The 121,896-nt window shown below is 39.6% G+C and overlaps 1 protein-coding gene and 1 long non-coding RNA gene across 3 annotated transcripts in view; both read left to right on the plus strand.

Annotated features, from left to right (window-relative positions):
- The window catches only part of TSHZ3 (teashirt zinc finger homeobox 3), a 70,186-nt gene extending 52,429 nt beyond the window's left edge, over window positions 1-17,757 (plus strand). For both annotated transcript variants that reach the window (XM_034788514.1, XM_034788513.1), the window contains exon 3: window positions 13,014-17,757. In XM_034788514.1, coding sequence (XP_034644405.1) covers window positions 13,014-16,213 — 3,200 coding nt within the window. In that variant the 3' untranslated portion in view covers window positions 16,214-17,757. The remainder of the gene's footprint in view (window positions 1-13,013) is intronic.
- A 46,205-nt stretch (window positions 17,758-63,962) lies between these two features.
- LOC117886386 lies at window positions 63,963-118,744 on the plus strand. Its single transcript, XR_004647955.1, has 4 exons — window positions 63,963-64,061; window positions 66,213-66,302; window positions 66,774-66,918; window positions 118,677-118,744. It is a non-coding gene; the product is annotated as an uncharacterized LOC117886386 (long non-coding RNA).
- Window positions 118,745-121,896: the final 3,152 nt, after the last annotated feature.

Consider the following 121,896-nt stretch of genomic DNA (forward strand, 5'->3'; position numbering starts at 1 on the left):
TGTTTTCAGGTCAACAGTAAAATTCACTCAAGGCTGAAATTTGGCATATAGGGTCAATTCTCAGCCAATGAGTGATTTTTTTTTTCTTCTTCTACACATTTAAAAATGTATATAGCTTGGATGTATGTCATGTATCCCATCGCTTCAGATCCCAAAGAACTTGACAAACTAGGGTCCTAACCCCACAAAGACTTACATATGTTCTTCAGTTTACAGAGCGTGAGCAGTCCCATTGAGTTTCTTAGCCCTGATCCAAGGCGCCCAGGGCTGCTTCCACTGAAGTCAATAAGAGTTTTGCCACTGACTTGGAAGGGGAAAGCGGATGGGATCAGGCCTTGTATGTATAGGAATCACTAAGTCATGTAGCTTGGCAGCTGTTTAACTATGCTTAGTAATGAGTGCTTACCACTTTAAGGATAACATTTTATGCATATGAGTATTTAGAACAAGTAGTAAAGAGGAAGTTGTGTGTGTTGCGGGAGGGGTGGGGCAGATGCAGGATGGACATAACTAAAATGAGTTTCTGCTACAGCTGAAAACAATTGACAGCTGATGTGACTCTTCATAAAGCAACTGAATTGCAGGTTGCAATCAAAGATTAGTATAAACATGTGTACCTGATATCTCTCTTCACAGTAGCGTGCAGTCACATGAGCAATGGGTAAGACTAAAAGAACTGCCACACAAAGACCAATGGTTCTTTTACATTTAGGTTAAGACTCCAACAAGACTGTTACTTAATAATAGGCTTCATTGGGTGTACACACTAAAATATTATTTACATCCATCGTACATAAGTTTTTAAATTATATCATTAAAACGTTCTTTAGCTATAATTGTATGAGATGGATGCACCTGCCTGATGTAGATATTACACTATTGCTGTTGTACTGTAAAAGGCCTTTTTTAAAGATTCCTAATGGTAATGAAAATATTCTGATATAGCATTAAGGATTTTGCTACTGAAGTGTGTTTAATGTAAATATGCTGTCAGATACCCTTCAAGTAATTGACAAGAGCAGATGATTAGCAGTGTTCTCAATAGTGTTTTTGCATAATCTTACATTTTGACAGAACTCTTCAGCGGCTTGTTATTGTCAGTGCTCTGCAATCAGTATTACTTTTTCCTTGACAACATTTACTTTGTCATTATAAATCTTGTAAGTGGTCATTTAACTTGTTCAGTATGCATGTAAGAGTATCATTACTAACACATTTGGAAAAATGTCTTCCTGTTGAGAAACTATCGTGAAAGTAAACTTTAAAAAACTGAATGAAATAGGTTGACTGCTATTTCTCTGAAATACTCACCTGTATCAGTGGTAGTCTTATTTATTGTATGTTTCAATGATTATTTTGTAATCTCCTTCTTATTGAACATTCTCACGTTGCCTGTCAAATTCATCTTGGTGGTTTTTGGCTTTTTGTCAGTGTTTTCATTCTTTATTGTTATTTTTTAGTTACAATCATTTACATCTAACTGGCCAAAATTAAGCAGTTGTTATCCATAAGCATTCATAATTAAATACAGTATGTAACATTAATAGCCAATATAATAAACCATCACCTTTATTGAAGCATCTCTTGTTTCTACAGCAGTTCTTTAATCTGTCTCAATAGATTTCTAGTGTACAGCTCATATAGATTTGGTCAGTGACAAGGGTTAGAGTAGTCTTGTAGAACATTTACTTGTAGCTGTGAAAAGCCCACATTCATCAGAGGATTAGGTCGATCAGATTGTACCAGGATCAATGGAAGGCCTGTGTGATCCCTCTTAGGCTGTAATGTGTTCACCTTCTTTGGAGAGAATTCACATACACACACATTTCTCTGTCTTAAAGCCATTTATCTCAGAATGTCAAATTGCAATAATTAACCATTATTGATCTTAAATTCAATTAACTTCATTAACACAGGTCATGATGAGGGTGCTTGTAAGGGAAAGGCACTTGACAAGTGTCTTTTCTTATGTGACATTGAATGTTCACAGTTGTGGCTATAAACTACCATAGGAACATCTTTTAAAAATGACAAGAGTTTGGTTGGTGACTAAGAGGAGATGTTTTAATCCCCTTTCCCCTCACTATTTAGATTTCAGGTTTTCCACTGTATTCCCTTTTCAGGAATTTGTGAAACATGTACTTCCAGCTTGTGATTTTAGTGGGGTATTATAGGAAAGCCCAACAGTGCAGTTCATTAGCTAATGCAGGACAGAGACCCATTTCCACAATAGTATGATTAGCAGATGAATGAAATGAATATTCAGTGTCTCTCTCTGCTGTACAATACAAAACAAAATGGAAACATCCTGTAGAGGGAAATACTGAAGTCTTTACTCAGTTCCTAGTCCTAACTCAGGCAAAATTCTCTTATTGTAGCCACTAGTAGTCCCTAAGTAGGGCTGAATAGAAACTGAGTAAGGACACCAGGTGTTGACCCATAACAAAGTCTCTTTTCATGGAGCAACTTCATTGTAAGTGGAGTTTCACAAAGCTGAAATTGCTATTTGCACAATGCAGTGCATCGAAACAGTTTGGGAATTTCATTGTACTACACTGTTCACATATTGCACAGAGTTCATTATAAGCAGGAGGTGCACCTAAAACTGCTATTGAAGCCACTGTATAAGTGACTTCAATGGGAATTTGGGGTTCACAAGGAATCAAAGATTAGGCTTGAAGGCCTTTTAATATAAGGAAAGAATTAGCCAATGCATTTTGAATGTCTTGAACCCCTATGATCATTTAAAAAGAAGAACAGGAGTACTTGTGGCACCTTAGAGACTAACAAATTTATTAGAGCATAAGCTTTCGTGGACTACAGCCCACCCATCTGAAGAAGTGGGCTGTAGTCCACGAAAGCTTATGCTCTAATAAATTTGTTAGTCTCTAAGGTGCCACAAGTACTCCTGTTCTTCTTTTTGCGGATACAGACTAACACGGCTGCTACTCTGAAACCTATGATCATTTAAAAAATACTCCATTAGAATGATTTCTACACTCCAATTGAAATAATTTTTAAGGTAAAATCATTATTGTACACCTGAGTTTTCAAATGTAGCATGGAGGTTTTGCTACACATCCAGAGATCTATGTTTATTTTTCATCTTGCTAATACTAACACAGAGCCACTGTTCAGGTCATTAAAAAGGTTACAAGATAAGTACAAATTAAAAGCAACCAGGAACATGGGACGATTACAGAGAGTAAAGGTGTAAGATTTTTTTCCTAACGTTCTCAGAAATTCTAAGTAATAATTAGAAGAATAGAATCAGAGAAATTTGGGGAGAGGAGATACCGTTCAGAAACAGATTTCTGAGACAATTAAATGGTCATTTTGTCACTGCATTTGCTGTTTCCACTCCACTATACAAAACATTTGCTGAGAAGAGCAGGGTAGAAGCAGAATGGTTTGATTACGGCATTTGATCATATGAAGAAACTAAAGTTCCCTTACAACATCTGTTTGCTTAGTGAAGGATTATAATAATTAAGAGCTATTAGAGCCATATTGAGAACTTTTATGTTCATGCCTACTTATCCTAGAGTTGGCTGTGAATCTTGTATTAGTTTGTCGAATGCCCTATATACTTCCCAGTGATTAAAAAATGCTATCCAAATGTTGATACCAAGCCAGGAGTTGTGTTGTTGTTTTTGTTTGTTTGTTTTTGTTTTTAGAATCCATTCATTTAAAGGGTTTAGTGAAACATGCACATAACCTTGTGCTGTTAACAACATTTTTCCAAATAGATTAGTGTTTCCTGAGGATTTGATGGAATAATTTTGCCAACAAAAAGAAATTGATAATTTTGAGGTCCGAAAACTACCACGTAAAGTGTGTCAATAACTAAATATATGGTCCAAATCCAAACTATGGTTAAGGCTACGATACTGTCTGTCCATCTCTCCCTGCGGACACATGACTCTCATTGTATTATACACCTGTATAGAGTGGAGAATTCAACACAGTTCTGTACATTGCACCCAAGGAACCTGCCCTGGAAACCAGCAGGAACTGGAGTTATGTCTTGCTTAGAATTGGTCACATTATTCATAGTCAAGAAATTTAACTTGTAGTTGAAATAGCTGCAAATAGACTAATTTTACTAGTTTATTTGTTAATTGGAATTGTTCCGTTTATGTGAATCTTTGCTTGTGAACTATTCACTTCAGCAATTAATGATTTACCATTTGTAATTGACTGCCTTGCTTGGTATTGTTCCTACTTTCTGGTTGGCTGATTGATACTTGAAATATTATAAGCGGGAGGAGTACAGATATTGAATACCCATATTCACCTGTGAATAGCTCTGTTCTTTGGCAAATAGGTGTATTTTTACAGAGAACAACCATTCTCTAATAATTTGTGTGAGCTGAGCTAGGTGGGTGGGTGAACTGTTTGCCTTCACATGTATGAGACGTGAACAAAAAAGGACATGAATGTTGTCAAAGCAAACAGCAGTTCAGAACCTGAATGAATGGTCACAAGCACTATTTTTCTGGTTGCCTTGATCTAACTGTGATGCTGCTCATAAAGGACAGTATGAGTAGTGTCTCAAAGGGGGCAAGGAGGAGGCAGGGTCCTAGCTCTGTCCCACAAAGGTGTATGGCAATGGTCATACTTGTTCTTTGGTCCTTGGAGCTGCATGAAGCAGAATGCCTCCTGGGGCTCCCTCTAAGGCAGTGTGGCTTTACACTGCTCCTAGTGTAAATGACACAGTAGGGCACACAGAGTGTGGACCAAATTCTGTGCTCTAACTCCTGTTCACCTATTTCATGACCGAAACAGAGAAGAATTTGGTCCACTGTCTCTATGAACTTGCTTGGGACAAAGAAATCCAGGTATCGTTTGCATCCATCACAAGTTAGTTGTGTTATATGGGTGTAGATGAGAGTTGGTGGCTCCTGAACTGTCTCTATTGCCAAACTATTATTCTTGCTGTGACAATTCTTAGTTTAAAATAGGTATTTAATTCATTTCTGAACAGCACAATATGATGTATAGAAGCATGTTTCTTTGATTCTGCTAGTACTCAGCACGTTGTCCAGGCTGGTGGCTTAGATGTAATGATGAGTTTCTTTTTTAGGGCCTACATTGCTCTCTGGTCAGCAATTTCATGTAGAAAAGGGCAGTGGGGGCTGATGTCGTTATGCAAGCAGGTCCAACTCTTTAGCAACTTCTCATCCAATCTGGCACCTAGAAGAGAAGGCTGTAGTGTGACGTGCTGATACGCTGTTCAACATGTTGGACAGGTGTGGTGTGAGATCTCATATGTGGGTGATTTTAACAGGTTTCAGGAACACAGGTGCCCTGCTCAAAAGATGTGCTGCAGGGAGTGAAGGCCTCATGCAGAAACCAGGGCAAAACACCAGCTTGGAGTTGACAGAGGTGTGATCTGTCAGCTGATTCTAGTCTCTTAGAACAGATCCTTCCCTATTGCTTACCTCAAGTTCCGCTCTATGCTGAGAGCAGAAAACTATTTGTGGGAGAGTTTAGGCAGTGCCTCTTCTTGACTCACTAAGCAATTCCTACATTCCCTGCTGCTGAATGCAGATTGCTGGCCATGTGCAGATCTTGCTGCTATCAAATAATAGTTTGCTCCAGAGATTTGTGATCACAAATTCTGGGCTTTGCGCAATGGACACAATTGTGGGCATTTCACTGGGGAATTCAATCTTAATTATTTTTAAAGATTAAAAGTGTCAATTATTTCTAGTTTTGTGCACATGCAGAGGAAGTTTAGGAACAGAAACTAGAACTCCAGACTCCTGGTCCTGTTCTACTTATGTGTTTTGCCTGTATCCCTTCATTATAGAAACTAACTTAACAGGTAATTTAAGAATTCTAGGTTCCTTTCCTAGACTTTCTATGTGACCTTAAGCAAGTAGCTTAACTCTCTGTGTCTTCATTTATCCTTTCTACAAAATGGGGATAACAGCTCTTACCTATACTACAAGGGTGCTGAGAGGAATAGTACATTAATGCATGTTAAAGCTGTTGAGCTCCTTGAATGGAGGGCCTGAATAGAAAGGCCAAGAAGTTATAAAAATTCATCTGCTATAATAACTTCAGTTTTTCAGGTGTTTGTTAACTGTGTTTATTACTACTTGCCCTGGAGAAATCACATTGTGACTAAGGAAATAATATAAATGAGAGATATGAAGAATCATCTTTGACTTACCAAACTTTTAAGCAGTAGTTGGTTTCAGACAGGAGAATGCCTTCCTTATCCGAATAAGTAACCTGAGTAAGTGCCTTCTGACTTCTTAGTCTCGTTTGTTGGATATGCATGTTCCAAACTTCATAACACATGGAGATGAGATATGTGAGATTTTTCAGACAGAAGTTTACTGAACCTGAGTAATTTGAATGGGAGATTTGGGTTCTGCTGCTCTTTCATTTTAACTACACCTAAAAGCAAGGAAGCATGGGATCCAAGTGACATGAGAATAAGGTGCTTAGTGTAGATTTCCTTCACTCTGTGTTTAGGCTGGTCCACGTTTCAGTGTAGCAGAAAGTGTTCTTATTATCATCTGTTCCCTATGTATTCATGTCTATGTAATTCTCTCCTCTAATGCTAACAGTTGATTTGAGCTCTCTGAAGTTGCTCCAAATGTAATACCAGTACAGGATGCTGGATTAGAGCAGCTGGCTTGCTTCCTGTGGCCTATTTCTGAGCTTTCTGTATCAGACAGCTGCAGTACTTTCAGCAAAGAACCAAATGCTAGTACGCTTCAAAGTTTCTGGCGCCTAATGATAGCCACCCATTACACTGGCATGCTGTCACATCCATCCCCACTCCGATCCCCAATAATTTAATACCACATTATTATTGGCATGAAGAAGCTGCAGATTTATTAACACACAAAATATCCAACTAAACAAGCATTAATCATGCACATTACATCAAATTAACATGTAGAAAATTAATATTCTTGACCTTGCCAGTGGGCAGAATAATAAATCTTGGAGTAGAATATTACTAGTGGAAGGTTCCAACTACTCCAGCCAATGTGTGAGAGAAGCATGGATCTCTCCACATGGAAATAACATTTCATTCCAACTACAGACAGTCCCGCCCCTATGAAACAGAGCCTCTGACTTCTCTAAGCAGGAATAATAGCTAGATTGCCACGCCTCTTGTAAAGAAAGCATTGCCATTCACCATTTATGTTGCCACTCTTGGGGTAGGGAGAAAAAAAGGCAGTCCACCCCTAATTTCTGTTACATAGTAAGGCACTTCTGAAAGGTGCAGATTGACAACAACTTGGGGGTCTTCTTTTTAATTCAAAGAATTGGTACAGTCTGGACAATGATGGTACAAGCCTTTCCACAGCATTCACCACCTCTAGGCTTCAGGGAGAATTTCAGTGTCCATAGCCCATTCAGTGCTCCACCTCTATGCAGAGAATGCCAGTTCTGTTTTTGTTTTTTTTGTGATGTTTGTATACATCTTCAAGGAACTGGACTGAGATACCAATTCATTTTTCCTATGTTTCAAAATTTCCATCAGACAGTAATCATTTTCATTCATTACCAGCCTAGGCTGGTTTTCATCCATCCTATTCTAAAGGTGAAAAGTTCCATTCCAAAACCCGTGAGCTGTTCCCTCCTATATTCCTCACTTTCTTAGTTATTTCATACAAAAATATACAGGCAGACCAACAACAGGATATCCCTTGTCTGTTACTGATAGCAGTGAACACTCATTGTGTATGTCTGGTCTGTAATTTATGTGCTGTCTATTGAAAGAAAATAAAATTTTTCTATTGTTGTGCTCAACATTTTGCGCTGCAGTCAGATCCCTGTCCAAAGAACCAGCCATATCAATTCAGACTGTGATCTCCTGAGATCTCAGACAATAAGCAACATCAGGCCTGGTCATGATCATTTCTGCTCCCAATCCTTTCTTTTGTCCTCCTTTTTTAATGGAAGAATTTAAACTGCTTCATATTTTTTAAGGGCTTTGAAGCTTCTGCAAGGTACACTGAAAATCAACTGACTGCTTGGGCCCTTCAAACAGATGCATTTTTATATCTTCTATAGATAAATATACATCTAGAGCAGATTCTGCTTCCCCTTTCTTCCTCTGCAGAACATGGTTCTGCTGCTGGTTGAGCAAGGGATGGAATGCCCTTTTATGGGCCCTGTGTACCATGTTGGTCAGTGACTTCTATGCTGCCGCCCAAGGGTTTTTAAGGTGGAGTGGAGGATATGCTAGGGTGTGACTGGTGAATCTGTCACAAAGCGGATTCACTGGCTGAAAATGTGACACCGATGTATGGAAGCAACCTGAATTTCTTAGGCTGCAGTGATGGCCGTGGAGCAGCTCCATAACTAGCGAGGGGGATTTTGTTTATACTGGGCTTGGCACCAGGAATTACCCATAATAAGTACAAAGAGAATATAATGTAAGACAGTATTATATGGCTTCTTTGGAGTGGAGAGGGAGAATTGTGTAACTCATAAGTATTTGAGCAAAGTGAAACCCTCTTGAGTTGTGCTGTGGTCTTTCCAAACTAATTAAATTAGAGCTGTCCCTGTCAAGAGTTAGTTTGGGCAGGAGGGAGGCTGTGTTCACAGTGTGGGAAGAACCCCGACATAAACAGGTGCAAATCCATTGGCTTCAGTGGAGTTGTTCTTGCTTACATCAGGGTTGAATTTGGCCCAGGGTATCAACAGAGCCATTACCAGTATAAACATTTTGATTTGGCCGTACAGGAGCCTCCCATATCTGTAGAAATATGATGGACTGATATTAGTTCCCATTGCTTGCATGGTGTCAATGGTGTGTGTATGGAGTATGTCTGTGAGTATATCCATGTATGTATAGTATGTGCACGTATAGATTGTTTTGGGCAGTGATGTATCATGTTATTTCTGCTAGCAAAGAAATGGTGCATAACTCAGTTATGAAGATAATTCCCTCTTGTATGAAAATGAATTCCATTATATTACAGCTTACTGTTAGGTATTTTTATTAAATGTGTTAATTTCATTTTTACCTAGCAGTTTAGTTAATAATTATAACAAATGTTGATGAGGGAGCTGTCTGTTCTCGACTTCTCTCTATCTGTACCAAGGATAGGTTTCTTAACTTTTCTGATATCTTAATTTTCCCTACAAACCCAGGGCCATTCTAGGAAAGCATTTTCCTGGTTTTATCAAATGGACTGTCACAATCCTAGACACATTTGGGTTGCAAGTGACTTCCCCAGGGTCACCTAACCTTGCAGGATGTAAAGTGAAAAGTTTTGTGTGGAGTTTGTTTGTTTATGAGAAGGGGGAAAAAGCCAGAACAGAACTACATAATTGCTTTCATTTCAATTCTTACTAACTTATTTTGCCTTTAGAAGCACCTTTAAAGTCACCCCTCCCCCAGACTGTGCTGTTGAGGTGTTTAAAGAACAGTCACACACCTACCTCACTGTTTCAAACATTTACTTTACATATGAAAAATATTCAAATAGGAAAAAAGGACAAAGAAAATAAACCCACACAAACAAACATGGGAATGGGCGACAGGGATGGATCGCTTGATGATTACCTGTTCTGTTCATTTCCTCTGGGGCATTTGCCATTGGCCACTGTCGGAAGACAGGGTACTGGGCTAGATGGACCTTTGGTCTGACCCCGTATGGCCGTTCTTAATGTTCTAACATTGTTGCGACTTGCATTTAGTGTCCAGTGCGGATAGATGGAATAAATAGGTGACCAGCTGCGGGATGGCACCAGCTTCAGTTGGTTTGGATGGGGGTGGTTTACATCTTGCTCCTTCTCATAGGTACATTCATCCTCTGCACAAGGGAAGGGCATAAAGGTTGTTAGCACAGGCTAGATCTCTAGTGGAGAGAGTTGTGGGTAGAGCTAAGTGTCATCTTCCCTGTCGCTTGTTTAGTTGGATAACCTCACTGCACTGGACCCAAATAACTGCCTAGAGCTGAAGAGGGTGCAGTCCCCTTTTCCCCCATGTTGTTTTGGGATTAGTTTATTAAAGTTGCACCCTCATACCCTGAACTGATTCCTGCTCTCCATGCCTTATTTCCTGAATCAAAAACTCTGATGTCACAAACTCGGCTTCATGACTCCAGCTTGGGAAGGAGAAGAGCAGTTATAGAGGAGGTAGCTCCTAGTTAACACACAGATATGCTTGATAATGGGTAAAAAGGGCAAAACAAGCATGAAAGGGAAATGGATTTAAATTTAAATGCGCTACATGCTGGAGAATTTCAGCTAAGTCACTCTTCTAAAAGCGGTGAATGTGACAACACAAGCGGCTCAGACCAAGTACAATTTCGAAGCTTTCGAAGCCAGAGAAACTGAAATGTAAGGAAAAGCTATCCCTAATCAGGGACTAGATTGTGCAAGCTTTGCTCACGCTGGTGAGCACCTATTCACACAAGTATTTTATTAACATCCAGGAACTACTCCTATGACTACTCACTGTTATGAAGGTGGGTGGTACTCTCTAGCCCTACACGAATAAAGGGAGAAAAAGCCAGGCATGCTTATAGACCGCCTCTGTGTGCTGCCTCAGGATGCAGGTGTGAAAAGGAGATCTTCCTAGGACAGGCAGTGTGACAGTAACTTCCCTTTTCCTTTTTGCCATAAAGAGGGTGTGATTTCTGTTCGGGAAGGGAGGCACAGGGACAGGAGTTTTTATTTAAAAAAAAAACCACATGAACAAAAACACACTTATTTTTACAAAGAAGATTCCACAGAAAAGCATTGTGCTATTTTGGGCTACATTTGCTTTTACATCATACAGTCTGCGACATAATTTCTTTCTTCCTTTTCTTTTAAAATTCATGTCTCTTGGAGCTTTGGAATTGTTCTTCAATTACTGATCATTGGTAGCCAATTATTCATATATTGTCATTGTTTTAAAATTCTCACTTTCAGAGAGTGGTTTGCACCATTTGGGTTTGCTGGGCTACATGATTCCACTGGAATTGAGAAATACCCTGGTGCAAATAACTAAAATAAAACAACTTGTATTGTTCCATAAGAGGATGAAAGTGCTGAATGAATGACATTGTGCGATTGTAAACACTTTGGAGCTTGCACTGTTTCTTTGTTAATGTTTATACAGTGCCCAGCAGAATGGCCAACCTGTTGGCACTACTGTAATATAAATATTTCCTAGGAATGATTAGAGAAGCTTACAATCAACCTAAATATTTCCAAATAGCATAAAATTACAGCAAAATAGACAGCAGTTACATTGTCTTTAGATTCAACCTATGTATTTTTAAATTTAAAAATACAATCTTGACATCTCTTCAGATACATTGAACATTTGATCTGTAACAGCTATGCACAGTTGTGTGTTCATATGTTTGTGCTTTCAGCAGTTTAACTCAGAATACAAGGGCCAGATTTTGCTAAAATCATCCATGTGAGAAGGCACTAGTAAAAAAATATATATATATTTCCCAACTGATTGCACCATACTCCTTTTGAAACTGGAAGTCCAACTTCAATGTTACTGTAACAGTTATTTTGTCATTAGTGTTTCACTTAAACACAACCACCCTGAAAAGAAGCATGAAAGATTTCTAATGATAGATACATGATACAGTATATATCCATTATACTTTTCTCCTTCTTCCACTGCCCTGGATGAAATAGCTTCATTTGATCAATATATAGTGTACACTCTTGCCTGAATAAACAGGCTGCATAGATTGTTGTATATGCTGAACTGTGCCATGCTTGGCCAGATGCCCTCACATTCCAGGTGTGTTGTGAAGCCAAATGCTTTCAGCCATCTGAAAACTATGGATACGTACTGCAATTGCATTTTTTCTAAGCATATTATTATTTTGGTAATAGATATCTAGCAAGTTCTCCATATATAGTTATATGGTTAGTTTAGTTCTTTAAAAAAACACTATTATCTAATATGCATATATTTATATGTATTTTATCTTTTCACTTATCTTTAGACTAAAGCGTTCAGTAGAATTAGATTAGTTTGATCAATTACTGATCGCGCTCTTAATGTTTTGATAGAATTTTCCTTCCTAAAAGGCATTACTTTTATGTGTAAAATACACGTAGAGTGCCAGTGTGAAAAACTAACATAAAGCTAGTCAGTTCCTAACTATCCTATTCAGGAAGAGTGTATTAGATTTACATCACCAGTTGCATTACTTAAAAAAAAAAAAAAAAAAAAAGACAGAATCCCTGTTGGGTGCCCATGTAGCTTATGCTGAGTAAATATTGACAAAGTAGTCTAAAGAGCAAACACTTTGACATTTGTAAGGTCCACTGGAAGGTCTTGTATATATTTATACAGCAAGAATGAGTACAGCATACCAATTTTCTTGAACTTGCTCCTGACATAATTCTGCATGGGCTTTCTTGTTGGGGAGAGAAGTGTGTTTAAATGTGAATGGGTCATTTGTTGCATCCATAATGAATATCTTGAATCACTGTTAGTCAGGTATTTCTGAATTTAGAGTCACCAGTTTTACCACAAAAAAAGAAAAGAAAAAAAAGAAATCTTGTTTTTTAATGTATTGTAATCAATGTACATTGTTTTTACTTTGTAGGAATTTTATTGATGTTTTTGTCCTCTATATTTATTGAAAATTGAGTCTCAAAAATGTAATGAGTAAAAAATGCTTGCTTAATTTAAATTGTGAATCTGTCTGTTAAGAAATGCATTAGGGGTAGGAGAAGCATAAGACATATTAATTGACAGACAGGAGCTGCTGTCTCTGAGGTTGATACAAGTAATTTATTACTTTAGAAATGAATGCCACCTCCAGAATGTGCTTCATTAATTTCAAATTTAGTTTTAATTTCAAGCTGTTGCCCCTTGAGAAGAATAAGGTGGCAAATTATGTTTGAAGAGCAGATTTTTTTTCTTGCTCTGAAGAAACATTAAATTTTAACTGTTTAATTTTACAAATAAATGCAGTTCTTTAGCTGAAATATTTAAACAGCTGATGGAAAGTATAATCAACAGTCACTAACTCTTGTTGTTTTTGTTTTGTCCATGATAGCCTATGTTTCAGATGAACTGAAGGCCGCAGCACTGGTGGAGGAAGACATGGAACCTGATGAAAATGCAATTGATGGGGAACCTTCAGCAAAATACGTGTGTCCGGAAAAAGACTACAGTAAGAACTGCCAGAGCTACCAAAACTCTCCAGCTGCTGAATTTTCCAGCCATGAAATGGACAGTGAGTCACACATCAGTGAGACAAGTGACCGAATGGCAGATTTTGAAAGCAGCTCTATCAAAAATGAGGAAGAGAGCAAGGAGGTGGCAATACCACTTGAAGATTCTGCTGTATCTGATAGCTTAGAACAAATGAAAGCCGTATATAATAACTTCCTTTCCAATTCCTACTGGTCCAATCTCAATTTGAATCTCCACCAGCCGACTTCAGAAAAGAACAATGGGAGCAGCAGCAGTAGCAGCAGCAGCAGTAGCAGTTGTGGGAGTGGTAGCTTTGACTGGCATCAGACTGCTATGGCAAAGACACTGCAGCAAGTTTCTCAGAGCAGAATTCTTCCTGAACCAAGTCTTTTTAGCACAGTTCAGTTGTACAGACAAAGCAGTAAGCTTTATGGCTCTATATTTACTGGAGCCAGTAAATTCCGTTGTAAAGACTGCAGTGCAGCCTATGACACTTTAGTAGAATTAACAGTGCACATGAATGAAACAGGACATTATCGAGATGACAACCATGAAACTGATAACAATAACCCTAAAAGATGGTCCAAACCTCGTAAACGTTCTTTGCTTGAAATGGAAGGGAAAGAAGATGCCCAGAAAGTATTAAAGTGTATGTACTGTGGCCATTCATTTGAATCTCTTCAGGACTTGAGTGTTCATATGATCAAAACAAAACACTACCAAAAAGTGCCTCTGAAGGAACCTGTTACACCTGTAGCAGCAAAAATTATCCCAGCTACTAGAAAAAAAGCATCACTGGAGCTTGAACTTCCAAGCTCTCCAGATTCCACAGGCGGGACACCAAAAGCAACAATCTCGGACACCAACGACGCGCTACAAAAGAATGCAAATCCTTACATTACGCCAAATAATCGTTACGGTCACCAGAATGGTGCCAGCTACGCTTGGCATTTTGAGGCAAGGAAATCTCAAATTCTCAAATGCATGGAGTGTGGAAGTTCCCATGATACTTTGCAGGAACTCACTGCCCACATGATGGTGACAGGACATTTTATAAAAGTCACCAACTCTGCCATGAAGAAAGGGAAGCCAATTATAGAAGCCCCAGTGACGCCAACAATAACAGCTCTACTAGACGAAAAAGTACAGTCTGTGCCACTCGCAGCCACCACTTTTACATCTCCCTCCAACACGCCTTCTAGTGTCTCCCCAAAATTGAATGTTGAAGTAAAAAAAGAAGTAGATAAAGAGAGAGGGATTGCTGATGACAAAATGAAAGAGAAAGAGAAGTCAAATGAAGATGAGGAAAAGTATGATATCTCCTCAAAATATCATTATTTGACTGAAAATGACCTGGAAGAAAGCCCTAAAGGGGGGCTAGATATTTTAAAGTCTTTAGAAAACACAGTAACATCAGCTATAAACAAAGCCCAGAATGGTACACCAAGCTGGGGTGGCTACCCCAGTATTCATGCTGCCTACCAGCTACCTAACATGATGAAGCTGTCGTTGGGTTCATCAGGAAAAAGTACACCCTTAAAATCTATGTTTGGAAACAATGAAATAGTGTCACCAACTAAAAACCAGCCCCTACTGTCGCCACCAAGCAGTCAAACCTCCCCTGTGCCAAAAACGAACTTTCATGCCATGGAAGAACTGGTAAAGAAAGTCACTGAGAAAGTGATTAAAGTTGAGGAAAAAATGAAAGAACCTGAAGGAAAGCTCTCTCCAGTGAAACGTGCGACACCTTCGCCATGCAGCAGCGAAATCAGTGAACCCCTCAAAATGGATGCTTCCAACGATGGTGGTTTTAAAAGCCAACAGAACAGCCCAGTTCCTCAGAGGGATAGTTGCAAGGATAGTCCAACTATAGAACCAGTGGAAAATGGTAAAGAGCCTGTAAAGTCAATTGCAAGTACATTAAGCAGCAGCACAGCTATTATTACAGATCATCCTCCTGAACAACCATTTGTAAATCCATTAAGTGCACTGCAGTCTGTCATGAATATTCATCTTGGGAAAGCAGCAAAGCCATCTTTGCCTGCTCTGGATCCAATGAGCATGCTTTTTAAAATGAGCAACAGTTTGGCAGAAAAGGCTGCAGTGGCCACCCCACCTTTGCAGTGCAAAAAACCAGACCACTTAGACCGTTATTTTTATCATGTCAACAATGACCAACCCATAGATTTGACGAAAGGCAAGAGTGACAAAAGCTGCTCTTTGGGTTCAGCGCTTTTGTCATCCACATCAACATCTTCTGCATCTTCTTCATCTACAGTGACAACAGCAAAGACATCTGCAGTCGTGTCATTCATGTCAAACTCGCCGCTACGCGAGAATGCCTTGTCAGATATATCTGATATGCTGAAGAACCTGACAGAAAGTCACACATCAAAATCTTCCACACCTTCCAGCATATCTGAGAAATCTGACATTGATGGTACCACAATAGAGGAACCAGAAGAGACTACACCAGCTCAGAAAAGGAAGGGACGTCAGTCTAACTGGAACCCTCAGCACTTGCTCATTCTGCAGGCCCAGTTTGCAGCCAGTTTACGACAGACATCAGAGGGAAAATACATTATGTCAGACTTGAGCCCTCAAGAAAGAATGCACATTTCAAGGTTTACGGGACTCTCAATGACCACAATTAGCCACTGGCTAGCCAATGTGAAATACCAGCTCCGAAGGACGGGAGGAACTAAGTTCCTTAAAAATTTGGACACTGGGCATCCAGTGTTCTTTTGTAATGACTGTGCTTCACAGATCAGAACTCCTTCAACTTATATCAGTCACCTCGAATCACATCTAGGTTTCAGGTTAAGAGACCTGTCCAAACTGTCCAATGAACAGATTAACAATCAGATAGCACAAACAAAGTCACCATCTGAAAAACTGGTGACATCATCTCCAGAGGAAGAAATTGGAACTTCCTATCAGTGTAAACTTTGTAACAGGACTTTTGCAAGCAAGCATGCTGTTAAACTTCATCTTAGTAAAACACATGGGAAGTCACCAGAGGATCATCTTCTGTATGTTTCGGAGTTAGAGAAGCAGTAGCATTTGCTTTTGATTAAAATAACTGTAATTTGCTTTGAGGAAAACTGTCAAAGACGCCTTAAAGCTACTGTTTAGTTCTTGGCACATGTTCTTATTTTAACTCCAGAGAGTCACTCTGGGCTGAACTGTTTTGTATAATTGTACAGTGTTTAATAGAGGTGCATAATCAGCTGTTGTTACTGGTAAAATATGAAGGTTAAAATGCAGTGGTAAGTGTTTGGAACTTTGTGTAAATTGGATTTAGTTGCTGTGCATCCCTCTGATGCATCAAGCTGCATGCATTAACAGACAGTTTAATTAAGCATTTATAACTAATCCTGGTGCACTTTTTTCACGTGACCTAAGTGTGCTGGTATTTCTCACCCTATAATCTTTAGCCCTCTGAGTACTTTGAAACACTTTTTCTTTAATTTGGTAAAATGTATGGATATGTTTTTTAAAACCCTTACCAGCTTAGTTCTAATTACTAATATGAACCTCCATTTATGCAGAGGTGTATCACACCTTGAAATTTAAAATATTATTTTCACATTGAAACATAGATGTATATATTGTATAGATTTCAAAATCTCTTATGGAAATGTAATTGTGGTTAATGCCATGTTTTTCTTCAGCATTTTTAGCAATGACGGTTTTTGTACCTGATATGCCTCAGGTATAAGCTATACCTATATATAGTGTATATTTCTTTTTTTAGGTCTAAGGGTTTTTCTTTTAACATCCAAACATTGTAAATTATATGAAAGGTACCACAAATAGCATTTATAAAGTATTCAAAAACATTATTCTTAAAGCAAAGTATGATTGTTTTGTTTTGCTATACAGTACATCTATATTGATAGAGGTTCATGTTTAAATTATACATATTTATTAGTATCGTTATCATTTGTTTTTAAACCATCTGAATAACAGAAGCCACGGACTGCATCCTTGGCATGCATTATAACTATTTTGCACAACATGACTTTTAAAGGTATTTATTAGTAAAAGAAAATTTAAATAAAATAAAAAATGAGAGAATTCAAAATAAACTCAGTGCTCAAAGGGTTAAATCTATTTGAAAAACTTGTACTGTATTTCCTAAACATTGATAAAGCCTTTAAAATGTTTGTACTGTAATATTTTGCTTAAAAGTTATGAGGCATTCTGTGATATAACCTTTTACTTATTTATAAGCGCTATTGGTTGTTATTTCATATTGTAGAATGCCTTTTTATTTCAATTGGTAACTTTCTGTTTTGTTCTGCCTAATTATTCTCCCAAGATTCCATACTGCAGCTTTATCTTTAGGCATATGAAAGGTAACCCGTGGTTACCAGCACACTAAGTGATTCTGTTCGTCTCCATTTTTGGCAGTTAATTTGCAGAAGTAACTGACAGCTGACACCATATGAGAATCTATGTATAAAATATTGGCATGTAAACAGCACAGACACTGTAATGCACTCTGTGCCCTGTTTTGTTGTTGACAATGAAGCACCATTATATGACTCTTCATATAACCTTTTTTTCTACAGCAGCATTAAAATTGTCTTTTTGCTATAATTTTGTGTTGCATTCACAATTATGTCTGAAATGTGCTACGACTAACGAGCACATTAAAATTAAATTGTATGCTATCTGTTTATGACTGAAGCTTGAGTAGGTTTCTTCATCTGCCAGGTGCTGGCAGTCAAAAGCTGCACATAAATCACTGGAGTTTTAGTGAACTTTAGCATTTAAAGAGCAGGGTAGCACTTATTCAAAGGCTGCATTAACAAAAATTTTCCCCAAGAAAAGATAAATGAATGTTATAACTCCACTTTAGAGATCGGGTAAGATTGACTGTAAAGAAGAGAGTTTATAAGCAACATGTGTGGCAAGACAAATAGGTATTTTGCTGTGTTGTATATTCAGACTCAGATAGTGATGCTTAAATTAATTCCTCTTGAATATACTGAATAGAGTCTGCAAGTAGTATTGGTAGGTGCTTCATGTCCAAATTTTTATTTATTAAAAAAACAAACCCCAAAAAAACAAATAATCTCTTTTTAAAATTGACCAGTTACCTGCCTACTATTCTTTCTTTCTTTCTTGTTATCCTCTGTAATGTAAAGGCTGGTATCTATTTCTTTTAAAACATTAGAAATCGGTCTGTTCATTTTATAAATAACACATCTTGAAGTAATATGTATTATTAGTAAACAGGCCCCATGAATAGCAATAATCAAGTCCAGTACTTGGATTATGGTCTAGAACTCTGGGGTGAGGAGGTGTTTAGATTTTTGTATTGTTTTTTTCTTTTTGTCATTTGGCTCAATATTTAAATCTGATTTTAAGGTCATTAGTGTATTAAAGCTGATGGTCTCAACTCGGATCCTAATGGACAGTCATCTATATGACAGAACTGCTGCACATAATTTTTGCTGGTTAGCTGTATCATCTCAACTGTATGATCCTACCTTCTTAGAAAAGGTAACCCCTTCAGGCCAGGGCTGAGGTCTTTTTCTCTTTAGTGAAACATTCCTTAAGGCTGTCTGTATTTTTAAGACTAGATTATCTCAGACCACATTGTAGCCAGAATCCTTCCTTCTGGGAACACAGATTTTCCTCCTTGAAAATTAGAACATCTTAAATATAGCAGAACAGAATTTCACTAGTTGTGAGGTTGGCAGATTATTACATACATTTGCAATCCTTATATTTTCAAAAGGCACCATTTGATTGTAAGGTGGCAATGGTAAATAGCATTGTACAAAATTTTGCTATTTTTACAGCTTGGGGGAAGGGAAAAAACAGGAGAGACAAACTCCTCAGTCCTTTTCAGTGTTTTGTTTATTTTCAAAATGCAGACGGGAGGAGGTAATGATTGTGAACATCAAATACTACATATGCAGCCCCTCCTCATTTGTGGTGATAATCAGTACCTGGGGCAAAATATCATCATATCAATATGCAGTGAGGAGGAGAACTAGTAGAAATACAGGGAGCAGCCATATCTATTAGCGTGCACCATAAATGACTTTTTCATACATTTTCAAAATATGTCTGAAACATTGCAAATAGCTAATCAGGATCTGGATGCCCCAAATTTATGAAAATAAAGTTTAGCTTGCATCTTAGAAGCTCCAAGACTGGCATACCAATGTGATTTCACATTATAAAGAATTCAGAGAATCAATGATCTAGTGTAATATCCTTTTTCCCCATACACTGATCTGTATTTTGGCATGGTAACTCTCAGTCCTAACCAAATCACCAGCCTCTCTCTGCTGGCATATATTTCCCCCACCCCATTAGACATGAAGATAAAAATGCAGGATTTTAAACTACATATGAGTCCCTAATTTTTGCTTTGCTCCTGATATTTTATCTAATTTTAGAAATATGCAGATCAAATGTGAGAGAGAACAAAATGCCTAAAGAAAGGGTTTTTAAATGAAATTGTGATGGGGTGGAAGAGCTTTAAATCACAGGTGTATAAAGGTGACCCTGGTCTAACCCCACCCAAGTAGTGGCTTGTTGCAGCATACTGTATATCTTCCAGCCATCACATTTACGCAGTATCTTAAAATAACATTTGTGATAAATGTGCAATTTAACTAATTTATGGTGCTATGATGTGCTCAGGGCTACATGCAAGATGAAAATCTTAAATGGAGCTTGAACAGCTCACTTCACAACAAGAAATCAATATGCCAGATCTTAGAGAGCTGTTCTCTGGAGTCAACATTTAGCAAAAATATCAGTGAATGTAGCTTTAAGTTTTAGGCAGCAAGAAATCTATAATTAACTGAAATATTACTTTTAGGTTAGTGTAAGGAATTTTTACTGGAACCTAAATCTCTCCAGCATTTTCATTATATTTTCTTTTGGCATCAAAAATTGAAGATATGTTGTTCTAATTATACAGTTGCTTTCACTGTGCAAGCTACAATGTAATTTTCTAACCAAAGCAAGACAGATTAGCTTTATTTAAAAACTTAATATTCACACTATTGGGATTATCTATTGCATTTTAATATGGCTGTTAATAAATGCTTAAATGATGTTTTTAAAAGTTAGAAACAGATATATCTATACATTTCATGGCAACAAGAGGTTTTGCTGTTTGTATCATGAGGTCATTAAAAAAATTATACACACACGTAAAACTGAAGCAGCTCCTTTAATTCTGCAAGGCTTCATTTGAAAGCTACGTTCAACTGCAACAGAAAATTAATGAAGTATTCTATGTAGTATGAGGGGAAATGAGATGATGTTAACAGCTAAATTTATTAAATTTTGCATTTTAGAACTTGTCTCCAGAGAGCTTTGTAAGTTTCTTAGTAAATATCAAAATATTACAATTATTTTGTCCTGCTTCATCCCATTAGCTTTTTATAGTAAGACTGTGATAGTGCTTTACGAAGTAGTCTGATACCTGTACTGTTCATCAGAGCTGATATTGCATATGTTATAATGCAGGCAATGATCATAAAACTAAAAAAAAAGGTTCCAAAGTTATTTAATGTTTAAAAAGTCATTGTATTTGTCTTTTAGCAAGCAGTGAAATCATCAATTGTATTTGACTGGACAGTTATTCCTTTGGTATTAGAAACACTAACCTGTATCTCCCTAGGGTATTATTAGTAAATACATATAATCTTTGGCTAAAGGAAACCAGTAAATTCTCCTCTCTTGGGACTTCATGCCAAGTTGTGCCTTCCAGCCTTTAGTTGACTGGCTGTAGGTAAATGAGTGAACAAGACATAATTATCCTCTGAATATAAAAAAAGGTTCTGAAGTTCAGGGTGTGGTAACATGGTAACAGTCTGTGAATTCCACTGAGTTTTCATAACTGTCGTAAAGTAATAAAAACCTTGTATATGTACAACCCTGATATTACAGCCCTTATTGGGGAAAACTCCCAATCAAGTCAATGCCTGATTTTTCCCCAAGTAAGGACTGAAGAGTTAGAGCCCTTTATGAGAGGGAGCAGAATTCTGTATTACATGTGCAAAGAGTGTGTGTATGTGTAAAATGAATCAGTAAACATAAGGAATCTATGTACATGAATCAGGAATGTACAATGAGGCTAACACATGTCAGGTCTTGGAACTGAGCAGTAATTTTAAACGAACTTTTTAGTACAACAAAGATCACTAATATTTATTAATCCCTCATTGAATGATTTTATAGATGATACCATACACCCACAAATTAGACATAGTTGCACAGATACCATGGTGATTAGTGGTATAAAATCTTATTTTATACACCTACAGTGTATCTTTCAGTATATTGAATATACGTACAACAGAATGAGTGTAGAGACACAAACATTAGAGAAGGTTGTTTTTTTTAAGCAATAGATTACAACATTTACCTGGGACATATTTAATGTTTTCAACAGCTGTTGCTTAGTTCACTCTGTTTCCTTTGCCATATTTATAACTGGAAATGTGCTTCTGCTTAAATAATCTTTTAAGAGAGTTAAATTTAGATGTGCACTTTGAGATAGATGATGATTTGCCTACACCATTAGCTACCTACATACATGCACCCTTGTGTGTAACCAAAATATGTAACTGAGGATGCACAGAATATTTTAGCTCTATGAAAATGTGCCTATCCTTCATTCTAGGTGTCCTTATAAACAAATGGATACAAACAAGTTTTTAAAAAAATTACAACCTGAGCGAAGCATAACAAAATATGAAGCCTTTTGGGTAACTATATAACAAACCATTCCTTTAGCAATCAGGTTTTAAGGGACACTTGGCTTGTTAAAATAAGATACAAAATTGTTCTTGATAGAGGCAGATGGGGTAAAAGAGAGAATTTTCATCTGTATTTTACAACATACAGAGGCCCACCCCTTTACATACAGCTAGATAAGTCTTCCATAACTACGATAAAAGGATTATCTGTCACTCCCCTCACTAGTTAGATTTTCCTACAGTCAGATTAGAATGAGGTTGTACATTTTTACTATGAGATATTTGAACTTTGAGTGGTAAGGGGACTTGGTAACACAAAACTGGGGTAATTTTCTGGTTTCGTACATTTTAATACCTGAATTTTAGGGCTCTATTGAATTGAATTTCATATGATTTAGCACTGAGGGAGAGCCTGTATTAGACCTGTCAGCCCCACACCACTCCCCGGAGAGGGTAGTGTGTTCATTTTTTTTTTTTAAATCAAAAAATAAATGCAGAGAGGGTAACTCTTTATTAACTTTTTTGTATAAATTAACAATTAAAAATACTTCTTTATTAAGCTTCAACATATCACATTCATTTTTTGCCTAGCAGGAAACTGGGGACATGTTTATAGCCATAATAATTGTGAGTTAGTGACCTTTCTAGCCAAGTGAAATGAAATTACTTGAAAATGAAATTCTTTTTAATTGGCGCATTTGTGGGGAGTGGGATGGGAAAAAGAGAGAGGATTTTATCTCTCTCTATGTATAGATATAAAAGCCCAAGGAATGTCCCCAGATTTAAACCTGTGCAGGGAAGGAGAATGAGGTAGGTGTGTCAGGAAGCAGAATCATATTCTCAGTGTTTTTTTTTTTTTTTTTTAAACTGGAGGTACAGTCACTGCAGTTACGCCTCAATGACCATGAAACCGAGTCGGCAAAAGCTGAAGGACTGAGCTCCTGAAAGCCTCATCAGGACTTGTCATCGCTCTAATGAATATCATTTAAATTGCTTTGTATATTGGTGGAGTTTGGATGTCGATTTAATTTGTGCATGTGTTTGAGTTCTTCTGCTTGGCTAGGCTAACAGAGAGCAACAGCCTAATGAAAAGTGAGTTGGTGACAGTGTGATGAGCCCCAACCCAATCAAATGTGTTTGAAGGGCTGTTTTGACAGGGATCTTAAAAGTCGATCTAGAAAAGAGGGTGCAGTGCTTTAGTTTAGTGCAATTGTTTCAGGCGAGGACTAGTGCTTTTTGTATCTATGAATGGCTGAACATTTTCTATGCAAACTCCAGCTCGTGATAAAACATGAATTCACTGCTGTAATTATGTTCGGCGGAATCAGAAGAATGGTGCTCCTAAGTGTCTTTTAAAATCACTCTAGTTAAAACACAATAACATGTTTATAAAGTCATTATTGGGGCACTCCCATCAATTGAGAAAAAATTAATTCCTTACACAGGGGTTACAGTGTCCATCTCTGTGTGTATGGCTGTGTCACACAGGGAGGGTGAATAGGGAGGAGAACACAAGAGGGACTGGTAACACTGGAGGGCAGAGGTCATCCTTTTAGGGCCTCATGCTGGAGCTGTCATGCACATTAATTCCCATTCACCGCAATGGACTTTTGAGTGTGCAGTGATGGAGGAGCTGGGCTGGAGGCAGAGCAAATGGGAAAATCCTGTAAATGCATTCCAGTGCCACTTCGAACATCATGAATACCTATAGGGCCAGATCCTCAGCTCGCGTAAAGCAGCATAGCTCTTATTGAAACAGATCAGTACAGATTTACACTGCATGTTTGCCCTGACCCTAGTGGGGGTTAGGATTTAGAACTTCCCTCTCTCCTGGCAAAGTTACTATATGTGTCAGACCGGTGGCATAGTCTCTTGACTAATAAATCAACAATGCTTAGGCTTAAATCACATTTACTGAAAAGTTAATTTTACATACACACCGGAAAGGACCTATGGAATTCTATATGATTTGTTTTAAAGTCCAGTAGCAAAATCAGTTCTTCAAAACGGTATTAGCCATCCGCATAGATGGGTATTAACTGTGCACCTATCACTGTGGTATGTGCACTGAATGTCATTGTGTGACCAGGGTTGATTATTCTTACATTAGCTTCAAATCTAAGTATTTCCAAACCCCAAATAAGAATCATATTCAATTTTATTTAAAAGATCTGTGCAGCTGGATATCTGCATTGACTACATGGAATTCCAGTGGTATTCCAACAGGATTAACAGGGAATGGGTAAAATAGCCACATTAGCCTGTAAGCCAAACTAATGCCCCCAATGTCCTAAACCTGCTTTCTCTGCTCCCTCCAATGCACACAGTTTGGAATGTGGGGGAAAGGAACATGCGCTTGATCTTTACTTGCCAAGATGAAGAGAAATCAATTTCCAAAACACAATTACTGTCAGAGAAGGGAAATAAAATATTAGCCCTTGTTCTCTATTGCATCAGGAGTCATTGAACTTAAGAATAGTGCAAAACATTCTTGTACTCTATCATTCATCACAAAATACCACAAAATGAGCATACAGAAAGTTAAACATAAACATTAAAACATGCAATTTTATTTTCTTTGAATGAGCACAATAAATGTGTACATTGGAGGAAAAAGCTAAAAAGAAAAATCTGCAATCCCGATCCCGGTTTCTCATATATGATTAATGCATCAGATAAATTGTTCAACAATGGATCATGGAAACAAGCCCTCTATAATTCTGCCAAAGTCAGTGAGATCAGTGGGTTCTGTTGAGGGATTGCTGCACTGGCCACTCAAATGAAAGCACCTAACGGCAGATGTAACTTATGCTAATTTTTTATTCCTTGTGATTTCAAAATACTTTTGAAATGACGTGATGTGTAACGTTTTTCTCTCACTCCATTTGGACCAAATTCATTTATGACCCTCAGTGAAATCAACCGGAGCTGTTTGGTCCTAATTTGGTGCAGAATTAGGTCCTTCGTATTTCCTTTTTTTGGTCTAAATTGAATGCACATCCTCCTTCTCTATTTGATAAATGTTTTAATGAGTACATCAAACTCCAGACAGACTGTTTGCTACCCCTAATTTGAATGATGGGACTCCATTATGTCATTTAGTTAAATAATACAAAGATCTGGGATAGGCGAAGCATACCTCTGGGAAGACTGCAGCCCTATTGGTAGGAAATATTTGTTATAGGACACGTGCAAGTCTGCAGCAAAAAGCTATTATGTTAAACACTATGTATAATCAAATTCAGGACCTGTGATGGAGTATTTAATGTTAAAAATCGTAAATTAGGTGTTGAAGAAGCACAAAGCACCCACTTGTACTTTCTTAATAGGGCTTTTTATTAAACACACTAGAAGAGATTCCAAAGAGGAAGAGATCAAAACAGCAGCCTAATCAGCTTTGTGTATTATCAGCTTCTCAGGAAGCACTGAACAGCAGACACAACCACACCAATCCACAAGTGCAGGCAGATTATAGTGTAAACAGTTTTGGTCCCAAAGGAACACAGCACACACACATAATACTCTCTTTTAGCCCATGTGCATGCACTCTGAACAATGCTTTAAACCCTCTGCTGTTGGATTGCAATATTGTGCAAAGCATGCATCTACCTCACACTCCTCTGTAAACAATACCTTCTATATGTATAAAATAATGATTTCCACATTTCCCTCCTGTCAGACGCTGTCTCAGGCCATTTTCTGTTTCCTTTTGCGGGATCCTCTCTTTTAAGATGCTGAGCACTTCATGAGAAATGCTAAGTCCCGACAGCTCTTCAGGGGCGCTCAGTACCTTACAAGATTTGGCCATTAGTAGGGCAGCATTGTTTGTAACAGTCTGTTGCTGCTGAAGAACTTTGAAGTAGGCCCAATAACGTGAGAGAGACTGCTGAAATTCTGCAAGTCCTCTGAATCACAGCAAGCCAAGCTGCTCCTTGGCAAGTTTCACCCACAGTATGCGACGCCTTCTAATGTTCAATCCTCTACACCTGATTTATAGACACCCCCCCATCACTTAATTATTTATAATCACAAGATACAGACTTAATTCAAGGACTCTTTTTATTACACACCATTCTACTTACTCCCCGGTAATCTTTGCTAAACACCTGTTTAGCAGCGAGTATGTGGACTTTCACATTTTTCTGCCTCTGTTTTCCTTGAAATTACTTTGCTTTGGGGGGTATTAAGAGAAATCTAGGTTTTTAAAATAGCATTTGAAAATCAACTCAATTGGGTTTTGTTTTTGTTGTTGTTTCAGGAGTTGTGCAGTTACACAACAACAAAAAAAGCCTATACGATTGCTCTCTTACATCCCTTTTTTTCCCTGTTGCTTTTTCCATATTTGGGCAAAGCACTGTGCCAGCTCTGTTGATCTGAGATGGTAACAATCGGCACTGTATGTTCTATACCAGACTTCTCTAAGGATGCCTGTGTGCTATTCCTCACTGAGGAACTGAAGGCCAGGGTTTAAGGCAGCTTGTGTAGCAGCAATTTCCTCCAAACTGCAATAGTTTTGCTAGAGGTAATGGCATTACTCAGATATCATTGACTGTTAAGAGGAACACTTGCTTGTCCTTTTCTGCAAAATTGGCATGACTTTCTACCTTGTGTTCTGAGCTCATTGCCAACAATCAAAGGATTTAATGGTGGGCATCTAATGAACTTGTTGGGATAAGTGGCACTGCATACTCATCAAGTCTATATTCTTAGCCTCTTTAGCTAATAGTTTGAGAGTGGAAGCAACTGGGCCTTCATTCTGGCATTTTGGGGTGTGACTGCACTTCTGTGTTCAAGAGGTAACAGTTCTCTCACAGTTACTTTGGACACTGCTTCATTTTTTTTACTGGCAGAAGCTTTATGGCTTCCACATCAATTGTAAGACCCAAGGAAGTTACTTGCGACTAGACAAAGGCACCCTTCTCTTTCTTCACTAATAGCACAAACTTTTTTGCCCGTTTCAACACAGACTTCAAGTGTCTCAAATGAGTTTCCTCATTTACACCTGTAGTGAGTATGTCATCCAGCTGGCAGACTGCACCATTTAACTCTATAATCTTTGGGTTATTGGCAAGTTGGAACTCTAGCTACTGTCCAGGAAAGGCTGTCATATCAGAACAATCATTTATGGGCATTAATGAGAAAATATTTCTAAGAACCTTATTTGAGCTGCACTTGCTAATAAGATTGAAACAAATATAGTGTGTTTAGCTCTTGTGCCCATATTAATAGATCCTGCCTTTCATACTTGTATTGGTCTACATCCAGCCAGGTGTTCACAATTACCATATAGTCTCCACAATAGCCTCCAATTTCAGAATACACTCACTGTGTGTGGTTCATTCCCACAATGACAGGGCATAGCTTACGTTACCACACATGATATGCATCTAACCTTGTACAATTTGGGTAGGTGTTTGCAGGCTAGTGTAAAGCAGTTTGCCATTTTTACCAAACTCAGCATAGTAAGAAATATCTCAATCTATTTTTCATATAAACTTCTAGAACATTTAGATGATGATCTATCCTGAATTAACTTAGGCCAATGTACTTTAAAGTGTAATTATATTCTTTTAATACACTTTTACAATCTGAGTAGTGTCTGCAAATTAAAATTACTGTTTTTGTTTGAAAGAAACTTTATAACTATTTCATCTTTACCTTGTATGGGTTTTTCCCCCACTAGGGCCTGGCTTCCTCGGGTGCAGACTTACAACATATGACTTCCTGTTTGCCCAGGAAGTGGTGGACCAGCAGCCAAGAAGTTGTTAGACCATAGCAGGAAGGGACTCACATGTAGTTTCATTTTGGCCATCAACCCAGGTTTTGGAGTGGCTGGTAAGGCTAGGGCACTACTTTGGTGCATTGTGGGGATGTCAAGGGCCTGGGGCAAAGAAAAGGAGAGATCCATATGCTCAAAAGTGGGTGTTCAGGCCCTGGAGAAATTAGTGGGGCTGGGGCACCTGCTTTGGTGGGAGAGAGGGAGGGAAAAGTGCTGAGGAACTTTGCCTATGTATGAATTTGCAACCAGGAAGTGGGTCACCTCAAGGGGAAAAAGAAAATACAAAGTACAACTAAAATATGAAGTAATTATATATATACACACACACACACATTTATTATTGTACTTACCAAATGTTGCCAAAGCTTAGCTACCATACACTTGAAACATAACCATTTATGGGCCAACAATAACCATTTTGATCCCTTGGTTATGATGAATCCAATTACCACTGGCCTTAAGTTTCCTCCATCATTCTATGTTGCAAGTACAGAACTGTGTTTTCCCACAATGTTGTTACTTTTACCTTAGGGCTTCTTTGTGGTCAAAGAAAGTACAGTCACAGCACCCACTTCTATTTCAACAGAACACTTACCAGAAGAATGTGCTGTTGCTCTGTATTAGATAGCAACAGCTGACCAGCAACTGGCGCTGCCTTCTCTAGGTCCGCAGATTAAACAATGAGGTACTTTCCTAGCATCTCTAGTCAATGGTGTCCAGTGTGAGGTTGCTCTCCTTAATTACCTCTTTCAAGTATGGTAAGTATTTGAAAGATGGCTCTAGTTGTGGCAGTCTATTCTTCAAAAGGTGCTTCTAAGACAGGCCTTAGGTACAGTAAGCAGTTCCCAAACTGCTATGCTCTTCCTTAATTGGAAGAGTTGTGAAGTGTTTATTTGTGTGCACCATTACACACAAGGGTTCAAAAACTTGGTATATCTCTATAGCCAAAACTAGTGTAAAATCTTATGAACATGCCGAGTGTAAGAAGTGTTTCTTTAGCTCACTAAAGACAGACCTGTGTCAAATGGTCTTTCAGTCAGGAATTGCTCAAAATGAAACATCCCTACCATTGTCTCTGCATTGTCGATGTACTCAAAAGGTGCCTTCTAGCTGAATTCACAAGTGTATCTTGTAATGTTCTATGATAAAGTTTGTTTTGGGAACATAATATCCCTTTAAAATGTTAATTAAGGCCTTCAACCATTTTTAACTTGGTTTTTGTGGTGGCATTAAGTTTGCAAATACTCTCAAATTCACCACCAATGAAAGTGGGCACAACTCCATTCAAGTTAATGGAATTACACCTGTTATGCCAGCACTGAATTTGGTCCCACATATTTCCTGTCTGTCCCCTATGTATTAAATAAAAAATAAAAAACAAAAACTCAAACCATCTTTTGTCCTCCGTCATCAGCAATTTCATTGGTAAAGAAACACTGCTTTAAGCACTCACCATATGCATCAGGACTTTCCATTTTCATGGAATGAAAATCCTCAATTGCACCTAACACAGCTATTTGAAGAGCTCTTCCTTTTGAGACTTGCTGCTTCCCCTCTTGTGGGTCCCAGTCACAGCAATTCTTCAATCAGAAATTGTTGTCATCAGTTCCAGTTGACCTAAGAGGGTACTAGCTTCATTGCTCAATATTCCCTCTTGAGTGGTGAAGAGTCACAAAAACACCCTCCCAGCTTGATTTTTTTTTCTGAGCAAGGCTTAACCTTCATTTGGCTAAAAAATAAATAAAAAATAGATTTCAAAGAGAGAACAAAACAGTGACCTAATCAGCAGCAGAAACTCCTCCTAACCTCATCAGCAGACAAACTTGTTTAGGCCAGAGCTGAAGGCAGATTGCAGTAAAATACTTTGGCCATTTAGCTAAAAGGAGCAGCAACCATACAATTTAGTTTAGTCCACGTGTGTTTGCTGTGAGAACTTAACTGACCCTTTGATTGCTGGATTTCAGTCATGTGCTGAAGTATAAATATAATATATCACTTAACATGATTTAAAACAAATCAAAAAGGAGCCCAGACTGATTTGGTTTCCTAGTGGCTAGTGCCCTGTGCTGTCAAGTGCCAAACTTGGAGTGAAATCAAGGCCTCTTTGAAGTCAAAGACAAAATTCTAATTGACTTCAGGGGGGCCAGGATTTCACCTATATACTTGATCTGTAGCTCTGAATGCCTTGTTCTTCTGGATGTTAGGGGTTGGGAGTGTCACTTGGCAGTGATTCTTCTGACCAGTTCACTGCACTATCACACCTGGTTTTAAGCTACTCTATTTAGGTTCTTATATCATGCCCATCACCATAATATGTGAACATGGATGGTGTTGCCAGGGGTGGTGGTGAGTGCAAAACAAGGCCTTAAGGTATTAGAGTGGGGAATAGTAAAGAGGAGAGGTCTTTATTGTTCTAATCTATTGTGGTGACCATGAAAAGACAACACCACCACTTCTGCAAATTGCTATTCAAAAACTGTGAGCAGGATCCTTATCTGGTGAAAATCAGTGTAGCTCCGTGGCAGTCCAGGGAATTACACAGACTTACATCAGCTGAGGATTCATCTCTATGACTTTTCCCATTTATAGCAATGACCTGTATATCGTAGAATCATAGAATATCAAGGTTGGAAGGGACCTCAGGAGGTCATCTAGTTCAACCCCCTGCTCAAAGCAGGAGCACTCCCCAATTAAATCATCCCAAGCTTGTCAAGCATGACCTTAAAAACCTCTAAGGAAGGTTTTTGTATATACCTGTGTCTATACATGTATATTGACCCACGTATCCAATTATGCATCCTTGTACCTTCCCATAAATAAATAACTTCTAAAAACGCAAACAGTCAAAATATGTTTAAGAAATTTAATGCTTCAGCATGAAAAATAGTGGCACAAAAATAGGGGTTACAGGAAATTATTTTTGTTTGATTTCACTCTCTTGAGTGTATTATATATCATGACTCTCCTGCCACCAACACACCTACTGTTCAATCCATCCGTATTGATGTATGTTTAGCTATTCATTTTATGTATATTAATTTAAGCAGAACATTTATTTGGCTTAAATTTTACTTTCAGTGTTGGAATGTATGTTCCAAATGCAAGCACAGATGATTTGCTAGGATTTCGTTAGAAGGAATGTGGAATGTTAGTTTACAAAGATAATAACTGAGCTATTAAAGCCAACAACCCCTTTTAAAGCAAACATATCATTAAAATATAGGAACAGTTTATAGTATAAATAAAATTGAGGATATGGATTACTTAAAGATAAAAGATTTTAGGGGTAGCTATGAGAGAAAGTTGAATAAAAATGTGTTTAATTGCATTAAATTTTTTCCAAAGTGAACTTCAAAAATGCAAATAAAGGAAGATATTTTATTTTTTTTAAAAGAGACAGAGTGACTTGACTTTTATTTTCCAATCTGAATCAGACTTCTGCAAAAAAAAAAAAAAAAAAAAATTGTGCTTGAACTCATAAATGGCAGCATTTATCTTGCTTGTGAATCCATACAGTGGAAAGAGAAGCAAGACATTTGCTTCTAGATCATTCTCCTGAGCTGAATGACAGATACAATAATTCCCTCTATTAGCCAGATCCATTGTCTTTATTTTGCACAGAAGTACTGTATTGCTGAGGTAGACTTCCACTGCTATGCATATTTTAAGGGTTATTTGGCAACACGAGTAAAGCTAAAAGTAGCCTCTTAATCTAATTAATTGACATTTCTGAATCTTGCTTTCACAACAACACATGGTTTCATGTTCTGGGTTTTAGCACTTGTCAAGCTTTTTTGGAGAATGTTTTGGTCAGACTGACAAGATAATTTGTGACTGAGGCTCCAAGCTAGAGAAGTGTTTAAGGCTATAATGATTTATTATCATCACAGAATAACAAAATTTACAAAGCGTTTCATCAGAATTTTTGAAGTAAGTTTGCCACCGTGGTAGAAGCATGCAGGAAAGGGGGGGGAGGGCCTAATCTTCATACACAAATGCCATTGTGACTTATTTATAATTATTACAATATTGCATTTATTTTAGAGTATTACTTGACAGACTTGCAGCATGGTCAGAGGAGAAGAGGTGAGAGAACTGAAACAATTGAGAAGGTAAAACGCTTTTCCCCCCTTAAATTAATACTCTATGCAGCTGAAATTTTAAAAATATGTATGCTTCACACTATCGATAATGTATACATGGCTGCATTAAATCACAAATGCTGACATTTTGGCAAGGGGCATAGAGAAAGTAGCTGCACTGTCTGTGTAAACTTTGTGGTTTTGCCATTCAAAGATACAAACAAACTATTTTCTTAAAGGGTAAAATAAGTGATATTGCTGAGTGACAGCACATTAACATACTGACATTTGCAGACTTTTGGAGCATTACCATAAAAAGAAATAATGCAGCATCACTAATTTTGACTTCATCTTTATTCCTTCCTAGGCAAGTTAATGATGCCAGACTTTCTGAGAGAAAATGTCTGACTTTGAATGCAAGACATTTCCACTTATTTTCCATGTTTCTATAATTTACTTATTATGTAATTAAATACCTAAAAACCTGAGGCACTGGTTAGTTTAGACAGAGTTGTGACAGTTATTTGACTTCAGAGGCTGGGAATAGAAGCTATTTCTCCAGTGCCCTAAAGTGATTTTGTTGCTGTTGTTTTGTTTGACTATCAAATACATACCTTTCCAGAGAATTTTTTTAAGAGACAGTCATGGCTCATCAAGAGATGAGATGAAGAGTAAACACTTTTGGCAACAATAGTATAGCTTTTAATAATAACAGTGATAATATTGTGCATTCACAGAGGGCCTTTCGTCTCCAAGGATCACCAAGTGGTGGTTGTACGGTGATCTTTAATTATTACATACGTTTATAAGTCCCCCGGCACTGTGTCTTTAGCACATTTAGCACAGTGTTCTAACATTAGGCAACTTCCTTGCTGGCACAGAGACTGACCCCTTGTGTTCCAGGAGGTTTTTTGCAGAGGAGTCTACAGGCACGTGCACAGAGTCAGCTGGAATGTAAAGATCTGTGTCTCCTGTCTCCTACAAGTGCGTGCCAGGTTCAGGCTCTGATAGATTTCTGGCGAGAGTCAGTAAGGCCCCACCACATAGAATATCTATTTATTTAATCTCTATATAGGCGTTTCTAAAGCACTCTTCCCAGGACTATCAGAACATGTCACAAGAATTAAAGGTACATCTTGAATTAAAGGTATGTCACTGACACCTAGAATGCTCTGCCTTGCGGTGAGACTTTCCATGGGGACTCCATAGCTTAAGACAGAATGCTAAGACTGTGGTGGGAGCCAAAGGGAGAAGGAGTAACTTGAGGTAGCTGGGTCCCACACATAGGATAGTAACCAATACTTTGAATTTTACCTGGGACTGGGTAAGCACTCATTTTCTGCCATGCACATCCCACTGCCTGCGAGTATCAGTTTCTTGACAGGAGTCTGCTTGAGAGAGCCTGTTTTCATCCAGTCTTCACTTCCACCAAACCCTGGGAAAGTGGGGAGGCTGTGTCCAGGCTCATTGAAAAGGAAATAGATCACTGAGGTCTGTCAGACACACAGATGATACTGCTGACTGGAGCATCTAATGACCTCTCCTGGAGGCTTCACACACATGTTGAACAAAGGGGGTGGGGAGCTTGTGTTCTATGACACTTCACACTAGAGGAGGAGGAAATTGCCATCATCAGGAGTTTCTTGGAACAGAACTTTGCTCTTGTAAAACAATCTTACTCATTTCTTCCCTGTCCCATTCAAATTCAGCTGCGCTTTCTGATTAATGAAATGAAGGCAGCTGATAGATCTAAAAATATTAGCAGGGCTGCTTGGCCTCTGTCCATTGCCATGAGGAGATAATCAATTCCTTTCCCCCAGATCAATGTGTGCTATGGCTGTAGCTGAAGCTTAGGCTCTAAAGCACCGGAGACAGTAATGTAGTGCTGGAGTTAGCCTTGAACCCCTGCCCAATGATTTTCCCTAGAAAGAGGAGCTTACAGACTGGGCTGTAGTTGGTGAGGTTATTAGTGTTAAATTATGTGTGTGTGTGGGTGTGTGTGTGTGGTGGGGTTGTTAGGGGCCAGACCATCTCATGTGTAACTGTAGCTGGCATTTTAAGACCTCCCTCAAGGACTGCAATGATCCCTGTCTACAAAGGTCTAGTTGCCTGCTGACTTTTAACTGCCCTAAATGGCATGGACCAAACTCACAGGTAATTGTAGAGGCTTTTCCCAGTCCCATTGGCAGGGCCGGCCCACAACATTTTGGAACCTGAGGCGGGGAGCTCAAATGACGCCCCTATGCCCCCTCGCTTAGGCCAAAACTTTGAAAGGTCTCAATTCTGCCTTCTTCCTGTTCTATTCCTCTCATGGTACTGCTCTGCTACCTACCCCAATAAAGGAGAACTAACAACTTAAAATGCCTTGTTCAAAAATGTTAAGTAATGCTTAACTTTCAAATGCTTGAACAGCAAATCTAACTTTTCTTGTCTGCATAGTAAACACTGGCATTTTTATCTGTTTGAATAATCAAAGTGGTGCTTTCCGTGCCTTCTTGGTTGCAAAGATTTGAACTGCTTCCTGAAGGTCCACAGTCTGGGCCAGTTCATCAGTGGCGTAGCCAGGTTCTAACAGCAGGGGGAGCGAACACATAAAAAAAGGCGCCACCTGCCGCGAAGCAGCCAAGAAAAAAAAAAAACAACTCAAGTCTTGCTGCCGAAGACTGAAGAACCCGCTGCCGAATTGCTGGCAAAGACCCGGAGCAACTGAAGAACCTGCTGCTGAAATGCCGCCGAAGACCCGGACGTGCCACCCCTGCTGGGAAGCGCCCCCGAGTGAGTGTAAAAATTAAAAAGGCACCACTTTTGGGGAATGTTCTCAGAGGGAGCAGCCGCTCCCCCGCTCCCCTACTAGCTATGCTACTGCAGCTCATGCTCTATTGAGATGGTTGCAAGGCCGACCAGCCTCTCCTGTGTCATTGTGGAGCGTAGATGTGTTTTTATTAACTTCAGCTTGGAGAAGCTGCGTTCTCCACTAGCAACTGTTACAGGAAGTGTTAGAAGTACATGCAGAGCAGCAAAAGCATTTGGAAAGAGGGTGGTCATCTTATTTGTGCACATATATTCCAGAACAGCCTTTGGAGTTGATCCTGCTGAAATGTATCTTGAAAGGGCTTTCAGTTCATCGCCTAAATCACTCACATCAATATCACGCATGTCATCATGTGTCAACACTGTCTCTAGTGCGCTGCATTGCTGGTGTTGGTCTTCTTCAGGTATATTGAGGAGTTTTGGAATATCATACATCCCCCCCAAATATACTGCTGTGTTCCTTGAGCTGCATGAAACGTTCTTCAACTGACTGTATTGCACAATCTAGCACCTGGTTAAAGAATTCAACTTTGAACTGTTGTTTGGGGTCTCTTATGGGATTATTCCGTGCCTCACAATCAAAATGTCATCTTCTTCAGTGACTCTTGAATGGGTGGGAAAATAGGTTCAGTGTGAAGTTCCTCTGCCAACTTCTGTGCACTCTTCAGAACATTTTGAAATTCCTCATCTGACTGGTAAGACTGTAGCTATGACTTTGCTTTGTGCAGTTGTTCCATTGCTCCAAATATATCAAGGACATCCTCACTGGGGCCGGAAGGCTCACCGTGAACATTTGTGTCAATGTATCAGCTCCTTCCTGCTGAGATAGAAAAGCTTCCTTTGCTGTCTTTCTTTTTCTGAATGCTGCCCCAGTGGGGCGTTTTTTTCTTTCACTCATGACTGCTGTTCTGTGCCAGCTATAGTGACTCTCAACACTCAATTGAAGGGGACAAATAAGCAGGCTGGTAGCATGGCCTGAGTGAGGGAAGATGTCAGCGTCTTAAGGGCCTAACTGGCTCCTACTACTTCAGTTGACTGCCTGTTCTCCTCAAGTGGGTTCAGGAAACAGGAAGCTCCCTGAGAAGTTGGTGTTAATCAGTCCAGGCTCCTGGGGGTGCTAGAGAGGTACATAAGGGGCTCCTCCTCCTCTCTCTCCCTGCAGCTCCTGCTGCTTTCTGTTATTCCCTCTCACCGTTTCTCCTGCCTGCCTGTTATGTCTATTGTGCCCTCTTTCCTCCAGCACAGCACTCCACCATCTCTGTGCATCTAGAGCAGAAAGAATACATATGCACCAGCAGCAGACACAATTTTCTACACTCTGGGTCCTAGTGGTGCCCTCCCCCCAATCTGGCACCTGAGGCAGCTGCATCAGTTTGCCGCATGATAAGGCCAGCGCTGCCCATTGGAGCACTACTTGTGACAATGCATAAAGACTGTGCAGTAGCTCAGCGATTGCAATTGAGCACCACAGAGAGACCACCCTGAATCCTTTTACTTTTGTCTGCAAAATAGGTTGTGAGTTCCTTGCAGGGAGCAATACTCTGTGCGTGTGTCTGTCTGTCTCTCTGATAATAACAATAATACAGTACTTATAGGAAATACGTTGTGGTGTTGTATAAAGGTTAGGGGTGAGTTTAGATCGACTACATTGCAGATGGCATGATCTCTTAACATTCCCCTGAAATTAAGTCACTTCTGGGGTAGAATGTGGTGACCGCCCATCAACAACAAGTTTAGGACAGGGATGGATGAAGAAATTTGCATCCATTTGAAATTTTGGGGTGATATAATATTTCAAGCAACTATTAAATGCTTAACACATCTACTGTATGCACCTCCCTTATCAAAATATTAATAACATACTTTTAAACCCCAGATGTCCTTTTCATAGAATCATAGAATATCAGGGTTGGAAGTGACCTCAGGAGGTCATCTAGTCCAACCCCCTGCTCAGAGTAGGACCAATCCCCAGACAGATTTTTGCCCCAGATCCCTAAATGGCCCCCTCAAGGATTGAACTCACAACTCTGGGTTTAGCAGGCCAATGCTCAAACCACTGAGCTATCCCTCCCCCCTCAAAAATATTTTTCAAAATATACTTATGTTTGTACAGCTATATGTATACTTAACACTAAGTAAATTGTCCAGTGTTGTACTTGGTGTTTGGTTAAGATACAATCATTGTGAGTAAATACAACCTTCATAAATGTCTTGATCTGTTTTTCTCACTGTGGTTTTATTGATGCCTTTTCCTGGGATCTTACATATCCACTTGGTTTAATACTATGTATCTTATGATGAATGAAAACTCCTCCTTTGTTTAAGCAACTTATTTATCTGTTCAAAATCTTGGTGCATTCGATACTGCATATGTAAATTTGACAAAAACACAAAGGTAGGTAGAAATAAACAGACTGCTCCTTAGGGGGTTCCCAGGAACTGTAAAATATGTTGCACACTTAAGACTGATCCAATCACACTTGGATTAGCTGGAGAATTGCTGTGTGGTTAACTAACTTGCAGGGTGATATGGGGAAGCAGTCTCTCAGAGCGTAATTAAATGATAAGTTCACATTCAAGGGACAATTGTAAGTTACTGAGACTGTCATATGCAATGCCAAAAATAGGCTGTCTCATGATGAATACCCTTATTAACAGCTACACTGCTCTTGTTCATAGGATATGGCTGGGGAATTTGGCAGGATGTAGTCCTGTTTGTTGAAGATCTCCCTGTAGATTTTATAAAGGATTCATATAAAGGACGACTACATCTGAAAAGCAAACAGACCATATAGTTGTAGCCCATGTTAGTGTGACTGTTAATGATGTGTTAATGACTAAATTTGATCTCCAATCTTCCACTTCATTTGATGTAATCAAAGCCCCTTTTCTCAAAATGCATTGATAAAGACTTTGCTAATGTGAGAGAAACCTGTGTGGCTAACCAGTTATTTTCCTGTGTATCAAACTACTTACTATGGAAGCAGTGTTTGTTTCAGAAGACTTGCACCTCCAGCATTTTGTTATGGCTTTTGAAGTTGGGTCTGTGGGGGATGGTTCATTGGCTTTCATTTATATTGTATCTGTTATCGTCCCCAATTTGTACTCTATCAATAAAAAAAAAAGTGCCTATCCTTTATTCCAGTCATTCCATGACACAGTTTAAAAATATGGCTATAAAAACTGGATACTCCAGTAAACTCCCTAGAACATATTTAATATCTCCAATCCTCCCAGTCTCTCACAACAAGAGGAAACCAGTTTTGCAATGGGCCCTGAAAGTGCATAAATATAGGATGATTTCTGACTGGAGCAAATGAGTACCTCTGCCAGCTGCCACTCCTCTTTGGTATAGCATGGGCGCCAACTCCACACTGATCTCAGTTGTGGCAGTATGGCTAGAGGAGAGAGACATGGGCCTTTAGAGAAGTAGGCCACATGCCATCTAGAAATTTATAGGTCAAAACTAACTAACATCATAAGTTCTATAAGGCGTGTAACATTGGTGTAATGTGCTCATGGCAAGATGTAATAAACTAGCTACTAAATAGTGCCCTAGTTTCAATTTCTGGATAGATTTAAAACGTCGCCCTATGTAGAGCGCATTGCAACCTTGTTTATTTAAATTAATTAATCTTTATTTATTTAAATAAAACCAGTGTAGACTTTTTAAGCATTCTAAATGAATCTGGTTTTACGGTAAAGAAAGGTATATCAGTTTTCAGCAGACAGAAAGGCTTTAGGGGAGTATAGGTAAGCATATACAAAAGGCCTCATCCTCATCAATGGAAGAACTCTTCTTGATTTCAGTGTTCTTTGGATCAGACCTACAGACATCAAAGACATGAAGGAAAGAACAGTCTCATTTCCTTTAGAAATCCCAGTCATGTAATCAGTCACTGGGATTTCTGCAGATCCTTGTTTAATTAGATATTGGTTGTAGGGAAAGAGAAGCAATTGGGTACCTCTGTACCCAATTTTGAAAGAAAACTCACGTGACTCCTGAACAGATTCTGGGGGTGAAATCTTTGCCCCACTGAAGTTAATGGGAGGTTTGCCATCAACATCATGCAGGATATGAGCCACAGCAAACTGGGAACAGGACGGTTCTCACGTGACTTTGTGGTCCTCACCAATGAAGATCTCATGCACAGTGTGGTTCATCTTTCCATGCATCTCACGATCTGATTTTACTCACAGCAGTTTTACAGTGGTGTCTCTTCATTGACTTCAGTGGAGAGATCCCTGATATTACACCAGTATAAGTGAGAGGAGAATCAGGTCCCAGGTCTGAGTAGAAGTGAAATCTTGCATTTCAGAGTCAATTTTACTATTCTCATTGTCTGTAAACCAGCAACAGTTGAGGGTAGTGCCAACCTGAAGAGATGGGAAAGACACACAACTTTAAGGTTAGAAAATTTTTGTTTCCTGGAACTATACTCAAATGTTTTACTGTATTTCCTTGGCAGAAAGGAGAGAGTCCACTTAAAGACAAAGGAAAATATATAGGCTGGCTGTGTCCTTGAGTCATAAAAAGGAAAATTCTTTGGTCAGTAATACCAGTGTTTGGGTTGAGAGGGGAGAGTGGCAAGGTGAGGAGGATGGCTGAGCAAACTTGTCTTGGGGAAGGAGAATAATACTATCACCTTGCCTCCAATTTGAATGTGAAAGGGTATATTGGGAGGAGAAGGTAAAGCTATAGCTGGGACCTAGATGGGCAAATAAAAATGGGGACGGGAGTGAATGGAAGTGTGGAAGAAACAGTAGGAATAGACTGTCTTGTTTTTTCAGCAGTTTTTTTTTACCACAACTTGAGTGAGCCCAGACTACACAATACCTATGATACCAGCCAGAGCCCAGATTCTGAAACCATTCTGTCCATTGTACCAGGTTGCACCTTAAATAAGCCCAAAATCTACCTAATGCTCAACGTAACAGTCCAAAATTTGCATTGATTCTGATCTGACTGACATTGATGAAACTCCATTAATGTCAATGGAATTGCTCCCAATTTATCCTGGTGTCAGTGAGATCAGCATCAGGCCCTATGAGTATAGTGTCGAGCTGGACAACCAGTAAAAATAAAGCAAAACAAAGAAATCCCTGAAAACATAAGAACGGCCGTACTGGGTCAGACCAAAGGTCCATCTAGCCCAGTATCCTGTCTACCGACAGTGGCCAATGCCAGGTGCCCCAGAGGGAATGGACCTAACAGGCAATGATCAAGTGATCTCTCTCCTGCCATCCATCTCCATCCTCTGACAAACAGAGGCTAGGGACACCATTCCTTACCCATCCTGGCTAATAGCCATGAATGGACTTAACCACCATGAATTTATCCAGTTCTCTTTTAAATGCTGTTATAGACCTAGCCTTCACAACCTCCTCAGGTAAGGAGTTCCATTAGTTGACTGTGCACTGCGTGAAGAACTTCCTTGTATTTGTTTTAAACCTGCTGCCTATTAAGGATTATTCATGAATCCTAAAATTTTACTACAGATGTTTATTTGTCCAAAAATTAGCATTATAAAATTAGTCTCATTGACGTCAATGACTGTAACTGCAGAGAGAAATATAGAATAGGTCTTGCCTATGCTAGAAAAGTGAGTCTTCATATTATAGCAACTGTCACCAGTAGTAGCAGCTATGTAGACACTAGTGTACAGAGAGCTCAGGAGGTTTTACCACCATGCCGTGAAAACTTGCTCTGAGAATAACAGATAACAGACTTCCCATGCTTACTTTGGGATGAATTAACATATCTCACAAGTACTTAAAGATAGGCATGTGCATCTTTCAAAGACTGGGATCGTACAGAGCAGTTTAAATTTTAAGCAGTAGCTTTATTTTAGAATTCCCTTATTTTACTTGTCCACGTTCTGCTTTGTGGTAGATGGGCGCCTCATGAGTGTCAGCTCCATTGCGTTGGTTGGGTGTCTCAAAAGTGCTTATTTGTATTCATTTTACAGAAAGGAAGTGTGTGGGGTTGAGCCAGATGTACTGTTACAACTTTGCGTTTTCTCAGCTCCAGGTCAGAGGAATTTTATTATCATGCTGCATAATATTCTGTTGTGTCTGTAAGATTCTGCTGGTTGCTCTTCCTTTTGGTGTCACGGCTGCCTATTGTAAAACAGAGCAAGTAGGTTTTGCAGAAGAGCTGCCATAAACATATTCTATTCTATTCTTCTGAAGAGGTTCTGATACCATGCTTACTGCTGTGGTATCTGCACACCTTCCAGGAGCTCATTAAGCAGTGTGACTAACAGCTGCCATGGGTTTGTTCTCTCATCCTGTCCCCAGAGTGTGTGCTGAAGTATTTTGTTTTGGTAGATTATTTTTTAAAATGTACACGGTGCTTTGTGATTGTGTAGAGAAGGTAATGTCAAAGAAATGGACATTGCATTGGCCATGAAAGGTGGTAAGCTATGTGATGTTCCTTAGTTCTTGGCGAAGTTCATTCCACAGTAGCAGACCTGCCCCTGAAAACAATTCTGTCTCCTGCATGAATGAGCTTTACCCGTACCGTAGACAGTTTCATTGCTGGAGTAGCAGACTTGTTTATCATGGCCCTCATCCTAGAGTTTTTAGATATCATTGGACCAGGTCAATGAGTGCCTTGAAAATCAGGAATGAGACTTTGAACTTCATATGATAGTCTGTGGGAAGCCAGTGTAGAGAGAGTGCGGTCCAGCTTTACAACTCCTCACAAGTAAAATGTTACCAAGAGGAAGAAGATTGGGGGGTGGGGGGTAAAGGGAGAGCTATCTGGGTGTAGTAAGCATAGTCCAGAACAGTGCTCCCGTCAAACCGCTGCATGTCTGTTACACAGACCAATGCTTCTACTGAATCCAAATTCTATACGCAGCCCATGATGCCAGACAGAACTTCAAGTGAGCCCAGATTCTGTGCCCTTGCTCATGGTACCAGAGAATGCAGAAAGTGAAGATGAACATTGTTTTCTGTTTAAACTGCAGGAGGAATTCAGGTAGGCAGAATATAGTAACCCTAACTAGAGTTTGGCTAATGGTTTGGGATTAATATCCCCAAAAGGGTCCATGGGAATGTTAATAACTTTGTCAGTATAGTTATGATAATTCTCTTGGTTTTCCATCTTATCTGAAAAATAGTCCCACCAGCGCAAACAGCAGGGCATTTGTTGAGTGCTGACTGGCTCCCAGGATCGTGTGTCCTCTACTGATTCATCAACCCCACTTGCTGCAGCAACCTAAGGCCCAGATTCTGCAAACTGCCCCAACCCCCTGCACTCATGTGGAGCCCCACTGAATCAATCTGTAAGATTTTGGGGGTGGGGAGGAGTGTCTAAGCTTAATTTGTTTGGGATCTCCTCTCCCAGCCTAATTCTGCTTAGCTTGTGAGAACATGACAAGGTCAGAGTGCCAAGTGCTATGGATGTAGTAATTTTCTAAGGATCAGCGCATTTACAGGGCAATGGCTTATCTTTGTTATTTTAAAGATCTCTGATATCAATCTTGTTGTTGTTGGTATTGGGTCAGTCTGAGGATGTTCAGTCATGCTTTGTAGCAACCCAGCCCCTAGCCATTAACCAACCCTACTGAGGGGTCACTGCTTCTGTCCTGCACAGGCAATAGTTAAAAGACTGTTGTGACTGTTGCACCTACCTCTGTGTTTTACCTGAAGATAAAGAAGCCTCTCATAGGTTGGACTTGTGACTAAAGAGCTGGAGCTACTCTATTCTGCAAGATCCAATCGTGGGGAAAGTGTGAGGAAAAATATGTATGATTGTTGGCTTAGTTTTTCAATAGAAACTCAAGGAGTTAGGAACCTAATTGCATTGAAATTCAGCTCTGGTGGAGCTAGGCTGATGTGTGTGCAATGAACTTGTTTCTATATTTTTCTTGAAAATTTATTAAAGCGTGGGGGAGGAGGGAAGGGGTATAAAATGTTTGCAAAAGGTTTTTACACTGTGATTGATGTGACATGACTGCCAGATTCTGGGTTTTTGTCTGCCTCTCAAGATCTTGAGTATCCTATTTGTTAGTTAGATAAAGAACTTACTAATTTTTTTTTATTTGTTCAAAACAATCTATTGCAACATAATTCCATTGCCTCATCGTGGAAGGGTGATGAGGAATTGAATACTTGATTAAAACCCCCAAACAAATAAGTTTTTTTCCCTTTACAACAGACTTTCTATTTTGAGCATGCTCAATTGCAATAAATTGGATTGTCATCGTTCACTGGGACACACAGTACATGTCGGTTTTGCAAGCCAGCAGGAAGTTATTAATCTATCACTTACTACTAAGATGACAGTGATATTTAGATTCAGAACTCAACAGGAATGTGCATCACAATTGGATGCCTCTGGATAACAGTCCCAGAAGCTCCTCTGTGATATGTGATAGATCTATAAGACAATTGTTTCAGGGCACTTTCCTGTATATTGTAAATATGATGCATGATGACGTGACCAATTATAGCAGGCTAATGTTCAAACAGCATGTCACAACCTGTGTATCAATGTATTAGATCTCTTCTCTCAGCAAACAAATGACACTGAAAGCAAGAGCAACTGCAGAGTCATTGGCTTAATAGAAGGTCAAAATATTTTTAATGACTTCTGTATTACTACATTATTACATCATTATTTAAACCAGTAAAGGAAATTTGGTGTTAACCCTTTCAATCTATTTATCTTTTCATGGTGGCATTCTGCATTGCATACAAAGGTCAAGACCTACTCCATGGTTGAAAGTTGGCTTCTGCCAGAATAAAGCTTGGCACAGTGGTGGAAAATTCACCAAGGGAGGTGGTTGTGGCAGTGTGAAGTGACTGCAAACTCCTTTTGGGAGAGGGCTGTATGGTGTTATCACCGCTTCAAAAATGGGTAGCCTGGCCAAGCTGGGAAGAGGCCATACAAAACCTGGTTTGATGGTGAGTATACCAATCTAGTGCCTCCATGGTGGAAAACCCAGGGGAGGTCTGTAGCAAAAATGCTGCCCCACATCTCTCAAGATGAATGTTCCTGGGGCAGAAAGAGCCTCTTTGGTACAGGAAGTTGTCTCTTCCCTTCTTGCACTAGTTGTAGTGAAACATGCCCAGGAGTTGATTTGTCAAGTTGCTCTATTTAGGGCCCTGCCCTGTGAGGCACTGAAATCAATGAGGATAGCACCTGGCAGAATGGGCTGTTGTGTGTATGTTTTTCATTCACTAGATATCAGGAATTGGTGGTTTTCTGCTTACACAGGTGAACTCTGTGTCATGCTTACCTGTTTGCATTCAATTATTTTTCTGCTGAGAGCATATTGCAAGTCGTCTAGTTTTGCTTCGTTTGATATAGTTGTTGTAGACAATGGAATAGCTCTGTGCGCCAAAGAAAAATCTTTGTATGTGCAACCTCGTCCCCATCGAGTTTCTTAGTCCATATCTGTTTGGGCATACAATCAGATGCACTGTGCAGAGCCAGCGTTTCAGCAATGTGGCTCTAATGAGACAAACCTTCCACTTTAGAATACTTTTGGGTCACTGTGGTCATTCCGAGTACTTTATGGAGGATTTGTGAGCCTATGGTTCTGTTGTATGAGCAGAAACTGTTATAAGGTAACATATAAGTTGAGAGGTAACCTTTCAGCAGAATGGTTTGAGTTAAAATAAAGGGATTGAAAAAGAGTACAATGACCAAAAAAATCTATAAAAATGCAATTGCGCTAATATAATTTTATCACTTATTTAAAAATTTAGTCGACCCAAAAGACTACCAAGTGTGAAATTAAGGAACAGCTCCTCTACTTTTATGGAAATCACTCTTCTTCACTTGTCTAATAGCCTGATTTTGTCAGATCATTTATTTCCATGGTTTTAAAATGAGCTTGACAGACAGAATTTTATAACACCACTTTACTGCAAATAAGAACATCATTTTCGCTTATTAAAACTGAAGCTTAGAGAAAGCATTAAAATTAGCAGTTCACTCTGCTTTAACCTTTTGAATACTACTGTGACTTTACATTCTGGACTATGCTTAAGGAAAGAGTAGGGTTCAGAAGTAGGTGGTAGAGAGTTCTTAAAGGGCATTTGAGTGAGAATCAGCCTGAACTATTTGCTGGACTTTGCTCACACTTGCTTTTGACAATTCTTTATATACCAATGTTTCAAATCTCACCCACAAATGAATTCTTGCCAAAGTGACTTCTGGCCGGAGAACATAGTGGTATGGAGTTAGGGTGTTATACCAAACATGATCTGAGATAACAGGCATATTGCCACACACCGCAAATAGTGTAAAATGGGGCTTATTTTCCTAACTGATGTATTAGTTTCCTTTTTGAGCAGTAAAATTTGTGACTAGTTTTGGAGGTCACTCACAGATAATAGATACCTAGTGCTGGCTCTAACTCAAACACTGTGGGATGGTGGTTGGAGAGTCGAATGTCTTCTCCATAAGTACAGCTGGACCATATCTGCATTGGTGGAATCAGAAGTGACAGTTTAAATCAAGTTTTCCCATGCACGTTCATGCTGCCTTGTTTTATTTTATTATTTTGCTATTAATTATATGCCCAGAGTGGCTCAGTAGCATACGTATTCAGTCAAGTCCTGCTCTTATGTTTTGTTATTTTTAAACCTAAGTTCACTACAGAAATGGTTTTCTGTTGTAACCTATCTAGTTAATGCTGATGATAATTATTACTTTCTTCAATTTGTATGATGTAATTTGTAGACAATGAGCCAGATCCACACCAGGATCTGCACTGGCACCAGGTCCAAGGACCTGTCTCAGGCCATTCACCCAATGTGGAGGTTGCAGAGATATAAGGCACCCAGAATCTTTCCTCTTCCCGTTAGGACAACACTAAAATTTTTGGGGCAGGAGGCGGGCTAGCAAGAGAGGAATGTGGCCAGTGGATGTGCTGGATTTGTGTATGCCCTCATCAGCCTCCATGTCCATGCTCTAAAGGAACCCCAGGCAGAGCAGCAGATGAAACACACTCTTCCCCTTACCCGGGGTGGGATTTTGCTAAATGCAGAATTAGTGAAGCTGGAACAGAAAAGTGCAGTTTGCACCTGATTTCAATACCTCTTTCTCTCTCTCTCTCTCAATGGGACATACAGGAACCACACTGGCAGGGCCAGTTTATTAAAAGCCTGCAGATGTCAGGTGTGGAGAAGAGAGTTAAAAGGAGAAGGCCTACTTACTTTGGCACTGACCAGGAAGGAGAGCAGAGCTCTGTTTCTCCCTCGGTGAGGGAAGCCTGGTTTCAGCCTAGAGTCTGAGACAGCATGCTGGCTGGACAAGACTCTGGGTGTGTGGGGTGACAGGACCTGCTGACACAAACCAAAGGAGTGGAGTTGGAAGGCAGGCCCTGAGTAGAAGGATGGGGTCTTGTCAAAGCCTCATCGTATCATCCTGTTTTGAGTTCTTATCTGGCTTTAGTTTATGGACTTTAACACTCTGAAGGAGTAGGGACTCAAATGGAGGGCTAAAGCATGTCTGAGTTGGACCCTGCAAGAGGGGAACTGTCAGAGACCCTGCATCAGGGTGAGTAGTGCTATGTTGAACCACAGGGGGGCAACACAGAAGCTGTGATGGGGTACTGTTATGTGCCAAAAATGCTGAGAGTCTGAATCACAAGGAACAGCTTTGTGTAACAGCCTATTGACCTTTTTCACAGCTAATTCCATCTTGCCAATACTCTATGGGAATGCTGGGGAGGAGGTATGGTGGTCACACTCCTGTTTGCCTGCAAATTCATTTAATTCTTCTGAGGCCACCGGAGTCTGTTGTCAATGGATACAGTTTCTGGAATGCCATATCTCACAAAGTGGGCCTTCAGTTTGCCAATCACTAACTTGCTTCTTGTATCAGGCAGGACACTGACCTCTCAAATTTGAATCGTAGTCCACTGCTCTATGCATGTGACTACATTGCATCTAACCTAACTCCCTGTGGTGCCTGTTTTCCTGGTGTCTTGCCAATAACACTCCCTCTAATGAACATGGGCCCTATGATTCCAGTTCCACTGATCATGATAGAGTCAAAGGTGTTTTGGACATGCTCAGGTTTATAATGAAGTGAGAGCCTACAGATAGTTCACAAGCCTGTTCACCAACATTCATTGAAGGTCTACATGTAGTCTGAGTTCTAATCACTGTAGCTTTGTGGTGTGATTAAGCCATCATTCCTTGCCTTTAGGGATCAATCCTCTGGACTAGAGATTGCGAATCAAATTGCCACTATGCCCTGAAGTCTGCGAATCAAATGAACAAGTTTATTGCACTGAGGCTCCAGATTTTAATTGTACTAGAGTCTAAAAAAATGGCCAGAGAACTTTTTACTGTGATAGGGAATTAATCTCCCATTACTTCCAAATGATGAGTTGCACACCAGACGGTATAAAAAAGAAAGAAAGAAGTGGCTGTAGCATTGGAAAAGGTACAGCCCTGCATTGTCTTCACAAATGAAAGAAAACAGAGCTGTATAATTTTCAAACAGCAGTCCCAAATTCAAATTAAGTTTGATGATGTAGGAAAATCTAACATTCTAAGTCTAACATGCATCTCCAAACTTTAGTACTAGATAAGGAAAACAAGTTTCTGTGAAATCCCCTGGCTGCAGGTATGGAAATCAATACACTTTTAAATGATCATTTCCCAACACGGGATCTTCTTAGAAAGGCCTTCAGATAAGGTAAAAATATCTTATTGTGAGCTACAGCTGTAATAGCCAATTAGCCATCCAGTCGTCTAGTGTGCCATAGAGATATCATCAATTCAGGATGAATATGTTCTGCAGCTATTCAATAACACACCAAAGAAATATAACAGCTGTAGGAACAAGTGGCGATGAAATGGTGATAGAATAGGCTAGTAAATGCAGGGAGGTTTTTCATCATATGACAACATCTTGCAAAAAATGCAGAGCAAGAATCACAAAAAATGAAACACTGTAACTCATAATTCCTTCTTGAAGTGACTGGAAATCTATAGGTTTTTAGTCTCAAAAGGAGGATTCTGATATTTTTGAACTTCCCCTCCAATGGAACACAAATACATTAGTTAAGATTTTTAAGTTTAACGTAGAGCTCAGCAGGAACCTTCTTTGGAAATCAGGCCTACTGGAAGGAACCGTATTTTGATATTTTCCACTTATATCAGTGGGAAGAAGAAACATTTGGGTGTGCCAATAGTGTAATTGATGGAGATGGAGATGTATAAAAAATACATGATTTGCACATGGAAACACAAGTTTATGAACACAAATATGGGGTTTTGAACACTCAGAGGATGAAAGCAAAATTTTGCAGGTGCATCTATTGTATCTTAAAAAATATTTTTTTCCCCAAATGACACCTAGAAAGTCACTTGCAGGTGAAAACTGCTAGAATATCAGAAAGCAAAGAGATGGATTATTGGGCTCAGAAAACCAAAACATTATACTGCAGCTAAAGAATGAAGAGGGAGGTGAATTTGACTGAGATTTTATGTAAATCCAGTCCAGGTAGTCCACACCAGAGTTTGATTTACAACTGTAATGAACTGTGAGGGTGAGCAGAGTGCAGATAGTAAGCAGAAGAGCAGTTGCTGGTGGACTGCTAACCAAATCAAAAGATGGGCATTCCACCATCTCTTTGGTGGGTTTTCTATTGGTCCAGCAATATTTGTTGTCGAGGAACAGCAGAACTCAATTATCTAGGGCTCTAGATTTGTGAATTCATGACAACTACCAAAGCACAAGTAGTGTGCTGGATCCTACAGGTACTTCCTACTTGACAGCACCAGGAGTCGGAGCAACTTGTATTCCAGTGCTCAGCAGCTAACAGCACTCAAGTTACTGAGTTTCCCAGTTTATTTAATGTCATTGGCTTGCTCAAAAATCTAGTTAATTTCATGGAGGTAATATGTTTCAATCTGTAATACAGTCCATCTCATAGACAAATCCATTTCTATATCAGATGGAAGTACCGTAAGAATTTGTATGTCTGAAACAACTCAGCATGAAGGAACAAGTCACCTGCCATCCTTCCTAAGGTATTTCCCTTCGCTGTGGCACCAAAATAAAAATATCCAGTGGTGATATGAATTAGTATTGAGATGTCCAACCGCACCAGACCTATTAAGCAGGAATGCCATTTTTCAGCAATAGTGGACTATATTATTGTGGTTCTTAATGGGGCAGCAAGCTGAATCTAAAATCAGGATACCAATAACTGGTGTTGCTCTCCACTGTTTGCTATATCACACAACCTTCTCCGCTTCTGTTAGTTTCTGAGGTTATAAAACATCTTGGGTGAAATCCTGCCCCATTGAAGTTATGGGGATTTTGCCACTGACTTCACTGGAGCCAGAATTTTATCTCGAACATTACCTTATCATTTGCCACCAGAGTTTTTCAAGATCCTAGTTGACAAATATAAATCCCCTTCTATGGCTCCACCCAGGTAGGACATGACAAGCCCCTTAAGCTACATTGTATGAACAGGAACTGGCCCTTCATTGTAAGAAATGTGAATTTTAGGTCACAAGTTGAGTGTGAGGGCCATAAATACAAATAGTACTAGAAATTGTGCACACACTTTTTTGCAACATTGGAAATTTCAGCTTCTTTGGGACTCTTCCTCCCCCAGTAAAATTAGCAGCAATTTCACCCCTGTTTTCCCTCTACTCCACCCCCACAAATGTTATTCAACCTTTGAGAGGTTTGCCAAAAAAAAAGCTGCCTGGAGTGCATTCTTTGTAAAGTGCTCTACAACTTTGCAGACTTTGAAGCAGCTTATTTGAAACTGTAGAAAATTTTAAGAAAAAAATTAGGGGTCCAAGTTCTCAGCCAATGTAAATCAGAGTAGCTCCATTGATTTCAGTGGATCTCTGCTGATTGACACCAGCTGACTGCCTGGGCCGAGATCTCCCCAAGTGGTGTAAGGATATATATTTAAAGTAAACATTTATTTCATCACTCTGTTGGTGAGCACTTTTACGTACCATCTTCCTTATCCTTCCCCTGCATAGTTCAGTTGTTAACATTTTCTCCTTTCATGGTCTTTAAGATGTAAATAATCACCTGATTAAATATCTCTTGAGAAGATTATGCTATGGATACAGGACCGTCATTGCAGCCCTCATAATCAATGTTTCACTTGTTCATATGATATATGTACACCTGCGAGTTGTTGCCATTACCCTTGATTGCAGTGTGGGAGATTCTTAGTTTCAAACATAATCATGCAAAATCATTTTTTTAATAGTGTCTAGTTGCAAATGCAAAAGTAAAGAAATGCACCTACTGTAGATAAACAAAGCAGCATGGCTGTCGTAAAAGAAACAAACAAACCAAAAAAACCCCCTAACAACAGTTGTTGAGGCAGCTTTAACTCCTACATTCCTCTTATCACAAGCAGGATGGGTTTATAAAGGATACACCTTGCCAGAAAATCTTGATTGCTTTTTAAAAATTAATCGATGAAGGAGATGCGTTAGATATAATATATCTGGATTTTGGTGCGACATTTGATGTTGTCTCTCACAAAATCTTATCTGAAAAATTAATTCAAACCAGCTTAAGTAGAATCACTGCCATGTTATTGAACCCTCAGCTAACAAATTGTACAAAGGGTAACAATAAAAGGCAACACATTGAGCGTAGGGGAGGTTCCTAGTAAGGAACATGTTAAGTCCAGGCTTATTTAACTGCTTTGTTAATGATCTGGAAGAGGGGAGTAAACATCCACTTAATGAAATTCACCAATGATACCAAATTGGTACCACTGAGAACTGAGAGAAATAATAGGAAGGGAACAGAGAGATTAGAAACATACCAAGGAAATAATTAAGAAGAATGCCAGCGTGGACAAATGCCAGGTAATATACTGGGGGAAAATAAACTCAGACACCAATGCTCTATGGGAGGGAGAAACCTGGAAAGTAGTAACACAAGGCTGAGAGTGAAGAGCAAATTTACCAAAACTCTGCTGTGGAATATGGCAGTAAAATAACCAAAGGCACCAAAGCAGTTCTGGACTACAAACATAGAGGTACTGCGAATGATCGTACCCTTTATGCCAGAGGGGAAACGATATAGATACTGAGGAAATGACTCTGCACTACCTGAGGATTCTTCCACTGGTTGCTTAAACAGATTTCAAGGCTGCTTTGTGCTACCCAAGAGATGCAAATAGCTTTAGCAGACCCAAGAATTGGGCCCCAAGAATAAAGGAGAAATTACTTTGGATTGCCCCAAAGAGGAAAAGTACAAGTAATGTGATACTTTTGGGGGGGAAAATAGAAAAATTATGCTGAATATCAGGGGGAAAAACCTCCCAAGGGTGAGCTCTATTGGGTTATAGAATAGTCTGTCAAGGAAAGTAGTTCAAACCCCATCACTTATGATATTTAAATACTGACTGGAGATAACCCCAGAATAATGCATTATAGGAAACAACCCTGCATTGACAGAGGAAAGGGCTAGGTGTCCTAACAGGCTTCTTACACCTCTAACTTTTATGATACTAAGATATAAATCGCTAATATTACTGCAGTGTTTTAATCCCCACCCACTACATTACATAGACACACGTGATTTTTTTTAGAAGGTTTGGACTGTTAGCATCTCAGTTATGAAAACCTTTGTGCTAAAATACTTTTGTGATGTATTGAGATAAACCACATAATTCAATAACTCTCAAAGTCTTACTTACCTTTTTCTGAATGGGTGCAGTTGTTGAACTTCAGGGTACATTAAAATATATTGAAATATTGACACAACACCTATTAGAGGAAAACTGCCTTTATGCTATTCTTTGCTATGTACTATTTTATTTTTCGGTGTGTGTCCATCCTGAGTTCTGCACTCAGAACATGAAAAATGGCCAAAGTAGGTTTTGAGAAATTTGCTCTTGTAATTACAGTAAAAGGGCACCTGTCAGGAAAATACATCAGAGTAACCAAACATAGATAAAAACATAGCTTTGAATTGGGAGAGCCAATTCAATCACACTATAAGAAGGCACAACTCCCACTGAAAATTCTTATACTAGAGTAGAATTTGGCACTGCACACAAATGCATTGCAAACAAACTACAGCTGTAGACTCCATAAAAAGGTGAAAATGACTGTCAGAGTATACATCTGAACTACACTGTAGGCATAAATATTACTCTAACTAGTGTCCTGAAGTGAATTTAAGAAGGCAGGTGATCATTTATATCTAAAAGACTGGAAAAGGGTTAAATAAGGGATTATGAGGTGGAACTACTAAGATGGTAAGATGCACTTTCCAGGAGTAAATATAGAGCACATTTTACGAAGTAAATAAATAAAAATACAGCCAAGCAATTTATATCCCATGCACTCAAACTCTTATTGGAATGGCTGGTCTCATATCCTCCTCAGAGAAGAGACTGTGAGTATAAGGTTTGGGTGAAAAAACAACCTCCCTACTAGCAAGATTCTTGCAAATTTTGAGGCACAACAATTTCACGAGACAGGTATTTAAATCTCTGCTGATCATTTTCACTTCCCATGCTTGCAATAATTCTACAGCACAGCTAATATTTGATTGATCAAAAGTAAGCCTGACGTGAAACTGTCAGGAAAATGAGAGTGAGACAATATTTTTGGTTGGCTCTACACAGGGGCTGTTTGCCACAGTTTAAATGTCTGATTTATGAACCCTGGCCTATTCTTATGCATGCACAAAATTATTCATGCACGTACATACACCCACAGTTTACAGGTGCAAACATGTGTGCATAAGCTCGAAGTGTTGAGCTTTTAGGGTACGCAGGCAGATATTTGCATTTGCGAAGTATGTGTGCATGTTGTGCACAAAATTGCATGTAAGAAGAGGCCAGGTGGAAAATTTGACTCTAAATCTCTGGTAAACAGTTCATTGCAGATCAAATTGGTCATAAGATACTAGAAGCTACATAATACTGGAGTTGTGACAGCACAGCTAGTTCTGTCCCTTTCATCTTTCTAGTAAATATTGTTAGTGAAACAATTTGGTTTCTTCTTTATTTTGCTAACTAGACACACACATTTTCTTGTCAATCACCAGAAGTGTTGAGGGAAATTTAAAGGCACTAGATATGGAATTAATTCTCTTCCTGCTTACGCTAGTTTTATGCTGGTGTCATTTCACTGGGCCAAATGCAGCACCAAAGTCAATGGTGGTACATCAGGATTGAACTTGGTCCTATGATTTCAGTAGAGTTATTCCTATTTAAACCAGAGTAAGTGAGAGGATATTCAGTTCTGATGTGGACAGTGGTGTCCAAAAGTCACCTCTCAGTGGTAGTGGAGAGATCACAGTTATTACTGATTCCAAGTGTAGAAGTACTACAGTATCTCAGTCACCATGGTGTGGTAAGTGTCTCTTAAATATTGACTTTTTAATGGTGACCACTATAACCTTGTCAAAACAATAGCTAATACTATCCTCAAGTATTGAAAGGGTAAAATAAACACCAAGGTTGGGAAGACGTATTAATTAAAGGAAAATTTATGCTGAAGATCAGTAAAACATTTTGTGATGTTGAGTTCTAGTAAGTTGTGCCATAGTGTCCCAAAGAAAGAGAAAGAACACATTTACATTTTCAAAGGATTATACATAGACTAACTAATAAGGCTTCCTAACCCTCAGTGATCCAGGTGGGTAGGTAGATAAGGATGATCATCAGCCCCATTTCATAGAAAGAAAACAGAAGCACACAGAGAGATCGACTGACATTCCTATGTCACACAGCAAGTCAGTCCAAGGTTAGATCCTACAAATAATTAAGTAGCTTTTTACAGCTGAGGAATCTGAAAGAGAGGCCTAAACTCATCATTAATGTAGCTGCACTGATGTCACTGGAGCTACCCCAGGAAGGAATGTGAAAATGTGGCTAAAAGAGATTAAATGACATGCTTGGGAGGCAATGGGGTAGTCTGACAGATTAGCCATTGACTACAAGCAAGTGCTTTAATAACCAATGTGACCTAATCTTTTCCCATCTGGGATGAGTTTGTAAGTGGGAAGGGGACATTTTTATAGGGCAAATGGTGAGTGTGCCTGGCTGGCTGCTTTGTGTCAGGGGGGAGAGTCTCTCTGAGAGCTAACAGATGCTCTTTGAACTACACATAGTTGTGTATGCTCTGTTCACTTAATGTTTTGGCAAAAAGCCAGCTTTACCTCTTACAGATGTTCTGGATCTTCCCATTTTATTACACAAACAGTGGTAACCCTAATAAAACAGACTGCATCTTAATGGCACATTGGAAGGCAGTATCCCCATTCATAGTTAAAGAGAGACTTGAGATAACCTACACTGGCTAAAATGACACAACCAACTGCTGCAGGGTGACCGGGGTACCTCCTGCGTAGCACAACTTGGCAAACAGGCCTAATGCACTGGTAGTCCAGTAACAGTCAAATTAACACGCTGTCATGAATCATATACTGTCTCCTATTCTAATCAACACATACTACATTCTCTGTTCTCCAAACGATATATTTAAAAACATATTTAGCATAATACAGTATTACATAGTTCTACCTGTGTCACCTGTCTCTTGTTCTGGTGTACATATAGGGCCCAAGTTGTTGGACCACTATAAGCACAATTGTGTGGCAAAATTTAATATAGGCTTTGGCTCAAGCCCTAAATGTATTTGTTACTTGTGTGCTAGTAACTTACCTACACCGTAACTGTTTTTTCTACTAAAATAATCTGACAGTAAAACCAAACCAGTTGTTTCAGGAAGGTGTGTATTTGACAATTTAATCAATCTCTTACTCTTATATATATAGAGAGAGTAAACTATATATATATATATATATGGTATTTTTCATCCATAGACTTCTGAGTGTTTTACAAAGGAGGAAAGTATCATTATCCCAGTTTTACAAATGGGAAAACTGAGATTTTGAGTATTACATTAGTACACTTATAAGCAAAATACTAATCAATAGGGGGATACAATGTATACATAGTTTTCATGAATTACTTTAACGGCAACAAGAAATCTGTAAGATATCGAAGACTGACACTTTTTTCATACATATCTTGTTTACGTTTTCCCAAGGAATATGGCAGGTGTCCTGGATATTTTCTTGAAGGGGGTGTGTGTGTGTGTGTGAGAGAGAGAGAGTGAGAGAGAGAGAAAGATAAATATCAGCATTTTGTCAAGTATCAGAGGGGTAGCCGTGTTAGTCTGAATCTGTAAAAAGCAACAGAGGGTCCTGTGGCACCTTTAAGACTAACAGAAGTATTGGGAGCATAAGCTTTCATGGGTAAGAACCTCACTTCCCCCCGCCCGAAACCTTCATTAATGAAAGCTCACAATGTGACCATGCAGTAGGTAGATGTTAGTACATCCATTGTACAGAGGGGTAATTGAATCACTGTGTTGCTTTAGACATGTCACAACAGCCTGTGTATGAGTGTTAGAGTTTTGGAATATAATCCAAGAATTGTGTCTTCTACTACTGTGCTCTAACAGACCCATTGCTATGGTATCACTCCAGTACAGTTACAGAGCCAATCTTTTCCCAAAGCAAGTTATCTGGATAAAGAAAATCCCTGTCTGGTCAATGGGACACTCAAAACAGTTCATATTTCTTGAAGATTTATGGAGTGAGCTGCTAAAGGAGACTTCAGCTTCTGTAGCTGAATTCTGGCATTGGGGCCCAGAGATGGACAAAAGTTGTGTGGAGTTTTTTTAAGTTACTTCCAAACATTTACCCTAAATCTTGAATTACCGTTTATATTAGACGTTTCTTCTCTCTGTGTGAATTACCAAAACAGGTCCAGAAATTTGGCTGTCACTAAAAATGGACTATTTAAACCCAAGTAGTGAGAGTTCCTAGCATCTCCTTGCCAGCCACATTTTATACTTATAACATCTGAAAATACTGAGTGTACCCAATATCCATTCTGAATCTTTGAAGTGTTGTTCAAGCCTTTGAAATATTGAAACAATTTACTGATCAGTTAACATCTTTTTGGATATTTTAAAGATCTGGGCATTCAAGTCTCTTTTACTTGTACCATTCTTTATTTCCCTGCTAGGCTCCAAACACTTGAAAATACATGGGCTGCAATGAGCAAATAAATGACATCCTAGCAGAACCTAAAAGCAGGAATAGATTAGGTACACTAGGGAAGAACAAATTTCCTCATTGGATAAGTGAGGAGCCTTGTGCCATTTCATGTAAACTCCTAAAATGATTGTAGGCTATCAATCCACTTGCCTGAAATATTTTTTAGCCCAAGGAATGAATTTGGCAGGGAAGTTAAATGATTTATTTAGAAGCCTTAGGCTTATTTTTAAAAACAAATTAATGAAGAGAGTGTTTCTTGCTCTTTGAAACTTTCTTCTCTGTTTTCTCAGCTCCTGAATATAGTGAGTAACTGTTCACCAAGGCACCCCCCAAAATATTTCCCTTTTCTTGTATCTAGGTGCTGTTTGCAAGTAGCAATGCACCAAACAATTTGTTCTGGGCTATATTGCAAATCAGCATTTATAAATCAGAACTTCGAGTTAAAGTAAAAGTAGGATTTCATAAACTAGATCATTATTGTATAGCTTCAATGTTATAAATCAGTCAGTTGTATCCTAAGTGCAAAGTGAGGATTTGTAAATCAAAGCATTTTATTTCGGAATTTCTCAGCTTGATTTGTAAATCTGTTATAGAATTTGTAAATCCAGATTGTGGTATGTAAATCGATTTTGGGACCTATAAAGCAGTTGAATGTTTTAGCTAAATCTAATGTTTAAAATAATGATTTCTGAATCAAAATTTTCTGCTGAAGATTTACTGGCAAGTTTTATAAATCAGAGGCAAGACATATAACTCAAACTGTGAGAAGTGCAGATTTATAAATCCAACTTGTAAATCAATGGAAAAAACACCATGTTTTACACTAAATAATATTTTACAAATGGCACCTCATACATCATGCAATTGCCACAAATCTTTTACATGGAAGTCAGGATACACAATGTGAGACTGAATTGGAAAGAAAAATTATGAGAAAATTTGCTTAGTGGGTTAAATGCTCAGTACGAGCTTCTCAGATTGGGCTTGTGTTATCAGGGAAGAATGTTCAGTTGTGTCAACTTAGTCAATAGTGGACGTTTGTCCAAATCAATACACTGTGGCATGATTCACAATGTTGGCAATCTCAGTTGAGGGGAGGCCGCACACAGGAATAACAGTGTGTTGTAGATCATGATTGCAAAGTGTTGGCATAGCTGTGTAGAGAACCTTATGCAGCACCTCTCTGCAGGGCACCTGTTATAGCAGCCTGAGAGAGAGCCAGAATCACTGAAAAAACTAAATGTTGCCACTGGTGCATATACCTGAATGGGAGAAATTTGAAGCAAGAGCCAAAACATTGTTAAGGGGATTTGAGAGACAATTCTCAGCTTTTTACTTCTAAAGGAACTTAATCACATATGCACAGCTGAACTTAGATCTAAGAGCTGATAATCACAACGTAAGGCTGGTTTCTGTGCATGAAGGCTCTCTAGACACTTCCATATCTTGGCAGTTGGAGATTCTAATATTGATTTGGCGGACCTGGGGTTATCATTTCTGTAGCCATGGAAAACTGTGTTTTTCCTTCACCTTTCCACTTTTGGAACCAAACATTTCTGCCCCTGCTGATTGCCAACTGGTCACACACCCCAGTGTGTTCCCTAGCCCCTCTACCTACCATCTCCAACACTGACATGAAACAGAAAATCCTGGTCAGGGGAAGATTATGATTACACTGACCTTTCTGGTTCCCTTTCAGCAGCATGGGCATAGCTCCTGTTTGCAGTAATATGAATTCCATAGTGTGACTCAGTGGCATTCTAAGCAGCTGTCAGGCTTTTGTTTTTCATTTGGAGTCTGAGGCAAATGGTAGTAAGTTGGAAAGGTTTGCCTAGTGAGTATAGTATCCAAGGCACTTGTTTGTCAGACTCTGAAGGTATGCGTACTGCAATTAGACAGTATAGACGCCCATGGCCCAGCTGAACTGGGCTTATGGGACTCAGGCTGTGGGGCTGTTTAATGGTGTAGATGTTCGGGGTTGGGCGACAGCCTGAGCTCTGGGAGCCTCCTACCTCACAGGGTCCTAGAATGTGGGCTCCAGCCTGAATGTCTATACCGCAGTTCAACAGCTTCTTAGCCTGAGCCCTGCGAGCATGAGTCAGCTGGCACTAGCCAGCTGTGGATTTTTAATTGTAGTGTAGACCAACCCTGAGTCAGAAAAGAGATTCTTGAATCAAAGAAAAATTGCACTGTGTGAGGTGGTGAAGTTCAGGCTTATGTTCAACTTTTTATATGGGGTCTACATTCTGCTGTCCACTTCCAAGGGGAAATATCTTGATTCTCAAAATATTTTAAAAGGTTCTAAATGCTGGACCACATGACGTTCAGGAATGTTAAGCTGGTGTTTGTGAATAAATGCTTAACATTTTAAAATGTAAAAAAAATCTTAATAGACTATTGTAAATTTTTAAAGTAAAGAAATTAAAAGTTAAAGTTGCACTGAAATATGTTCTAATAGATTTTAGTTCTGCAACACAAGCAGCTCAGTATATTTCCAGAGAAAAAAAAAGTTCAAATGGAGTTGAAGTGGTGAATACTTATCAGTATTGTGAGGTAAAAATCATTACAAGGATCCTGTAATTATCCCCAAACCCAGGACATTCAGAGATCTGATTAAACGTGAAAGAAATCCAAACTTGTTCAAGTAGAGAAGTACACATTGAGGGCCTAAACAACCTTAGCTCTGTCCTGTAGAGACACCATGCAATCACTATACAATGATGATTAATCATTTCATAGTCCTTGAGATAAAACTGATATTTGAAGACACATTGGGTCTTTCACATTTTCCCCCTCTTAGTATAGTGAAGTGTTTATGTGCAAGGGGGTCAGGGAGAGAGTGAGGATACAGGGGGAGGCAAGGATTGATGTAATCCTGGCTGGAGAGGAGATGGCAGTGGTTGAGGAAGGGGGCTATGTAAGGGAGGCTGGCAATAAAAGTGAAGGTGAGACCTGAGTTAGGGAAGACATGGCACTGAGTCCCAATGTGTCTGCACTTTAAAGGCTCCCACTGCACCCCTGCCAGAGCTTCATTAACAGTGCTGCCTCAGAATCCAGTGGAGCCAAGCACTATCTGTGTGAACCTGGCTGCTGCACTCTACGAGTTCCGTAGCGTGCTTTGACATACTGCTATTTCACACCCCAGCACTTCAGTTCCACTAGAAATGGTTGCAATCCCTCACAGACATTCCTCTCAGCTCTCTAACCTACCATGGAAATCAGGGACAACATTGATAAAAAATAATCAGGGAAATATTTGAGGAGGAGTAACGAAGATGCAGACATTTAAGTGGCTGGGAATAAAGAAGCTCAAATATTAGACACGACTTCTTGACTTACAAAATGTGTGTTTCTAATAGGAGACAATGTTGCCATTCAAAGTCACGTCCCTTAAGTGACATTATAATATAGTTGAATGTCTGTGATGAAAGTGAAGCTCGATCTCATGCCATTGTTCCGAGTTGCCAGCAACACTAACTTTGTTATTATTTGGCCCAGCTTATAAAGGTTCTTTTCCCCCTCTTACTTTTCTGTGGGTCAGAGCCTGAAATAGGCATTGTTATGGGTCTGAACCTGGATACACCTCTTCAGCCCAGCTGAGCTCCATGCCTATCAAGTGCTGGTCAGATCTTGGAGCCATCCAGCCACTTCAAAGCTACCAGATCCTATACCCTCCCTACACTTGGACTTTGACTATTGCCTTATCACAGAGGAGCCTTTTCCCCTCTACTGTTGCTACCAGGCGTGCAGAAAACAACAATGGAAGCACTAGACAATGCAAAATACCTGCAGCTGCAGCCATTTTATCTACTGTATCATTTAGATTTGCTTCGAGCCAAGTTAGATGACACAGTGGTTAAAATACTGGTGGCTACCCAGTACCTCACCTATATTAGGAAAGAAAAGGCTAAACACAGCTGTCCTTAGCACATTTTGAACCTGTTGTGCACAATGGAAGCAGCTGCCCCGGTGCTGACAACTGACGTGGTAGTGTGGATGGGGCTCGAATGTTCCAAGCCGGTGTTCTTGACAGAGTGCTGAAAACATTTGAGCTGTGTCTACACCGACACTTTAATTGCTATCGCTACGGGTGCAAGTGCACCCATTACTGGAAAATGGGTATAGAATATGCTAGGGTAGACCAGACTAATGATAGCTAGAGGTCCTATTGCAGAACAGAGGGTGGGGGAGGGAAACAAACAAACCAAAACACCACAGCAAGCTAAATTACAGGGACTTTGATCACCAGGTGAAACAGAAATGTTTTGTCTCATACCATCAGAAAATTTGCATGCAGTTCTATGCTTGTCTGACTTTAACTCACGCTAGCAGAGTCAATTATGCTTTTCATACACTGACCCACATATGAGTGATTCACATCAAAAACACATAGTACTATTTACTTTCTTTGTTCCTTTTTTGATGAGTTGGACCCTCCTGAAAATACATCAGAAAAAAGCAGGATCCTGGGGTAAAAAGAAATAGAGAGGTTAATAATAAATAGGTAAATGTTGTTATTTGTATAGTGTTTACTCTCAAAGGCCTCAGTCATATTCAGGGCCACATTATGTATGATTTAAAATAGAACAGGCTGCTAGTAGCAATGCTAATTTGCATGTATATGGCATTATTCATTTTCCAAAGTGGGTAAGTAGTTTCAACCTACTTTTAAAGACAGGGAAATTGATACAAAATGTTTAAGTGACTTGTCGAAATTATATGAGTTATTAGCAAAGTTGGGGAATAGAAACAATATCTCTTGACTGACAGTATCTTTTTCTAATCACTTAGACTTTGCTGCCTCACCAGTCAATAAACCCAAATCCAATTGCAAATGACATATTTTTGGATTAAAATATACTTTGGATTTACCCAATCATTGTTACTTACATGGTCTGATCAGTTATGTAGTGAAGCCAATGCAGCTATAATGACTAATGCCAGCTTGAGGATCTGGCCCATTATCTAGCTCATCGTGATGTATAGCTAAACGAAGTATAAATTCATTATGGTTGACTAGACCTCCTATTTGTTGTCATTAAGGAAAAATTTCAGTGAAAGTGAAAGTCAATGAATGTGATAGAAAGGATAGAATATATTGCATACTATAAACAAATCTCTAAAACTGGTATCTCTCTAGTTCTAGAGCAAGTCAAACCAAATGGTCAAGGCAGTAGTCAAGAATGATCGTGATCTAAGTTCTTGCAAACAGTAGCTATAGTTCTTCCAGATTACTGGCTCAGATGTGCTGCATAAATCTACATGAGTCTTCCCATTTGTGATTTCACATCCCAATGTAACTAGCGGTACTAATACTTGAACTCATTTAAACTCTGAGCACAATAGCTAGCACTCCAGCTAATTGTACACTTATAATGTGCTTTCAACATGTCCACCTTTGCTAACAGCTTTGGTCTTTTTGCTGGCCTTTTCCCTTTTCCTTACTTGTAATTTTCACCTAAAAAGGAATATATCATTACACAATCAGTGAAGATGACTTTCCTTGTATTTGCCCTTTTCCATGCTGTAAGTAGGCAGACAGAATCTTTACTTTTTTCTGGCAGTAAGTGGATTTTCACACTGTCTATATCAAATACTTCATCAAAAAATACTCATCAACTTGAAGCTTTGTGTGCAAGAGTTTCTCAACAAGATTTTGCCTCCTTTATCACTGACCTATGCCTGACCAGAGACAGTATATTAGCAGCTGTTATTAACACACACATTCCAATTTCAAAAGGAAGAAAACAAGCAAAACAAAAAGTTGTTAAAACTTCCATTCATTTTGCAAGCCTGCCATGATTTTGTCCAAATTTCAGTAGAGATTTCTTCCATGTAAGGTCTGGCTTCTGAGCTTCACCCGGACTGAACTGAATGGAACAGAGACAGCCAACTTGATTGGCTATAACAATAACTGGCAACACTGATTGGCTCCTGGAGGCCTGCAGGACATTTCAGGGTGTCGTTGAACTGAGAGGCAAAGGGAGACGAAGTAGTTAACGTTTCCCTAAATCTTACTTATGGAGGAAAAAGGCAAAACAATCCCACCAGCTAATCTGGAGCTGGGATTTCCTGTTATGTGCCCTTTGTCTCCTTCGAACAACCCTGGCAAGCATGTTGGCCACCCTACATTTAGATTTAAGCATAAATATGTTACTTGATTTATGATGCAGTGTATTGTCTTCATTTTTGTGTGTTTTGTTTGTGAGCCAGGAGTCAACCTGGATATGCAGACAATGTCATGGATACTCAAGCACAGGGGGCCAGTAATAGATTACAAGGGGAAAATAGCAAGACAAGACTAAAGGACATGCTCTTTTACTAGCAGGCTTAAAAAATTGCATTGTGAGATTAGCATAAGAATGACTTCAAAAGTGAGAGACCCCATAAACATCCAGTGAAAAGCTTCTATTAAAAGATATACAAATATATGATACCATTTTGGCTCAAAAGTCAACAGATTAAGACTTTTTAGTTGAAGTAGCTGTCTTGTGTTTGTTATGATTTTTGTATAAATGAGTTAGTGGTTCCTTGATTATTTACACAAGGTAAACTACTTAGGTATAAGGAAGAACAGGAGTACTTGTGGCACCTTAGAGACTAACAAATTTATTAGAGCATAAGCTTTCGTGGACTACAGTCCACTTCTTCGGATGCATAAGGAGAGAATCTTGCATCTCTGCCATCTCCTTGAGAAACATATATAGAGGCACAGGGCCCTGTTGTTTTCTTGCCATTTACACCCTGGTTATATCTTCTGATAGCATGTTTCTACATCAGAGAGCCATGTCAGGAGTATCTCATCCTCATCCTTTTATACTGTGACATTTCCCCATGACTGAACTAAAGTCAACAGGAGTTTTGCCTTTTTGAGGTGTGTGGGATAGGACCCATTGTTAATCTCATTCAGCCATTTTGCTGAGGCCTTTTTCAAAACTTCTCCCAGTATCAAGGCTCATTCAAGGGACATAAGAGTGTGTATGCATCCAACAAAAGAAGTGTTATTAAGAGATAGAGGCTGCCAACAAGGAAATTTCTTGAATTTACCTCATGAGAAATAGAAAAGATTTTCAAGAACAGGATGTTCTATATACCATAAAGCAGTACTAACGCTGAGTCCCACCTCTACTTCATTTTGCATCTGTAAATACAACTGAACGAAAAATTCTAAAATAAGTTTCAGGCCCAACACTTGTCCAAAATACCAACAACAATCTAATTAATCAGACACACATTACATTTACACTCTAAACTAAAGGAGCCTAGAAAGCCATTTTGCACAAGGTAAGTAGGTATCCTCCAACTAAGTTGGGTTACACAGTGGAAAAGGATCATTCATATAATTCAAGCAATGTTTTCTCCATGCCATCACACTTTCACACTGGTTAGGTGCATTGTTAGGGAAAGGAGGTAAAGGGAACCAATCCGGATCCATATTAATTGTAGGACCTGATTTCCAGAGTGACTTGCTACTGTGTGTGCACAGCCTTTTGCCTGCAAAGCTATTTGAGGACTTCTCAAACAATTGCTTTTGCAGTTGAAACATTCTAGCACCTGCACAGATGAGAGAATTTTCATGTACAAATCTCATTTATCCATCTGCATGGCCAGATTCTTAGCAGTTTATGTAGTTTTGCTGCTAATAAGGTCTTATTATGAGACTAGTTCTATGATAATATTTGTGGATCTGACCCATGTTTTTCTTTTCTTTTCTTTTCTTTTCTTTTGGTTAAACCACCCCATGGTATTTGTGTGATACGGATGCTAAAATACTCTTGTATATAAAATCTCATCGGAGATAAATATTGATGCAAAAATAGAGTAATACGGGAGAATCATAATACAGTATTTTTAAGAAGTATTATTGTCTTATGGAAAGAGAATCCCTTTGTCTAGAATTTTTTTTGACTTTTAATTATAATTTTAATATTTGTGAGACTGGAGTTAAATGTGGGGTTAAATGTGGGGTTAAATGTGGGGGTTAAATTTGGGGCTTTGTGGGGTTAAATGTGGGGTTAAAGCTTTGACTGACCAAGGTATAATGGTTCATCATGCTGCATCCAAGCCACTTGAATTCAAGTGCTTAAAGGACAATAATTAACTATCCCAGACTTGAATCTATCAAAGAGCTCACTTTGTAGTCTGCCAACAAAGTGAGTGGTTTGACATTAAGGGGGGGATGGAATTTGGAGAAAGTGCCATGGAATCTATTTTTAAAATGCACCTGACATTAAAAAAAAAAAAGGCTATCCCAAAGGAAGTAATTTTAAATTAAACCAACAGAAGTCATAATCAAGTCAAGTGACACGATCTCTATCTGTTTAGAAAAAGAAGGGGATCTTGGGAGTTTAAAAAGGGATGCCTCTGCAGACAGAACTTCTGGATGCTCTGATCTTCAGTGACCCAGCTATTGAGATCCCAAAGTGCATGGATTGTAAGTATCTGAAATTTCTGCTTATCTTTCTTTTTTTCCCCTTTTTTTCTAGTTAAGTTTCTTTTCAATACCTCTTAGTTAGTTCTCAGAAATAGGTTTTCTGCATTATTCACTTTGATATTTGCATGCTTCCTTTATTGTGTTTGGCTTTGGACATAGTGTAGCTAAATTGTGTGTCTCCTCATCTTTGTTCTCGAACTGCACTGGTTAAGGCAGTTCACCTGGGAACCTTTTGATGGTACATTTCTAAAACATATCCCTTAGGATGAATCTGTTTTCTCTTCATTAGCTGGGACAAACAGCAGTGTGTTTGGACTGAAGCCAAAGCACCGATACTGTTGCCTTATTCTAAGTCTTTGAGAAAGGGGAGTTGGCAACACTGAGGCCTTGGCTACACTTACCAGCTAGTTCGACGGCTGGAAATCGAAGTTCTGGGTTCAACTTATCGCGTCTAGTCTGGACGCGATAAGTCGAACCCGGAAGTGCTTGCCGTCGACTGCGGTACTCCAGCTCGGCGAGAGGAGTACCGCGGAGTCGACGGGGGAGCCTGCCTGCCGCGGTGTGGACCAAGGTAAGTTCGAACTAAGGTACTTCGACTTCAGCTACGTTATTCACGTAGCTGAAGTTGCGTACCTTAGTTCGAATTGGGGGGGGTAGTGTAGACCAAGCCTGAGTAAGCTTGGGCATCCATTAAATGTTTCTGGCGGTGACAAAAGGGCATATGTGAAATGCATGTAGAATTGGGCATATAGGAAAGACGTTTGTGACTATGACCTCTTCTCCTTCCTAGATCTCTTTATAATGAAAAGTAGGATACTGAAGAGAAGCTTTAGCTTTTTCTCTCATTCCCTTTTCTTCTGTTGTTTTTCTGTCTTCCAACCTCTGTTTTCTCAAGATGTTTCTTGTCAGACTCACATGCCCAGATGATTGGTAATGATTTAAGAAATGCATAGAACTGTGTTTAGTCTTCTGGATATGGGATTCCTCTTTCTTATTCTGTTTTCTTTATCAGTTCAATTGGGCACTTCCTTCTAAAACTGTTGGATAAATTTGTGATTGATAATTAGGAACAGCAGATAATGCTGTATAAGACAATGCAAATGGATGCTGATAAGAAGAAAGCCATTAAAAGAAAGATGAGACTTCTCCTTCTACATTGTCTATGTTGTTTGTCTCTGTCCCTCAAAATCCTGAACAACTTCAGGAGTTCTATACTTTTCTATCATCCCCCTGAATTGTTTCCCTTTCTAGGGGTGCTTTGTGGTTGGAAGAAATGATGTAAAATAAGAGCTCTTTCTGAAGTAGACCGTTTTAGGCTTGGTCTACACTACCCCCCTAATTCGAACTAAGGTATGCAACTTCAGCTACGTGAATAACGTAGCTGAAGTTCGAAGTACCTTAGTTCGAATTAGTTCGAACTTACCTTGGTCCACACTCGGCAGGCAGGCTCCCCCGTCGACTCCGCGGTACTCCTCTCGGCGAGCTGGAGTACCGCAGTCGACGGCGAGCACTTCCGGGTTCGACTTATCACGTCCAGACTAGACGCGATAAGTCGAACCCAGAAGTTCGATTTCCAGCCGTCGAACTAGCGGGTAAGTGTAGCCAAGGCCTTAGTGGTGGGGGAACAGTCACTATTGATCTGATTTTTAGAGGATGCAAGCACCCTCAACACTCACTGCAATAAATTGGGCAAACTGGTGCTCAGCTTCTTTGAAAATCAGTAAGTATGGAGGGATGTGAAGAGGGTATAGAGAAGCAGTTTTATTCATGGGACGGAAAGGCTGCTGTTGTGGAGGAAGAAGAAGAAGAAGATGATTGAGGGCTAGATGTGGGTAGAGAAAAAGATGGAGGAGTCAAAGATGGGCCCCATGTTAAAGGTCTGGATGGTGGGGAGGATGGTATTATGCAAAACCTTAAGGAAGTCTGCTCAGAGGAAAAGCATGATAAGCATAAAAGACTGTCCTGTCATATCAGTTCATGTCTGTATCTCTTAAAATGTTATCCGTTGTTTACTGTTTTATGTACCTAGGATTAGAAATGTAAAATAAATTAGTGATGGGATTACCACTTAAAGTCCAAGGTTCAGTTCAGTATGGTTTAATGTTTGGATTCTTATCGGGCAGGTTACACCCCAAATTATTCTTATTACAGGTAACTGAGACCAGATAAATCAATTCAATCACTCTTTCAACCTTGGACTCAATTATGGTGTAACTGGACTTTGAAAATGGCAATAATTAGGTAATTAAAATGTGCTTCAATTCCATTATAATATCCATAAAATTCCACTATCTAAAAACTGTGTTTTAACATATTTTACTAAATATAATTCATGTAATTGTGAATTTTATATCCTACCCAGTTATGCAATTAAATAGTATTTGACTATTTCTTACAATTAAAGATTACAAAAATCTTCCTACATATAGTATGATATATTGAACAACTTTTTATGATAAACAGTTGACATAGTTAAAGTTATATTCATTTAATTCAGTTTTAATTAGTTAAACAGTAGTTTAAAATGTGAGCTTTTCATTAACTGGCATTGCTCGTATGTTTGCTAGCTGTCTTTCCATAGTTCTTTCAAATTATGTATGTGCAATGCACTAATGTTCATGAAGGACATTAGTATTCTATTGGATGTGATGCCAAAAAATGTTACCTACAGTAATGTCAAATATATATTTATATATATGTGGCTTTTGATAGGTGCAACTACAGCCTGAGATGAAAATCAAAGTTACGAATAAGTATCAATCCTGCAGTGAAATCCACCACCCTGGATCTCCATGAACCTGAGTCAAACAGCGTTTCTCCTCTTCCATAGCTATCTGGAATAGCACAGCAAAAGCCTGTGAGTAGGGTGCAGACAGTTTCATACAACAACTACTGAGGGGTGGGGAGGGCAGGGCTGTGGAGAAAAGATAGAAAGGGGCTTGGCGGAAAGCTGACAGGAGAGAGATTAGAAGCATTTGTCAGTCACAGGGGTCCAAGTTAGGATATCTTCATTGACTATCCATGGGATTTAAAGAATCCAGGACAGAACAACTTAACTGAAAGGACTTTACACCTTAAACAAGGATCCAGAAGTAGCATTTCAAAAGGGAGTATTCCCAAGGGAAGTTGTAGCCGTGTGGCTTGAAAGCTTGTCTCTCTCACCAACAGAAATTGGCCCAATAACAGATATTGCCTCACCCACCTTGTCTCTCTATTTCCAAGGGATTTTAATAATTTATTGTTTGAGTCTGAATTATAAAACTGGGAAAAGGTGATATTAATTTGAATTTGTTATAATACTTGCTTTGCACAGTTAATGTCAGTATATATATAGCTGGGGAAAAGATTCCAGCTGGTTATAGGCTAGAAATTACCATATTAATGTTTTATTTGTGTGGCAATCTAGTTGTGTTAATTAATGTTTTGATGTAGTTACCAGCACTTAGTGGTCTCTGAATGTGCATGCTCTGCTGACTTATGAGAATTAGAATTCTCTAGGTGCAAATGGTACAGCATGGGCCCCATCATGAAATCTTTACTCAGGTCAGCCTCCCATTTATTCTAATGGGAACCTGTCCAGCTTAAGGACAATGGGATTGAAATTTAAGACAGCAGAGTGGAGTTCCTCCTGGCGAGAAGCAATGAGACAGCAGTACTCAGAGAGAGATGCCTTGGGGGAAAAATAGTTACAGAGAGATATTAAAACCTTGACAGGTGTTTCCAAAAAGTGTGATATTTTGTTGTCTGTAGCTACTTTACTGCAGCTTTCCTTCATATAAGCTTTATCTTACATTTCTGTCTCAGAATGTTCCCTCTATTCACAAAATGTTTCTTTAGGTACCTTATTTAATTCTGAAGGGAGCTGTTCATTGCTTGAACTGTGAAACTATGAGTGCTTCTCTTTCACAGGTCACAGTCATCTCAGTTTGCTCCACCCTCTTTCTTGAATTAAAGCAAATTCTTCCATCTTTCTGCTTGATTTTTTCTGCCAGATGAAAAAAACAATGACATGTAGAGACATAAAAAATATAATGTTTAACCTTAAAATTGGGTGTCATTTACTAGTTTTTCTTCATTTCCTTCTCACTTTCTCTCTTCCTCTCTGCCTTCATCGCTCTCTCTCCCTCCCTCCCTTTTTATTTTTTTCTCTCCTTCCTCTCTGTATCTGTTGGCAAAAGCTGATTTTTTTTTAACGCACACGTTCCTCTGACTGCTCTAGTGTAGTTGGGCTGTGGCACTGAAAGAGTTAAACCTAACAGCACTGTGTAACTTAGATAAAATGTGTGAATTTTAATGTCTAATACAAAAAAAAGTCTAGCAGGTATGATTAGCAATAAAATTGCTCAAAAATGTTTAAATTGAAGGAAAACAATTGAAAATGGATTTAGAAATATAATGTTTAGCTTAGCAAGCTATAATGTTCTGTTATTTTAATCAGCATTGTAAAGTAATTTGAATTATGCAGGAAGAATCGTGTGTGTTTTAATATATAATTTTTTTCTCCTAGCATTGATCAAAAGTTATTTCATGTTAATATTTTAGTAGCATGCTATAGGTGCTAAAATTCCCTCTACTGGGGGGGGGGTCTTGTTTTTTGATAATTTTAGATCTATTTCCTACAGCCAACACACTGGAAAAAGTAGTAAAATGTATCTCAGGTACTGCTCCATGACCTTCACCTTGGAAATGTTGATGTTCCCATCAAATGGAATGCTCGAGGTGCTGGCCATAAGATATTTCTTTCACCTCTTGATCATTGGTTTGAATCCAGCCGCTCGCTGATACTTGTGACCAACTCTTATTACCATCTGGTGGCTGCTCTGTAGTCTGGGTAAAATAGGTGTTTCAAACCAACCAACAACCCACTATTAGAATGAACAGTCCCAGCGGAGAGGGAAAGAATTGAGTGGCTATGGAGACTCGTGATCCCAGCGATGCTTCCACGTTAGGGTTGATGGGCTATTGTGGGGAACAATTGTCATGGCACTGCCTATAGTTTGACTTCCAGTTCTGTGACTAAATAGAGGAGTTTAGTTTCCATGGCTTTGTCTGCCACCTTTCCCAGCCATGAAATCGACTGAAACCATTTTACAGCAGGAAACTGGTTTTTAAAAGTCAGGTTAAAAATAGTTCAAATTGACAAAAGTAAGGGAATTTGAGCGCTATTATTATACATATCTGGACTGTACTGACACCCAAAGGCCTTCTAGCTCCATTGTTTTAGATGCTATATAGATGGACAAGAAAACATAGCCCTGCCCGAAACAGCTTACCCTTCAGTGCTGGCATTCTATTCTTACTATAGGTAACTGAAACTAGTGATGGGCAACCATACAAGGTTCAGATAAGCACTTCCCAGTTCACACGTTTGTCTGGAGCTTATTCAGATTAGTCCATCCATTTTTTGGCCTCCCGCCCCCTTCTGCAATGCTTCCTCTCTTTCTCTACCTCTGTTGTGGGATGATTCAACCTTCCCATCTGGTGACAGCAGGACTTTTGTGTGGGGGGCCTTCTTCTCCCTTACTTGCATCCAACCTCTCCCATCTCCTTTGGGCTGGTTTTGTAGGCCTTGGCACCATTGGTTGCATTCTTCTGGGTAGGTTACATGACCCTTGCTCTTCTTGCATGGAGAGTTCCATATATCTCCAACTTCCTGACATCTTCTTGCCACAGCAGGGGAGAAAAGAGGGCTTTGAACATCCACATCTGTGGAGCCAATCTCCCCGGTCCTCTTAGGATATGTCTACATTGCAATAACACACCGGCGGTTGTTCCATGTCAGTTGACTTGGGCTCCCTGGGCTCAGACTGCAGGGCTATAAAATTGCAGTGTAGACATTGGCCCTGGGGCCCCAAGGATCCCAGAGCCCAGTCTCCATCTCAAGCCTAGATGTCTACACGGCAGTTTTATAGCCCCACAGCCCAAGTCCTGCAAACCTAAGTCAGCTGATATGGGCCAGCCATCTCATGTTTTATTGCAGTGTAGACATACCCTTAAAGGAAAGGTTCTGCTTCCTCCACTTTCAGGACTCCTCTTGTGGAGAAGCAAAGAGTCTCTGCACTCTCCTATCTGGTCATACTGGGGTGCGGTGATGGTACTATAGCCCTTCCACAGATTGGACAGAAGTGACAGCCTTTCCACAGCAGCAGAGAGAACACTGCTGCCCCTTCAAACTTTCTGCCTCTGGCATTTCGCCAGTGGAGATACTGCAAAGTTTAACTGAGTGGGCCCCAGACTGGCCATGTTTGGGAGCTACTTAACAGCACCGTAACCTTTGGGTTCTCAGACCGAGAAATCTGCAGTGTGTTCTGATGGAGAGGGTGCTGCATTTGCAATAAGGAAACCTGGGTTTCTTATTCTGGCTTTGTCACTAACCTGCTGTGTGATGAGGGGCAAGTCACTTCCCCTCTCTGTGTCACTTGTTACCGGCCAACTATTTGTCTGGTCGATTTAGATTCTAGAAGCAATTCAGAGCATGGATTCTCTTTGTGTGTTTGTACAGCATCAAGCACAGTGGTGCCCTGATCTCAGTTAGGGCCTCTGGTAAAACAATTAGTAATAATAAACAGCAGCAGCTCCAGTGAGCAACAGCCGGGAGGCTGGAAGTGACAGCAGAGAATTTCCTTTCTCCTCTCCATCAGCTCTCTCCTGACTCTGCTAAAAGTCAGATTCGGTTCAGTTGAAGGAAATGTTCTCTGGTGTTTGTGGGCGGGAAGGAGGGAGATTTCTCCTTGTTAGCTGTTCAGTTCTCCTGTTGCTGAGTACACACAGCACTTTAAAATGTTTGCACCACCAAGGCACATGAGGAGAGGGGGGAGTGAATCAGACATGCAAAGGCACATGTTGTACTAAATAAAATACATACTAAATCTCTGAAATGTGCTGAATTCACTTTCTGTGAGACTTCAGTGCCAGTGCTGAACTGAGGGGAGGCGGGTGAACTTAAATTAACCCAGGAAAGGAGGGTGAATGCAGCTTGCAAGAAGCAGATGCTGCAACACCAAATAAGCATATTGCACAATAAATAGCAGTCATGGCTTTAATTAGGAATTCAATTGAAGTTGGAAACCGCTTGCCTACAGTAAAATTGTCCTATTTAACATTTCTATCAACATTTTTATCATTGGCATTGTTGCTTTTAATTTAACTTTCAATTTTAACTTTCAGTGTTACTGATAAAATCTTTGTCTTTACCCCATTTGTAGTTCTTTCTCATGAATCTATCTCTACTGTACCTTTGAGTCCCAGGCACTGAATGAATCAGAGAAAGATGCAGACCAAAATATACAGTCCACCCACCAACCCCCCTTAACACACCTGGTACTAAAAAAATAAAAAGTGTGTGTGTGTGTTTAGTGCCTGAACAAAATGCCTACATTAAAGTTCTGTTGAAATTAATGTGGTTATTCATAGTGTAAGGAGAAATGAAGAGCTTGACCCCTATCAGTGCAAAAGTGGAGTAAAATGCTACCATTGTGACATGGTAGCATTTTACACTCACTTTGCACTGAGGTAAGTGACTAAACAAAGTTTAGGGCACCAGCAAATTGGGTCTAAAGTCAAGATGGTGCTATCCTTATGTTCACAATATAAAATACATCTTTATATACTTTCTCCCATCATTGATCAACGTGGGCTGATTAGCCATAAGTTGTTATTTCAGATCCATTTAGCCTCCTCACTTCTGCCTATAGGCCTTTAAAGAAAATACTGTCATTGGTGCCATGGGTCAGAGAAGAAGCGAAGGGCAACAACCCACAGGTGTATTGTTCAGATTAGGGATGTAGCAAGGTTATGTGTTGAATAACGAACAGTAGCTATTTTTAGGTGTTGAGCAATATGTAGGAATGCTCAGACAAGAAAATCTTGCTTGATGTGTTTAAGCAATGCACATGTCGCTTATCTATTGCAACTCAGAGTGCAGAGGCTGAGTAAAGTTTCCTGGGGCCCTGGGCCAGAGCAAGTGGCGGGCCCCACCCACTCCTTCTGCCTGTGGCCCCTCCCCCATTCCTCCCCTTCTTCCTGTGGCCCTGCCCACAGCCCCACCCCTTTCTGCCCCTTCCCTGGGTCCTCCCCACACTGCAGCCCTGCAACCCCTTTTGCTCCTTTCTGCCCCCCACTGTGGCCCCAAGACTGGAGAAGCTCTGTCCCTGTGCCATGGCCCTGGGGTGCAGCAGGGAGTGAGAGCTCCTCCAGTTCCAGGGCCAGGGGGTGGATTTTTTCCGGGGACCCAGGCACAGGCCCCGTCAGCCCAGTGGCTAATCCGCCACTGGGTGTGTGTCAATGATGTAACAGTCTAAAAGAGAGCAGCAGGTTACAAAATCTGCATGTCCAAGGATCCAGCACCACTGTGCAAGTGGTGTGGAAAGTCTGTGGTTGCTAATCCAGAAAAAGGTAGAGCTAGGATAGAGCATCTGCCAGTGGGGAATCCTCTGGATCCCTGCCTGTCATTTAAAGGGACCCTCCCCTGGTGGAGAGTTATGGTGGTATAACTGCTTGTCCTACCTTGAGGGAGACCCTGTATTCAGGAGTAGTTAAGAGCAGGGGAGCAGCTGCAAACTGCACCCTACAGATCTGAATCAAGCCCCAGAACTGAATTCCAAATTGCATGCTTCTAAAAGTATTATAAATAAAAACTGCGTAGGCTCCCACTCAGTACCACTCTGGCGAGGAAATAATGATTCAGAAGTCTGCTTCCCAAATCCTACAGAGCACACCACCAATGCTTGTGCTGAGTCTCATAACAGCTTACAGAGAGTGGAAACTCATCCAGCAGGAATCTGGCTATAATCTGTTCAAAAGTACAATAGAAAAATGATATATTAGTAAATATACCAAACAACATCTCCTCTCCCTTCCCCCAAAACCCCCCTAAGAGCAGAGAGCCTGATAATGTGAGTTCGAACATGTTCCTGAAGGAAAACATAGTGAGTTAAAAATACTCAGTAACAAATTTTCTTCCCATTTGTATACTATGGAACTCTAAAATTTTGGAATAAGTTTAGTCTCTGGGTCAAAAGGCTGACGTACCCATTTCTAAGCCTTCTGAAGATATGAGGCATCTGACATTCCCTTTTCCTCAGAGGTGAGGGGAGTGACAGCTTTCCAAACGGGGCTGTAGTTGGGGCAATGATGCAACATGAATAAAGTATTCCTGTGCTGCAGTTGGGTGGGAAGGGGAAGCAATAAGAAAAAAAATAACACTGGAGGGAAAAAATGACCTTTTAAAGGTATGCAGCCACTAGGGACCTGGCTACTGAGGTTCATTTTTTCAACAGAAAACAGCTTTTCAACCAAAACAAAAGGTTTTGTGGAAAACTCTTATTTTGGTTGATATTTTACAATGTTTAAACCAAAAATTAGATTTTTTTCAGTAAAGATTCTGTTTTTCATAATTTTTTTTCTTTTCCTAAAATGATTTTGAAAACCATTTTATTTTTTATCTTGGCAAAAAATGGATTTCTGTGTGTGTGTGTGAATCTTAAAATAATATTTACGGTGAAAAATAATGCGAAGAGCTCTGAGATCCTCAGAAAGGCAAAGTTTTATTTGTTATTATTTTTCAAATACTTTTAAGTGGAGACCTGCATATGTGCATAACTGTGAACTAAAATAACAGTGACCAGGTTCAGAGTGAAAACCTGCTGCAAGACCAGTCTGCCCAGAATCTGATATGAATTCTGCTGCCCTTAACCCATGCACAGATATGCCCAACTTGGATTTTGCATTTTGTTTGTTACTTTAATACTCTTCTAGCAATGAGAATAGTTTGGATGTGAGCTTTGCATTTCCCTCACTCCATTCCAAGTATTACCTGGAGTGATTCAACAAATGCGAACTATTGCCTCTCCATTGCATTTGTTAACACACAGTTTCTTATTCGAAGACAATGTAGCTTTTTAAAAAAAATCCTTATTTTTTTTAATTTGCATTCTGTTTTTAACACCCAATAACGAAATGTTTGATACACAAATAAGAAATCACAACATCTCTTTTTAATGGCAATTCTTCATTGCCTTTGGCTGAAGATGAACAGTAACTTGCCTTGAATTGTTCATTTCCTGGAAGAATCTACAGATGTGGGTGCAATATTGTATAAGTGCAAAACAGTATTTTTGCATGGCTAGTTCAGACATGTTTGAAACCACAGTAATTAAGGTAATCTTTTTTCTTTACCTGATTTCTAGCTAACACATTTAACTGAGTGTGTGTGTATGTGTGTATATCCCTGCTGTATCACAGATTTGCTTTATAGTTCCTGTGTGATCTTGAGCACTTAACATATTTCTGCCTCTGTTTCCCCATCTGTAAAGCGGACTTTGCCAACTTCACAGGATTGTTGAGAGAATTACAGTCATATTTGTAAAGCATATTGAGACCCTCAGATGGAAGGTGCTGCATACATGAAAACAATTATCATTGTTTGTGATTTAAAAAAAAAAGTTTGAGAAATGCACCTGGAAAATGACTAGGAGAACTTGTGTGCAAGTTGCTATGAGAAGTCTCTTGCTGGCCACTATTATTGTTTATAAGTAATAGGTCTTAGTGCAGCTGCTATCTTGAAATGCATTTATTTTATTTTAAATATCATAGTATTACCTATTCAGCAATTTCCTTGGATTAATATTAAAAAAAACTTTAACATTTTAAAATGTTATTCTTTGCACAGAAAAAAAGTAGGCACTGCAAAAATAATTTTTTTCTTCTAATGTTAGTATAATATTGGGCTAATGAAATTCAGAAAAATATTTTAGGTACATACCCAGCTGTGTATGTGAGACTGATATTGGTTAACCCAATACCTGGAGTGGGTGAAGAGAACATTTTTTTTTCTCTTCCATTCTGCTCTACTGACCTTTTGCTTAGCTTTTTGCTAATGTCATTTTCACTCTTGGTTGGGCTTTCTTGACAGTTAAGATGGCTTCTTTATGAAGATACTGAGATAAACTAGGGTCATGCATTCATTCACATCGCTAAAACCACTTAATCAGTTACTGCTTCTGTATAAAATACCCCTGATCTAATCAAGAAAACATCAAAACCCTGCAAAGCGCCCTTGTTAATCCTGTCACTTAGTACCTAGCCAGATTTTGAAAAATGTAATCTAATTAAAAAAAAACTTAATCTTCTTTCAGAATTATTCACACAAGTTAAAATGTATGCTTTGGCTGAAGATATAAATAATTTGCATACATTAGGAAACTAAGTGAAATGGTAACACACATTTAAAAACTGGATTGGAGCCTCCATTATTTTATTATACTACAAAACAAATATATGTCTAAATTTTTATTAATGTTACCAACCCCCCACGAAACCTATACCAAAATTGTACTTTTAATAAATACATAATAGGAGGTTGGGGAAGAGAAATTCTAGACTAAAAGATCAAATATACACAGAAGAGTATGACCTCTGCATTCCAGCCTTTAGTTTTTATAAATCCAACATGGCCCATGGACTGCAGATCCTCCAGTTAAAATAAAAAAAAAAAAAAAAGCAGCCATGGAGCAGAATACACTTCTAAACAATTATTTATATATATATATATTACATTTTAGAAGTGGTTGCAGGAAAAAAGCAAAAATAGCAATGAGCAAATGCCAAGTGATCCTATTTTAACCCTAGCAGCATTTCAATAAAATGTAGACCTAATTTTGAATGTACTCTTTATTACTATATCACAGTTATAATATCAAAGTGCTCCTAAGGTGTAATTAAAGATTTACCTAGATTTATGAGACTTTATCATTATCAATAGGGTTAAAGAATGCCAAGGAGACCCATTGTGCAAGGATTTTGCTCAGCAGTTTCCATAGCAGTAAGGGCATTACAGAATTACTTTAGTGCTTTAGGAAAACTTGACTGCTAGGCACTAATATGAGGGACATTATTAGAAAGGGAACACTCTGGACACGTTAGTCAGGCCACCTCTGTGTCTTACGCTCTTCCCCGGAAGGGAAAGAAGAAAGGGGCAGTAAAAGGGAAAAGGGCACTGTGGGGTAGAATTCTTAGGAGGTGTGAAATGAAATAGAAAATAACAATTATAATAAATAATAACAATTAGTAAAAATCCTGCAAACAGATATTGTCAGTCCTCAGAGGGATCTTGACAGTCCAGCTCAGTGTGTTTCCTTAATAAAATTCCTATCCATGGTAATGTATCAATGCCCTTCAGTCTAAATATTACATAACTGAATATTCGAAATGCTGATGCTGGACATTGCAGGTTCCCAGACATTCTCCGCGTTTATTCTAAGATTGCCAAGCATTTCCTGCTAACTAACTTACATGTGCCCTCCTGATGCAATCTAAACTTTGTTTGGAGTTGGAAGATGGGAGCCATTTTCACTGGCATTTCAAGACATCATTCTGTCTCACCTTCCAGTTTACTCTTATGGGCAGATACGCTAAACTCACTTTGACTAGTAGCTTACTCCTCAAGCAATTCCACTGATTTTAATGGAACTTCTCAAGCTGTAAGGTACAATGCATTGTTAGGGTTTCACAATCCAGCCCTTACCAAGTCAACTGATCATAGCCATGTTAATGCATTTAAGAAGTTATAGTATGGTTGGATTAGAAAAGTGATTCCTGCATTAACGGTAAACTCTTTGAGACTGGATAATGTATGCAATTGTCTACTTTATTGTACATAGATCTCACTGGAAACATCTCAGCGCTCCTACACACAGAATCTACATGGCCTAACAGTTTATCGAGGGCAAAGGATGAAATTCCTACCTGAGTTTAATATAACACTAGATTCTGTTCATGGACTGGAAGCACTAATTGGTTGTCTTGCCCTCTAATATTAGTCTTTTCCACTGTGGATCTTTGATCCTTTGGGCAAACATTTCAGTTTCTATTTGCTAAAGAAAGGTTCCATTCGCTGCATACATAGTAGTATATGGATGCCTGCTTCTTGTCACTCTCACTGAGACAAGGTAGAAAATCTAATATTTGTTGCACATAATTTGCTTCTTTGTAACTGCAACTTACATTCTGTCCCTTCCCCACTTTGAGAATTTAGGATTCAGATTGCAATGGAAATATTAAGTCATGGAAAAAGATTCTCATGAAGAAAGGCTGACTCCTTTTTTAGATAGACTTTTGCTTTGAGGAAGCTAGATGAGGGAGGCTGGTGGCAGTGTAGAAAGCAATAACATTAATCTGCTGATTGGGTTGCTTTTCTGTAAGCAACTCATTTTTAGAATTGCTTTCAATAAAACCCTTACGTGTGTGTGTGTGTGTGTGTGTGTGTGTGTACATGTGTATGTGCATAAGTACATACAAAGAAACCTAGCTACTTAGCTATGGTAAAAGAATATTAAGGTTGTAAATTCAAGCACTCAAAAATTTAAAAATGCCAGAATTTAAGTTACCCAAGCAATCTTAATTGTGCCCCTTTGTGCATATATTATGATACAGTCTTTAATTATCTGATCACACGGTAGTTTTTTCCATAGGATTTCTGCCTCACTCAGTGCACAGGATGGACCGTGTTCTGGTAATGCATTAGAGTTTGTACTGCATTATATTATTTCAGTTGTAGGACCCCTACCTTGTTTGCTTTAGAATTTGAAATGTGGATGGAACACAAGGCAAGGAACTGCTGTAAGAGAGGGGATGATTTGTGGTTAAGGCAGGTGAAAGCCACTCAGAAGAACTAATTTCTATCCTTACCTTTGCAACAGATGTAAATCACTTAATCCAAAGTTTTGGCAGGTGGCCATTAATTGTACATTCCTTATTTTCTGGGTGCCCAACTTGAGACACCAACTTTCTGATCGGCACAAGTCCTGAGCATTAACAGTGGCAACTGAAGTCAATTGGAGCTGCTTAGATATTCACCAGCATGGGCAGTAACACTGAATGATCTGAAGACATGAGCACAGGGTGCGAGTCAGGAGGCCCTGACTTATAACCCTGTCTGTGTCACTGCAGGGCCTGGGATAAGACTCCCTGTCCCAGTTTCCCTATCTGTAAAATGGAGATAATTGTACTCTCAGATCTCACAGGGGAGGGGTGGAGATAATTCATTAATATCTGTGAGACATGCAGATTCTATGCCGATGAGTGCCATAGAAAAGACCAAGAGGAACTAAATAATTCTGTATTGAATGCAAAAAAGAAACCAGGGACCACACACTGAATGATGAGGATAAAAAGAAACACTGAATAGTTGGCTCATTCCCTGAGCACCATCCAACTTGTGCACCAAGTGAGGCACAGTTCATGTGGAAAAATAGCATTTAATTAAAAACTGTATAATTATGGTTTTGCACAAAAGGACAGAATTATAGGTGGATGGACATCCTAAACTATGGAGTTTCCTAACTTTTAAGTGCTTTGCAGACTAAATAATATTCTTTACAATTGAGTGTGTGTGTGTGTGTTTGTTTTTAAGGAAAAAGGTACAAACAAATTCTATTTTGTGCAACTTTAACAAGTCGCATCACGAATAGGATTTGAACCTTGATCCCTCAGAACACACTTAACTGAGTTACAGGACTAGTTATGTTAGCTGGTACAGGAGAAGGCTATTGACGGGGAGGGGATGGGCTGCTGAAGCCATGGGCTGATTCAGAGAAGCTTAGCTCTCTTGCTTGACCCTCTCCCTCCTCAGGATATGGTGGGAGCTCTTTCCCTATGTTGGGCCACCAGAGGTGGGGGATGGGACACTGGGATCTTATGCTGAGGCCAGAGGTATGGACTATATATCAGTGGTAGTCCTATTCCGCTCTTTCTTCCTCCCAGAGTTCCAGTCTTGTGTGTGTGTGTGTGCTGCCGCAGTTGCTGCTTTGTCAGTAGGGTGACCAGACATCCCGATAAAATTGGGACTGTACCGATATCGAGCAGTTTGTCCCGTGTCCCGACCGAAGTATGGTCGGGACACCATTTGTCCCGATATTTTGTTTCGGGTGTGGTTTCTCCCCCCCCCCTCTTTCTTGTTGCTTAGGTAGCGGTGACAGGCAGGGGAGCGCCTGTTCAATTGTTACACTCACCCGGCATGTCCGGGTCTTGGCGGCAGGTACTTCCTTCTTTGGTCGAAGACTCGTACGGGTGAGTGTAACAATTGAAAAGGCGCTCCCCCTGCGGCGGTCCCAATATTTTTGAAATCTCATCTGGTCACCCTATCTGTCAGTGGTGTGGCCTTGGCTCTTTAGGTTTGTGTTCATTTATTTTGGCCTGGTGCCAAAATTTTGCTGAAAATACAAGTGATAGAAAGGAAACTGATTTTTTGTTTGAAGTTTATAACTCAGCCAAACTTGAGAAGAATTTCATAAGACAAAAAAGAGGTACTTCGGTAGGCCCAGGACTATTCTCCTTGTCAAATTTCAAGGGATTGCTGCAAACAATTAATTTGTGAGAGCTTCTCAATTAAAATAAAAGTTGCATAAATCTTTTATAATAAAAGGGTAAATATAATCTAAATTACCACCAGCTCCCCCAGGATACACACAGAGCAAGGTTTAAATTAAGAGAAGACTGGATTCTTGCAGCTTAAATATAAAGTCAATACAATGTTTTGCTTTTTCAGTTCCAAAACTCAGAGTTAAATAGAGTGTGCATGCTGATACAATAAATAAAATCTTCAAGTATTCCTAAACCCCACCTGGAAATATTTCTAGCCCCTCTAGCCCTTTAGAAGGCTGAAGACCTGAAATGACTCCAATAATAAAAAGTCAACTTGCAAAGTATTGTAAAGTATAAGGAGCAATGGGAGTGTAGTCAGAAGAAAGTCCTGCAAGGACAAGTACAGAGGAAAAACATATTTTTTTATTTTTTTTCTCTATATAATCACTCTAAATCCATGCGAGAGGAATGTTTTACCATTTACAAGTATTCTCTCACCATACCATGCCTTAAAGAAGAGATATACATCAAAACTTAAGCCATGTATTTTCTTTCAGCAGCTAGAATTCAAACAGGACAGCTTTCCAACAGTGTACAGCAGCTTCTAATACATTGTACTGTGAAGAGATAAAAGTCTTAATATAACAATGTAACTAAACTAAATCCCGTCATTTGGTTTCTTTCACAGCTGCAAAATCATGGCAGCCCTGAATTGGCCACACAGCTGCTTCTACAAAAATCATTTAGTAACAACAATAATAAAATTCTCCTCTCCGTTAAGAAACTATATATATATGAGAGAGAGAGAGAGTTTCACAATGTCATCTCCTTCACTCCTCTGTGAAATACTGTCTTTGACTTCTAAACTTAAACAGCAGCACTTCCCGAAGTGAGGGAAAACAGCAGCATGGCTGTGCAGCTGCAAAAGGCTGGCTGGGTAACCATCACACAGGGTGAACTAAAATAGTACAGACCAGTCCTACTGAAAGCATCATTCCACACTGGAGAGTCAAAGAAACAGACTAAAATGGGCCATAATCATGCACCAGCATTAAATGCCCTGGGGAATTTCCCCAGCACAGAGCACCCCTCAGCAAGTGCTGCCCCCACAGAAATGGCTTGGAACAGCAGGTGTTCCCAGGTGGATTGAGAACAGGTTGGAGATGGGAGGGTAGCGCTGCAGCCAGAAAGCAGCACAGCTCGTGCAGTCCTGTTCCCCAGAAACCTTTTGGCTGTTGCAAAGCCCAGAGGTACCATGACACCCAGGATATGATTTAGGAGAGCCCTTGCTTGTGGCATAGGCCAAACCCAATCTAGCAGCCCTGGGATCAGAGAGGTGCAAGCGGCCCCCTTTCAGGCCATGTACAGGGGTGAATTAGGCCCTCCTAGAGGAAGTCTGTTCTCTGGCGCCTGATAATCTTACAAACAGCAGCAGATACCTGAGGGTTAAGGCTTTTCTAAAATAGATTCTATACATTGGGGGAGTTGTTTGGGGTCTGGAAGGTGAGGATGAGAAGCGTGAACCTAATGCAGAAGGTGAGGCGAAGTCAGTGAAGTGATTCAAAGAGGAACATGACCTGGGTAGAAGAGCTAGAGAGGTGGAGGATTTTAGCTGCAGAATTTTGTGTTAATTGTAGTAACAATGAAAGCATCTATGGTATTTCATAATAGTAATAGCACAGTGTGAAAACTAGGGCAAGCAGGACTAACCTATTGCTGTACTACTCAGTTTCTTAAATGCTGATAAGTGTTTTTAATTCCATTCTATCCAGGTTAGTTATAAGCTCAGTGATATCAGACTGTGGTGAATCACGTGGCCAGCCCTGTCATCTCTCACCTTAATGAGCACTGAAAGCGAATAACTAGAAATTCTACTCAGTACTCCGCAGAGCAGTTCATTATATAAGTTCTACATATAGTTAAATTAGTAGCCTAGTTGACAAGAAGGTGACATAGCTCAACTTATTTTTTAAATTGCTTAACTTTATCACTCTATCGAACAGATTGTTCAAGTATTTATAGAGCAGTGTGCAACATCCAATGTGACCTGTAATTAAAGTAAAAATGGTCAAATAAAGTGACACGATCAAGTCGTTTAAAAATTAGTTGACCTCTGATTGTCATCAAACAAAGATTCGGGCTTGACCCACTAAATCTAATTTTGAATCTAACTTATGTATTCTATCAGAAGCCTCATTAAAAGACATGGCTTCTGCTGCTCTCCATTTACTAGCATGTTGTTGAGTCCCACCGAGGAGACATCAGACTTGTAAATATAGGAGGGTCCTAGTTGCCATGAGACTCTAAGCCAAGAATCGGGACTTTCTAAAAGTTTCTTGTTCCTGAAGGATATGGACGCTAAACTTCACTTTAACAGAATGTAGGGGATTAGGTATGTACTAAGGGCCTGATCCAAAGCCCTTTGTTTTCCATGGAAAGACTTCCATTGGCTTTAATGGGGTTTGAACCAAACTCTAAATGGATAGGGAAGGCCTGTCTATATGTGCATATCCCTACCTCCCTAGATGTTGGAACGCAGAGCAGATAACAGTATATCATATTTCTTGCCAATAAACAGAATTATCTGTTCTTAAACTCTAAGATAATCAGATTTGATTAACCAGGGAGAAGAATGCAGCCTATTGGTGATGTTTGGGAAGTGCCACCTTTTATCATAGTTGCCAAGTGGTACTTGCTCGCATTTAGTGTTCGTTAGTAATATTTGGCAAAGGTCTTGTTGCAAGACCAATGACTTGCAGAAAATATTGAATGCTACTGCCGCCCTTCTAATTGAGTGGGGACTGTACTCAGACATTTCTATGTCTGTATCTCTTATCTAAGATCTAATCCAAGCTTTTATAATGTTAGTTCTGAGTGATGTATGGAGGCCTGCAGCTGTGACAATTAGTGTATCTACATCAACCTTGCTATTACCAGAGTTTCAATGTACTTTTCTACACAGGTGCAGAGTTATACTGTGGGATCGTGCTGGTCACTTGATAAAGCATCGTAGATTTACTATCTAAAAGAGTTTTGTGTTTCCCTGTAAAACTGTACCTGTATCATTGAGGATTTTTGTGTATATGAGGTTTACCATTTTTTGGTAGAACCAATTCATCCTAAACTGCATGCCTGTCAAGTAGCCACATCTTTGAGGCTGCAAGAGGAGTTGTTTAATTATGCAAAGTGATTCATCAATATCACAGTATTTGGACTAGCTGGTTTGGCTGGGGAAGCAACCCTGACTAGCACATTGAATCACTTGGTTCCGGTTACTCCACTGGATGAAAAGGCAAAGCAGAATCAGAGGTTTTAACAGAGAAAGCAGATTGACCCACTGCCAGCCTATTGGCCATAATCTTAGCCTCTAAAAAGGCATTTTTCTCACCTTACAGGAAAACATCCTATAAATCCTGTTGTATGATTTATTAGTTGCGTTTTTCAACCTGAAAAGTCTGCTCTTGAAAGCCTCTCTTTCACACAGATTCACTCAATATCAGGGAATCCTTCATTACCAACAGAACTGTCTGTTTCCACTGCATCTCTGTTAGGCTTGGCAGGCCAATGCAATAAAAACACCAGTAACTGGCTGGTCCTTCAGTAGCTTTGGCAAAACTTTCCAACATTCTGGGAAGGGGAGCATGAAATAGGTAGAGGAACTGAGGACAAACTCAGATAATAAAGAGGCATCCAGAAATTAGTGCTTCAGAACCATATGAAAAATGTTAGTTATATGTTCATGTTCCTCATAAGTACCACAACCTAGGGCATGTCTTGGCTCCAGAACATTCCCTCTGATAAGTTCTTGGGCTAATTAAGCTGTTAGCCATTGAATTCTATCACAGGAATCTGTTGACTAGCTAGACTTGTACTCCTTTCTCTGGCGTAACTGTAGCTTGCCTGACCCAACCTGAGTAGTTAGCACATGGAGGGAGGGATCTTTGGGGATGGGTGAGGCAGGGAAGAAGAGACTCCGTATACCCTACTCCTTGCTGTGCACATCACAATAACAGATTTTTGCCCGAAGGACATCTTGACATACTGTGAAATTAACAGTACTGTGTGACGTCTCTGCAGCCCTCCTCAGAGATTATTATATCCTCGCATACAAGGGTTTTTGAAAGGATCTTTGGGCTGTTTTTGAGAAGGGGATAGTTTGAGTAGGGGAGAGCTTTCCATCACTGAGAGGTGGCATGGCAAATTGAATTCAACAGCTCACCTTAATTGAGTCAGATGGTGCCTGCCATGCACTAAAACTTCAAATTTGATCTGGTCAGCATGGGTGTGCACTGCAGAGGTAGTTTGATGTTGGATTTATCCTGCCATGGAAACTGTCTTCATCAATGAAACAGTCTGCGAGTCTCATGGACTGTGGCAGCCTGGAACTCCAAACTCAAACAAGTAGCTGGGAAGAGGAGACAGATGGGATCCTCGTAGTCAGCTCCTAGCTACTCTTCCTTCCACTCCTTTTCAAATATTGGTTTTGTTGTGTACAAATCCATGCAGGGCTGGAAAAGCAAATGCATCAACCCCAGGTCGCTACACCATGTATTTTGGGGCTTGGCATGGCAAGATCCCTTTTATGTTAAGTGAACTTTGTAAAGTCAGCCTGCCTGGCTTCCTCTACAAGCATAATAAAATTTTTAAAAGAAGAAGTTCAATGCTGCAGTGCGATTTAACTGTATCTGTCTAAACTTCCTAAGCTTGACATGTGCGCATCAGAATATGACACATCCTCATCAGAATGATGTGTGAAGCCTGGGGCATTTCAGGCATGCTATTTAACCACACTAGTACAGTTAGCCTTAAAATGCTGTTTTAATATTTTAGTTTTCAGTACCATTCAGAGAACAGCATGCATACAATGGCTTTACATATAGGGAGTACGGCAAAGAATCCATGTCAAGCAGGGATATGATGGGGGCCACATGTTTCTAGCATCTATCTAGATAATCTAGAAGGAGCCAGATGACAGGAGGAAGAGAAAAGGATCATTTGGACAGGTTGTTTTCACACATGTAAAACTCATTCTCTGCATGTGCAGTGTTAGTGTGCACACTAACTTTTTAATTCCGAACCTGGAAAACAATGTGCATTAATGGTAAGATGAAGAAACTGGTGGAGGGAAGAGAACTGACTGTTTGTCCATTACTTGAGGTGAAGCATTTGGGAGGATAAAAATGATAGTGTCGTTCCTTCCCCCCGTCCCCCCGCCCCCCCGCTCTCATCTAGGACTTTCCATAGAGGGTCACTCCAGTAATCCATCTAGGTCAGTATTTTGCAGATAGGATTGTAATTCTGGACAAAATAGGAAGAGCAAGTGCCCAAAGAGAAATATATCCTAGTATATCTGATCCTAAATGGCACCTCCCAGGAGTATCTGAGTGAGTCTGTATTCATGAGATTTCCAATCCAGTTTGGTTGATCCAAGAAAATGAGATAATTCATATAGAAGGACATTTCCCCTTCACTTGATGCCATGCAGTTTTGCTTTAAAACCGCTTTGCAAAATTCTGCTTGCCTAATATCTCACCCTCAAAGATTGAGTATTTTTGTGTGAATCCTGAGGTTTCCTCTCCCTCTCAGACATTAGACATGATGGCAAAGGATCAAAGTCACAAGAGTTGTGATAATCTAGTCTGACCTCCTCTATAACACAGACCTTAGAACTTCCCCAAAATAATTCCTAGAGCAGATCTGTTAGAAAAACATCCAATCTTGATTTAAAATTGTGGGTGAATAGTTTTGGAGTTTGGGCTAGTCTATGTTCATGATGATTTTTCAGGGCTTCTTTTGAAACATCAGAAGGGAACAGAAGTTCACAAAGAGTATTTCTGCTTTTTTTAACAAACTGCTCGGTAGCATATGCACCACTTAATATGGCATATGCTAACTTCAGTGTTCTTAAATGATTAGCAGAGTAAATAGACATATATAATGGGAATGATCTGTCAGCAGATAAGTTACTGGTGTCCTGAGGGTGCAGCAAGGTACATACTGTTCTCACTCTTTTTCATCAATGTTCTCCTTTGTCCTCCTTTGTTGTTGCTTTTGTTTGTATTGTTTTGTATTGTATTGTTGAAAAATAAAATCTCTAATGTCACAATAACCATTCTAACCTGCATTTTTGCCCTCACAAACTGTACAGCCTAATAGTATCTAAGTGTAAGGTGGCATTACATATATGAAAAGTAAAAGGATTCAATGAGCTACAAAATATATAGCACAGTAACTATAGGAGCCCATTCTAAGAAGATGGTATTATAGTAAGCTATGGTACATCCAAATGTTTGTATGTGAGTGCAGTTGGACCAGGCTGCTGCAGAATTGGAGTGGCGAGCAGGGGTCCTGGAGCTGGTGTGGATGGAAAAGCAGAGCCAATGTGTGCTTGATCCTGCAGATCCCAGGGATCCAGGTGGCACATGGACAAATGGCAGGTCTGAGGTCTAATCCCCTGCTTTTTCTATGGAGGGAAGTAAACCCTGCTTCCCCAATGGAAGAATTTAAAGAAGACTCTGTAAGGAGAATCTCGCAGAGTTCTCTGCCATGTTCCCCTTCCATAATAATTTCTACAGGGGTGGAGGCAACCCCAGTGTTAGAGTTAGAATTAGAGCTTTTGGTCTTGTCCAAACCACTGGAGCGGTGATACTGAAATGCTAACATTAAAACAGATATTGGGAGCAGTTATTGTACAGTATATAAAAGCCACATCTCACTATGTACAGTGACTACACTGAGTGAACTAATGGACGTGAACATAGCAGAAACCACAAAAATAAGCTGCATTTGGGAAATATATTACTCTCCCCAAACTTGTGTTGCTTCCATTAACACTTGCATTAATAGGAGATCTATACCTGCACAGGAGGTCTACATGTTCATTGTTTGTGAAGGGTTTACTTTGCTCTGTGGCAAATTTAGCTCTAAGTTTCATTAGAAAAATTCAGCTCAGACAGCAATGCCCAAACCTCCTTCCCACCCTTGAAGAATTCCATTTGTGAAGGTGGGTTTGCAGAGTCTGAGACATTTTGCAGGTGGGCCTCTGAGATCTTAGGCATAACTCTTCATATACAACTGTTATTCTTAGTTACTGCTCTATGGACAGCTTTCCTAAGAGACATAATCTAAACAGTTTCCCTTAAACCAATCATTCTATCTAAAATATTGTAAAAACATCCATGACAGTTCTAGATGGATTATTTTAGATATAGTAGGTAAACTTAGTTGTTTTTAACTGATACATGGGACATATTTCTTCACAGTTTTGATAACCTTTATGCACATAGCAGTTAACAGCTGAAAACAATTTTTTTCCTTAAAGTGTATCATCAAAATACAAAACCCTACATGCAGTAGGACAAAGGCATTAGGGACCAAGGCTTCTTGTTACTCTCTGCATGAAGCTGACCTTGTCTGTATTCTATAATGGAAGTTTTCTACATCATTCCAGCTTTGGGCCTCTCCTGAGCAAATGCTGCCAATCACAAACAATTGTGCCAAATGGTATACCAGCTTTGTTATGTAGACAAATGTCCACTATGGACAAAAATGAGATCATCAACCCTAACCCTAATAGGATTTAGAATTTGTTTTCTTTCTGGAGGAAAGGCAAGTACATAAGCCTACAGGGTGCTTTTGTTTTCACAGCAGCCTTTAGTGGATTTAGTAGGGATTTTGTACACTGCCAAAAATAAAAGAAATGAGGATGTTTTATGGGTTCTTCAGAGTTTTGCAGACAACAGTGGATTCTGTGCACATTGGGCCAAGTCCTGTGCACAATACTTAGGTAAACTCCCATACACTTTGAAGGAAGTTTGCCTGGGTAAAGTCCTCAAGTTATGGTCCAATAGGTTTGCTTGATGATTATTTTGACTTAATATATAATTTCTGTATCTTTATTTTCTTGTTTGTATTCTGTTTTAATGAAAAAATGTGAGGGGGACTGGATGTCTTAAGGGGCTGGTTATGGGACACAAGCCTTTCACAATTTTAAATCTCAAGTTTAAATCCCGCTCATTTTATTCACCTCCTGCGTGGCCACAGCATAAGATTTCAACAATTATTTCCACAGCTGTTGGTCAGACGCAGGATGCCACTTTTGCCCTGCCACTCTAACTTTCTCCCTTATCACTTCATCAGCTGCAGATCATCAGAATACGATGCTGATCTCTGACAACTAAGCCACTGAGAGAGACAGCATTTAGCAGCCAATGGTTGTAGGCCAACTCCGAAATCCCAAATTTGATAGGTAGTGTTCTTCCTCATTCAGAACCCTTTGGGCTTCCTCAGCTTCCCAGAGGTCAACATCAAAACAGGTCCTTTGCCCCCAAAGGAAAAGTGCACCCTGATTTCTCAATTCAGGAAGTAATGTTTGATCCATTACCTTCAATCCTATCCTCAAAATCGTAACCAATTTCCAATCAACGATATCAGCTGAGCCAGGCACCAGCAGGGATGGTCCCATGTTTGACCTGGGGCTATTAAATCTGGTGTTAGTACACAGGAATCATCACCCATCTGAATGCTGGCTATTCTAGTCTAGTCTAGTCTAGTCAGGTTCTTATCCATGTTTGTCGCCGTGGTATCATAGCACTGATGTCACCCACAAGATTCAGGCTGTATAATTTAAAAATAATCCAACCATTTTTTTTCAAATATTTGAAGTCCTCCTGCCCCCAAAAAACCAACATTGTTTCAAAACAAGGGCCAAACTCCACTTCTGGTTGTGGTATGGGCAGTGCCCGCTGAATTCAAGAGAGGCTGTGGCCACTTATTTTGGGGCAGGATTCTGGCTGATTTCTTTTTCAAGACTAGCTGCCTAATATGTAAGTAATCCTTACAGAAAAGGGTTTATAATGGAAATATTGGCAAATACTTAACTATAATACTATATACTTAACTATATACTGGTGCTACCAGGGCGAGTTAGAACTTTCTCATCTGAACTATAGGCTCCTTTCCAAAGCCAGGGTAAATACATTTCATATACCCTCTTTCTTTTAAAACATTTGAAGTAGTTCTGAGAGTGGAAGGCTAATGGCATTGACTAAGGCCAAGTATAATGCAGACAGTTGATGTCTCCATAAAACTTTCCCAACGTAACATAGTGCAGATCTGTAATAATGGCGGTTTCCCAACAGCTCATAAACCGTTAGCAAGGTGATATTTTTTTCAAATCATGAACATTTTCTAATTTTGATCTTTTATATTAAGTTCCTCTTCTAAAGAATTTTTGCTGTGCAAAACTAGTTGATTTCTCTATTTAAGGGTTTCAGTGTAATTAAACTGATTGCTGAAAAAGACATCATTCTTCTTTTAATAAGGCAATTTACATATTCAATAACTTTAGACTCACTTGCTGAAAGACCGTCTGAAAGTTTGTTTGTGTGTTCTTTCACTCAAATGTTTTCAGGGTTTCTTGTCATGTTTCCATTAACACTATTATAAATGAAATCAAAATATAAGGTGATGAAGTTATAAGATATGTTATTTTTGTTGGTTAGAGAAACAGGTTACAGTAGGGCCTAAACCTGCCACCAATCAGGTCAAGGGGAATTTTGCCATTGACTTCCATAGGAGTCGATTCTGGTCTAATAGTTATAGCAACAAATAGTTTTAGAGTGATATGGAAAGGTAGTGTTTTGCAGAGAGAATCAATGAGACTGTGTCATTATACAGTTCTTCGGATCACGTACTCCATTATAGGTGTGACTGAACAAATGCAGAGGATAAGCTTTAAGTTTTTAAATGCTTGTTATCAGAGCTCCAGTTTCTAATAATATCTTCAGTTTAATTTTAAAATATACTGTGATTTGATTTCTGGAAGAATTTTTACCAAGGAGTAATTATTGCATTTGTTCTTATTGCTAAAGCAAGACTCTTAACTGTAGGCAAGTGTATACAGTAGAACCCCATTAACTGGAACACTGGAATGACCTATTTGTCCTGGTTGTGCAGTTCTGTTCAAAGCTATTTGCACTAAATAACTTACTCCATGAATTTTAGTTCATTTTTTTTGGTGTGCAGATGATCCACAAATAGTGTTTGATCTTTATAGATCTGTTCATTATTCAAAATCAGTTGACAAATGTTTTATGCTAAGAATTTCAGCCTATGCAATATGAGCTCCTGTTTTATGAATTAGGCACTACAACTATTTGCTATTGGTAACTTGCACTTTGATAGATCTCTGGAGTCACATAGTACTGTCTCTGCTTCTCTGATTGTCTTACTACAAGCTTTATAAGCACAGGAAGGGCTTGGGTAAGGTTTTTGAAGAGTCCCATGGATTTGAACATTCACACAAATAGATATTTCCATGAGTATGAATAGCTCTTCCAGCATGAAAACTCAAGTGTATATATTTTAATCATTCAGGGTGAAATTCACACCTATGCAGAGGGCCAACACAAGGCCCATGGACCACTTAAGTTCAATTTGGACTTCAGTGAAATTTAAATGGAGTAAAAACTTCGTCTGTCCCTGTACCTTGGGCAGCACCTCCATCCTACTAAATGGAGGAATTTATGATTCACGTGAAATTTCCTCTAATGAACAAATTAGGGGGAAAGTGAGTAAAAGAGGTTGTACATTTTGTCAAAGTCAATTTGAATTTGAATGCACAAGTGAATCATTTTAAGGTTCTTTACAATGAAATAAAAGACTAAAATAATATTTATTGAATTACATTTTAAATTCATCTCTATTTTTTTCTTATTTGGCAACTTCTTTATTAAAAGAACAGAGATTAGAATTTCACATCCATCTAACACCTGGTTAACCACTTAACCCCTTGGTACTGGCCAAATGCATCCCTATTAAGCAGAATTTTTGTTACTACCATCCCAATTAAGCAGCAGACATTGCTATTCACTAACATTAAGCTAAATTAGTTTCTTGGGAGGTGCCTTAATAAAGCAACCATCCCAATTAAGCCCATCCTCATTAAATGGTACAATATTACTGTTTTATTGTAATTGAAGAAAGGCTCATAGTCCCACTTCACACAGTTTAGCTACAGAAATATTAATAAACAACAGTCCCAACTAATATATTACTGCTGACTCAATATCTAACAAGAATGACCCATAAACTGTGGTACTTGTATATAATCAGAGGCATCTTACTTTACTTTTGCGAGCTACTGGAATATAGTGGAATTTTGCCTTGTTGTGATGTCCTTGTTCTTCTCTGTTGACATCATCACATTTAGTCTGCACAAAAGAAGTGTTGAAAAAACATTGACATTGCTGACTTAGGCTCCTTGGAGCTTTTTGGAGGTGATGACTATGATAAGCTGGAATCATTTGAGCTTATGGCGTTTTCAGTTTCCCAAATGTAATTCAATTGCTTTGCTAACTCTAATTTTTAGCTTTAGCTCCAGTTGTTTTCTAATACAATCCTGAAAGGGTGAATTTGGACAATCTCATCTTGGCCATTTTGAGCACATATGCTAGAACTAAGTCTTTTTGGCTCAGCTGCTACAGAATCTAATGAAAATGACAGATAATGCAGAGCGCTGTGTGCCTGCCAAAAAAGAGGATATTTCCCATGAGATAGCACCTGGTGATGCAGAAATAGACACTATAGATTTGTGATTGGCTGGTACTTACCAGTATTCATATCTAGTCAGTATTATCAACCACACAAGATCACATCTTGGATAATAACAGCAACAATGGCATGCATAAAAAATTACTGCAGCAAAAAAGGGAAAAAAATAGATCAATTATGTCAATTATATGGTAGCACTTTTTTCCCTCACAGTTTCAACACTGAGAAAAGGTGGCATCTATCTCTGATCTAATTATTCACATGCTTATTCGTTTTTTTCTTTCTTTCACTTTTCTCTTTTTTACACACACATAAAAGATCTTTTTAAAATACACTGTAGAATCAAACATGCATACGTTGTGTATGTGACTTACATTTTAGCAGCTGAATAGTTGGCTACTTGAATCTAAAGCATAAAAAGAAAATCTTGTGTTGGCTTTCTCTAAAGGGATATATATTGAGATGACCTTACCTGAGAGCAAAAATGCCATCAGCCCCCAAAAATGTCATAAATTAAACTGCTATTTAAACCCCAGTTCTAATAAAAGGTCCAAATTTCCAAGGTGCCCCTAATGGATCTCCGTTCAGTGATAGTGGAGCTGACCTGTGAGGGAATGCAGTCACAAAACTCTACAAACACAATGTCAAAGGAAATAGTAACCTCCTTTTATTTGCACCCTTTATATAAAAATTTGAGTAGGTCTGGGTAACTTCTTTCTAGGTTGAATTGAGCTTACTTAAGATGAGATAATGAACAAGGTGATTTTGAAAAAGAAATACAAAATCATTAAGCAGATCTGTAAAATTTTTACCGAATCTTTTCAATTAGATTCAGGCAGCAGCAGATGTTAACTCATTTTGGCACGCCTAAGCTTTGAGGGTCTTAGGATGATTCCCTTTTTTAAAGAAACTTGATGAATCTCACATTTAGTATTTTGCATGAAAAAAATATGTGTTTGTGTAAAAACAGATCAAACGGGGTCTTCATTTGCTGATTAATGGGTCAAGCCTCTGTTTTGATACCACAAGGGGTTTTTAATGTAAGCAAGTGATAATAGGATCACAGAGACAACAAGCTAGGGCTTAGTGCTGCTGTTGAACTCTGTGGTATTTCTATGGGGTTGCTGGATATTTTCTCACTGTAGTCCAGCTGCACTATGTCAGAATTCACATCCTTCATATATTTTAATGTAGGGTAAAACATTAACCAGTCCCAGTAGACCTGGTGGGCAGTTGAGCTAATGTAATAATCTGGGGGCTTATTTCTCTTAAGATAAAGCAGAATCAAATGAAACACACACACACTAGGTGTTTAAAAAAATGTTTGCATTTTAAAAGTCCTGCATTTATCAACAGGGAGATTGTGACACAATGTAGGATTTAAGATTCTTCTCTCATGTTGTTTTCCTTTCTATCCAAAACAGTTGAATGCTAACTAATATCCCTGGATTCTATCTTGCTCATTCCTCCCGACCTCATCGGCCATCATGAGAAGGGTACTATTTGTTTTGCATTGAGCAACTAAACAGATGCCTCCATGATGACACTGTCTGCCTTTGTACTGGAAGGGAATTTCTGCTGGCTCATAACATTTCTTGAAAAAGCTGTCTCTTTAAGGAGTTATCTCATATTTTCAGAAATTGACTGTGAAAATTCTAAGTAATGGTGTGACATGATCACACTCACTTTCCGTAGTTAATCCTTCACTAGGGGTCAGGCGCTTTCCCTGCTCAATGACTCATTTGATTGTCATCTACCTTGCACAAAAAACTACGAAGCCCCAAGCACTGTCTGGTAAGGATGACAGGCAGTCACAGTGCTGAGCTCTGTGCAGGAATAACTGAGTTAGAAAAAAGCTGCTGGCACTGTAATAAAGCGTTTAATGGACAGACAGCCTCTTTTACCTTCCTTGGGGTAACACTAAATCCCTTTTTATTGTAGTTTGCACAGATGTTAGTGAGTTATCCATTTCTCTAATCATACTAGAAGTTGGCACATCCATCTTAAGTAAGAAGACCAGCCCACTCTGTTTTAGAGAGTCCTTTTTCTAATAAACTTGTGTCAGTTTCAGGTCAGTTTTACCAATACAAATAAAATTCAAACAAATAAAAAGTATATTGTCTCATGATGAGATGTATGTAATCATGCCCCTTAGGTCAGTTTACATTTACAGAGAGAGTTACACTCTGTATAACCCTTGCTGCAATCTGGATTCTCCTCTTGTTTCAGCTGCACCTCTTCCCCGCCTGCCCCCCAAATAACAAAACAAAATACCTCCAATATTTAGCCAACCTACTGCCATTCGATGGGGTTCTCATTGCTGGAGCTGGACATTGAACGTTCATTTTACTTTACAGTTTTTTGTCTATAAATGCAGCATCTCGTTCTGGGAACAATCTCTCCCCTCCTCCCATCTGTAAATCTTCGTGCATGGAATCCACTTGTTTTGTTTAATTCCTCTCCAAAGTGAAACTAATGGGCTCATATACAGAATATGTATATTTGTTGTATTCTTTTGCATGGAGTTAAAGTAATTGTATCCCTTTGTTGAAGACTTTATTTATCTTCAAATACTTATTCTGAAAAGCAACTTTTTTATTAATGAAATAAAATAAAAGCATCAGTTGGGGAAAAAACAGATTGTACACAACAAGGTGCTACATGCTTCAACTTTCTAGCATGCTTGCAAAGGTCAGCTAAAGTTCAGGGAGGGATAAATGATTGCTAGTTTGAGGGGGTCCATGGTAAGCCTTGTTCTTTTTTTGCACTGAGTTGATGGGTTCACAGCGGTGGCTGAATTTTGATAGATTGGCAGACACTGAAAGGAAATGCTAAATCTGCCACAGGGACTCTAACTTCTGTTTCTAGGGGCAAAGGGTAAGAAACAAGGGGTACTGTTCAAGGACAGGACATCATATGACCTGATCAACAATGCTACCAGTGTTGTTTGTTTGGAGCATTGCCTTGTTGTACCTGGCTTCTTAACAAAAGACCTTACCAGCAGGGTGGGCTATCAAAATAAACATGAAAGGTTCAGGGGTTGATGCTAGTCCTTTGTGTATGTAAATTTACAGCTCTCTGGGGTCTCACTGTAAATGAGAAGGCCTGTCTCTGTTTTGTTTCCTGGTAAAATACTTTTAATAAATAAATCAAAGACTATGGAACATTAACTATTTCTCACCAAAATGGAAAGCAAAAGATCAGGCAGTTATTTTTTAAATGGTGTCCCCAGACATAACTTTTAAAAAAAGAAAAGAGCTGTGATCTTCCAAATACCCAAACAAGATTATATTGGCAATCTTAAAAAACAAACACACACACACACACACACACACACACACACACACACACACACACACACACACACACANACACACACACACACACACACACACACACACACACACACACACACACATACAAAACACCCAACCTCCCAGGTTGCCTTTTGAGTTTTACAGAATGCTAAGGCATTAAATAGAAAACCTCAGGTTTTTATACATGTTTTTTTCGGACATAAAACAATTAATCAAGCTGAAGGCCCACCTTTCAGAAAGTTTAGTTGTGCCATTGTACATGCAAAATGTATGCACAAAGAGACATCCAGTTAGCACCTGCTGTTGGAAAGGTTTCATCCATAAACTGGGTAACTGTGCACACATGGTTAATGAGGTGCATTTGCCTGTTCTACCAGCCAGATTGTGTGCATAGTTGTGGTAATTGTATATGTCTACATTATTTTCCCTTTCAATCTGGACCCAAATGTTTTTGATATAAGTTCCTTTGTCTTGTGATCACTTAAGAAAATAATCTGTGATTCCAAGTAACGTACTATAATGCTAAGTGGGAAGTGTTGGCAAGGGAATCTGAAACCATGTGAAAGGAGCCAGGTTTCAGGTTTTGTTACAAACTCCTAATTTACACCATTGGTTACTCAGATTTGCAATCCATATGGCAAGTATTGATCTAGTGTTCAATGAATATAGGTTGCTTTATAGCATTGCGCGGAAATTGGTTAAAATTGGTGGTTTCATCCAGTCTCTAAAGAAGAAACAAGATGATACTTGGTGATTTGGCAGAGTTTGGTGTTTGGTGTGAAGTCAAAATTCAGAATGAAATATGGCGGGAAGTTGAGCTTACACAACTTCCAACCTTGCCCGGCTGTGTTACAGATACACTAAAACTAGAACAATGGCGGCCACACTAGCTAACTGCAATCAAACCCATTGGTCTCGTCTAACTTTGTAAAGGTTATTTATCTTCCTACTACACTCCAAGATGAATAAAAAATGCCTTTCATTTTGATTGCTGCTCATTAGGCAAACTCACTCAATATCCTAGATTCAAACACTGCATAACTTTTGGTTAATTTAGCTTTGTTTCCATTTTGGGAATTACACAGCTAACTTCACTTTGCAGGGATTTTTTTTCCAGCAAGGAGCAGGTCCCAGAGCTCTCTGCCTCTCACAGAACAGATCCAAGAGAGAGTTCTTGAAAGGCTACACCCAGCCTGGGTCCAGCAGCACAAATGAGGACACACATAGGTGAACTCTGTTGGCTGGGATAGTTGAGAACTGGAGAAGAACAAGAGGGTGAGTCAGAACGTGTTCTACATGAAGAAAAGACAAATGACTCATGTAGTTTGAAAGTAAATCACTTCCCCCCATTTCTCTCCATGAGTAGACAAAGCTTTTGAGTGGAAGTATTATGTGTAACATTGGAGCCAAAAGTGATATGTAAATAAAGCAAGAAAAAAAACTATCTTTACATGTTGCATATTTGCTCTATACTGTAGCTAGTGAGTGCAATGAATTTTGGGTAGGGATTTTTAATACATTATTTCAGGGGAATTTCAGAGGTTATTCTAATCAGATATATATTTTGGTTTATTTTAATTTAAATTTGAGAAACAAAGTTGGATTTCAATTGAACATGCATTTGTTCAGTCAGTTCATCTGCTGCAGTTACCAAATCTGTCGAGCTTTCGTCAGATCTTTCACTGAGATATCTTGAGATCTCTTATCTCAAAGTTTTATATTTGGATCCAGATATTTTATCCAGATAGCTATATTTCATTGAATGATTTTGTGCACAATATAGCAGCTCTGTCATAGACAATGTAATTGGAAGCTATAATTCATGTATTATTTCAGAATTAACCTCAGTGATCCAAAAAGTCACAAATATCATTAACAAATCATGGGTGAAATCCTGCATCCTTTGAAGTCAATGGGAGTTTTGGCATTTACTTCAATGGAGTCAGGATTTTATCTTCCGTGAATACTTTTCAATGCTGTATCTTATGTTGTTGGCTTGTTGGATCCCTATAGGCTTCTGCATGCTCAGATAGGACCAGGACTGTCTGTACTTGACTCAGGCAGGAGAACACCTTGGTTTTGATATGCAGCCCAACACAATCATAGAATCATAGGATATCAGGCTTGGAAGGGACCTCAGGAGGTCATCTAGTCCAACCCCCTTCTCAAAGCAGGACCAGTTCCCAACTAAATCATCCTAGCCAGGGCTTTGTCAAGCCGGGTCTTAAAAACCTCCAAGGAAGGAGATTCCACCACCTCCCTAAGTAACGCATTCCAGTGCTTCACCACCCTCCTAGTGAAATAGTGTTTCCTAATATCCAACCTAGACCTCTCCCACTGCAACTTAAGACCATTGCTCCTTGTTCTGTCATCTGCCACCACTGAGAATAGCCGAGCTCCATCCTCTTTGGAACCCCCCTTCAGGTAGTTGAAAGCAGCTATCAAATCCCCCCTCATTCTTCTCTTCTGGAGACTAAACAATCCCAGTTCCCTCAGCCTCTCCTGATAAGTCATGTGCTCCAGACCCCTAATCATTTTTGTTGCCCTCCGCTGGACTCTTTCCAATTTTTCCACATCCTTCTTGTAGTGTGGGGCCCAAAACTGGACACAGTACTTCAGATGAGGCCTGACCAATGTCGAATAAAGGGGAACGATCACGTTCCTTGATCTGCTGGCAATGCCCCTACTTATGCAGCCCAAAATGCCGTTAGCCTTCTTGGCAACAAGAGCACACTGTTGACTCATATCCAGCTTCTCGTCCACTGTGACCCCTAGGTCCTTTTCTGCAGAACTACTACCTAGCCATTCGGTCCCTAGTCTGTAGCAGTGCATGGGATTCTTCCGTCCTAAGTGCAGGACTCTGCACTTGTCCTTGTTGAACCTCATCAGGTTTTTTCTGGCCCAATCCTCTAATTTGTCTAGGTCCCTCTGTATCCGATCCCTATCCTCTAGTGTATCTACCATGCCTCCCAGTTTAGTGTCATCTGCAAACTTGCTGAGAGTGCAGTCCACACCATCCTCCAGATCATTAATAAAGATATTAAACAAAACCGGCCCCAGGACCGACCCTTGGGGCTTGAAACCAGCTGCCAACTAGACATGGAGCCATCGATCACCACCCGTTGAGCCCGATGATCTAGCCAGCTTTCTATCCACTTTACAGTCCATTCATCTAGCCCATACTTCTTTAACTTGGTGGCAAGAATACTGTGGGAGACCGTATCAAAAGCTTTGCTAAAGTCGGGGAATAACACATCCACTGCTTTCCCCTCATCCACAGAGCCAGTTATTTCATCATAGAAGGCAATTAGGTTAGTCAGGCACGACTTCCCCTTGGTGAATCCATGCTGACTGTTCCTGATCACTTTCCTTTCCTCTAAGTGTTTCATAATTGATTCCTTAAGGACCTGCTCCATGATTTTTCCAGGGACTGAGGTGAGGCTGACTGGCCTGTAGTTCCCCGGATCCTCCTTCTTCCCTTTTTTAAAGATGGGCACTACATTAGCCTTTTTTCAGTCATCTGGGACCTCCCCCGATCACCATGAGTTTTCAAAAATAATGGCCAATGGCTCTGCAATCTCATCCGCCAACTCTTTTAGCACCCTCGGATGCAGCGCATCTGGTCCCATGGACTTGTGCACGTCGTTTTTCTAAATAGTCCTGAACCACTTCTTTCTCCAGAGAGGGCTGGTCACCTTCTCCCCATACTGTGCTGCCCAGTGCAGCAGTCTGGGAGCTGACCTTGTTCGTAAAGACAGAGGCAAAAAAATCACTGAGTACATTAGCTTTTTCCACATCCTCGGTCACTAGGTTGCCTCCCTCATTCAGTAAGGGGCCCACACTTTCCTTGATTTTGTGAAAATGATTTGTAGCTTTGTCACCTTGAGGCTGTGTTACTGCAGTGTGCTCCACATGGGCCTACAACACTGAGAAACTTCCGTGAAGAATGTGGCTGACTCACACTCTAAGGTCACTCTCATTCCCCTCCAAGATCTTATCAATGGTAGAGTCACCTGTCTTTCCGCATTTGCTTCATTTTCCCATTTGTTGGGATAGCTGTAAAATTTTCTACTTTGTGAGTGGTGCAATAAACTTAGAGCTGCTGCTTGATAATGTAGACCTTCTTCAGTCAAGCCAGCTCATTTATTGAACTAACAGTCCAATTTCATCAGAACCCATTAGGCTTAATTCACAAACCAGTGCACCTTTCCTTATAACAATAATGTTAAAGAAATTCATGAACCACTAAATTTTGACATTGTTAAAATCATGAATAATTTTTCAAAGGAAAGAAATTGATTATCTGGTTTTAGTACACCCTTTCCATGGGTGCTACCTCCTAATAATGGTATTTCTATAAGCACAGAGCCAAAGGTCAATATATTTTTCCTTACTTTCAATGCATTGATGGATAAATATATCCTGAGGTAATAAAATCTTCTGGCTATTCATTTTGGAATACCTTGAGTATTTGTACATTCCAAGACGATTCAATATTGTTTTAATTGGGAGGGAGAAACAGATTTAAATTGAGTGACTCTGATAAGCTTGACAAAAAGAAAAAAAAATATGTTGGCTAGTAGAACAAATATACTAGCCTGATTTTCATGGTTATATAAGTGTATTGAGAGATAAAAAGGCATAATTTATTACACTTTAGCCATTTGAGCGAATTTGAGAGTAAGATGATATAACTGGTTTTCACTGGTTCTTTGTGGTCAATCACAATTTCCTGGTACCCCATGATGGCACAATTAAGAACTTGCTAGTCCAAATTCGGAGGTGATGTCAATTATGGTTTAAGTTGGAACTTGAAATGTAGGCCTCACAGTAGTACAAAGTCCCCTCCAGATGGGAAGGCTTGTATTGGCACAAGGTGTTCACTACCATATTACAGCCAAGAGATTGATTGCCAGCCAGTGCACCTCAAAAGGAGATGGCACAGGCCTGAGAGAGGGCTTGGCCAGAGCACCTGGGAGGAGTGTGGATTCAGTGCATAGCACACCCTATGCAGGCAGGTCCCGGATAGACCCCAGACTGTATTTTAATTGGTGCCCTCTCCTGGTGTGGACCTCTGTAAACTGCACAGTCCCCCCCATGGGGTGAATCTCCCTGGTGTACAGCTTGCCTGTACTTAGTTGCAAGGGTGAATCAAGTCCAGTGATCATAAGCGGGAACCATTGCATGCTGAAAGGTGGGCTGTAATGATTATAATAGGACAAGAAATCACCATGAAAATGTAAGATAAAGAGCAAGTGGTGCTTTATATTATAACTTCCTGTACTTTCTTCTAGTTATTTCTCCTGTAACAATCCTAGCCTTCCACCCCTTTGACATGTAGGTTACACTGACTTACATTGTCTGGACCAGATGGTACATATTCCACCTCCATGAAGGTACTTGGCCCCCTTCTACTCCTAGTGAAATTCACCTGAGGGAACCCCCATTTGCCCTCTTTTCCAGACTATGCCTGGGGAAGGCAGCTTGATTTTCTGCAGATAGCTCCATAGGCCCCCTGTTTGCCTTGTGCCATGCAACCTTTTCCTGAAGGACTTTTCACTGCAAGAGGCCCTTTTCCAGTGTGTGTGTGGATGGTCTGAATCAGACCCATTTACCAAGATATGATTTACTCTTCCACTTACGTTACCTCTGAACTTGCCTCTCTAAATGTACCTTTCAAAACACTCCCCCAGATTAAGAAAGTTAAAGTCCAAGAGGTGTTTTGTGAGAGGGAGAGTAGCTCATTGGAAGCCTGAATGCTAAGCACATGGGTTGTGATATCTCATTAACAGAAACATTATGACATGTGTCCTTTTTCATTATTAATTTTTACAGGGTGGCCATCTTTACATGACAGCTGAGAGACACCCACTTTTAATTAACTGTGAATCCATTCTTTTAAAAAGTGGCCCTAACAGATACATAAATAGTTTCATTGAGATTGGGAATTGATACAGTAAACAGTACATTAGAGTTCTTTCTAGTAGAGCCACTGAAGTTTACTTTTGTCACGTTACTGTTACACGTTTTCAGCCACAGCACTGGAGAAAACACTAAATCATGTCTGAAAAGTCCACTGGAAATAGATATGGCATAATATCACTGAGTTTTAAATTCTTTGCATGACATTTTTGGAACATTTTGAAAAATAACCAAGGATCACCTAGATGTTCCTAATCCAGAAACCCAGGTAAAATTGCTTACTTGCTGAGTCCCTAGACTTGTCCACTGTGATGAGACCATAATACACAAAGTACAATGATGTAACAGAAAGATCTGCATCTGTCTTCAGTGTTAAGGTTAGCTTCTTGGTAATATGTATTTCACTTTAATTGTTGTTCTGTTCAAATGTATTAGGATTAAAATTTCCTTGGACAGTCATACTCCCTGATTCAAACTGACATCCCCTTCTATTGTCTTGTTATAAACGCCACACAAGAGTTTCCCCTACAGGAGTCTCTTGACTATGTATAGTCTAGATTTGGCCTAAGATGCTGATACTTTGGAGTCATTCAAATACATGTCTATTCAGATGTAAGCTTTTAAAATAATTTTCAAACATAATTTTCTGGCTCATCATAAATTATGTTTCTTTTTTATTTCCCTTTCAGTATTGCTTGTAATTCAACAAGAGCCTTTGTGAGAAGTTTGGAACTAGTTTAGACAAGCCTGAGACCCACTGTTTGAGAACATGACAACTATGACCTCCATTCTGTGCACATATAATGGGCCCACCATTATCTGTCTCTGGTAAATTCTGTTCTCCTCCCAAACTGTAATAAGAATAGGGTGAAGAATTCTTTCTTTGCTTTACTCCCAAGGGAGAAACTTCTGTAGCAAATTGACTTCTTGTATCTACAAAAACAGCATAGCAAGATACCGTACATGGTAATTGTATGCAGTGTTCAAAATATTTTAAATGAACTTGTTCTTACAAAGAAATAAGTTATGAAGTTAACTTTTACGTGTGTGTGAATAATTAAACTATTGTCACTACTCTAAATTATCATCCATTGTTAACTTACATCATTAAATCTTGCCTCTTTGCTAAAGAATAATGAAAAATACACTTAATTAACAGTTATTGCAAGCTCCAGGCCATTGATAACACAGTTCTCAGACTGAATTTCACAAGTGTGTTTTGTACTTGACTTGAAATTACTTGCTTTATACCAAACCCCTGCTTGGTGATGTGGGCATAACAAATTTTGTATCAGAAGAACAAATTCCCCTAGTAAATTATGTCACTATTGGTTAAAATTAGGTTGCTATAAGCAAACCACGCCAGTGTTATTTTTTTCAATGCAGAGGGTGGCGTTATGATCTGAATCTGCTGCCTTAGTTCCTTTTAGTAAATTTATGAAAGGCCTAAGCTATCTGCAAAATCTGATAAAATCCCACCTTCTCTGCCTTTTAGCTTCATTGTAGCAGTTCAGCTGATGATTTTGGGGAGGTTTTGTAACAGCTCCCTGAGGAACAAGCCAGAGTTTTCGAGAAGATGACTGTTGTTAATTTCCTTGTTGTTTCGATTAAGGAGGTGATAGATTTTTTTTCCTTGGATATTGTTAAAGAGGCTTGCCAGCACTGTAAAGAATGTGCTGCATTCTTCAGATGAAATAAGGCCAATCAGTGGAATAATGAGGAAAGTAATATCTCCCCAGAGAGTCTGATTGGGTTTTCATCAAATCAGCCAACCTTTTCCAGTCATTTACACCAACGTTCACTCCATGCAGGGTGTTATGCTGTCTCAGATCCTTTCCGCTTTTTAAATCCCTGGTGATTATTACTGATAACTGAATAATTGGGATGAAGTCAATTTATGTATATTGTATATGCTCTCTATTTTAAAATTAATTATTTTGGTCTTATATTTTTAAAAATATATTTTAAATGTCTTTCCTATCCTGGAAGCAATTCCAAAGAGGAAAGGGATATGCCAGTGCTCTGGAGGATTTATCCCTTTCTGACAGTGCATGCCCTTTTTATTTTTAATGTGTGGGGTTGTCTCCCATGGACTGAAGCTTATTTAGCACTAGGTCTACCATCCTGTGACAAGACACCCAATTCTTGTTGTAATTAGAGACTGACACATTTATTTTTATTTATGCATTAATTTGGCTCTCCAAGATAAACCTCTAAAATGAGCCATTTAATTTACCAGGGAGTCCGGGAGAACAACAGTTACCAGGATGTTCCATTATTTCACTTCTTTTTTTTTTTTTCAATCAAAATCACAGTATAAAATGAATGTACAGCACCTTGCTGTAGACAGACACAAACGTGCACACACGCACAGGCATCTATTGTGCAAAACAAGAACTTTAAATATTGATAATTCTAGACTGGACTGCTATGCCACTTTTGCCCCTCTGCCTTGCTGATGGTTTCCAATTGCATCTGTGCAAATCAATAATCTTTACTGACCAATATTAAAATAATATGAAGATTTAAAGGGCCAGATCCTCAGATTGTGTAAATCAGCATAGATCCACTGAAGTCAAGGGAGTTGTGTCAATTTACAGCAGCCGATCATCTGGTCTGGTATGTGTCACTTAGTGTATATGTAAATGTATGGCAAAAGACTGGCTCACCAGGGCTACGCTCACGCAGGACTAATAATCCATTTCCTATAAACCAATGGCTTCTTTGCCAGCACTAGAAAACAGCTAGTAGCACAAAAAAGACAAGCTGGAAGAGAGCTGTGCCACTTAAATGCATCTGTATACTGAATGTTGTATGGCTGGCAATTGCATACATTGCTACACAATGTATTGTGAAGACATTTCTTTTTCTTTTGAGATGGTAGTCACTATATGCAGGACGTGTGGAGTAGCTGAAAATCCAGCATCCTATCCAAGCTAGCTTCCTTCTATGGATGAAAGAGTCAGAGACAGTGTGGAATCGTTATACACAAACACATTTATGGCATATTTGACAAGCTCCTGGACCACATCAGGCATGATCTGATTACATCACTAAAATTAATGTGCTCTTTGGATATTTCACACAGCGATCTGGGAGGCATTTATTTCCTGCATTGGGGGAAACATGTTTAGCATGTGAAAGTTTTCAAAATTAACTGAGTTCCATTCACACCAGTCCTCCCACACTGCTCAGCAAATGATTCAAAGCCTTCAGCGTGATTTCATCTGTGCAGGCTCTAATCCACTTACTTAATGAAATACATAATTAACATATTATAATTGCAGTAAAGATGGTTTTGACAGAAATCATTTCCCGTATCTAATACCGTGGTAATTTAATCTGTTCCCCACTCCCTAACACGACCCTCCGTGATTAAGTTTCATAAGAATTTTTTTGATTGATTGATTCATCTGACGTGCCTGGGCCCTGCTAAAGGAGTGTCTGTCAGTTTACAGAGCGCCACGTGATGTTGTGGCAGATGGTTGTGGAGAGGCTCTTTGCGCTGTCTCCCTGTGTGGTCGGTTTTTTGGTTTTTTTTTTTTCTTCTAAATGCCCTGATAATCCAAATACAGCTAGCCTGATCCACTAAATCACTACATGTTTTTATATGCTGTCTTTTTAGTTCTGTGTATGGTTATTAAACTGGGGAAGGCAGGATGTGTTAAACTAGGAGGTCTAAATCCTAATGCTGACATTCACTTCCACAATAAAACAACCCACACAGATACTTTTCATTTGATTTTTCTTTCTGTTTGTTTTCAACACAATCTCTCTAGTCTGTCATTCATGCACAGGCAGTTACTTGAGTTGAAAGGGCCAGCAAGCCAAGTCATATAGACCTTCTCAGCTAAAATATCACTTGTTACCTGCAGGAATGTATAGGAGGTATTATCAACCACTGGCTTTTCAAGTCAGACTCGAACTGCTGCTCTCTTCATATGGGTCAGGAGGTAATGTGCTGCAAAGGGGTTGTGGCAAATGATCATGTCCTTTCCATGGACTGAAACCCTATACTTTTTTTAATGCTGTCTGTCTCCAGGAGATTATGGCCCGATGGCATTGTGAAAAAAATGACTAAAGTGAAGGGATGTTGCATGACTTCCAATGAAATGTTTGAGAATACAGTGCATTCTCCCCTCTAAAAGAATTCTGCAAGCTCTGGTTTGCAATGTTGTTGTTGTTAGGGCTCTCACAATAACATTCTCCTCATGCAGCGCCTTCAAAAACAGGCTGCAAGGAGCTAACCAGTCCTCAAACACCCCTGCGTGGGATCCAAGTGTGGTACCGTCCAAATTGAAGAAAATGGGACAGAGGGGCTGAGTGACCTGACCCATAGCCACTAGTGACTCATTGCAAAAGTTGAGATTAGAAGGCATCACATTCTCTAGTGGAGTCAGATACTTGAATAATCTAGTTTTGTCTGTCTCAGGAGTAGCATTCTGTCATCACTAACTAAAATGTGCCTGTACACCTGAGAACAGTGGCAACATTTGCCCCTTACCTGCCTCTTGCTTTTCACAAAATATCTGCAGACAGGTTTAATTAAAAGGTAACATTAATACTCAGCAATAATACAGCAGTTCTCAGTGATACCTCACAAAACACTTAACAAAGATGGTTATACATTATTATCCCCACTTTACAAAAGGGAAAACGAGGCACAGAGAAGCACCCTGGTGAGTTAATGGTTGGGCCAGGCCACTGCAGAAAGTAAATCCACTGTAGTCCAAGTAAATCAGGAAAATGTTTGTTTCCAGTTTTGTTGTACTATTTGATTATATCATTTAGTGCACCTGTTCTCAAACTGTGGGGTTGGGATCCTGTTTTAATAGGGTCACCAGGGCCAGCGTTAGACTCGCTGGATCTTGGGGAGTGAAGCCAAAGCCTGAATGCTTTAGCCCAGTGCAGCAGGGCTCAGGTTCTATCCCCTCCCCCCCCCCCCCCCTGCCCAGGGTCATGTCGTAATTTTTGTTTTCAGATGGGGGTCACAGTGCAATGAAGTTTGAGAACTGCTGACACAGAACAGCCAGCGGGTGACTGAAATGCAACCCCGGAGAATTCCCTCTGCATGGAATTGCCATAGAAGCTCCTATGTCCCCACCACTCATGGCCTGTTGAGTAGGTGGTGCACCAAGGACGATGGGCGCATGACTAGGATGTGACTGTGCCCTGGATTTCCCCAGGTACTATAACAGCCTCGAGGGACTGGCTGTGGTCACAAAGTACGTACTTCCCTCTATGCTTGGGATGAGCCCAGCAGCTGACAGCTGCATGGGTGGGGGAAAGGAAGGGATAAGATGTACCACCCTCAACTCCCCCGCCTGCCAACTTCCTTAGCTGCACCCAACTATAGCTCAGATGCAGCCCAGGATTTGGGCCCATATGGTGGTCATAATGCAACAAAGTGCATATTTAAAACTACAGATAGGCCTGATCTCAACCCCCCACATCTCTAAACAGTGGGGAATATTGGATTTGGACTAAAAGTCCCTGACTGAGATTTGCCTTTGTAATGAACAATCAGAACAGCAGATACCAACCTTCCAGCCCGCTCTGGGGGCATTCAGATCTGGATTAAATTCTGAACCTCACTATAGCCTGTTTAAAGGCCAGCCTGGACCACCAAAGCTGAACATCACAGGAGTCTATGACTCAGGCCCTTCTCTATTAAAGAGTGATTTATTTTAGTCCAGTAATTTTTGGCATATTAGAACTAACCTACGTTTGATTGTGTCTGCTTCTATAAACTGAATGGTAGGGAATACTTGAAAGCACTCTATCTTTTGTGGCGTGCAGTAGCTGTGTCAATGTAAAATGCAATGCATTAATTCTTCTACATCTATGCTTTTCTATAGTGCCCTACTGTGTTTGTTTGTAGACTCAATCACTGACTTGTATACTAGTGGTATTGTGTTCGTGTAAGAACTTGGGCCAAGATTATCCTGTAGTAAGTGAAGACTTTCCACTTCATAGCTAAGTCTCTCCCATGAATGTGCTGATCTGTGCCCCTGCTAGTGGCTTGGAGAAATGTACGTTACTACACCTCTACCCCGATATAACGCAACCCAATATAATGTGGTAAAGCAGTGCTCCAGGCTGCGCACTCCGGCGGATCAAAGCAAGTTCGATATAACGTGGTTTCACCTATAACATGGTAAGATTTTTTGGCTCCCGAGGACAGCGTTATATCGGGGTACAGGTGTATTAACAAAGACTCTGCCATCCCAATTGTAATGTGAAGTACTTGCCAATGAGCAGCTACAGCACAGAATGCAAGACAAATTAAGAGCAGGAGTTTATGTGAAAGGAGAGGAACACAACTTAAAAAAAAAAATCAATGCGAATGGTCAGTTGTTTAATACACTCTCACAAACCCACACAGCAACCCTCCCATCTCCTTCTGAAAACCCACACAGAGTTCAAGAAGGTGCTTGCACATGAGTGTGTGCGCACACACATAGACACACACACACACATATGCGCGCAGAGTGATGCACAATTCCTACCTCCAAGTCATTGAACTTGAGTCAAATTTCTTTTGCCTGGGAGTGGGAGACGGAGCGGGAGGCTCCTTTGTGAGTGGCAAGTGTACATGAACACCACCACATCAACTGCCAATATGTTATGAGGCCTTGGTAACAATCTGGAGTCTCTGGGGAGCTCTGCTGCAGTTCAAGTGAGTATCAGACAGAGAGAAAACAATTTCTGGTGCCAATAATGCAGCACAGATGAAAAATGTTTTAATATTTGAAGCTGCTTTATGGCAGAAGCAATGACAGTGATGGAGTCAATGTCAGCTTTTTTCCTTTAAATGTCATCTTTCGTCTATGAGTTTTTTCTGCTCTGGAGGCATGCAAGCCTGATGCTGACTGTTTGCAACCATTGATCATTGATTTTATTCTAAATGGAAGCTTGCCAGAAGACTAGAAATTCTGGAATTTATTAGGATTTCTTTAAGAGGCACTTTAGCTCAACAGTTCTCATTACTGTCTTTACAATGTTACTTATTTTTCTTTTTATGTCATATGATTTGTAAAGGGTTAGTACTCAGAGAACAATATACGATTAAACCATTGTGCACGCTGGAGTTGCCAGCTTAGGGGAAAAAAGCATTCTTACGAGAGCTAAGTATGTATTTGAGTATTAAACAGCAACTAATGTCTGTTTCAGAGGCAAAAGTGCTATTTTGAAATTTGTAGACATAGATTTTGATTAAACTGCAGTTCAATTGCAGCTTTGATTAAATAAGGTCACTCTTAAATTAATAACTCTTAAATACATAAATAAAAAGGCTAAAACATCTTTATATTTTGACATTTGGTACATAAACATCGTACTGTATGTACCAAATGCCAGAATATAATGAAAGTTTGTCCTGTTAAACTAATACTACTGATGGACAAAAATGTCTTCGACTCTAATAGCATTTCAATGTATTTATTTACAGTGACATTATTCTGAGCATGCCAACAAGGACTGGTTTAAAGCTTTATTACATATTAACATTTAACATGTTTGTGCACTTATGTATAGATGATTAGTCTTCATTTGGTTAAAAAGAATCCATTTACGATTATACAGTAGGCTAAATGTTTTCAGTTCCTGATGTGTTTCCATTGGCACAAGACTAGTTCAAACAGGTACGTTAGCTTTTGGCTGAGATGTCTGACATTCAAGCTTTATTACAGAGCAATGTATCCAGGGAATGTGAATTATAGTTAGTATCAACCTTGGCCTACTAAAAGCATCATTCAGCCTGGTTGATTATGGAATTTACTCTGGGGTTTGGGCCTGAAGATCCATCTACTGAACTGATATTGTTTATTTGTGTAGTCACAAATATGTTGCAGCCGAGACAAAAGAAAAATCATAGAGGAAAATATGCTAGATGAAGAAGGATGACCAGAGAAATACATAAGAGTAAAGAGCCAGAAGTGAAGTTTATTGCCACTGTTTAGATAAAACTAATTCTGCCAAACCCTTTAATAAACCATCAAGTGCAGCACTTGAAATGTTTAAAAAAAAAAAAAAAACTTTCCAGAAAACGAACTGACCATCTTGGAAGCTGTAAACTGAGTTTCCAGTGTACGAGGGCTGATCATATCCCATTGAGCAGGATGCTTTTAATGTTTGTAGAATATGAACTGTCATAGTCTGCAATAACATAGTCTATGTAGCATACTGCCTGAACTGTAACTGGGGTTATAGAAACATCAGAATATTCTCTGCTTGCCTCACCGCCATCCACTTTTCACAGGCAATATCCCCACATACCTCATATTTGTTAACAGGTGTGTTTCTGTGTCTGCACTGGTGATGCTGAGGTAATAAAAATGGCATATTTCCTTGTTATTGCTGGACAACTATGTTTACTTCTGTATAAACTGCTGACAGAAAGCCCATTTAAAGTTGTTCTACAATCAGTGATCTGTTATTTCTGGCAACATTTTAGACATTCTCATACAAGATCCTATGCTTTGACTAAGTGGGAAATATTGAATATATACTCCATGATTGTTCATGCAGCCATGTTCTTGAGAGTACCATTTAAAGTTCACTAGTACTAGGAATGTCTAAAGCCACAAGGAAAGACACTATTTGCACCCATAGCTCATGTACTTTTGGAAGACAAATATTTAGAAGTATTTCATCAAATGCCCTGAAAGTTTAAAATTTGAACTATCATTTGAAAAATAGCCATACATTTGTCCTAAAAAACAATTGGGGCTTTACATTACAATTTTAATACTATGAGCTGAGGGGTGCAAACATTATCTACTATTTGTTTGTGAACTAGAGCATCCCATAAAAATGGGTAAAATATTGAGCTGTGAAATTTTTGTATGCATGCACATTGCAGCGACCCTCATTATTATTATTACAACAGCACCTGGAGTCTCCAGCTGAGATCAGGGCCACATTGTGCTACATTCTGTAAATACACATAATAGGGGACAGTTCCTGCACTGAAAAGTTTACAATCTCAATAGACCAGGCAGAGTAGAAACAGGGATGCAGAAAGATTAAATGACTTATCCATAGTCACACACTTTCTTGGGATAGAACTGAGGTCTCATAAGTGTCATTCTAGTGGCCTATCTAGTAGACCACATTGTATCTCTAACATTGTCTTGCTCATGTATTTTATGTACCTCTAGACTTCTGCATTGGAGACCTGGGTTCATTTACTGATTTTTGGCTCTCCTGTCACCGAGTCTGTGTAGTGATATGGAGATGGGTCAGCATGTTAACCTCCACAGAAGAAGGGCAGCCGTGATCCCCTCCAGCTAACTGAGGAATAACATACATGCACTGTGAAGAGAGTTTGAGACAATCTTCTATGGTATTATTTGTTACTATTTGATAGATGTTTACAGGGCTGTAGTAGGTGAAATGAGCTAGTGGCATCAGACTTGCTACTGAAAGCTATCTCAGCATAGAAGCCAAGAACTGTGGGCCTGATTCTCTGCCCATTGAGGTCAAAGTTTCCTTTGACTTTCAGTGTTGTGGGATCAAGCCCTGATTGACAAATGAACACTGAATTATCTCTTTGCATGCAGGCATGGTGCTTCTAAGGTAAGTCAGGGGCACAATATCAGGGTAGCGCAGGGATACTTGCACAGCCACAACTTGCCCTATACTTATTCTGGGCAAGACTGTCACTTTATGAACTGCCAACGTAAGGGGCTACAAGATGTGGTTAGAGGAGCACTGGAGATTGTGATCCAGTCCCCTTGTTGCTCTGAGTAGGGAGTAAACGACATGGGTCTATACTAAGCAGGGCTGGCTCCAGGGTTTTGGCTGCCCCAAGCAGCCAAAACAAAAAACAAAACAAACAAACAAAAAGCTGCGATCGTGGGCAGCAATTTGGCGGGAGGTCCTTCGCCCCCAGGCGGAGTGAGGGACTGTCCGCTGAATTGCCGCCGAATACCTGGACGTGCTGCCCCTCTCCGGAGCGGCCGCCCCAAGTACCTGCTTGAGAAGCTGGTGCCTGGAGCTGGCCCTGATACTAAGTGCAACAAACATTCTCTTATGCCACTGGGTGCAAGGCTCAGCCCACTCCTTACCGCCTCCTGCCCTGCCCACCCACTTGTGTGAGACTGCATCTCACCCATGATGTGAATGACAGTTGGGTGCACGACCATGCTAGCCAAGCCCCTGCCTGGTCCTAAATGAAGAAAAAAATTCAGCTTCCAGGGTTTATAATCTGGTACCTTTCACTTAAAACAAAATCATTTATTGCTATTTCTTTTATAAATGGCTTATGTATTATGACATAATTTAATTGAATACAGCAAAGTATTATAGTCAACATAACAGTTTTAGTTTTCTAGTTTTCATAGTGCTAGTTCTATAAAAAATCTACAATCTCTATCCCTTCCACCTAATAACAATAAAATGCCTCCATTCACATTTACAATGTAAACTACGGCAAGCTCATGTTTGTAGTTTTCAAGCCCCCTGGAATTTCATGGCTCTACCACCTTCCGATAGAGCTGACCCTACTGAGGTTCATGTTCGACTATGAAGGCTAGCTACTTAGGGACAGTGCCAGTTATCAGGCAATAGCACAGCATTGAGGACAGGGGGAATTGGGAAGGGTGTGGGAAGATGAAGAAAGTTTGGTAGGAACAGAGTGAATTTCAGCAAAGCTAGGCTGGCCTGGAAAAAGAAAGAAAAACACCTAGATATGAAAGGATTGTTTGGATAGAAGAGACAGAAAATCAGCATTTAGATAGACCATGCAGGCGAAATGAAGAGGAATGATCTTTAGAACTTAAACAAGAGACATTCTCAAGAAACGTGTGTATTACAAAAAAATTCCAGGAAAGGTGAGGGAACAACAGATATTTTATAATGCAACTCATTTTCAAATCACAATATAAGCTACAGCATCAGGTTTTGTTTGCATTGAGAAGAAGTCTTGTTAAAAAAAACAGCATTGCTTTTTAAGTTTAACACTTAAAATATAAATATCTGAAACTTTTGGGAAAGGGGGCAAAGTAATTATTTACTTATTTTAGTTTTAAAAATCTGCAAAGTAACTTAAAGTAACTTTGTATCAATAAATGCAATAATTTACAAATCAACAAAAATAGAACACGAGAACAGACGATCCCTGCTTATTAACTATCACACTTTTCCTATTTTTGCAACACTCAGTTAAAAAGTGACCAAAATATATAGTAAGTGTCCTATTTGTTTGTTTTCCCCATGCTGAACCTGAACTCAGCTAAATGAATACCTTGCCATAATGTAATGATTTCTGAATAGCACCCCTGTGAATAACCTTGTTCCGGAACCCCCACTTAAGGTACTGTGAAATATAAACTACCACCATAGAGTTGCCTGCCACAGTGCAACAGAAATACACAGACATTCTTAATCAATACACCAGAGGAAAAGATTAATTCATGATTATCTGTCATGTTCATGTACAATAAATGCAAATATTTATCAAGGATAAGCTCACAAATTCCATTCATAAAGGAATGAAAAATGCTCACAGAAATTTTTCAGGACTGTTTTGGACATAGCTGGGTCAAATTTTCAACGGGGTCTTCCAAAATGTGTTGGCAGACTTTGCGAAAGCACCAGTTTGAAGAAACAAACCCCAACATTTGTATGGAGAAAGCAAGACACGCATTTTTGTAAGCAAACAAGTCTTTCTCACAAATACATAAATACTTCATATTCCGAATAGGCAATTGTGTTGATGAGTTTCCATTTAGATGTGAAAATACACATTTTCATACACTGGCTTCACTTGTAAAAGCCCATTTTTGGAGACACAGTTTGTAATTTGGCCTAAAATCTAATAACTTTTTGTTGCATGCACTGGCTTTGTGTGTTTTAAATCATGAATCACTCCTTATCTGTAAACCAATCATATTTGCCAACTGGATTGCTTGTGAATTGTAATTAGCGGGCCTCAGATGAAGAGTAAACAAACATTCTAACAAACTACTATGACATAAAGGTTGATATTTCAGTTACTCAATCACTACTACTGTGAATATGGGAAATTTTGAATTAAATGCCTCTCTGAGATTTTAATGCTCTTAGTCAATAATGTTTTGATTAAAGCTACTAAAACGTTTTTTTTTTCTTTATAGCACATGAGTAGACCAACTAGAGGGAATTATAGTACTGTGGAAAAGATTTGTTACAATGATACAGACCCAGGCAATGTTAAGAACTGGACTGTACCATTGTGGACAAAGGAAAAGAGTGGATTATTTACCAATGGCTGCTGAAAACATAGCACAATTCAGAATAGTCATTATGATAAGCCTGAACACACTACAGTGCTCCATAGGATTAGGCTTCTGATGATAAGATCATGACTTATACCAGTGACAAAACCACAGTGCTCTCATCTTAATGTTTCAGGTGACACTTACAAACATCCAGGTATTTCAGCAGACATATTAACAATGTATTGGGAGGTCTAGGTGGTGCAGTGGGTTGACTGAGAGTCTTTTCATTTCAAAAGACTTGGGTTTGAAATCTGGCTGAGATCACAAGTGAACTGTTGGAGGTCTGCAACTAGTCTTTGTTCCTAGTCATTTTCAGCCACAAACATTCATGCCTTACCCTGGGTCATTCAGTGTGCTGTACCACTTCTTATTTTAACAGGACCAGAACTTGGGCGATAATCAATTCTGTATATCTCAATGGGTGTTAGCATGAAAGCTGTATATAGAAAATTGTATAGCTGCTATACTTGACTGTAGCTGGTAGTATCCTTTACTTACAATTTACACTAAATTTGAAAAATGTGACCGCATGCGTGCGCACACATGCACACACACACACACCTTTATTGGTCAAAATATCTGGAAAATATGTCTTGTAAAGTGAGTGTATTTCCCAGCTGACATCTCTTCAGGTTGAAAAGAAGACATTTTCAAGGTAAAAGTGACCTGAGAAGCAAGTTTTTAGATGTTCATATATCAGACAGTGTTGCTGTTCATACTCTTTAAACCATGACATGCAACTGTCCTAATCTTATCTGTACTCTTAAGAGAGTGGAATGGCCAAAACATGATAAACCAAATACATGATAAACCAAACTTGTTACATTTGCAAAGCAAGTCCTTTACTTGGATTTAAAAATAGAGGTATGACTGTTTCTCATCTTAATGGTGTCCAGCCTCCTTAACCTTGCATCACCCCACTTTCCAGACCCTTAATGTTTGTTTTCACAGATGAAAATAAGGCCTCTAGCGATTAGACTCACGATGGGTCAGAAAACGGGCTCCAATAACAGATGGGCTCATTCCTAAAATATTAAACAAAACTAAAAATTATCTGATCTGCAAATGGAATTACGTGGCTAGACTGAAATCTGGGCTGGAGTGAGGAAGGCAGTGAAAAGAGCATATTTATTCAGTGACGGGAACAGCAAACTGATAAAAAGATAGGTGTGTCCTTGACACATTCTTTGGAAATCTTTTCTTCTTTCACTTCCACAGCTGCACCAAGGAAAGTGCAAAATCCTTCACATCTGGGCTAGTTTTCTAGAGAGGGACATTTCTTCCAACCCTCATTTCACTCTAGTGCAACTCTATGCAGATCACCACCAAACTGTCATTGTTATGCTGATGACTTGCAGATCTACCTCTCCTCTCCTGACTTGTCTACTTTTATCCTTCTGGCAGCTCCTCATGGATGTCCAGCTGTTGAATTAAGCTCATCATGGTCAAAACAGAGCTTTCTCCCATCCTCTTTTCCAGTCACTGGACAGAACATCATCTTCCCTGTCACTCATAACCTAAGAATATTTTGTGTCTCAGATCTCTCTTTAAATCCTCACAGACAGGTTGTGTCTAAAACTTGCTGTTTCTAAAATCTCGCCCTTCCTTTCTGTCCACACAGCTAAACCGCTTTGCCAGGCCCTCATAATTTTGTGTCTCATGAGCTGCAATCACCTTCAGTCTTGCCAAATCCTATTTTACCCCACTTGTGTCTAGTCAAAATGTTGCAGCAAAAGATCATTTTCCTGGCTCCTCACTTCAATCACCTCACCTCTCACATGACATCCCTCCTTGGACTTCCCCTTTCTACCACTTCAAAAACAAATGACTTTTCTTCTCATTTAAGGCTCCTTGTGGCCCATTCCCACCCTACATATCCTCTCTGATACACCATCTACATGTTAAGCCTTCCCAGAACTCTACAAATTATGCCAGTTTTGATTGCCCATTTAAAAAATTCCAACAAGCATCTTTGCACTTTCTCCCATGCTGGCCTTCACCCATGGGAGGTGCTCCCCATAAAATTCTGCATGCCACCACATTACCCCCCTTCACATCCCTCTTTAAAACTCTCCTTCACCATGGTGTCTGCACAAATCTCAACAGTGGTTAGGCAGCCAGTGTGCTGTGATCACTGCTTTTTGTGCAAACCACAAACCATTTATTTCCCTGTTCTCCTGTCCGTCTGCTGCATCCACCTGTTGTCTCTTGTCTTATACTTAGATTGTAAATGCTTTGGGGAAGGGACTGTATCTGTTATATATAATATTTGTTATAAGTATCTAGTATTATGGGCCCCTGGTCTGTAGGCACTATTGTTATAATAATAATAATTAATGAATAATAATAAAAATAACGGAATAATGAAAGTGGTTTCTCAGCTCCCAGCCAAGGCCTGCTCCCAATACCCATTAAAGTCAATGAAAATACTCCCATTGATGTCAATACGCATTGGAGCAGGCTCCAAGCTAGCAGCCACAAGGCCGCCTGTCTGTGGTGGAGAAGGGGTGGGGGAAAACTCCTTCCCCCACCAGCAGCCTCACAGCTCCTGTACACCTTCAGATGGGCTCAGCTGATCACATACCTCAGTGAGTTTCAAACCAGCCAGCAGTGTGTAGTCAAAGCCTAGAGAGCGCCTTGCCTGTTCCCTCCATAAAAGCCTAATGTGGTGGGCGGGGAAAAGGTTTTTAAGGTTAAACATGGTGTGCAAGATCCTGCATGCTATTGGCAGGTTCTGAATATAGAGCCAGGGCATCTTGCCCTGTGAGATCACACCAATGCAAGGGAATTCTCCGGTGGCACAGGGCTGGCAGAGGTACTCCCCTGCCTGCTACACGTATAGGGAACATGACCAGAGAAAAGGGAGCATGCCAGGAATGTCCCTCCCTTGCCCTTGAGTTCAACCCTTTGAGACCAATATCATCCAGTGTGAGAGCAGTCCTCTTCCCCTCCAGCTTGTGCTGTACCTAACTGGATCCCAGGATCTAGTCAGCTGAGGTTCTATGCAACCAGGAACCAGATCTGGAAAGGCCAAGTGATATCCACCAGGAGATCAATACATACTGACGCTGCATAGTTGGTTATAAATGCAGACAGGAGGAATGACACCAAAGAAGAGGACCAGCTGTGTGCTGAAGGCATGGCACAAGATACCTGATGATACAAAGCCCAGCAAATGGGAACCAGTAATCTGTACAAGGAGGTAGTAAAAAAAAAAAAAAAAAAAAAAAAATGGAGACGTTGTACTTAAGAGATATCTTGTTTCATACACATTTCGCCAAATTTGTAGAAACTCATGGTTTAGCCTATTTGTCTATGCAAAAGTTTTGCATCTTCATATAGGGTGACCCGATTTTATAGGGACCGTCCAGATTTTCAGGTCTTTTTCTTATATAGGCTCTATTACCCCCAACCCCCATCCTGATATTTCACGTTTGCTGTCTGGTCACCCTATCTTCATACCAGAAAGCTGTGCTCATTGGTTCAAACATTGGATCAGATTCATGACCACTCATGAAATTCTCAGCTTTCACTCAGGAATACTTACAAAACAAATATCAGTGGCTTTGCCCAGCTCTCCTTAAAGGAAGGAGCTGCAAAATAACGCAAGAAAAAGGGACAACAATATTCATGAGGGAGTCTATTAAGTATGCAAAAGAAAATGCTATAAATATTTTGGTTGAAACACCAAAGACGTTAAAAATAAAAGTTCAATGGAAATAAAGGCAGTCAGATGGTTATTATATGTTGCTATAAAATTCAAGAGCTGTTAGAAAAGGGAGATCAGGATTTGGTTTAAAAATGACAGGGCTGTATGAATGTAATATTTATGATTGATATAAATGTTAATTGTTCTGCTATTTATTGGGATGACAGTTATTAGGAAATGAAGTAGTGACAAGTGATTGTCATGAGGCTTGAGGCCAGGGGGCATTTTAGCTATAACCCCCGCTGCCCCCAATTTTTTTTGTATGCTTCTCAGAGGCTTATTTGAATGATCTTATACCTTGAATACTTAAATCTGGCTGAAAACCTTTCTTGGAGAATTCTGGTCCTTTCCCCTTCTGGTGAGATGAGAAATACCCTGTTACTGACATGCTTTATCCTCCACTATCTTTCAGAGTTTATGCAGCCTAGGATAGGCAAGAAGTACCCTCCAGAAATTATTTGCATACATAATTGTCCCAGATGATAGATTTACAGACACAATTCATTAGGATAATACACGTCAGTCAAACCAGCATCTTCCTTCGAAGTTAGCAACTTTGGTGCTGTTTCCTCTAGCACTTCAGGTCTGATTTTTAAGGGATCTTTACCCAGTCTTCACTTATGTGTACACAATTTTGCATCACCAGTAAAGGATGGGCTCCGTTCTTTGCAGGCAGAAATGCTAGTATTTAACCAGCTAATTACTTGATTTCTGTGCATAATCAGGCCATAGAGGACTAAATTTAAAAAGTGTCCACTGAATTTGGGTGCCTACATTTTCTGTGGCCAAAAATCAGTCCTGGGTACCCAAATGGAAGCAGTAGGTGTTCAGCAAATCTAAAAATAAGGCCATAGATGCTTGAGGTGGGCCCATCACAACCCAGTCTTGTTGCTCTATACATGTTTCTGCTGCATGTAGAAATCAAATAGTTTAGCAAAATAAAAAGTGCTGACGAAATGATATATATTATGCACCATTCTTATTTCTTCTTCTTTTAATCTTTATTTAGCAACTTCTACATTAAAAGGCAAGCGATTAGAACACCACACCCATTTAATCCCTTGGCACTGGTCAAATGGAGGTGAACTTTTTTGCAAATCCTGTCCCAGTTATGCAGCAGTCATTGCCATTCATTATCATTAGCTAAACCAGTTCCCTGGGGGATGCTCCAGTGAAGTGTTTGTCCTAGTTAAGCATTGATTAAGTGGAGTGTGTTGTATAGTGAAGGTTGTATATAAAGTCTCAGGACAAGTAAATGTGGCAGGGCACATTTGTGTGGTTATTTACCTTAAAATATTAGGGTGCTGTATAATTGTAACAGCTGATATTGTTGAAAAATTATTGGAAAAGGTTGTAGTAGGAAAGCCACCACTGTTCCGCTAAGGACTGAGGGCTGGCACTGCCAAAGATCAGCTTTCAAACAAGATTCAAGCAGCATTCTATTCTCCGCTCTCTTTAGGGGTTGGCGTCTTAGCGGAGAATGATGTCAAGACAGGCTATGGTGCAACACTTTTGATTTCATGTTCCCAATGTGTATATTTGGGAGCTGTATATAATCAACTCTACCATAAAGCATTAAGGAAAAATGGGTAAGAATCACTGACACAGCACTGTCAGCAAAGGTCTGAGGGTTGGAAGGAAATGGGGCGCAAGAGGAGCTGCTGGGATAGGGGAAAAAGGATACAGCAGCTTGTACCCTACTGGCTGAAGGAAAAGGAACCGGATTCGTTCAGAGGCACTGGGGGAAAGGAAAGATGGGATTGAGAAGGACAGGGAACAGATCTAGTTGTGTTGGAAATAGGAGACCTTACCTGAAGGTCCATTAAACTTCAGGTAAGCATGCAAGCTTTAGAGGGCTTATCTCAAATACATTTCTGCACCTTTTAAATGTTGTTTGCCCACCACTTTCACATAGGCTCGCCCTCTCCACCTCTCCAGTCTCTGAATTCTTTCTCTAGAATCCTTCCATTCGCTTCCCTCTCTTTCACCATTCTCTAGCCCCTTTCCATTTTTTCTCTTTCCCTTCCCTCATTCTGCTCTTTGCCTTCCCCTACTTCCTTCTTCTTTCCATACACCATTTATTTCCCCCCATCCTCTTTGTGGGACTTAATGCTTGGAAAGTGCTTTGAGTTCCTGCTTTGGAAGAAGTGCAGAGTATTACTATTAAACCCACATGGAAATGGAGGTTGGTAGCTTTCAGCAGCTGAGCTGTAGAACAGGTCTGGTGTACTGTGCATGTCATGCAGTCAGGTCAACTCTTGCTATTTGACGGCTTGAATTTTAATATCAAACTTTGCACCGCAGTTCTGATTTTATTTTATTTTTCTCTGTGCCACGATGATCAAGTTAGTCTAACTGTAGCTAATAATTATGAATGGGAAGAACCAACCCAGAATGGAGAGCCAATGATCCAGAGAACTTCTGTTCATTGCATAACCTCCAAATTGTTAACAAATTTCTCTTTGATAACAGCGTGTTTTCTTTCACATAGGTAAGATGACATAACATAACCCCTGGCGTTTGGGGCGAACATTTTTTCTTCAGATGGATTAGTTCAGGTAAGCAGATCTCATTCAAATATTTAACAGATTGCTCATAAATCAGACATTCATAGGAAGCTGGTAATTCTGAAGTGATCATAATACTTCACAAATGCACAAATACTTCACTAAAAACTGGTAGGTTATGGAAAAGGTTTCATTGATGTCTGTGCCTAACCATCAAAAGATGAACAATGAGTCTGTAGGTTTCATCAAATACTCCTCTTTAAAAGTATTTGGCATCTTTTAGATTATTGCTTACATTATCTTTTTGTTACAATTGATTGTGAGTCAACAAAATTTTCTCAACAAAACATTTTAATAATAAAATAATTACAACAGTACATTTCTGTAATCAATGCATTTTTTTCAGTGTATCCTTTAATTCCAGTATTCATTCTTCATCTTGGAGCAGACACTAGCCAGGTATTTTCTATTTGACCACAGTAATGGACTTGGCTCAGATTACTTGAATTTGCACCTATAAATCATGGCAATTTTTTTAAAGATTAAAAATAGTTTAGTTGAATAATTCCCCAGCATATTTTTTCTTGACTCTGTAGTTCCTGGTTTGGATTAGGACTAGTAAGAGAAGCTCCAAATATTGTGAGATAGTCTATTCCAGCAGGGTTTTCCACATGGTTTAGGAGCTCCAAGACATAGCTGATGTAGCTTGAATAATGTTTGAATAACAGGTAAAACTCCCTTTTGGGGCACCCTGATCCCCCAGGATAGTGGAGCCCTGACTCCACTCTCCTCAGGAACTTGCTGAGTCCCCCTTTAGCTGCTTGGTGCCTCCACCTAGCGGCTGGGTGCATAAACCCAACCCCTTTATGATATTCTATTCACAACTAAAAGCCCACAAACTAAATCTCTAAAATGAGAAGCCCTCCCCCACAAGTTTTGTCTGGGCGATGGGGCTGGAGCATAATGTCAAGGCCTGGTTTCCTTCCTGGGAGGCCAAAAGCTCTGCCTTCCAGCTAGTTGGAGTCCTTGGCAGACTCGATCCCCAGCAATCCCCGAGCTTCTGGTGGTGGGAAAGCCTATGGGGCTCGGCTGGTTTTCTTTCCACACTGGCTCGGTGTCCGTGTTGTGGAGCTGTGGGAGTGGGTTGGTGTATGTCAGAGAATCAAAATGGTCACCTCCCCTTCTACTGCAGAGAGTGACTCTTAGGCTGGGTCTCCAGCAGTTTGATTCCCTGCAACCAGGTCTCTCCTTGGCCATATAGTCCCTGCCAGGCTCAGTTTATAGGGCCCAGCCATGTGTAGGCTCTCAGGGGTCACCCAGGCATGCTAGTGAGGGTCCTAACCCAGCCCCTATAGGCTGTGTGTGTTGTTGGATATAGTGTGAGGGTGCTGGGCAGTGTTGGTGCCCTCTGGCATTCAGGTGGTCAGACTAAATGATATGATCTTTTGGCTTTAAACTCTGACTCTATGTGTGTCCCTCCAGCACAGGTCAAGCTGGCATTCTCAGATGCAATCCCAGTTTCTGCCTACATGCTGATCTCTGAGGGAGCTGCTTCTCTGAAGCCCCTAAGCTGGAAAGGGGACTATATAAGTATTTGAACTTTTGGCTGCTTAACCAAAGGAAATCTTTGACACTTGTGAAGTTCACCCATCACTAATGAACAGCAGCCTCAAATGGTCCAAGCTAGACCTAGATAGACAGTTCACAAGCATTTTTACAGTGTATCTAGCCCTTTTCTTCTGTTGCGAATTGTCTCAGAACAGACCATGACTTGTTAGCTACATGCAACTGTTCAAATATATTTTGCGAAAAAATTTCTGCAGGTTTCATGTCAATTGCTTTCTGTGATGTGTTCCCTTGTTATATGAATGTAGGTGAAATTCAGCCCTGTGCAACGAGACAGCACAAGGCCTGGGTGCTCCTTAAATCACTCTCAAGCCCTCAAAATAGGCTCTAAGTAGGACTAACATGGTGCATAGGCCTGTTGCTAACCCTATGCCCAGAGGTGAATTTAATCATGTGGTAATGTCTTTCTTCCTTAATTGGGGACCTAACCTTTAATAAACTAATCGTACTTCCTGCTGAAATGGATTGTGTTTAGTCATGATACAAATTGCAGTTTATGATTAAACAAATCTTGCTAACATGACTGTTTACAAAACGTAAACAGAGATGTGAGCACAGCTGAAGTTAAATTCCATCTCAAACTTACTGAACTGTTCATAACTGATTTCCCCCATATTTGCTCATCTTTAGTCTAAACCAGTAGAACTAAAGAATTCTAACCTGCAGTAGGGAATAGGTAGCCATACATGCTTACAGTAGGCATTGGTTCCCTCTCCTGTTTTTTTCCATCACTCTAACCTTATGTCTCCTGCTAAAATGACTAGAAACCTCCATTATGTTGTCTGAGCAGTGGTATTTTGAAATAATCCAGATATGCAGGTGCAACTAATGAGGACAATAACATGTGAGAAGCAAACTTCAGAGCATTTAGGGATTTAAAAAATACTATAGAATTAACCTGTCCAGGCTTTGACAGATGAAATCTGAAGACAAATGATTTGTTTGTCTTTGGAGCAAATGCATTTTTTTTAAAGAAAATCTAAATATAATGCATGAGGAAGAGTTGTACTAATCTGAGAAGAGGGTAAACTGATCTGATCTTGATTGTAAGTGCTTTATGCTGCTACTTTGAAACAAACAAACAAACAAGTTAATATGAGGGCAGGGAATGTCTTCTAGCAGCTTAGCCCATGGGGAGAAAAATGTAACAAACAGAGCTGGGGAATGTTTGAATTGTCTTGGTTGTGCAAGATTTATGGGCTTTGTGGGGAACAGAGGGCCACATTATGTTTCTACCTACTCTTGCTGTCTGAAGAGCTGGGGGAGGGAACGCAGCTAGAAGCAGCCTTCCCCAAATGTTTCCTAGAGCAGTGGCTAAAGTCAAAAGCCATTTTGTTTGTCTCTTGTTTGACTAAGCAATCAGGTCATGCTGAATCTGTGACATTCCAGTCACTTCTACAGCAGAAGTCTTTGTAAAAAATGTGTTGTGAGATTGCTAAAATGTGCTCATCCCACAATCTCCGAATGCTGCTACGACAGAAAAAGTATAACAATGCATGTAAATTACTGACAAATGTCAGCCTTACTGGGGGGTGGGACATGGAAAGCTGTACATTTCCCACAACCACTCCCTCAGGC

The sequence above is a fragment of the Trachemys scripta genome, chromosome 13 (assembly GCF_013100865.1).
Source record: "Trachemys scripta elegans isolate TJP31775 chromosome 13, CAS_Tse_1.0, whole genome shotgun sequence".
Taxonomy (NCBI): domain Eukaryota; kingdom Metazoa; phylum Chordata; order Testudines; family Emydidae; genus Trachemys; species Trachemys scripta.